Here is a 144,179-nt window from a genome sequence, read left to right as displayed (position 1 = left end):
AGCTGATAACTTAATTAGGAAACTAATCTGCGCACTACCTGCAAGGTACAGACCTTGCAGGGGGCCTTGCAGTGCCCAGGGCTGGGTGCATGGTGGGGGGCACAGGGGTGCCCTGAGCAGCTGTGGGGCTGGCATCCTATCCCACCTCTGGTAACTGCCTGCATATGTAACTTCTTGTTGCTGGAAATCCATTCCCTTCTGCTGGCATGTGCTTATTGAGCATTTGGTATTGGTTGTCTTCGATCACTGCTAGATGCTGTAGCTTGAAAAATAGGCTGTTATTATCAGGTCACCATCCAGGTGGTTTGGGGGGGGGGGGGGGGGGGCTTTTTCTTTCCATTTTTGTGGCTTTGGAAAGTTCCTATATGCTTTTTTCTCCATTTGCCCACACATGAAATAGATATAATACTTACCTGTCTAACAATGTTGTGAAACTTTTATTTATTTAAAAAGATGGTTTTAATACCTTAGGATCAAGGTACAATTCAGTCCTAAATGCACTGTTGTATTTCCACCTTCAAGCAGTTTTTCAGCCCTGCTGTTCCTTCAAGCTTACCCTTACAGTAGAGATGAGTGGGGTTGCAGCAATGAGCAGTGGTCTGTGCCCTGTCCTTGTCCCACCTCTGAAGGTAAGCCTTGGAGCTCCATCTGTTTTCACTTCTATCTTCACTCCTGTCAGTTAGATAGCCAGGACTAACCCCCTTAAAATTAGTCACATTAAAAATGGCAAAGAGTAGATATGAACCAAGAATACCCGAGTAACAGTAAACCAAATTATTTTTTAGTTTCTATAGAGATGTTTGGGCTGGGAAAGTAAGCAGCCATGGCATAAAATGTGCAGGTCGGGGGTAAACGATGTTGCTATTACTAAAAACACATTCTGTATCTTGCTTTTTTTAGAAGGGCTAAAGATCAAAACTTTATGAAGATTTTCTTTTTGTAAATGGGCTAAATAAAAAAGATGTTATGTTTTTTCATAGCAGACTAAGAAAACTAAAAGCAATGGTACTAAAACACTTGAAAACACTTGACATCTTGATCCTGAGTCATTATCCATTCATGTCAATGTAAAATCCTTAATTCCTTAAACATCAACCCCACTGACCATGGGGTTCAGGAATATATAGCCACCCCTATTTATACTCTTGATTCTTCGCTAGAAGCAATGGTGGAAAAGCATTTCTTTATTAAAAACAAACAACAACAAAATCATCTACAGTGGTTTCTAAGCAACAAAGTACAGGAAAAAAGCAAGTTTTTTCTATTTCCTTTTATGCTCATTTTTAACAATATTAAACAGGCTGGTTTCTCCCAACGCTGGTGAGGACGCAGTGTGCAAATCAGCATTAATTCCTCCTTGCAATCTGCAGCTCCTCAGAATGTTTGATTAAAAAGACACCAACTTCTCTGGACATTCAAAGCATTAGAGAAAAGTGCTGGAATACGGCTAATTTAGCCTCATGCATTCAACAATAGATCAAGAAAACATTCAGCAAGTCCTGGGAATACAGCTCTGGGTTATTTACAGACTAATCATGAATGAAGCAGGGGAAGCCACTAATGAACAGTGTGCTTAAACTGAGTGGAACAGCACAAAGAGGCAGCAGCCGCTGCCTTTGAGGTAAAAGCCTATAGGTCACGGCTGTTTACAGATTAAGCACCTTCACCATCTTGCTATTGCTCACAGTGCTTATTTGAGAACAGGGAAATCCTTCTGCCAGTGCCAGGATTGGTACATAATCTTGACATTGCTGGATAGACAAAACAGAAGACTTCCAGTCTATTTAAATGAGGGGTTAGATTTTAAGAGCTGGGTAAGATCTGGCTGCCACAATATCCCATTTCAGGGGTGGCTGGTAATGGGGCTGAAGGAAGAGGATAATTGTGTGCCTATGGTCCTTCCCCTGTACAGTCTTCTCAGCTCACAGCTGAGCACGTGCATTTCACTATTTTTTTTTCAATGTCGTACGTTAAACCTTTGTCAAACTTCCAAGTTTTCTTTTCCATGCCTTTAATGACTTCAAACACAGTGATCTTACTCAAAATGCCTGAATCAGGAGCGAGTGTGTACCAAGAAACATGCGCTGCTGTTCTCTGTGAATTCCTGCTGCACCCAGGGGCACAGCACAGCCCTCTGCTGCTGCCTGGGGTCCTGCTCATGTGCTGTGTGTGTGCTGTGTCCCCCGTGTGCTGTGCCCGGGGTCCCACTCACGTGCTGCATGTTGTGCTTTTTGGGGGCTCCAACTAGTGCTGCCTCCTGTGGGTGCTCAGGCAGTGGTTTTTGCTGCTCCTCACTCCACTTGTAGGGTGAGGTACTGCAGCGCACACCTTGCTCATTGCCTTGCAATGCCCTTCCACAGATGAGCATTAGTTTTTACTGTGATAACATAAAATAGAAAACTGTCAGTGATGGATTTTCTTGGGAGGGTAACGATGTGATCACATTCATCACGCAGCTGAGGGTCTCCTTCCCTGCCACCTTCCTTGTTTCCAGGGTGCCTGACTGCACTGAGCAGAGCAGACTGAAGAGCCTTTCTTGGGCCTGCAGAAGAGATTTATGTGGGGTGGTTTCCTGCTACAATATTTTGCTGCTTTAAAAGTTTATTTGTACAAAACTGAGGAAAATGCCTCATTTCCATTTGCAAGAGCAGATTTGTCTCTGACAGGGGCCTGGAGCTCAGGGCTGCATATCACGGGCCGGAGAGGAGCTCTGGAGGACCTTGGCCCAGCAGCCTGCTGAAGCAGAGCCAGCTGTGAAGCTGGACCAGGGCCCCTCCAGTGGAGGATCTCTGAGGGTGGAGACCCCAAAGTCTTTCTCATCCCTGTATATTACCCCTCTCATGATGACTACTTTTTTTGTTTTCCCTGGGATTTTGCTGTGCTGCTGTCTCTTGCCCTACCCATCCAATCCTCTAGCCTTGGTCTTGCAAAGTGATTTCATTGGCTCTGTGGCAATAAAATTTCTTATCTCTGTGTCTCCTACAAGGTATTAACTCACCTGCCCCTCTTAGGCAATGACTCTGCCATCTATTAACTAGATTAATTTCCCTTCAAAGTGATCCAGATATCCCCCAGCTCTGGCTGTGCAATGCTCTGCTCTGGCGCAGTTCCCAGCTCCCCAGTGCGTGTGTTTTAGGGGCTGCGCACATGTTACACGGATGGGTGCTTCCTTTGCACTCCCAACCATGTCTGTGCCCCAGCAGCAAACACTTGCTCATCCTGGCTTTTACTCTCTCGCAGTGGGAATGGTGCCCGGACACCGCTTGTCTTTTTGTGCAGGAAATTTCCAAGGCTTGTGTGGCTTCCACACCTAACAAATAAATCCACCTAGACTTCTCACTTCCAGAAATGGCAGCTGGCTGCCTGGGACAGTTATTTATAGTAACTGAGTTAAATCAGAACAAATTGTGTTTTGCTTTTATTTGTAATACTGTGAACAGCATGATAACAATACCAACCAGTAAGTGTTAGCCTGTAGAAAGATCCAGAAGTTTATTGGTTTGTTACGGGAGGTAGTCTGGGCCACGGGACTTGGCTGTCCCCTGGGGAATGCTGCAGCCCTCAGCAGGTGCAGCGAACACCTGAAGGCTCCTCAGTGTGCTCTGGACCCCAAAGCTTTGAGTTTCCTATGTCCTGGTGGAGATATTCTTTAACCCCTCATCAAAACTGAGATTAGCTATAGATTTTTTTTCCCTGTGATATTTAGTGAAAAATCTTTTATTGGAAATGGAGGTTGCTGATGTACTTGTTTGTCCAGATAGTCCTTCTTGCTTTTTGTCCTTGGGAAGATTTTGGCAGCTCTGCACAGCTCCTGAGCGCTGGGGCAGGCTGACTGCAGCTCTGGGACCTGAGAGCATCCTCGGCTCTCCCAGCAAGTGAGCTGCCCTCCTGCGAGTTCCACCCTGCCTTTTGCTGTCCCTCTGGGAGGTGGCCCTGGTGGCCCTGCTGGGCCAGGTGGGCATGGCTGGGGGGACCCTGGGTGGCCCTGCCCTGTTGGGGCATGCGTGGAGAGCCTGGCCTGCAGGGCTGTGCATGGGGCTGCGGGCTGCTTGTATGATTGCTGCTGGCCCGGCGCGTTGTTTGTGGCTGCCAGAAGCAAGCTGCCGAGTCTGAGCAACCTCTGTGTGTAACTGCTTGGGAAGTGACATTTAGATGAATACGAGATTGTGATTTTTTGCTTTTAGGGCTTAAAAGTGCTGTTAGCTTCCCTCTAAATGCCTGTTGTTCAATTCAAACGTCTGGCTTGGTTGCTGCGAGTGTTTTCTGCTTTAAAATATATTGCTAAAAAGTTGCAATGAGGAATTAAAAACATATTAAGAGCATCACAAATCATCCATCCAGCCCCTCGGTGGACTGTGGGAGTTCCTGACCTGTCCCTTTCCTTACACTTGCCAGGGTAAGCATGTGAGAGCTGCAAAGCTTTGGCTTTATGAAAAGAGAAAGTGACCCTCAAGGACTCCATAATTCATGCCCTGGATATAAGTAAACACTACTCATTATTTTAGCTCTCTGTTGGCAGCAAAGTTTGCAAAATGGTAATGTTTCCCTCAGAATGGCGTTTGGATTAACAGCATGAGGGCTTTAATGCCAGCTTCCCCGAGATGCGTGGCTGTGGCTGCTTTTCCAGAATGCTGTTTGCCTTTTAAACATGACGTGCATTTTTCTGGTGTGAGGTTCCTCTCCAGGAGAGGCTGGGGACCTGGTCTGGCCCACTTTTCTGCTACAGAAGAGGGAGCACGGTTGCCCTGCTGCCCATGTCGTCCTCGAGGCTGCACGCCCTGTGTGAACCTGCAGCTCCTCTCCCCCAGCTGCTGCTGGATGGGGCCCTGTGCCTCGCCTCAGGCTTTTCTGTGCTGTTCCTTCTGCAGGGATGTTGTGTGCCATCAGGAGCCGAGTGTGAGGGCACTTGGTGTCACAGCCATCAGGCCAAGCATCAGAACCACTGCTGGGAGACCCCCCCCTCCACCAGCACCTCATCTGCTGAGTGATACCATGCATTACAGATGTGCTCCTGAATTCCAGCTTACCTCTCCTAATGCAATGTACCTGCAGGTTGTTTTCAGATGTGGGGAGTATCTACTGGGCCAGTGGAGCTGCAGTACCGAGCACAGTGTAGTTTCTTTTTCTGGGTTTTAACTGTAGGTGATCTTTAGCAGTCATAATGGGGTGAGAAGTGCAAGATGCTTCCCTAAGGTCTCTTCTAGCCCCTGCTAATTGTATGGCAGCTCTTTTTTTCCTAAATTGGTCCTTAGATAGAAGTGTTAGCAGGGGAAGTCTTCCCACCCCCTTCCCTGGGGAGAACTTCATTACCAAATAGTCTGGTTCTTCTGTTGTTTGGGTGTTTTTGGGGGTGAGAACTTATTGCCTCTTAAACAGTGACCATGGTGTCCTGTGCAGAACCTCCTGAGGACACCCTGCTCCACAGAGACCGTGTCTCCTCACTGTTCCAGCTTGCATTGAGGCAGGGAAAATGCTTGGGCAGCCACAGAAATTACTTCTTGCTTTCAGCCTTGTTCAGAGCAGATGCAACAGGGCAGCAGTGCAGTGCTCCTGCTCGCAGCAGAGCCACAGCTTCACTCCATGCAGAGGCCGCTGGACTTCTGCCAGCAGGCATATTTCTGACGGCACTCCTGGCAGGACCTCACGGGGCTGCGGCTCAAGGTGAGGGGCAGTGGGAGAAGTGGTAATGAATGAAATGTATTACTAAATGTGCCACGTTAATGTTGTGCTCTGTTTTGTGGAGCTGGAAGAAAAGAACTAACTTAGCTGTGTAGTTAGCTGCAAAGCACCAAACACCACTAGCACAGGGAAGTGCACGGGTATTTAGCAGTGACTCACAGAAGCAGAAAAGACCAATGCAAGATTCAGCATCAGAAATTCCCCACAACACCAGGGATGTGACCCTACCCTTGGCAATGGGTAAAATGCTAGGGGACGATTATTTAGCATATTCTAATAGATGCACAATGAAGCTGGGGAGGATGTTTGGCATGCCAAGTAAAAGATAGGGAGGGGTGCAAACGGGGCACCCAGGACATGAGAGCAATGCGAGGGTTTCCCTCGGGGCTGGTGTGAGACCAGCAGCCTGTTTGAAGATAATATGGAAATGAGAGGAGAATTGCCATCAAGCAATTGCAAGTCAAGCAAAGCTTCTACTTATGCTTGAGACAGTAGAAAACTTTAAGATTTGATTCTGCCAAGCTATAACTACTCCCAGAGTTAATAATCTTCTGGGGCATGCTCCTGGGAATTGAGTGGTTTTCCTTTTCTGAAGTTTGTTTCAGAAATTAATTTCAAAATTCTGAGTTGAATTATTTATAAACATACGGCAGGTTGTTAAGCATTCACTAATGACAGGCTTTTCCACAAGCCGGTGAATGAACTGATATGTAATCTTTGTTTTGTACTATGATTAAAACACAAAGTCAAAAGGTTACAAGGTGAACATTGACTAAGTTTTTTTTCTCCTCCAAGCCTGAAATATATCTTTATTTCTAGGAACCTGGACAGATGTTTAAAAGTGGTAGGAGGGATACTACTTAATTACCACGAGATCCACATTTCATCATGTTAATGAAATAAAAGTTACTTTGTTACCACTGCTCTAATTCTGTTGTCTTCTGCAAATTTGATCAGTAGTGATTTTGTTTTCTTCAAAGCCCCTGATTAAAATGCTCAGCAGCCTAGAGCCAACTGTCGATTCATGCAGAGATGAGGCTGCTCAGTGGGCTTTCCACTCTGAGACCAATCACTGAGATTGCATTTAATTGTTTAAAGACCATTGTATTGATTTTGTATTTTTCTCCTTTCTTAGTTGAGAAGCTGTATGGTACCAACTCAAGTTTTAGATATATTACACCAGTGCTGATTCATCTATCACCAAAATATGTAACCTTCTTCAATTATGGAAATCATAAGATAATTTTTTAATGTAATTACCACAAATTAGAGTTAACTGTCTAATTATTTAGTTACATTTCTTGCCTTTCTGTTACTTGAACTGATTTTACTTAAATCAACAAGAAATGACATTTCCTAGACAACTTTTTAAATGAGATGGGTTGTCAGTTTTCTTTCCATCTTTCTGCTTTCTCTGCTATCCAATTTTCAGTACTTCCTAATAGCCTGGAAGTCCTTTGTTGGCATGGCTGCTGTCTACCAGCTCCTCAGTAACTGCAGGGAAGGATAAGCAGACTATGTGGGCATGTGCATCTCTGTTTATATACTAAAGAGGAATGTTTAATACTGTTTTTCACCTTACTGACAGTCATGCTATTTGTCTGCTTATTGATAAATACAGTTTTCAAGATCCTTGGCATAGTTCTTAAAACAAACTCATGCTATCACCTCTAACCCTGCTGGCAGAGGTTTTTTGGGTACTGTCTACACTGGGTTTATATGTATGCTCGTGCTTTTGTAAGTATTCTTATATTTCCATTCTCTTTGTGCAGTTCTTTCAATTACCACTCTAATACTGTCAATAAAGTTCACTCTTCAACCCCTTTGGCTCATGCTGGGCCCATCCAGCTCTGTGTGCAAATCACTGACCTGTCCTTACCCTGCTTGTGTTTGCCAGCTGTAATAAAGTCACGATTTCCCCATACTGAGCCCTCAGCCCATGGTGATGTGACATTGCATGCCATGTTTTGGCATTACTCTGGATCAAGGAGTGCTTTCTGTAGCTCAGGGTGTCTTCTGTCACACAGCTCATGGCTTTGTGGTGATATGGGGCTTTATCCCCTCTGTTTTCCAGGAAAGCAGCAAAATCAAATGCATAGACCCAAATTTAAAAAGCCTTTCCATGCAAATTTGGATTCTGTATAAAGAGAAGAGGAACTAACAGGCAATTCCTAGTAACACATGGCAAAATTTCCTTTCACATATGACCAAAAAAAAGCTCAAAACATCCCCTCTTATTTATACCAAGCACCTGCCACCCTCCAGGGTGAGCACTCCCAGGGACATCCCTTGGTGTAGGCGCATCTCCCTTGTACCTGGGTGCTGCCCTCTGCGCATCCCTGCTGACCACAGCAGGGCCTCTGCAGGGACTGCAGTTGTTGCTTCTGTCTGCCCAGGAGGGGCTGGCCCTGAGCTGCAGCTGGTGAGCAGGGCTGGATTTCTGTGGGCATTGCATCCAGTTAGCACTCTGTGTGCAGTGCTGTGGGGCTGGAGCATCCCTGTGCATCCAGACTCAGGAGCAATTTCTGACAATTTTTCTTTTTTCCTCCTTCAGTTTTTCTCCTTCAGTGTTGTCTTGATGTCTTTTCCCTGGCTCTGTGGATCCTCTGGAAGGTCTCACAGTTGCACCATCAAATAATTCAGATACTGGAATATAATATTTCCCACCTAAAATTAGATGTGAGTTTGTGTGGTGGTTTGGAAATGCTTCCTTAGCAATTTCTGTAAGTGCCTCTATAGAGAATATAGGCTGAAACTGCAGAACAGCCTGAGAAGCTTAATTCTCCTGTGGCTTCAGCAGGAGCCATTCCTCCTAATTTCTGACTTTAAGAGAGTGAACCTGGGTGTACTCAGAGAGGAGGAGACAGAGACCCTGGTGCAGCTCTTCTCATCCAACTGATCAAAGGAAGAGTGGTGGGTGGGGATGAGGCTGACTTCTGAGCTCCCTTTTCAAGTTTAATTTTTTGCTGTGTCTCACTTTTTCTTTCAGAGCCATCTGCATTTGCTAAGGAAGGAATAATGCTCTTGCTTTGTAGTCAAATGTGCCTGACATCCCTGGCTTCCAGAGCACTTGCATCGAGGGAGCACAAAACAGGAGAGTGACAGTTGTGAAGAAGCTCTGGTGGTGGCCATGTTAGGATGATTTGTAGGGTTGGTGACAGCAAGAGGCCTCTGCAGCCCACGGGAAGCCATGGAGCTTCAGGTGTGTGCTGTCCCCTGGGAGCCACCCAGGTGTGCAGGGCACAGGGATGTGGGCTGTGGGTCCTGGCTCAGCGAGTGCAGCACTATAGAGGTGTGCTTGTTGCTGACTTGCTTCTGCAACACGTGCTAGCCTAAGGCTGACTGTATCTTAAATATGAGTAATTGCTCTCCAGAGTTTACAGAAGAGGCCAAATTCCTCATCTTCAGTTGCTGTTCACTCTTGGTGATCTCTAATTCTGCTATAGAAAGCAAAAAGGGGAACAAACCGATGAAGCCTGTGTCAGTGCTCAGCTGGTGGTGCTGGAAGCACAGAGGAGGCTCAGCAGCCTCCCAGTCCCAGGGCACAAAACACCCCTGGCAATTTTTCAGGTACGGTGTTTAGAGGAGAAAAAAATAAAATGCCACTCACCTATTTTTTTTTTGGCACACTGCTCCGTGCTTTTAGTGGTCAGATGCTTTTAAAACATTTAAATTTGTAGTTTATAACTTTAACTTTTTTTTTTTTTTTTCTAGTGCAGTTCCAGAAGCCATAGCCATGCAAGGAGAAGTTTTATGTGCAGCTTAGTGCCCACAAGATTCGCAGTCCCCTGTGCATCTGAAAGCCTGAACCTTATATCAAAGCAGTGTTAGACTGGGACAAAAATAGTACTTTAAAAATTAAATGAATTAAGGTGAAATTAAATTAATCAGACAAAAGTATTCTTTTTAAAGCTCCCTTCAAGAGAAAACAAATTAAATGTTTGTAATTGCAGCTATGTTAGAGTTTATCCACAAGTAATTTTTGAATGCTGTCTTGTATGGAAAAAATTCACGTTAATAATGATGATCATGGAGCTGCACAGCATATGTGGGTTTCAGTGTGTTGTTTTCCACTGGAAGGGAAGACCTGTAGATTTCACCATCCTAAAGCACTGAGTGCTAATTGGAAAAGAGTTTACTCACAAGTAGCTTCTTACCGGTAGCCACAGAATGGTACAAAATGATGTTAGTGTAAATAACATAAAATGATGCACACAGCAGAGGGAACTGAAGTTGCAGGATTTATTTATTTTCAGGGAAAAATTAGTCTGTTAGGCAAATAAAAGGAAAAAAAAATCCCATCTATCTCATTTGACTTTTCATCAGAACTCAAAGTTTCAGAGGAAAGCTGGCAGCAGGTCAGTGCAGTCACAGATAGGTGATGTCTCCTGGTGGGATCCCTCAGCAGATGTGGCTCCTCATGTTCCTGTTCCTTCATTTCCCCCTTGACACAGAAGACAAAATGTGCCCACAAACCCTTCTTTTAGGAACATGGGGCAAAGGGATGGTGGTGCAGTCCCAGCGATGTTCCTGTGGGCTGTAGGCTGCCCGTGGCCCCGATGCTGCAGCGTGTGTGGCCGCATGGGGCTGAGCTGAGCAGCGTGGTGGCGGTGCCAGGACCCTCGCCCAGGCAGTGCCACCAGCCTGGCCCCACCAAGCAGCCAGGATCTGGAGGCACAGCTCAGCCTCGCCCCGGCTGCGTGGGTTAAGGGGTGCTTTATAGGCTCAGGCTGCCAAGGGCTGAGAGGGGAACCGTGAGCAGTTCCTGTTTGACATCACCGGTAACTGATTAAGCTGTGGAAGTGTGCCTGCGCAGCTGAGCCTCGCTGGCTGATATTTGTCTAATCCCAGCACACAAATAAACAAACTGCACAAGGTACCCACCCCCGGCAGAAAGCAGGTGAGGATTTTGCAGCTCCTGTGACCAGCCTGCCCTAGCACTCCACAGGCCCATGTGTTATCCCTGCAACCCGACCAAGATTACCTTTGTTTTCACCCAACTTTCAGAGGGCAGCACCCTCCTGCTCCTGCTGCCAGGACATGAGGGGCTGGAGGGGGCTCTGTATGCCCCCCATGTACTAGGGACTAGTGCTCTGTGCTGGAGGTCACCGTGGAGCAGGGTGAGCAGAAACCAGCTGATGGGAATTAATGCACCTTTCCCGTGGACACACCGCAGCTGTTTGCCTGTGTCTCTGCAAATGAGAACAGATGAGGTGCATGAGGAAGAGCTGCCTTGTTCAGCAAACAGCAGAGCTGTGGGTTATCTTTCATGAGAATTTTGCAAGGTATGTGTTGTCCTCAGTGTGTCCTGCTAACAGGCAACCTTTCCTCTTTTACCACTGAAGTACTGCAGCTCAAAAATAGGAGCTGCTCCTTCCTCTGTTCTTGGGAGTCAAGTCTGATTTCAGCAGCTGGTGGGAGGGGGCCCCATGGCAGGGGTTGGGATTAGATGCTCCTTAAGGTTCCTTCCAACCCAAACCATTCTGTGGTTCTATGATATAACGAGTTCCCAGTCCAATTAAATATTTCTTTAAATGTTTTTCATTTTAAAATGTTTTCATTTTGGTGATACTCAGCAGTACTAGGATAATTTCTGGGGTTTTACATTTTGTAGCTGGCACAGGGCGTGGGGAGTGGTGCAGGGTGGTGATGCCAGCACCGCGGTGCCTTCCTTCAACCTGGGGGGTGCCGTGGCCAGTGCTGGGAGTGGGACGGGGCCATTCGGGGAGCTCAGGCACTTTGGGGCCAGGGGCTTCTTTTAGCTTGTGTCATTTTCTTGGTCATGCTGGTGAATTAATGAGAGACTTCTCAACTGCCCATCAACAACACAGGGCACAGGAGTGCAGAAGCTGGCTGTGGTGGTGAAGGATAATAAATCATGCAAAGCAGCTGTCTCTGTAAGCGTTCATTGTTGCTTGCTCCTGGAGGTGATCTCCTGTATGAAAGATGTCTATACAGTGTTGTTTGTGGTCAGGAAGCATTTTATATGCTAATTATTTGGTTAAAATAACAGCAACTCCACATACACTTAGGCTAAAGTGCTTTGGTTGAAACCTGTGGGAACAAAGGCAAGCGATCGGAGAGGACATTTATTATTAGAATGGAGTGTGCAGAGGCAGCAATTTTACTCACTAAAAAATAGAAAGTAAAATTTCAATAAAGATTTTTATTTTTAATAAAAACAACTATGAGAGAACATTTTGATCTATAGGGGAAACAACTGCAAGCACTACCTCCACGAAAGCTAATCCAGGAAGAAGTGCCCACTTAATTTCCAGTGATTAGGCTGAGTTACGGCGGTAATGCTCGTTTCCTTTCCATTAACGGGAGTTCTGCGAGGCTGAAAAAACCTTCTGCTTAGCACTGGTTTTTAAAAGACTTCCAAAATGACAATAAATTTAGGGGCACTGATGAACTCTCAGTGATGGATTGAGCTACTTCAGTGCCTGTTTCAGAGTGCTCTTGCCGCAAGCTCCTTCTCTGGAGGCTGCTGACAAGCTCTGGAGGACTTCAGAGGACTCGAAGCCCCTGCAGGTGCAGATGGCCCCTCACGACTGCAGTACTAATACTGAGAAACTCGGTCATTGTCTCTTTGAAATTGCTGTAAGACATGACAGTTGTCAAGTGACACGAAGGGGAGTCGCTCGGGCTGCCTTGCTGGCAGCGTGGGCCATTAAGAGAAGTGCTTGGGAGAATGGCTGATAAACCCATAAATCCCACTGACGCTCAGGAGTGGAGAGCTGAGCCTGGCTTAGGGGAAGGAACAAGATAAAAACAGCACCAAGCGGAAGATTTTTGTTCACTTCTAAGAATTTCAAAACTGATTTAAACAATGTAACAACATGATCTAGGATTATTTTTTTTTAATTTGTTTATTCATTGTTTATTGCATGAATGAGGTTTTAAAGTCTAACTTGAGATGTTTTATTCTAAATTACACTGAGGGCTCTATGGCTCTGCAGGCATCTTGCTTGACTTTACTGTGTATGTTTGTAGTTATTTTTACTTCCTGAGATACACATGCTTAAGTAGTTTTGGTCACTTTCTCTCCATGAAAATCATTAGAATTTGGCAATTCTTTGGTTTAGAATTCTGAAATGAAAGGGTATGTCTGGTAAGTTTTAGAAGCTGAAGAGAGGGGATGTCTGGAGGGGGGCCAGGAGTGCTCCCACTGCCAGCCCCTGCTCTCAGGGGTGGCGAGGGGACGGGGCAGGGCTAGGGCTGCAGCTAAAGGATACCAAAAAGTGCTGGGAGACAATTGGGTCACGGCAAGAGCACAGCGTGCGAGTGTGAGTCCCGCACCACCAGCAGCGGGTGGGCTGGGGCCGCAGGGCAGGGCCAGCACCCATAGGTGTGCTGGGCTAAAGGCCCCGCTGCAGGTACCGAGGGAAGCTGTGTTTATGGGACTGAGTAGGATTAAACCAGCCTGTAATTTAATTGTTCTTGGTTCAGAAAGATACTGTGAAGAGCCATAATTCTGCTGGGTGCAAAACTGATAAATATTTACTTCTCATTTATGTTGCTGGCAAAAAACGTATCTTAAAAGATGGCTTTTCTATAGCGTACTGTAATCTTCTTTCAGAGTACAGTGCAGTAGATGTAGGAGGATCACTATACTTTCAGCTGAAATTAGGGCTATCTCAGGTTAAACAAAAGAAAGGCACATGGGGATGTAAACATAACATTTCTAGGAGACAAAGGGATTTCTAAGCAAATTTCCTCATTTAAAATATATCTCCTCCCCCTGTAAGGCTCTGCATAAAGCACGTGTCATTTCAGGCTCCAGAACTGTTTATTTGAAATTTCCATTTTTTAAAATGATCAAACAACCCAACCTCAAGCCCTGAATTACAAAACAGGAAGAAGAGACATAACAACTTTTGATATTTATTTTATTTTGCTTATGTGTTTGATCGCACACATTCCCTTCACTTCCCTCCAGCTCACGTCTTCCGCTTTCTTGTCTTATCACACAGCATGTGTCTTTAAAATACACCTATGAATATGAAAGGCTCATCAGTAATTAGGTTGGCATTAAATGTTAACGTGTCCGTGTCACCAGGATGATACCACATGCTTTGGCCAGACAAGCTGCTGGCAAGGCCATTTGAAGGTGATGTGAAATGCCAATGAGGGCTGTTGTGGGACGGGACGTCACAGTCCTGTGCCCCACACGGGGTGCCCCCCTTGCTGGGAGGTCTGGCTCCCTCTGCGCTCTCAGGGGCTCCTTGTAGGAGTGCACCTGGGGGGATCCAGCTCTTGGCGAGAGGGGTGCCTGAGTTCCCTAGCAGCTCTGCCCTGAGCCACCAGCTCCCCGACTGTCAAAACACAGATTTTCACAGCATCCCAGATGTTTTGAGCACGTCATTTTCTTTGGCCTCTCTTTGTGTTCACCTTGGTGATACAGCATCTCAGTTCCTCTGAGGCGGGGGATGAGGTGTGGTTGTATTTCTTTGCTTCACATTAATGCAGCACTCACCCCATTGCTCTTGACCATATCTGCTTTTTCTAACGTTTCAAGATCCTCTGTGAAATCTGTAGCAACACAAAGGAGAAGGTCGTGATGCCTGGCTTGCAATGCACTGCTCTGGGTATTGGGAATTCAGTGGCCAGGCTGCAAATATGAAAACTCAAACTGCTAGGTAGCAGTGATAGCCCCTTATGTCTCAGGGTCCCTCTCTATCTCATCTGGCAGCCAGCTGCTTTCAGTGATCCTGAGAGATGTGCTGTGAGCACTGGTGTTCAGAGCAATGTCTCAGTGTTTCCATTGACCATCTCCAGACAGCAACATACATCAGCTTCTGGTGCCTGGTTTCTTTTCTTGTTTATTACACTATTTTCCTTTCCTTTGAAGCATTAAAGACTGGCATCAGCTGGACGCAGTGTATGGGGCTGTGTTAGTGCTTCTGGTACTGGCAGTTCCACATTCAGTGTTGTTGGGAATGTGGTTTCACGCACATCCTGCTGGCTTCAGTTGTCTTCTGAGTGTAGGAGATGCCCAGGGATGCTCTGCCTTCCTCCATCATATTTTCCTCCATGCCTCATCAGGGTGTTTTCTTCCCGGCTCCATGGGGAACGTGCAAGGAGCTTTGAGGGTTCAGCTCCTCTGGGAGGTGCTGCATTTGTGCAGCAGGAGATGCTGTGTCTAACTTTAGACTCAGTACCTGCTGCCTGTAATTAAGCACGGTTGGATATGATGACCAGGGAGTCCTTCCTGTCTATCCATTTTCTATAAGGCTTCTTCCAAAACATCTGAAGGTGTAAAACAAACAGGGAGGAATCAATCATGTTGTCTCCTGAGACATCCATCCACAGCGCAGACAGGGATTTCCCCCCGCTGTGCAGTCTGGCTGGCAGTGGGCCCTGCAGCAGAGTGCCTGGGGACAGAGGCAGGCCTCCAGATCGCGGTCCCTCCATTTCCCATGGCAGAGTGATACAGCCATGCACACACGTCAGTGAGCCTTTCCTGCTGAGGTGACGTCTTCCCCTGGCAAAGCACGAGCCAGCAGGGGATGCAGAGCTTAATCCTGCTCTTACAGTGACTTATTGCGTGACCTTTTGAGCAAGGACTTAACTTACCTGGATCTCTATTTTCCTAAGGAGATAATAACGCATCATATTAAGTGGCTCATTGCCTTGAAAATCACATTTCCTCCTGACAACGGTTTCCCTGCTGATTTTCCCAAATGACAGCCAGGACACCCCTGTGCCCTTGGGATGGCAGTCTGCACAGCCCGCCAGCCTGGTGCTGCTGCACGGGGACAGTGCCAACGTGGGGCTGGGGACGTCTGCTCTGCCTGCACCGGGTGCACCTGCCTTGCTTCCCAGACAGCTCATGTTCATGGCTCCTGAGGCCATAAGTCCTTTAGTCAGGTCATTTGTAAAATGACAGAGTTGGGAAAATGAAGGTTAAAAAAAAAAGAAATGATAAAAACAGAAGGAAGGAAAGAAAGAAGGAAGGAAGGAAAGAGAAGGAAAGAAATAAGAAGGAAGGAAGGAAATGAAGAAAGGAAGGAGAGAAAGAAAAGAAAGGAAGAGAAAGAAAGAGGGGAGGAAGAAGGGTGGGAAGAGAAAGAAAGGAAGGAAATAAGGTGTTATAACTCCTGAATGATAAACTCCTGAAGTTGAAATTGCTGTTGTTTTGCATCATTTGCAGAGACTGTGAAGCAACTGGCTTAGAATCGAGTCCTGACGTCTTTACGAAGTTCTTAATCAGTCCTTGTACAGGAGAAGAGCATCTTGGGTGCAGATATTACAGAAGCCTGCAAACCTGAAGAACACCAAGGTAATGCACAGATGCTTTTCTAAAGTCTTAAATTCAACATAAAACCCTTCAGTGTACTGAGCAAGAAGTTATGAAAGCAGAAATTAAATAGATTAAGAGCAATGAAAGGGAATAACTGCATGCAAGAAATCATTGCTATACAGAAATGTTTGCACTGAGACTCTGCAGGGCCTCTCCAGCATTTGACTCAATCATTTTGAAGGATGTTACTGTTGATTAAAATGAATAGAAAATGTACCAAAGCTCTGGCAGCTAACGGAGCAGGAGCCAATCAGAGCAATATGGACCATGCAGCAACCTGGAACCATTCACAAAAATGCATCATCTGCTGGAAGAGCCACGATGCGTGTACATCTGTACATCGACCTCCCTGAGCACAGCGTTAGGGCCATACCCCACCTGTACCCCTCAAACTTAAACTCATGGATAAGGCTTCAGGACAAGGCAAGCCAGGCTGCTGAGCTCTGCTGGGAGGTGGCGAAAGCAGTCAGGAGAGACTGTGGCCTGTTCCCATGTGGAAGTGGTGAGGGGTGGGCCATGGCGATGAGAGCTTGAAACAACTTCAGTGGGAGAGGTGGGGAGCCCATGGGCCTGGTGGCCAGGAATGGGGGCGAGCCCCAGGGCCATCGCTGCAGGGGGCAGCGGGTGCCATGCTCGGGTCCTGGCCCCACAGAGGCTCTCAGTGCCCCTTGCCCGGCACTGGGGGTGGTGGTTAAAGGACAGACACGGGGTAAAATGGGCTTCTTGGTGTGGCTTCCTCAGTCATGGGGTAACTGGCCCGGGGGTCCTAGCACCCCATTGCTAACTGCACCACTGCCCGGCCGCAGTCCCACTGCGATGTGCATGAATAAACCACACATCCTGGTCCTCAGCAGGGGGCTGCTCCGCCACTGCTCAGCTTGTTCCCGTGCTATATTTGTTTCTGTAAGATGCATTTTTTCCCTTGGATTATGGCTAATTTAAAGGCATAAATATTCATATGGATAGAAAGAGGTTTATTATAGTTCCAAAATGTCAGACTCATTCAAGCCAAAACCCAAATGAAATACTTGATACAAAGCCATGGACGCGGAAACGTTACGTTTAGTGCTGCAGCACGAGTTGCAACATGCGACAGATCTTCCCCCTGCACACAGGAAACCAAATGCAATTTGTAGCTGATATCAGCTGTGGGTTCATAAAATCAGTGAGATCTGAAACCCTTTTGCAATTTTTTTCCCCATATAAAGCATCAGCAGCCATTTACAGCAGCAGTCATTCAGGTAGCAGTTCACAGCAGCTCCTGCACTTTCTCCCTGGGCTCAGCCCTCAGCAAAAACTGCTCCAACCCCTGCCAGGGGAGAGCTCTCCTCTCCTTGCCCAGCTGGAATGTCTCCAAATTAATGTGCTAATTGTTACCCTCAGCCTGTTATCACACATGTGCTAATGTCAGGGATAAGGACGTTTCTCCCGTAGCTCCCCAAGGGTTTTTAATTTCTGCATGCCCAGCCGCAGCAGGCTGGGTGATGCTTCCAGACAGGCACTGGGAAGCAGCCACAGGATGCGCTCACCCCGAGCCAAGCCGCGCGTGCTGGAGCAGGACCATCAAGTGCCAGGTATGCAGCCTTCCCCTGTGCCTGCTGTGGGTTTTGGTGTGACAGCACAGAGAGCCCAGCCTGCTGCTTCCCTCCCACAAGGAAGGAGTCACCAGGAAAGCCCATACTGAGTTTGTGATTGCCAGCTTCAGCAGACACTGGTACAGACGGGCAACGGGTACGGGTGGTCCAGGCACCGCCAGCCACGAAGAGGCTTTCATCTCAAACTTGTTGGATTTCAGGGCCTCCAGAAATGGGGAGTGTGGGAGCAGAGCTGCAGCATCTCTTTGAGAACAAAGCTCTGCATCTCTTCAAGAGCATCCAGCACTGTGTAAGCCTTGGTGAAGGCGGCAGGGCAGCGTCAGCACTGCTGCCTCCAACGCAGCATCTCGCCACCCAAGCACCCCTCCGTGGGCATTGAGGGGGCAGTACACATCAGCACATCAGCCTGGAAGCACATGGCACTGCGCTGACACTGACAGAAGCTCCCTGATGTGGCTGCTTGCAGGCTGGTCCCTGCAGAGCGGCGCTCTGGGAGTGCTGGAGGGTGTCCAAAGCTCTGCAGAACGGGGACCACCGCCTCGGTACCACTTGCAATGCAGCGCACGTTGGGGCACTTGTCTTGCTTTCAGCACAGCTTAGTCTCTGTCATTCCGCTGCTTGTCTGAGGTGTCTGGGTTTCTTTCTCAATTAAGCACCCTGCTTAGTGATAGCTGCTGTTCCTCGTCACACCAGTTCTGACTGTAATAGGATGTGGCTGCTAATCGTGATGGATTTATGCAGGTCAGTTTATCCCGTGCTCATCTCATATTCCTGAAAGGGCTGCTGTGGTGGTGGTGAGGTCTGGTGCTCCTCAAGATCTGCTGTTAGTGTGTGTCCTCTGGGGAGAGGCCACGAGAAGGGTATGAATGAAGCCTCTGTGGGTGAGCTCCGGTGATTTATCCACAGAGTCGATGTCCTCAGATCAGTGCTGACTCTCTGGAGAAGTGTATGAACATGTTGTCTTGATGCCTCTACGAATTTCCAGCTGTTCCTTCACTTTTCACTTGTTCTGAAAAGAAGGACAAGGGGGTGGTGAGACAGTCCCTGCAATTTGCATGAGCCAGCAGGATTTAAGAGACACCTCCAGACAAGGGCATCTTCAGGCTGATTTCTGATTCTAGGAGGCATGTTGAAAGTAATGTTTTTTTTGGGTTTTCCCCTTGGTTTTGCTTTTCATTACAAAGCTGACAAGCTCAATATCAGAGGATGAGGAACATGACAAACCCAAGGAAGGGAAGATACACTGCTTTCCATCCCGCAGGAGGAGAAAACATGTATCCTGTGGCCTCTCCGTGGGCCGTGACACATGGCCCAGTTTCCCATTCATCACCCGCAGTGTGGCTTTTCTCGAGCATTTGTTTGCAAGCAGCTTCTCCGCAGTAGCATTACTATTCAGAAGAGCAACCACCTTGGCTGGAGTTCTTCTTTAAGAGAAGAAAAAATTCCACACGACTGCAGCGAGGAGTTGCCAAAATTACTTCTTGATACCGGACCCGGTGCTCAGAGCAGCAGCAGTAGTTGTTCTGCATTTTCTTTACAAGAGTTAAGGGTAATGCCGGTTGTGCTTTGCCTGCAGTGTCACAGCTTTTCCTAGCTGACGTTGGCAGTGATGGGGCTTCTCAGTGCCTCCCCTGTGTCTGATGGGGGCGAGAGAGCAGAGCCCTTAAGTCACGACAGAACAGTCTGTTTTTTAAACCTGTTATTCTCTTTCCTGGTCAAAGTGTGGAGTGTTTATGGTGTTCTTTGTAAGACTTTGTCTGTTTTAGCAACAAAGCCTACATATCACCAGGACCTACCTCTAGAGTCTTCCTCCGTGGGAGATGAACACTGCAGAATAACTCATAACTTCTGCAGAAATAACCTCTGCCGTAAAGCTGTGAGGAATCTTACAGAATGGAAAGAGAACACATCGGGCTGGCTGCAAGGCAGACGGAAATAAATGGGGAGGCTTGTGCAACTGAAGAAATAGGAATAGGAGTGGTGCTCCATGGCAGGGCTGATAGCTGCAGCTTGGAAAAAGTATCTGGTAAAAAATCTGCAAAATCTGGGGACTAAGAGCCCGTTTGGAAAACATCGATTCTGTGCTACAGGAGAGATGATTTGGTACAGGATTTATACTGATGCACTGAACTAGATTGACTTTGAAAGACTAGGGCTATTATTTGCAATTTTTGGAATGAAACTGTACGTATGTGCTGCATACAAAAGAAATCTGCATCGATACAGGAGTCACTGACCAAATTCTCACCGAGTCAATGATGCTGAACCATTCCTCATATCCAGTGAATTCAGCATTCATCTTCAGGCACTGATCTCTGCAGAGAGACCAAAAAGTGAAACAGCTTATATTTGCTGAGAATAAGGTTATGGGAAGGGAAGGGAAGGGAAGGGAAAGGAAGGGAAGGGAAGGGAAGGGAAGGGAAGGGAAGGGAAGGGAAGGGAAGGGAAGGGAAGGGAAGGGAAGGGAAGGGAAGGGAAGGGAAGGGAAGGGAAGGGAAGGGAAGGGAAGGGAAGTTTCATTGGTAACCAACCTAGTTACAATTAATGTTGCATTAACAGGGAACTGCAAGACCATAGTTACAGAAAGAGGGGCAGTGGGGGAGGCTGACGAGCTGGCAATGTCATTTTAAGGACTCACACTGACTTGTACCGAGAGGTTTTCATGATCCTCCTCTGTCCCTGGGCTCTGAAGTACTTTGTGAATCCGGGCTGCAGGAGTCACTGTGCACAAATGGGTGTTTTGGTTTGCCAGTCTAGGAGGATGGCGGAATAGGGCTTTGCAGGTGTCCTGCATGAACTGTGGTTAGGAGAGATAACATTTGGTGTATAAATAAATACGGAATGATACCACGGAGGTAACCATTTTCCATGAATACCACATCAATAGTTGTAATTTGCTGCTGCAGCTGTGATGATACAAGGCTGTACAAGACGCGAGGTGTGTAGGGATAGGTAATGTCTTTTATTAGTCCCAACTCTGTTACATCGATGTGAAAAAAGTTTATATAACCAAAAGCTTCTCTGAGTTTCCCAGCTATGTCACTTGGCCTAGTAAAACACCCTGCTCTCCCTGCAAGCTTTTGTCTCTGCCGTGAAGGAGCTGTGAGAGCACCAGAACCATGCCGCGCTGTGCGAGGGCTGCCCGGGCACTGCTACAGGTCACCAGCCCCTCCTGAAACCACTGCTGCTAAACTGGACAGGGGTTGGAAAAATGCAGCTCCTGACATTGTCTTCAAAGGAGAGACTTGCAAAGCTGGAGTTTGTGCAAGGGATTTTTGTGTGGATCTTGTCAGCAGTCTACCAGTAACTGTGGGGAGAGCGGGCTTTCGGTGACAGGAAAACCCATAATACACTCAAACATATGTAACAGGAGGGAAATTGTGTGGAGGTTAAAGCACAGATGGGGACCACTGCGGAGAACCTTGAAGCTGGGCTGGGCTCAGAAGTGGGCAGCAGTGCTCGGCTCCCAGCTCCCAGCTCTGCCTCGTCCTCTGCTGGTCCTGGGAGGCTGCTGGGAAGGACTGGGCCCGGCTGGGTTGAGCTGGGCTCTGCGGGCTGCACCCGCCTGATTCCAGAGACCCTGCGGGATCGCAGCGCGGGAGCAAAGCCTTTCCTTGCAGAGAGCAAACGCAGGAGCTGCACCGTTGCAGCGTTCAGCTGCCAGACCTTCACGTCTCAGGATGGCCCCTGTAATAGCAGCACACGTGGAACGAGATTTACTCAGTGAATCGTGCTGCTGATGGATGCTGAGTGTTGTTTGGGGACAAAGAGATACTTAAATTTTATTTTGGAATAATGCATTTATTTTTGGAGCGGAGCTGAACATAGCAGATAGCTACACTCCACCAAAAAGAAAACATTTAAAAAATTTTAAAATGTTCTTTATTTAAAAACACAAACAAACAAACAAAAAAGCTTAAAAAAAAAAAAACAACAACACTAAACTAGAGTCAGACAAGGATTTGAGGCAAATAAATAATATATATATATTTTTTTCATATAAATCATAAAAAAATCTGAAGAAAAAAAGATAATGATAATCAATGGGGAACCTTTTAGTGCAATGACTGTACCAGCAGGTTTGCATTTAGGTGTACTCAAACCAATTATTTTTTTCCATTGGCCAAAGATACAGAGCTACTCCCAGCATGGTGGTGACCCAGTTAAACCAGTAAATGAGCTGTGCTTTTCACAAGCACAGAGAGCCCTGCCTGCTCTGCACCCTGCATTTCTGTGCCCAAGTTTCCAGCCCCAGACACCTTCAGCTCCTACAGGGTTTTGCTGACCTGGGGACAGCTCAGCAGTGCAGCCAGTGCCAAAACATCTCTCCTGTCCTGGGACATTTTATGGCCTGGAGGTCCTGGCAGTGTGGTAGCCTCACCTGCAATGAGGTTCTGTGTCCCAGAGTTGTCTGGCGGTTGAAGGAAACCAGATCTCTCTCTCTCTTTTTTTTTTTTTAAATTTTATTTTTTTATTTTTTTTTATTTTTCCCCTACTTCACAGTAGTCCTCCAGAGAGTGCAAAGGGGCTAAAACCAGTTGAAGCATGTCTAAGTTCTGAATTTCTATGATGTAGCTTCAAAATTCAAGTTTTCAGAACTCAAAAGATTATTTCTAATCTTCCAGAGGGTTCATTTTATGTAGTTTTATTATTCATGCGTTATTTTATGAAGTGGCAGTCATACCACTGACTTGTCATAATACAGAACTATTGCTGAAACATTCTTTTATTTTATGTCATTTAAAAAAAACAGTAACTGTGGCTGATCAGTGCTGATTAAGACACATAATCGCATTTTCCAGGTGCAGATGTCTCGGCTGTATGGAGCAGCAATGGGGGGGACAGGACTCTTGATTATTTGTTTAAAGTTGCCTCTGCAGTGGACGGTCTTAGGAAGCCACGGCCAGGTGATGAATGGTCGGTTTCCTGCAGCTAGCATAAAGCCAGCGCATATTCTTCCTTGTGTGCCCTGGGTAATTTTCCAGAAATTAATGTTTGTGCTATTTCTGATATAGATTTTAGCAGACTTGCTGTGTGACCTGCTGCTGCCCATGGCCAGTACCAACGGCCAGGACATCCATCGTGAGCTCAGTTCCCTCCTGTGAAATGGCTTTGCCCTTCATCTCCAATGCACGGTGAGTTTGTAATTGTGAACTGCAGGGAACACTGCGCTTAAAGCTGGGATGATGCAGGGGAGGAACCCAGCTGTCTGCGGTCCTGAGCTCCCGTGCCTGTTCGTATTGCCCTCTGTGTCTTAGGATGTGCAGCATGGGGCTTGGTGGGCTGCCTGCTCCTTGCATTCATGGTGAGCACGGGGAGTCCTGCACTGCAAATTGATTTTGACTCCATCAGTTTTTTGTTTTTTTTTTTTTTGGTAAATGGCAGTGTGACAGTGATAAGTGCGTATCTGAGGTTGCACTCATACAGAGGATTTGAGCTATTCTAAAGCATCTAAACAAGAGATGCCTGACTGACCCCCAAACTTCTGTTCCCAGCCATTGCCCTCTGACTCATTGGCTTGTTTTGGTTTGGTGTAAATCTCTCTCCTCTTTTCGTTCTTCTCAGTCAGCATCTTTCAGCTGGTTTTGATACTTCTTAAATTTAGGATGCAGGTGGACTGCCAGGCACTGCTCTCCATACAGGTACAGAAGAGCGAGGTCAAAACACGGTACCAGCTCCACTTTGCGCACCTTCTCCTGGTGAGCTCTCCCAGTGCTCCTTCTGCAAGTGTTTTTTTTATACCCCTACTGGGGGTTATAAAAAATGCATTTTTCTTGGCTCAAAAAAGTAAATTTAGGCACTACTTTTTGTGTTTTAAGACTCTAAGAAATATGTGTACTTTGATTTAAAAATGCCATTGTGTCACAATTTATGCCCCCTTGAGCCCAGCTCTTTATGAGTTTTTCATACTGGAATATTGCTGTTATTTATTAAATCCCTGATAAAGCTACACTTAATACTCCCATAATAGAATATACATCTTTAAATCTGCTGAATATGTGGTTTGTCACTGATGCAAAGTGTACTGATTAATTAAATAAGACTTAGAGATTCATAAAGCAATTGCTGCAAAATGAAATGTTATTTACATCTAAGTATATTATCAATTATGGAAACTTAATTTTTCCCTTACACAATCTGTCTTGAAATTCCACTGATAGTGTAGTAGTCTCTGATGATTTAATGATTTAAGACTAATTTTCAGTATTGAGCACACTTGCAAAAAATCAGCAATGTTTTTCAAAACAAATAAGGTTGATATTTTGCATAATGGCAATGTGCAGCTCTTAGTGGAGGTGAAAAGGACATGGGAAATGAAACCATATGTGCATTTTTGTCCAGTTGTTCTAAGTAAATGTTTTAGCTGTCACAGCTGTAGCATTTAAATATTAAAACATCCTTCTATCACAATCAGGTTTTGGTGATGAAAACGTTGTCTATCCTGCTTTCATAGGTAGTGTTTTCTGAGTCAGCTCAAACTCTGCTGTTTGCTTATTATCTATCAGCTGTTTGCTGGCCAGTTAATCAGCCAGCACCAGACAAATTCAATCCTTTATCAAGCCCTTTATCAAGGCTCATCAAATGGCTGGGAGACTGCTCAGACAGTCCAACGAGACCTTACTGTCATAGCTGTATTAATTCAGCTGTATCACTGGGGGGAAGAAAAAAAAAAGGGGGGGGGGGGAGAGAAAAAGACAAAACCTCATTTATTAGGTTCTTGTTGTTTTCTCTTTTACATGTTTTCCATGTAAATAGCCCAGTGAGCTATGCGTCAGATATCTTACTCTCTCCTTCACAAAGGTCTCTGTCCTCATGTTTCCTTTTCATATAATTAATGTTTTAATAGATAAAGGAGCGAAGGTTTGGGAGAAATTCAGGATATCTAAGGCCTGATGAAAGTTGATGGGTGGAGTTGTTTAGAAAAACATGAGCTCAAGACTTGGTCTCTGGCAGAGGAGTTTTCCTCATTCCTTTGATACCACGGATCCCAACAGCATCTCCTGCTGAATTTCTCCCAATTATCACTCACAGCCCAAAGGGTCATTAGAACTCTTGCTCCCAGGGCCTGCTTTGTATGCATCAGCCCATAGGAAATGTTCTCATTACTGCTTTCATATAAAGGTACAACTACACTCAAGCCATATGTACCATTTATTCATTAAATTATTTGCTTATTAAATTAATAAAAATGACACCGTTCTGTGTGCTTCTAACCTGTCCCAGCAGGTCCTGCAGACCTCCTGATTTTACCACTTTCTGTGCAGGGACCTGGGGCTGTCTTACTTCCTTACTTTGTTTTTCCTTCTTTCTTGACGCCACCCTTTGTGCTCACCTCCTCCTTCCCCGCTCAGTAATTCAGCAGGGTGTGCGCTGCCTGTGCCCCCCGTGCAGCCACCGGCTAGGAATTTGGATGTCCTGCTGTGCCTCCTTACCGACAGAGAGCACGTGTCGGCAGCTGCTAGGAGGCTGTTGGCCACTGTGCTTCTGCCTCGGAGCCTTTCTTCCCAATGCACTGAGCCCTTCCTTGCTAGTTCTTCTGAGCTCTTGTTGTGAGACGCTTGGGGTTGGTTCTCCATGGGAGTGCGTGACAAGGTTTGAGTGCTCTTGAATTTCTTGAACCAGTTCATCTACTCTCTTTACTAGAGAGAATAAATAATAATTTTCCATGTGAAGATGGTGAAAATTTAGATTTGTTCCAAGTGATTTTGTGTTAGTTTAATGCTTTTAAAAAGATTTTGAAAGTATTTTTAATCTCTCTGAATGCTGATGGTGTAGAACAGGAAGCTCTTGAGTTTTAGATCACTTTGTTTTAAGTACATTGGCTTATTTTTACATAGGGCCTGCCTGAATCTGCAGGTCTGGCTTTCTTGGCCCCGTGCAGTGAGCAAGCGGTGCCAAAGGCGCGTGCTGGGGCTGCTCCGTTGGGTGAGCCCCTCCTGGCGAGCTCCCTCTGCACCGCTCTGACGGCTCAGCCCTTAAATCTCTTCTCTCTTTGGTGGAACACTGTGCTGCAAATGTGTACTGAGTAAATCTGTCATCGGGATTTTTATTATGCAATTCTGATGTGCAAGAATAGTATCTGAGCTGTTTAGAGCCATTGATTGCTATTGAGCTAATGAGCCAAGTGCTAATCAATTCTCTAGGAGCTGCCATGGAAAACTATTACACCTCCCACAGTGCCTGCATTGACTGCTTATTGGCAGAGTGATTGTGTTATCTGCCTCAAATTTCACCAGACAGACTATAATAATCTAGAAAAATAATTTACCATCAATGCAACTGTAAGGCATGCCTGAGAATGATGGAAGAGAGCGATGCCAGCAAATGGCTGCACAGAGCCTCTTCTAATTGTGGCTGCGTACTCGCACACTGCATATTCTGCTGTCTCCACCTGCCCTAATGTGTGTCATGGTGCTTGAATCAGTTATCTTCACCTAATTGATTTTCTAGCATGGGAAATGCAAGAGATCTACTTCCAGGCTTCAGAACGCTGCCTGGTACTGGCTCACAAGGAGAGCGGGCATTTTTCCTGGGGGAGGTGTGACTTGGTATAGGAGGCAGCAAAGGAACTGAAGTGTAAAACGGCACCGAGTTGTTCCCAGAGCAGAACTGCTGGGCTGGTCAGAGGATTTTTGAGTGAGAATCTCAGCGGTGACTCAAGCACATCATGGCAGAAGGTGGGAAACTGGAGGGGTTTCAGCAGGGTGAGGGAAGGAACAAAATGTCACAGTAGAGGGAGTGTGCGGAAGACAGAGATTCAAAAATGGATGAAAGTTAAGGGTAAAAATAAGACTATACAATTCAGGACTAATCATGTATTTATGCCATGAGCTGAGAGTGAATTAACTGGGGTACAAGTGGAGAATACAGACATCTTAGTCAGGCTCAGGGTAACTGTGAACAGCAGTCTGATCCTGAGCTGGGTGTGGCATCTGCATGGTGCACCATGGACTCGGCAGTAGGATTTAAAAAAAAAGGACAAAAACCTGTAGAATGCTGGATTCATGCAAACATAAATCAGATCTGAACTAACTTTGAGATGTGCTCCCACAATTAGCAAATGCTGTTGAAGAGCAGAGTGTCTGCCCAAGCCTTCTGGAGGGACGGGCCGTGAGGGTAACGTGTCTGTGTACCAAGCCAGTGCAAATGGCAGATGTGTAAAAGGATGAAGTTCAAAATGTAGGTTTTAAAATACTTAAAAAATAAACAAACAAAATCACCCCTCTTCACTCTCCAAAATGGACTGAACATTGCAAGACAGAAGTAATTTTCCTTTTGATTAGATTCTCTCACCTATTTTCAGTGTTTTCAAGGCTTACTTAAAGGTGGAGCAGCTGCCAACGACAGCACAGCCCCAGATGCCTCTCTGGGGCAGGGGTGGTCTTGCTCCCTCCATGCCCTCTCTCTGTGGGTGCTAGGGATAAATCGAGCCCAAGAGATGCCAGTGGGTTTTTTTTTTGTTTGTTTGTTTGTTTTTCTTCTCCTTCCTCCAGCTCTTCCTCCTTCCAGAGAATTTTTGAGGCTGCATTTGCCCCTGCCCCTGCTGAAGTCTGGCCCTGCAGTGTGTTGGTGTGGCTGTGTCCGTCCTCTTCCTCTGTCCTGCTCCTGCTTGTTCTTTCATCTCATGGGATGGGGTGCAGAGGGACAAAGCTTCAGAGGATCGCTTCGTTTTCCCTGCATTTCTGTCTGGGACAGGATTTCTTCCCTTCCTCCAGCTCACACTTGTGATGTGTCCCCTAATTAGCATGTTCCCTCTGGTTGAAGTGCTTTTCACATCACTTATGGCATTCACAAGATTCTCATGATATTTAATAAGTGGTATACAACAAGATGTAAAATTTGTACACACTTCACTCCTGTAGTAACTTTATTCCAGCTTCCCACACAGGCCTTCCTGACACAACTCATACAGGTGATCTGCAGACTTGGCATTTACTCGTTCTCAGGTATCTTCCATCAGCCTGCACTCCTCACTCTTCTCCTGTGCCTTGAAAACATCTCCGCTGTGTTACAGTGTTCATTGTGAGCTAAAGGCTTTATTGATAAACTGCTAAATCAAACAGAGCTCTAACTGTTGTATAATTCCTCTTCTATTTCTTTCTCTTTATTAGCCAGGAACATTAAAAACAAAACAAATTGGTAGTGTATTTCCATTGATGAATATATTGAAATTTGTTTTAACATCCAAAACACCCATTAAGCTTCACAGAGTTTTGTACCTTGGAGCTTGATTTCACTAAATATTAATATAAAAAAATAAAACAAAATGCCATTTCTTTAAGACAACCAAGTTTCCCCACCCATATCTAGCTGCATTGTTTTTTGTTTGTTTGTTTGTTTTGTTTTTTAACAAGTGCAAAAGATGCAGGCTTTACTGAAATGACCGTGTTTTACTCGTATGATCAGTTCATAAATCCTAGGCCAGCTGCAGACACTTTCATGCACTTCCTCAGCAGCCAGGACAGTGCTGCATGGCTGGTGAGCATGCTCCCAGGCTTCCTGCAGGTAGCAAAGCACGCCTCGTTGGTATCACAGCAAGTTCCCTGGGCTGCTGTACTGCTGGGACCCTCCCTGACATGACTTTGGTTGTGGGATGCTGTAGCCCACTGGTTATTTCTGTTTTCAAAGCACCTGCCCTGGAAGGGGCCGTGCTGTTCAGTTCTCTGCCAGTGAAAGGCTGAATTAGTGCTCCAGGTACTGTGTTCAACCAGTGAACTGTAAAGCTGCTAAATTACAATTAGAGAAAAAGGGCTCAGTCAGCTAGGGTGGGATGAGGGGTGGGTTTATGCTAAGCCCAGCTGCCCAGGGCACAGGGTGGGCAGGAGGTAGCCGGGCTGCGGGCCAGGCAGGATGCTGCTCACCCCTGGGTCTCTGACACAGGATGGCCTGAGAGAGGAGAGCCAAGGGTGTGAGTCTGGGCTGCCTCTGCCTGCAAGCTGGAGCTGTGGAAATAATTTAAATCATGTTACTTCCTTGCTGCAGTGGCTGTAAGAGAAAAGGAGCCAAGGTAGCTTCTAGGGCATCATGTACTGATCTTTCGGGAAAAAAAATAATCCTACTTTTCGCAGAAAATTTTCCAATTGGAAGAAAACAAATTTCAAATGTCATTGCTGAATAGTTTACTCCTTAGCTCTGGGTGCTGCAAGAATTTCACCGTGCCCATAAAGAAGCTCTTAGTTCGCCACTGCTCACTGCTGCAGAGAGCAGTCTGTTCCAGACATCAGCTGCTGGAGGTGAGGCTGATGTTATCAGCCTCAGGTTTTGTGATGGCTCAGGTGAATTCCATCCTCTTCGTGTTCCGTCCTCCAGAGTGCAAAATCTTCAGGCCTCTGGAAATACAGAGTGGCAATACCACTGGAAAGATCATTTATGAATGCATTGGAAAATTTGCTGTTTGTGAGTTTGCTGTTTGTGGGTTTGCTGTTTGTCACACATTCCATCAGAGGCTGCAAAGAGCAAGCTGTGGTTGCCTCTCTCACAGCAGTTTGTAAGGGGATGTGCTCCCAGGCTCGCTGGCTGGCACATTCCCAACTGCCCTGGGCACGGCCACAGCCACAGCAGGGCTGAGCAGCGCCTCGGGGAGCTCCCGGCCAGAGGCAGGCAGGGACACGGGTGTCTCGGCAAGCAGCAGGCAGGGAGGTAGCAAGGGGACAGCCTGGTCCCACGGCGGGGGGCTTGCTGGCAGCAGGGACCTCTGCAGGCTCCTGCCTGGGGGTCTGCAGGGACAGCAGCACCCCCACCAAAGAGCAGCCAGGCAGTTTTGTAACTCTGCAGATGCGCTTTTTCTGGCTGTCTCAGAGGGAATGAATCCTGGATGTTCTGTATCTTATAAGGAGTTTTTTTCTAAAGAAGAGAAATGGTGAATTTGCTGTTTTCCTTTCTGTTTGTTTCCCCTTGTTTAATCACAGCAGACTTCTTTCCCCCTGGAATTTGCTGGCTGCAGCTCCTGCCCATAGCTTCTTGTTATGCCTGCCTCAGTTAGATTAGAGAGACCTTTAATACCTGTTGTTTTCTCCCTGTGAAAGTACTTAGACGCTGTAATCAAGGCTTCTCCTAATCGTCTTTCTGATGAACTAAACAGATTAAACTCTTTAAGTCTCTCTGGGTAAAGAACTTTCTCTAATAGTCATATTATTTTTGTAGCTCTTTTCTGCCCTCTAATTTGTCGAAGGCTTTTTAATGCTGGGAAAGTCAGACTGTGCAGCTCTGCAGCTGCCCCATACACACCGAGGGATGTCCTTAGGGCCCGTGCCCAACATCGGTGCCCGCGGTGCTGCCCGGTGGCCCTGGGGTGGGGTTGAAAAGGGCAGGCGGCGTCCAGAGGAGCACCCCTTTACGGGGTATTTCAGGGCCCCATTTCCACAAAGCCAAATGCCTTGTCAGAGTCTGGATACATCTGACATACCCAGGCACCCTTCCTCAGTGCCATGAAATAATAAAATCCCTTTTTTTGTCAAGCTATATATTTTCCGTAAAGCCAGGTTTGTAGGCTCATTTGCAACCTCGCCCTTACTTCACCTAGCTGAATCTTATTTGTGCTTTTCAGTTTTCTATCTGGGATTTACTTCTGACAAACAAACTTATTTCTACTCAGATCTGCCACTCTGAACACTGACACATTTTTTGGCCTCTTGCACTCTTCTCAAAATTTAAATGTGCATGTGAACGTATGTATGTGTATATAGGTATATTATTTCACTAGCTCTTGTAACACTGATCTCTTTACTCATCCTGCTTTCTTGTAGTATCACCTGAGCTTAAAAACAAACAAACAAACAAAAAAACTTATTTGATCTTTATCGTATTCAAGAAATTAAAAACATATTCAAAATATGTCTTGTCTGTGAAGAAACAGAAAATAATTGACTATTATCAAGTGAAAAATTTATCCACTTAAAATTTTTGGAAAACTGGGAAAGCATTCCTTTTAACAAGATATCATTTGTCTTCCAGCTTTGATGCTGCTAACGTGTTATTTTTGTTCAATGACTGGTCTTTGGTCTTCAGGTGTTGCTCCGAGGGTGCCAGAAGATTGCAGGCATCTCCCCTGGCAGCAGTGTCTTGCACCATGCTGCTGGCTGCTGGTGCAGCGCCCACTCTTGCGGGTGTCCCTCTGCCCACGTGGCGGGGCTGTGCTCGTGCAGGGCCACAATGACAGAGAGAGGCTCTGTCCTGCAGCAGGCTGACAGCTGGTGCCCATGTCCCCACCAGCCTGGTAGTCCCACAAAGGATGTTGTGTTTTTTCTTGCTGGCATGAGTGGCGGTTCCCCCAGTTTGCAGGCAATGAGGGAAAGGGGGAGCAAACCCATGGGCTTCTGTTCACTCTTGGCTGCAGTGTTTCAACTTACTTATGGTTTGCTGAGTTTGAATTTAAGCTGTGTTGGCCTTGTTAGTGCCCAGCCTTCTGGTGTTAAATTGAGCTGGATGTGCCAGCCAGCCTCTCACCCAGCATGTTAGCTTGCTTGCCTGGGAGAAGCGATCTGGCTCATTTATATAACCTCCTTCCCATGATGTGCTGCAAAACTGATTCCCTCCACCCCCCATTTTTATGCCAATCCCAAATCAAGTGTCTCAGCCTCGGCCTCCTCTCTGTGCCTTGGGACTGGGAAGGTCTCTGAGCAGACCCCTAGGAACTGCCTACATTGCTTTCCCAGACCTGGAGACATTCACTAATTTGTTCTTCTTTGTGCTCCCTTCAGGTAATACTTCAGGAGAAGTTTCTAGCAACACAGGGTGAAAACCAGATGAGCCAAGTATTTAGAGTGTTTTGAAGTGTTTTGCTTCACACAAGCCATTTGGAGGCATTGGCAGTAGTGAAATATGGACCAAGTGTATTAGCATAATTCCTGTGATGCCTGTGGGTTGGATGGCGACGTGTTTACAGCGCAGCTTTTTGCTGGGTCCTGATTGAAGCTGGCATCCCCTGGAACGCAGGTGCAGCTCCCGGGCGGGCAGAGAGGAAATATCTTGCAGAAGTTAAAGGGGAAAAAGGCTCTCATCTCAATCAGATTTCAGACACTTCTTTTTTCAGGGTGGAGAGGAAGGATGAAGGCAGAACTTGGCTGCTTTCTAAGCACAACAAGCTTTTGCAGATCACCAGCTGCTCTCTCTGTTGGCTCAGAGGAGTGAGAGGTGCACGGGGGTGGCTGCACAAAAGCGGGGCCCCAGGGGGCCCCCCAGGGCACCCCCAGCCATCTCCCCGTGCGGGGTCACCGCCTGACTCAGGTTTCCTCTGTCGCCTTCACGCTGTTTCCACATGGCGAAACAGCCAGTTGTGTTAATAGGGTATTAATGAGAACAGCAACAAAGCTCCCTTGTTACTTGAAGCTAAGCAAATAGTGATTATTTTGCTGTTAACGATTTTGTTCTACAAAGATAGCTCTACACCACTGTGTTTTCTCCTTTGGGTACCACTTTCCAGCAAGAGTAGACTCACATGAGTACACTTCAGTTAATTTCTTTTTTCCACTTGCCATGCAAAATTCTGAAGAAAAATGCTGGACAACAGGGCTCTATGGAAGAGAAGTTTTAGCTCTAGGATAAGTGACGTTGTCAATGCTCATAACACAGGCACCTCAACGTAGAAGGCCGCCTTGGGTTTTCATCTTTCTGCCTCTCTTTTAAGATAATTATACATGATCTATACATTATATGTGTGTATATATATGCATATTGTATATATGTATATGTGGATATGTGTATACACATGTACGTACAATATGTACATATACATATATAATTATACTCAACAAAAGGCAAAAAAAAATTATAAAGAAAATTGGTTTATTTTCAAGTTGTGTGAAATTCTCTGATGTTAATTTTTAGGAAGTACTGACATGTTTGTTTTCTTTAGTAGAAAAACTGCAGACAATGGTAGTGTTATTTTTAAGGGATCAAAAATTAGAAGGCAATTAGATGGGAGGAACAACAAGCACATTTTTCATGATAAAGAAGGAGGATTTTAGAAATTAAGGAATTGAATGATGACTGATGAGCTTGCATTAAGTTCTCATCTCTACCGAGGACTTGTTGTGCAGCTCAGATAATTAAATTTCTTTGTCCCATTTTGTTCACCCACAGCTATTCCTTCTGATTGTGAATTCGTTGCAAGTAGCCTGATGCTGAGTCTTGGGTCACCTTCCTTGGCATCACTGTTTTGCTTTGACTGTTGCTGTAGGAGCACATCCACGCCACACCTCGAGTGCTGGGTTCAGCTTTGGGCCCCTCACTACCAGAAGGACATCGAGGCCCTGGAGCATGTCCAGAGCAGGGCTACGAAGCTGGTGAGGGGCCTGGGACACAAGTCTGTGAGGAGCGGCTGAGGGAGCTGGGGGGGTTTGGGCTGGAGAAGAGAAGGCTCAGGGGAGACCTCATTGCTGTCTACGACTACATGAAAGGAAAGTGTGGGGAGCTGGGGGTTGGCCTCTTCTCACAGGTAACTAGTGATAGGATTAGAGGGAATGGCCTCAAGATGTGCCAGGGGAGTTTCAGGTTCGAAATGAGTAGACATTTCTGCTCAGAAAGAGCAGTCAGGCATTGGAATGGGTTGCCCAGGGAGGTGGTGGAGTCACCGTCCCTGGGGGTGTTCAAGGAAAGGTTGGACGTGGTGCTTGGGGACATGGTTTAGTGGTGATATTGGTGGTAGGGGGGTGGTTGGACCAGATGATCCTGAAGGGCTTTTCCAACCTTAAAGATTCTGTGATTTTATGATGTGAAATAGGTTGGAAAAAGCTTCTGTGGAATTTGTTTAACCCAAAGGACAAGCTGGGTGACTCGCAGAAAACCCGTTGCTCTTAAATAAAAGTTAACTTTTTTGGAAGTGCATCCAAATCAACATGCAGTGGTATGAGTCCCAAGAGTCTGCTTCAGATCACATTTGCCTTTTCAGAGTCAAAAAAATGATTATCTTACACATAACATTACTTCCCAACAGTGCTCCATCTTTTATTTCACATTATTACTGGAGATAGGGCTTGTTTTTGACATCCATGGCTGTTCTTTAGCGAGGGGAGGGAGGGGAAAAAAAAAAGTTTAAAAATGAGATTACTGCAAGATGGGGAAGCTGTTTGTCATGAGAAGTTTGAAATGTGAAGGGAAAGGCTTTAGAGAGCTGCGTGCCAGCTCATCCAGGAGAAGTGAGTTTAGAGCAGAGCTCGTGGCACGAGGCTCGGTGGCCCGTGTTGTGTTGGAGCCTGGAGCAGATGGTTCAGATGGTCCCTCCTGGCCCTGCAATCTGTGCATCCGCGGGAGAGAAAACCTGCTTTACAAATAGGCAAAGTTCACGTACCTCAAGTTGCAGAGGAGTTTACATTAGCTTGAAATAATGGTTGGTACTAGCACTGAGTCATATTTTCAAAGACTCAATAATATGATACAAATTAAGCATTTGGGGCAGAAGAAGAAATATAGCATAATATACTTATTCTATTCTCATTAATTCTTTTTTCCATAAATAGTAATTGTGCAGTGTATAATACATTCCCTCATGTCAGAATTTATCAGGGAAGTGCTTTGGCTGGGCAATTGCTGTGTGAAAAATTAAGGGTTGTGCCTGGTTCTATCAACATGTTTTGGTTTCACTGTTAAATATACTGCTAACTATTCTCTGTTAAATATTACCGTTAATAAAAATAGATTTTTAAATAGTAATCTAACCAAAAGAAAAAAAGAAAGAAAAAAGGAAAAAAAAAGAACAGAGCCCATTTTCATTACATAGGCAGATTCAGTATTGTTTGATGAAACTGGAATTGATCACTTGGTAACGCTAAGTAATAAGGACCTTTATTAGAAATGCAACAGAAAAAACAAACAAACAAACAAACAAACAAACAAAAAAACATCCATTTTGGTATTATTAAGTTGTATCAGCCAACTGTAAGATATCAACCAGCCTTCCTATGCAAACATTCTGAGTGAGGAGGGTAAAAGAGAGCTGCTTTCCCTTCTGGAAACAGTACTGGCTGTTCCCTGGGTACACTAAGTCCAAATGGGCTGAGAGCAGACAAATGAATTTGTCGGAAAACAGACTGCAATTCAAGACTGCTTTTACAGACTCTCAAAATATTTCATTTTTTCCCTTTCTTTTCTTTTTTTTCTTTTGGGGTTGAGGGGTTAGGTTGAGTTTAATGTTTACCAGTTAAAGCAGGAGCTTTTGAGGCTGTTTCTCCTGGCAGAACTCTGCAGAGATCATTCACCTGTTGAGATGAATCAGTCCAAGCCAGACATACAAACTAATCCCCTCTAAATAAGTGCACAGCATCCCTTCCTATGGCATATTAAACTGTTGTGTGGTCAGGCAGCAGACTCTTATCAAATCCCTGGCTTATGACCTGGAAAATTAATTCATAGTAATTATTATGGTTATTCTTCTGGGCACAGGAGGCTTCCTTGATTTGTTAAGGAAAGAAAGAACTGACCCCAAAGGAGAGGCTATGGACACGGACACTGCTGTTGTACCGATGCGATTTACGTATTTATTAGTTTTGCAGGGTGTGTTGCTGATTTCTGGCAGTAGGAAGGCCAGTTAGCTGGAGAGCTGAAGAGCTCTGCAGGGTGCTGATGGAGCCGGTACAGGAGAAGATGAGCAATCACAGGCAGACAAGCCTGTATTAGTCAGATGCGCCTGAAACCGAGACGTGATCGATGCCATTAGCATCACCTGGCAGAGCCCCGGGAGAAAGTGCTATTTCTGGCAGGCACCTTGATTTCCAGAGAATGGAGATGATTTATGATTAGGAAAGGCTGCTGGTGGACTGGCTCAGTGCTGGAGAAGTTAATCACTTGGTAGGAGGATACCATGATTTGTTTGATGTTCCCAAGTTGTGTTGTAAAGATTTTGTGTCAGGCAGCATTTATGCAGGAGTGAAATGAGTCTTATTCTTGTTTCACTTTATTTGAGCCCCGTAGGGATAGGTCTTAAAACACTTTTGGTGGTAGAAAGCAACTGAGATGCTGGGATTCCCTCAGCACTGGCTGGCAGGAGGGCACGTGCAGGCAGGTGGTGGGAAGCCCTCACCAAACCCCGCAGCGCACTGAAAAAACCTGATGCTGTGCCTCTGGAGGCAGGAGCTGCTCCAGGGGCAGTTGGTGGTGCTCTGCTCCTGGCTGCCAGAGCCTGCTCCTTCCCAAACCTTCCTCTGGCAGGAGGGGTAGGACAGGAGCAGAGTCCCCTTGCCTCGGGGTGGGACATGCTCTGCAAGGAGGTGACACCAAGAGCCTCTCGCCTGAGCTCAGTGAGCACTGTGCAACCTTCACATTGCTCATCCACCCTGAAACGTCTCCTGCATGCTTGCTGGCATGAGCAGCTGCCACAGAACACGTCCCTTGCTGAAGACAACGAGTGAAAAGTGGTACAGCCAGATGCTGTTTTTAATAAGGGTCTTAGACTGGCATGGCTGTGAGGGGGAAGCATATGAGTGACTTGCTTTCCGTGCTCTCGGTTCTCCAGCAGTGTGGTGAGGATTCAACCAAGACTCAACTGGCTGGGAGAAAAAGTGCCTTAGCCTCACCAGCAAACAGTGACTGAAAATTGTCAGAACTGTTTCCATTGGGAGATTTTATGAACAGGCTCACTGTACAATACAGAGCAGTGTGATATGAAAATGGATCCAGACATGCTTCATGCTTAATATTGGAAAACACTGGCATAAGCTTTCAATAAAATTAAAAGTTCTCACCAAGGACTGAACTTTTCAATCTGTTTTGCAGGGTATCAGTGTAATGGAAGGAGATTAGATGAAGGCAATATAAATTAATTAAATCCCCTGAATAGGGGAAAAAAATGGAAGGCTCTGTATCTTTCATGTTTTATTTTACTGAATCAAGCTTCAAATATTTGAGTCTTCACCTCAACCATGTGTTTAAGCACATACTGGAGTTTTTCTTACTTTAGAACAAACCAAACATCAGGAGTCATCCATCCTCTGTGAATGACTCAGATGAAGATTTTTATTAAAACATTTTAACAGAATCAATAAATGTATCTATGCAAAAGTAGAAGTATTGGGTGTTAGCCTGTCCCATCTGGGAACCGAGATAGGCAATGTACAGTACAAAGTAATTAAAGTTGGTAAAAAATTCTGAACTAAATTGGCCAAGAGGCTGATTTCCAATTCATGGGGTGAATGCCAACCACAACTGCAGATCACTCCTGATTGCTAAAGCTGAAGCTGTACCCACAGAGCATGTTCTGAGAGGACAAAACCAGTTTGGTTTAGTGTGGGTAATGATGAGCTTATATGCGATATAAATACTTTATCACAAGAGCCTGGAACCGGAATTAATTGAAGAGGTACTAGGGAATGCTCAGACCCAAAAATCTGTGAGAACAGCTGCTTGTGCTGCTCTGCCACGGGAGCTGCTGGGCAGATTTGGGGGGACGCATTGCTCCGTGCCCCCTGCCCGTGGTGCCAGGGCAGCCCCCGCGGCCGAGAGCGCTGTCCCCGCTGGAGTCCCGATTACGTGGGTCATCCCCCACGTCTGCATGCAGCTCTGAGGATGCGTGTTGACTTTTCTCAGTTAAGAAAAATTGCCTGAGGGCCTATTGGAAAAGCATTATGAAAGGGCACAGACAGCTATTTTAGATTTGATATTTACTGAAAGAAAGGCTGGTGGAGAAACTGAAGGCAGAAAGTAATTTGAGTGATAATGACCATAAAAAATATAAAATGATGGAATTTGTTATTCTAAAGAAAGGAGGAAGGAGAGCAACAGAATAATAATAACGGAGTTCAAAAAGGCCGGCTTCAGTAAACTCTGGGAGGCAGCAGTGCGGGTCTCCTGGGAGGATGCTCAAAGGCACCACGAACTGCTGCAGCACAGGCTGTTACTGCGCAAAGCTGCTCCACGGGCACGACAACAGCCTCCTGTTGCACTGGTACGGCAGGCACTCCCGAGGCTGTGCCTCAGCTCTCCGAGGATGTGAAGAAATAAAAAGAATCCTCCAAAAAAACAGAAATAAAGACACTTGGCTAAGGATGAATAGCAAGGAATAAACTCTCATCTGTATGGATAAAATCAAAAAGCATAAGGCATAAAACTGGTGAGGAACATAAAAAGCAAAAAGAAAGGCAACTGTACGTGCATCAGAAATAAAAGGAAGACAAAGGAATGTGTAGCCCTGGTACTGAGCAGAGAGGGAAGCAAATGAAGGCTAAACCATTCAATGCCTTGTTGTTTCAGCCTTCAAAAAAAGGTTAATTGTGCCCAGACAATTACTGCAATTAATTTTAACAAGGGGATAACAGGGAAAGAAAAGATTAAAGTATATTTAGATAAATTAGATGTTTTCAAGCTATCAGAGCTGAATGAAATCCACCCTAGAATACTTGCTAAATTACCCCAGAAAACCTCTGGATTGGTGGTGATTACCAGTGAGCAATGAATACACCTGAGAGAGCAGGAGGCTGCCGGCCGGGACTCCTGCCCTTCAAGGGCAAGTGATGACAACCCCAGACAATTATAGAGCTGGAAGCCTAAATGAAGTACCGGAAAATGTACCAGGGCAAATGATTAAATAATGAGTTTGTGGTGTATATGGAAGACAATAAAGAGCCAATGTGGATTTTTCAGTGGGAAATCATGGTGAACTGGTGTGATCTGCTGCAAGGCAACTGCTCAGATGGCCCAGGTGGACCATGTGCAGCATGTGCCCTACCAGCCTCTCCTAAAGGCTGCCTAAAGATGGAGAAACTGCCCTGCTTCCCTAAATCCACATGTACTATCCTCGCCACCTTTATCATTTGTCCTGGGAAAAATGGCACAAGTGGATGTGGGGAAAAACAACAGTTTCCCCTGGTTATTAAAGAAATAGCTTAAGTGCACAACATCTGATAATGCTTGCCCTTCTTGAAGACAGATTTCAGATGAATAGCAAAAGAAAAAGAAACTTGTGTATAGAGAGGAGAACTCACCTCAAACTAGACATCCCAGCTGAAGGTAAGTGATGTATTTGATATATTGAGTTTTTCAAATGACCAAAAAAAAAAAAATAAAAAATAGTTAATAACAAATTTTAACAAAGAACTTTTTAATAGCTTTTTTATCCTTGTTCAAGAGGGACTTTACCCCCTTATGACCCTCAAGCATTTTTTCACATCCATTTCTAGTAAGCAATGTGATGCTTTACTTGAGCATGCAATGAGGCTGTAGTAGCATCTCTGAGCCCTGGGGACTTCGGTGTCTCAGAGAAGCTCTCACTCAGCTCTCAGCCCCTGATAGCAGCAGGCTCTGCATGGAGCAGGAAAAAAGACCGAATAGGTTTTAGTCCTAAACTTGTGACAAATATATCCCTGCTTGGCCACAATACAAGTTAGCTCTTCTGTCACTGATCCTCACCTGGGAGCATAGAGGCATGGCACATCGTGGGTCCGTCCTGGGCTGCGTAGGGGTAGGTGTGTTGGTGTGCATCCACTGTGCCACTGGGTGTGTTGGTCCTTGGGATTCTTCACCTGCTGCCTTTTAACCTCCAGGGTGTAAGAACTGGACTCCAGCTCAGGGTGGGATGACCACCACAGGAACCATGAATAATTTTGGCTGGGAGAGACCTCTGGACATTCTTGGTCCAACCTTTTCCTCAAAGCACCATGAACTTCAGACCTAAGTCAAGTTGCTCCAGGCCTTACCCATTTGTATTGTCAGTATTTCTGGACATGGGAGATCCATGGCTTGTCCAGGACCTTGTTCCACTGCATTCAGCAGTGCTGTAACCCCACAAGTCTGAGGATTTTGTTCTGATCTCAGCCTCTAGATGTTTGTAGAGTGACAGATAACCATCACAAGGGCTAGGATCTCTGTATACATATATTATACCATTGAAAAAAGACTTCTATTCATATTACAAATTAAAAGATATAGTAAGATTGAGTGCTATAAATATGTTCAATTTAACTTTCACATTTGAAATTATGAAATTAGCTTGGAAAACCCTGTAATTCAGGTGATTGAAACTTCCTCACTTGGGTTTATTTTGCTTTATGAGCTTCCTTCTAAAAACATCCTTCCATGCAAAGGCGTTGTGGAATAGAGCCAAGAAAACTCTTCTGCAGTGTTATAAGTTCACACAAAGTTTTATAAGCTCTGAATCAAAGCATAACAGAAAAAAAGGTTTATATTCCTGTGCTTTGGTTGTATTTTATTTTTCTCCATAGAACCTAAATATCAAACCCTTGAGACCTATCTTGAATGCCTGTAACCAGCAACTATTCTGGTTGCGGTGCCGTGGTTGTTGGTTTTGTTTGTTTTTTGTTTATTTTTTTCCCTCCTTTTGCAGAATTCCTTTAATAGAAAAGCAAGTAAGACATCTGAATGAATTTTATATGTTCCCTGAACTGTTCAAGCCTTTGAAATAACTCAGCTTGAAGTTTTAGTCAATATGAATAGAGACATTTAAAATATCTTTGTGTTCTTCTGTCAATAAAAGATGGCAAAAGGCTAAACAGTTGAAAATAGACAGTAGAGTCAGAGATGCAGCCAGTACAGAGCATCCTCCACAGGGAACAAGGCATTAGTAAGTGTAATTGACAAATTTGATACGAATTTATAGCAGTGTTGATAACTAAAGAAACAGCTTTCATACATTCCTTTAAAAATAAAAATAGTGGCTTCACCTCTTGAAACCTAGTATAACAATTTTTGAAAAGGGAATATGTACAAGCTGCATCATTTGAGCATTTTACAAATATCATTGATAGGAGGCACCTCTGTTGGTAGGTAGCGCCACTTCATTGTATGATGAATGTATGCATTCATCAGCATAGAATCAAAATATTCCTTTTAATTTCCAGGTAAATGTTTAGTTACACCAACAAGACTTCCATGCAACTCTGGTGTTCTGGGACACAAGACTGAAGACAGCTCTGACCATGCAGCAGGGTTAGTGCTGAGTGGGCTTGGCCCGGGCACTGTGCGGAACCTTCACAGCACTGCAGCGCCTCGCCTGCACCGCTGGCCTCTGCTCTTCCAGCTCAGGCATCACTTCATCACAGTCCATTGCATAACATGGAAATGGCTCATGGGTGATGCTAGGGGTAGAAATGGATGATAAATCAACCTATTAGTGCATGATTCAGTGCCTGACAAATTTTAGATTCCATCTTTTCCCAGTTCATTTTGCAAATTCTGCATTCTCTGAGGAGCACAGCAGGGAGAGGAATTGGGCTCTGCTGTTAAATGGCAGACAGCAATCAGGACCATGTGAACCACCATACCCAGCACCGGAGGCCTTCACGAGTGGCCAAATAGAGAAGTACCTCCATGGAGATGGATTTTAGAGCTTTTCTGAAAGCTCCAAGCCTGAAGGAGTTTGGGAATGTTCCTCAATGTTTTCTGCCATGGCCTTGTAGCACTTTCTAAGAGCCAGCAGTGCAGCACAACATTCCTGGTGTGCCAAGTGGTGAATAAGATGCCTTTTGAAAATAAAGTCTTCCAGATAATCAGGGAAGGAGGTCAGTGCTGCAGAAAAAGGAACAGATGATGTTGTGCTAGTCAAGTTTCATAGCCCTCATACTTTACCCAGAGAGGATGCTCTAGAAACTAGCACAATGACTTGTGCCAATATATGCCCTTGAGTTGACTGGACTTGATCCTTAGGAGTTGTCTGAGGCTAGAGCATGGGAGATCTCTGTATACAGCTGTGGTAGGAAATTTGTGGCTGGGGAACTTCTGAACAACTTATGAGCATAATCCTCAGCCTTGTCATTGTAAATGGCACTGCAGGAGAAGTTAAATCATCCTTGGTACTTCTCAAACTCTGAACAAGCATAGAAAAATATTGTTTTCAGCTTTTGAGGACCTCTTTTCTACATACAAATTGGAGGAATAGATGGATGCTAAAAATGTGGCAGGAGAACAGGACTGAAATATTTAAGACCAGAATTAGAAAAAAAGGTAGCAGGGGATGTCTCACGTGAATAACCTCGTATCAAAGTTTAACTTCTACTTCTCATGAATGAGGAAAACAGAAATAGTTTTGCTGTAAGCCATTTTTCCTGGTCCTAGAACAAGCTTTCATGCAAAGGATCGGATTAATCTCATCTAATTTGCAATTGCCTAGTCTAAACTGTCTGTCTGACTGACATTACAGCCCAGCTATCTGGCATATTTTATGTGTGTGCTGCAGTTTGTGAGTGCCATGTGTCTGGTTACATGGGGACTCTTTATCCCTGCATGGTTTTGACACAGTCAGTGTTAGGAGAGATGAAACCCCTCGAGTGGTCATGTTGTGTGTGATACCGTACACTGGTCAGCGTCTGAGCACACCAGAACAGACTGGGTAGCCTGGGAGCATTCTCCTTTTACCAGTATCCCTGAGCCAACTGCTACGACAGAAAAAATAGTTTCCAAGCTGGTGGCAGAGTGATGTGAAGATATGTGGGTCTCTTGAGTAGCTGGAATTACTCAGGTTTATAAGTCAAAATCAACAACCTTAAATTGACCTATAAACAGCTAATGGTGCTCTCTAAGATTTGTATTGATTGCTCAGCAGATTCTTCAGGCTTGCAAGTAAAATGTAGCTTTGTTCTTCCTACCTCTCCTCTTATGAAAAATGCTGGTCAGGTGGGGATCTGAACAGGAAAGATGGGATCTAAATATTCCTGACTTTGGACAGTACCTGGTGTACGAACATGCCTGTCTGTTAGCTCACTCACACTCTTCCTGATGGACTTCTCCGCATGAAAAACAAGTTTGGATTCAATGTATCTTAGGAAAACAAAACAAACAAAAACAAACAAAAAACATAGTTATTCATGGTGTATAGGTAATTATGTAATGACTTGTAGGCATTCATCAAAGTATTTAGCCTTGTATATCTCCGTGAGGTTACCTTACTGCAGTGTTTTCACCTCTGTGTTCTGCTTTGTCCACCAAAGAGGAGTCCATTCCAAAAGACAGCTGATCATTAAAGCATCTCATCTAAAATAAAACCTTGGCATGAGAAGGATCTATTGAAAATTCATTACCAGGCAGTTATGAGAAAAGCACCTGTGCTTTCTTTGGTGGGCACTAGGCATTGGATAATTCTAATAGTGCTGTTTGCAAATATCAAATAATAATGGAAAGCATGACAATAATGAAGTAACTAATCAGATGAACTGTTGAGCACAGGTGCCTACATTTACAACTCTTTCATCAAAGAGAAAATTAAGCGCTCTCAGAATATTGTGGCAAATTGCTTGCTGTTATATGACTGCTAATCAGGTGGAGTACATAAATGCATCAGGAAGAATCTTGAGCAATTATGGCAGTAGATGATTAAGGCTCATAACACATCATGGAACAGAGAATGGGCTCCTTTTCTTTGCCTGCAGACATAAATGTGTGTTGCACAAAGAAGCACCAACAGCTCAGAGCCAGCAGCTCTGCTGAAGTTCAGCTGACGCAGGGTGTGTGGCAGAACATGACTCCTGCATCCACACACTTGTAGCACAGCCCTGGCAGTGCCCCAGGGCCAACCACCTGCCTAGGGATGGGAGTTCACAGGGACACTTTTGGTAAACCTGTATTCATGGTGGAGTGTGGGGTGGGTGGCATTACTGTACCTTACTGGCACCCTTCGATGCGACACTGCGCCTGGCAGTCAGATGCAGCCACAAAGAGTTTGTGCCCCCAGCACAAGCCCTGCAAAGCCTTCCCCAGCCTCTCCAGCACCATGACACTGAGAGGGCACTCATCTGGCTGCTCCTCAACCCAGCTGCTGTAGGGGATGGATCCCCTCTGGGTCTGGGTGATGAGCACACCCACGCCAAAACTGGGTTTACCCACCTCAAAGGGCTTCCCTGGCAAAATAGCATGGCTACTGCATCATCCCCTGTCTTTCTCCCCTCCCATGGCTTTCGGAGACAATGTGCTTTTCCTACCTGCTCTTCCAGCTTCTTGGGCTGCTGATCAAGCCCTGCATTTGTTCCCTGCTTCCTCCTGTCTTACGGAGTTTCTCTGAGATGCAGCGAGGCCACCTCCCGAGTCCATTTGAGAGGTTTCTGGAGCTACTCAGCCTGAGACTGACCCCTCACCGAAACTCTGCAGACAAGCCTCTTTCTGTGCTTTGTTGTTCTGAGGGTTTCCGCTGAGGGGAGAAAATGAAGAAGGTTTGGCAGCAAGCTTTGTCTCTGAAAGCCAGCTGAAGGCCGCTGTCCCTGTGCCATGAGGGGTGTCCCTGTGCCGGGTGGCTGGCATGACCGTCTGCAGGAGGAGGGCCTGGCAGGGAGCAGCAGGCTGATTGTCATCTCCTCTCCTTTTCCCCCTTAAACCCATGCTCTAAACTACCCACCAAGATGTGACGGAGCCAGTCTCCTGGCACGGTCCCTCTACAAGACACTACAGGACTGCTCCCACCGCAGGCTGGAGGAGCTGTGCCGGGGGGCTGCAGGCTGCACAGCGGGTGTCACGGCCCCAAAAGGTGCCTCCAGCACGGCACGGCTGCCGTGCCCAGGTTGTGACAGCAGTTCCCAAACTGGGTGTTGATTACAGAGGCGTGAAGCAGGAAACAGCTACCTTGTGCCAATGCATTGTACCACATGCGAATCCATGACCAAACCCTGTTGTTTGATAGACTAAAAATAGCGTGTTCCTCCAAGGCATAGAAAGTCACAGAATCACAGAATCCCCCTATAATTTAATCCACACAGTTGCATCGCTTTTGTTTACCCTGCCACCAGTGCTATCACGCAATCATCCTCCTGTGCTCTGCCCTACAGGCCGAGCTCCCTGCTGCCGGCCTGTTCCTCACGCTACCCCTCAGAGCGACCCTCGTGTTGTAGGAGCATGCAAGCTCTCCATCAGCCTCAGTGACTCATGATTAGTATGGCAAGCAATAAGAGAAAATGAAATGGGTTCTGGATATTTCAGGATAGAAGATAATATAATCCCATTATATACATATAAAAAAGTTATCTTCATCTGTTCTTCTCTGCTGCTTCCACTTCTCTGTTATTGGGCTTTACAAATCCTTTGTATTTCCTTTCATTTAATTTCAGTTAAGTTGGGATTGTGAAACTATTCCTATGCTGACACTTGAATAGCAGATGTGCTAATATCCACAAGTATCTGCTTAATCCATGCATAAAACAGCAAACTACTGTTTTGTGTGTGTGATGCATGCGTGTGCGCGCTAGTCTATAGGGAGGTGTGTGCTGTCATCTCTGCTTCACATGTGTCCCACTGCTTCACACACTTGTGTCACACTGCTGCACACACGTCACACTGCTGCACACATGTCCCACTGTTTCACACACATGTCACACTGCTGCACACACAGAGCTCACGGCAGCAGAGCTGGAGCCCCACCAGAGAGCTGCTGAGGTGGTCACAACATCTGGGCTGCGTCTCACAGGGGCACAAGGGCACACGGCGAGCCCCCTGCAGCAGGAGCAATGGTGCTGGAGGGGTGACTTGGGGTGTTACAGGAGGGACGGGGGCTGTGGGGGCTCTCCCTTCACCTCTCTGTTGCCTCCCCGTTGCTCTGCCCGCAGGTGAAACCCAATGTGCACAACGAGCTATGGACAGGGTGGCTCAAAACACAGCACGGGCAGAGGCTTCTCCGATGCTGCCTGTGCTCTCTGCGTGAAGGCCTTAGCACAAAGCTTCCCTTTAAAAAAGAGAAAGCTGTAAAACCTTGGAAAGCAAACTCCCCAGCACCCCCAGCATGCACCCACAGCCAGTACAGGATCTTGCTGACTGTGCGCCCAGCATCTCCCTTTTCCCTCTGACCAGGACGAACTGCAGAAGAAGAGGCCGGGTGGGTGAAGGTGCTCACACGATGTCCTCTCCAGTGCCCTGGGTAAGCAGGAGCTGAGTCTCAGCGCTGCTGCCTCCCGATGCCTGTGTGAGCTCTGAAATGGGGACTGAGGAGCTGGCAGGAGCCCCGCACTGCAGCCCGCACCTGTTTGTGGTGGCTACTGCAAATAGCTCGGAGATGTGAAAACCAAAGCTTCAGACAGCAAAAAAAAAAAAACAAACAACAAACCTCTAAATGGAGCTGGTAGGCAATGCTGCTTCCCTAATCCTTAGACATAAACCAACATCTGCAGCACTCATACTCTACTGCCAAATGCTTACATTAGGGATACACTCAGCAGTCCAATACATTTTAAGGCTGAGCACAGCAATGTGCTGAGAGCCCCGAGCACCCCCACAATTTATGAGAACACTTTCTCTTGGCACATAATCTTGCAGGATCCTGCCGCTGGCTTCCCCAGTGGGACCACTTCTGTGCTGGAAGGTTTGCAAATCTATATCTTAATTTGATACCAGCTGCTAGCAATATAGCTTCGACACCCCTACATCATCCTTCTTCTTAAGCTACAAACTGCATCTCATAGACACTTATAAGCTTTTCTAAACATAGTTAGAAAAAGAAAAAAAAAAAATCCAATTATATAGCATTTGTTAGACCATGAGGGGTTTTTAAAATCTTCAGGGTTTTGATCCTCACGAAGAAGTCATTACTGCTGGAATTTCTATATCTTATATTCTTACAAATGGGAAACACTAGGCCTGGCAGGAACAAAGGCAGAAGGACTCCCAGGGGCACTCCTGGTGCCAAGGACACAAGGGGTTCCCCCAGGCGATGCACGGTGCTCAGGACCCCCTTATGCAGCCCCTCCTCATCCCGGGCTGGCACTCTGCAGCCAGGCACTGCCACACTGGGTCCTGATGGCTGGAGGCCCCCGCAGTGTCCTTTGGGTGGGCAGACAGAGGAAGGGGGTGTCCCTGCCCCTGCCACTTTCCGGAATGGGGCTGGGTGTGGGGACAGAAGACCCCATCCATGTGCTGGGTGCAACAGCCCCACGAGCTGCAGCAGTGGCAGACGGGTGCACTCGGCCACAACCCCAGCAGCAGCACCTCCTGCCAGCCTTGTTCCATGTAACAACGGATGTGCAACTGCAGGAGCTGAGCAACAGAAATCAAAAACTTGTCCTCAGCCGAGAAATTTGTAATCTGCTCACATCCTTGCAGAATCATAACCCACAAATACCAGCAAACCCACTGGCTCCACAGATTAGTCTGTTTTCTTCTGGCATGAGAGCTGCTAAATGGAAAGAGACAGCCAGGAAAATTTGCCTATAATTATTCACAACACTACACATGCAACTCTCTCAACAGCTTCCATCACTGATACTCATGCTGTTACGCTTCCCTGCATCCATTTTCACAGGGCCCTTGCATGGGTTTCACACGTACGTGCAGTGAAAGCGAGCTCTGTGCATGTGCCTGCCCCGTGACCTGTTCCAGTCCCGGTCTGCAGCTCGAGGGGTCCCTGCACACACAGGAGGCAGGCGCACCAGGGCTGCATGGTACCTGTGGGATGAAAGCTCGGAACACGTGTTTTTGGGGCCAGTGCAATACTCAAGCTCCTGGTCATGGGGGCAGTGTGGTGTACAGCTGCTGTGGTTACTGTTCTTGTAGACACTTGTGAAAAGTGCTGAGTGCTGGTGCACTTTAAAAGTTTTCAGGTTAAGAGTGGCATGAGTGATTGGAGGTCCAGCAGACTTGCCTTACAGTGGAAAACTAAACAAGCTCAATCTGTTTAGTTTACTCAATAAAATAACTATTTCACCTCTACTTAAGTACTTGTAAAGGAGAAGATTTCTGATAACAGAAGGGCTCTTAAATTTATCAGGCAAAGGTACACCAAGGTGCTTGCCTGGGAGCAGCAGCCAGGCAAGTCTGGAGCAGAAAGACAATGAACAACAACACTGAGCAAATGAAGCCATTGTATTATGGTGATGACCATACGAAATCCACATCGTAAGGTGATGTGGATTTTTGATCACTTGAAATCTCACCTGAAGATAGGATGCACTCCTCACTCAGGCTACTGCAGGGTGATTTTCCAGCCCGCTGGCAGACTAAGCACTTTCCTCTGACTGCCTGGGAAAGAAGATGCAAAGTTAATGTTATTAACATAAGGAAACTGGTAAATGAGAAGAGCAAGCATACTGTCAGCTGGAAACGGGTTTGGGGCATATCAAGTACCAAGCAGATGAAGTCAGCGATTAACTGAAATCAACGATAGGGATTTAAATCAAAGCTATGCTAGCTTTATGCATATATTGTAGAACGACTTTGTGTATCTCACTTCAGACTTCATTATGTTTATTGCCTTCAAATCCGTGGGCACAGGTACTGAACAGATTCAATGTATTGCCCAACAGCCCATTGATGTATAGTAGGAAAGTCATGTAGTAAAAATATTGTTAGATCAATTTAATATGATTTTTGACAGCAGAATCATCACTGTCTGTAAAGACGATGCATCTGCTATCACTGGTTGATCCATCAAGGTATTTAACGCATTAGTACATTATTAATTGCAGTATTTTCCTACAAGCCCTCCAACCTACATATGTGTGGGTATGTATAGGGATGCCGTGTGTACACACCGCGCCTCTGGGTGTGCATAAAAGCCCTCACTGAGTGCTCTGCCAAACCCAAGCTGCCACTGCCAAAACCCCGCACCACGCGTTGGCTGGGGTGGCTGTGCAGCAAGGGATGAGCTCCCCTGCTGTGCCCAGCGTTCGCCAGTGAGTTGTCTCCTCTGCTGCTGCAGCCGCTCAAAAAATACAGATTTAAAATGCGTTCTCTACTTTAGTCGAGCTGTTGACGCAAAACATTTAAAATATCCTTTTGTTTTTGCTCTTGGTAAAATCCGAGTTTAAAAACTTAATCATCTCCCGTTTATTTATTTGTTTACTTGTTTATTTATTTATTTCACTTCCTTCTCGCTTCCCTCCAGCCCTTTGGGTTTCTGTGCAAAAACAGATAAGTTAATCTGAACAAAAACATGGTAATACTTGAAAAAGCCCTCCCCGTCAAACGGCAGGGAATGGCATTTACTTTTTTCTCCCTACCCCGTATTTCTGTGTCGGCCCCGCCGGGCAGCACACGGGGAGGCTGTGCCGGCCCTGCCACCTCGGCCGCCTTCCCCGATGGGGCCGCAGCAGGACCGGGACCGGGACCACGCTCAGCACCCCCGGGGCAGAGCCGTCGGTGCGAGGCGCTCCTGTCCCCTCCCGGGCCGAGCCGGGCCCCCAGCAGAGGGCCCCCAAGGGCAAGCCGAGGCGCCGAGACCCCCAGCGGGTGTCGGGCCGGGCTGCGGGGCCGGGGGGGCCGCTGCGGCTCCGTGTGCCGGGGGCTGGAGGCGCGGCCCCCGTGCGAGGAGCCGAGCGCTGCGTGCGGCGCTGCTCGTACACGGAGCCAGGCTGTGCTCCACGCAGCTGTTACAGAGCTGTCGTAGTACAGACCGTGTTTCATTTTATTATTATTATTTTTTTTTTCCACGACACAGCTATTTATTTCTATTTTCATTTAAGAACAACAGATAACTTCATAGCATTGGATGTCATGTGTTAAATATTTATAGCCCACCGTGAAAAAAAAAAAGAAGTGATTGTTTCTCTCAGGAAATTAGGATGCCAGCTGCAAACCTGAAATGCTTTGGATTTTGCAGGTAAATAAAACACTCTCTTCCAGGGCTGCTCCTGGAAATGCTGTGTCGCAGCTGGCTGTTGTTTTTAAAGCTGAAAGCACTCAACTTCCCAAGCCTTTGGTGCAGGTAGAAAGAGGGAGGGGTTATTTTAAACATTCTGCCATAGACTTCACAGAAAGAGCCCCAACGGCCATTACAGTGAGAGAGAAATCCAGAGCAGTACAGAAGGAACGGTTGGTGTTGATCAAAAGGCTAGGCTAAAAACAATTGCAACAAAAAGGAGCTGTGAGGATCTGCTCTGTACAACAAGTTCTGGCGGTGTATTGCTGGCTCAGAGCAGCAGGCACAGCCCGTCTCAGGGTGCCGTTAGCTCTGCCCCAGTAGGAAACACAGCTCCTGGTGGGGCTGGAGTTAACCAGGTCTGTGCTGAGTGTCGCTGGGAAGCAAACAGGTTTAAACCATGAGAGAACACATGGATGGTTTCTGAAGTGCTGATGATCAAACTATCAAGCCATGGATTTCTGACCCCATGGACCTGACCAGCACTCACAGCCCCGTAGGCTGGCAGTGCAGCACGCCTGCCCCTGCGCACTGCGGCTGCAGCTGGGCTGCCCAGCCGGGGGTCCGCAAGCCCCACAGCCCCCAGGCACAGCAGGAACCATGGTGGGACCAGCCAGCAGCCATTGGCTGCTTCCTTCTGACACAGGACTTCAATTATGCGTTGTCGAACTGCACCAAGATCATGTCAGGAACCAAACTGAATTTCCTTCATGGCAGGATGGAGCCGGAGTGCTCATTCAGCCCCTTTGGTGCTCACAGGAGCCATCCTGAGCGCTGGCACAGCGGCACTCACAAACCCTGGAGGCTAACATCTGCTGCTGTAAATGCCTCTCAGAGCTGACCCTTAGACCCAGGTTGTGTTTCTGATCCAGATTTGCTCAGAACCCAGAAAAACAGGGACCTGTCTTCTGCCTGCTGTTTCTGAAAGATAATCAGCAGAAGCACTTTGATCTCAGTAAAGTGTTTTAAAGAGGAAACGCCAGAGTTGGTGTGAAAAATGGAAGCTTTGAAGGGGGCCACCTGAAAAAGTTCACTTTTAAATTGAAGCCCAAACCTGCTCTCATGGGGTTAAGGTGATGTTTTGGTCATGCTGTAGAAGTGGTCTTCAGCCAGTGACCTTGCTGCCCGTGGGTGTCAGATTGTTTGTTCTCTGGCATAAGAATGCCAAAGCCAAAATAAAGCTGCAACATCTTGGAGGCACAGTAAGATAAACTGCTGTTGATCTACGTGACAAAAAAGTGCTCTGGTTTTCTGTTGTTGCTGCCTTTTCCTGACACGTGGGAAGCAGCAGGACTTCGGTTTGCCTTTGGCTGCTGTAACTGTAGGACACCATCCAGCTGACGTGTTCTGCTCCGGCTTGTATTTGCATGAATTTGGTGCATCGAAGACCTGGGCTGCTGGCCGCATTCTCTGGGACCCACCACCACCCTCTGATCCTTTCTGCTGAGGTCTTGCCATGCTTGAAAAATGGCTTCTTTTCTCTTGGTGAGTCTAAACAACTTATTTATATTGCTGATAGCTAAAAATCGTGAAGATTTACAGCCTTTGCTGTGTGTACTGCTTGCTGGGCCCTCTTCCCCCAGAGCTCGACTTCATTCATGAACTCACAGAATGGCTGGGGTTGGAAGGGACCGTGAAGATCATCCAGTTCCAACCACCCTGCCATGGGCAGGGACACCATCCACTAGATCAGGTTGCCCAGGGCCTCATCTAACCTGGTTGTGAACACCTCCAGGGATCGGGCAGCCACAGCCTCTCTGGGCAACCTGTGCCAGTGCCTCACCACTCTCTGAGGGAGAGTTTTCTCCTAACATCCAATCTAAATCTCTTTTGGTTTAAAACCATTCCCTCTTGTCCTGTCATCATCTGATTGAGCAGAGTCACTCCCCATCTTTTTGTCCCTCCCCCGAGGGTCACCACTCATCACCAGCCTCCACCTGGACACAGAGCCATTGACCACTGCTCCCTGGGTGCAACCTTCAAGCCAATTCCTTATCCACTGAATGGTTCACCCTTTGAATTCACCTCTCTCCAATTTGGAGATCAGGATGTCGTGTGGGACCACGTCAAAGGCCTTACAGAAGTCCAGGTAGATGACATTTGTTGGTCTTCCCTTGTCAACTGATGCAGTCACCCCATCACAGAAGGCCACCAGGTTGCTCAGGCACGATTTGCCCTTGGTGAAGCCATGCTGGCTGTCTCAGATCACCTCCTTGTCCTGCATGTGCCTTGACATTGCTTCCAGGAGGATCTGTTCCATGACCCTCCCAGGCACAGAGGTGAGGCTCACTGGTCTGTAGCTCCTGGGTCCTCCTTTCCACACTTTTTAAAGGTGGGAGCGACGTTTCCCTTTTTCCAGTCACAGGGACTTCCCCTGACTGCCAGGACTCTTCAGATAGGGTGGAGGGAGGCTTGGGAATTTGGCCACCCAGTCCTGCCCGCAGCTGGTTTTGCTCAGCAGCATGGCATTGCCGCAGGATATGCCCCGAGCAGCTCAGCACCGGCCTCCCTCGTGTGAGCAGGGTCTCAGTGGCAGGACCAACCAAAGCCCATGGTAACCTCTGTGTGCAGATCCTCAGGGTACCTGTTTAACGTATCAGTATTTCCTATTTTTGAAGAAATTGTAAGTCAGCAGTCAGAAAGTGCTCCCCAGTTTAATTTAAAGATTACCCGTGATGACTATAATTTGAAGCTTCCAAACCAACTCAGAAGTTAAGTAACGTTGACAGCTCTCCGGCTGATAAGCTCGTATTACCCTTTGTTTGATATGTCTGTACTTGAGCTAAGGATATACTCTTTTTAACACAAACTGAGACCTTGAGGATCATTTCTGAGCGGCTCATGACCTTTTCTTGTTTGCAGTGCTCGACAGAGCCCCACATCTGCTGCGGCCTGGCAGAGGTAAGCTCCGAGCACCTGCCTTGCTTAATAGCACTTTAAATGACTTTGCCTTTCTTTAAAGGTTACTCAGCTAATATAGCTGAGCAGGAAGGTAAAGGCCAGTGCTAAAATGTCTGTAACTGTAGCAAAACCTGCACTGCTGCATTGCAAAGCACTGCCAGCTGTGGGCATGGGATTTATGCCTGCTGTGAGGGAAATGGAAAGAGGAGCATTGTCTGCTCCAAAGGAGGAGAGGTCAGCTGCATGCGTGAGTTGTCGCTAATTAACAGATGCCTTCCCCTCCGGTGATGTTTGAGATTAGCAGGTTCAGTGGAAAAGAAGCTGTAGCTGGGGTCATTATAAAAGAAGGCAGCAAAGCTGGGCAGTGTGAGGGGTAATTGTCCTGGCATTTTAAAGATTACCTTGATAGCACCCAGGTTGTTACGAGTGTTTGCATACCAGGGCTGTGTTTTCATTCCACCTCTCAGCCTTTTTGCAACCACAAACTGGTTTGCTGGTGGGGTCCCTGCTGGTGCCAATTCATCAGGTCCTTGAGCATTGAAATGGCATTGGCTATTCGTTAAATTATTTACAAGGGACAAGAAAGGAAGGTTTCCGGCCTTCACACCTGTGATACCAGATGGAGCTGGTTTTTTTTTTTCCCTTTCTTAAATCTGCTCTCCCAGAGGCCCAGCCAGCATCGCTCCCTGGCTCGGCTCTGGCCAGTAGCAGGTCCCTTTTGGGGCTGACCCTGCTCTGACATGGGGCTCTGTGAGCTCTGCTCACAGATGCCACCCCTGTAAGACTCTGCTACCAAGGCCTTGCCATGTAAATCCAGTACAAAGCAAGAGGCTAAAACCCGTGTGGGGACTCAGGGTGCTTGTAGGGATCCCACAGCCCAGAGAGATCACCAGATCACCAGCAAGGGTGGTGGCAGATTCTTTTTGCATCGTGATCGTGTCCCAGTGCTTTGGGTCACTGGGAGTGAGAGGAGTGACTCTGGGTCCTTTGGTGGCCATGGGACGGAGCAGCTGGCCCAGCTGTGCTCATCGGTGTTTTGGGATGTGCCCGGCTCAGGGGCAGGCTGCTCTGATGAATGCCCACACGCAGTAGTGTGCAGTGCAGTGCTAGGCCTTTTGAATAAACAATCAACCTACTTCTGCTTGGTATCTGCTCAGCAACTCATTCTGAAGGCAGAGACATTCCAGTAACAGCTTCTGGGGCTGCCTGGAGAGCTGTCAGCGGGGCTGCCTGGTGTCAGCAGTGAGCGTTTCTGCTGGACACTGCTGCACGCGGCTGCGGGTGTTGGGGGAAGTCTCCCGGCCGAGCCTCTCCTGGCAGCTTTACATTGCTTCCTCGGGACTTTCTGATAAGCCTGCAAATCAGCTTTGCTGTGCAGAGGGGAGGAAAGGTCCTGCCCAGAGCCTTGAAAGGACCCAGAAGCTAAGTTTTTCAATGTTTCAGCCAACAGCACGGTCTTTAGAGGCTACCCTGATAATCATAATTTTATTTACACAGCAAAGGCAAGTGAGCTTGCAAACGCTTTCTTTGGGCTTTCCTGAGTTTCCTTCTGGTATGTTTTTTCTCCCTTCCCTGTTATGTACCATTCAACTTTCTATTATTTTCAGCAGAATCGGTTAAAATCTTTGCTCACTGTGGATTCAACATCTGCTCCTGGGTTATTCCTGAGCTGTTCTTTATTTCTTCAAACACATTTTGCTGTCTCATGTTGGAAAGGATGTTAAAGAACTTGTGGACTGTGTTCCTAGACAAGAATAATCTTATTTCTACAAGAGTCTCATTTCCAGTCTCTCATATTACATTTCTGATACTCTCCATTGTAATATCAGCTTTTGGTTTTAATACTTAAATACTCTATGGATAGAATCCATTACACTTGAAGGCAAAAGTCAGATTTTCGACATGAGTTAATGGTCTGGGCAAGTGATTTAGCTACTGAGTATCTTAAAAGCTGTAAAGTTGGGCTAATTATTGCTGGTTACCCATGGAGTGGACAATACAGAGTGGTACTATATTCTCTCTGTCATAGGCCAGTAACTCCCCACCCCCCTTTTTTCCTTTTTTTTTTTTTTTCCCTTTATTTTTTTTTCTTTGTTTTCCATAGAAAAATAATCAACAGTAACAATTTGGAAGTTCTTGGACAAGAAAGTGATCATGGGTATTTTCATCAAATGTTAATATTTTTTTTTAGTATCAGTGAAATCGAAATCACTTTTAAAAAGCCAGCAAGAACACTTTGGAGTCATGCAGAATATTCAGTTTAGTTTACTAGAATTACTAGATGAAAGGACAGTGGGAAATAATAGCCGGCCAGACTGGTCTGAGGGAAACTTGAATGAAATGAGTAAAGCCATTGTGAAAACCAATTTACCCTAACAGTCTGTAACTACATAGACTTTTTAAACATTATTTCTAGACTCAAAGCTGTATGTGATTAATGGATCAAATAGCATAAGCTAGACCTGAAACGTCTATTTGAAAATACTATATGTTAAATGCTGCTGCGCATCTTCACACTGCCTGTTAATAAAAGTCACAGGAGAGGAAGAGCCCTGGAGAACTGTCTTATCTGTACAAATAACACCTTGTGTTTTAGAAAGAGCATAATGTCTTTTGGAGGCCTCTGCTGCAGTAGTAGATGACCACAGAGGATTCTGGTTTCAAAGGCAGCACAGATGAGTCTCCTGCCAAATCTCAGCTCTGTACCACTAATATTTAGTGCTGGACAAACCAACCAGTGATGTATCTGCTGCGGTGTTGTACAATCCTTCTGAGCCCCAGCAGGGAGGATTAGAAAACAAACAAATAAACAAAAGCAACTGTGGCACAAGGTCCAAAATCCTGGGTAAGGAATAGGCTGGTCTGCACACAGCAAGCACTGTGCTGCAGCACCACTTTGTCCTGCTAATGCTGTAAAATGGGATTCAGCTGAAACTTGGATGATGGTGAGCTCTGCTCTGGCTTCCTGCACGCAGACAGATGTTGTACTTCATTCAAGTGTGCCTGGAATGTAATTCCACTGCCTTGCCATTCATCTGTTGTACCTTACATTTCTGCTAGTGATAGTTCCTTTATGGAATTGTAGAAAAGTAAAAAGAATCCAGCAAAAGTCTTGCCCAAAACCTTAACTTGGATGATATCCATTCTGTAAAATGAACATTTACTTAGTCTTGGAGAAGCTTTACATTGTTTTGTGCTTTTTGCTTTCAAAAGCACAGCTGAATTTCCTAGTAAACTGGTTTGTGATCTGCTCCTGGTTTTGGCTGCAGAAGGTAAACAACTGCTCCTGCAGTGCTCCTGGGGTGAGAAAATCAGAACGTGTTGGGAGCCTCTCAGGAAAGTTTATTTTCCCACTTTTCCCATTGCAGCTTATTTCAAGGGACGTGGGCGCTCAGCCTTGCTCTACCAGCCGTGCTGCGGACCTGCTGCCCGTGCCTCCAGCACCACACTGCTGGCTGGTAGGGAGCAGCACATGGAGCATGGCCGTGCTCGGGTGGCTGCATCCTGCTTCTGCTGCCTGCAAGCTGCCAGCCCCCCGGGGCTGCGTGCAGCTGCTGGGTAACTCACAGCCACTTCAGCGGTCTTCACTCGATCCTAAATGTTCCTCCTTTCCATTTCTGAGCCCAGGACTGTCGCACACATCAGCCCAGCAGAGTGGGAGCAGCACTGATCTGAGAAAAATAAAGAATATCTCGTAGTCGGGGCTTAGAGAGGGGAAAAAAAGCAAACATGCGAGGCTTCCCGGAGCTATACAATCTCCTGAAAATAAATGAACAGATTGCCATGAATGAATAAACTGTTTAAGACACTAATTCACATTCAGGGAGCCGTAGAGCTGAGGGTGCCGGTGAAGATGACAGAAATGTTTCCCTCTGATTGTTCCTGCACCATGCCATTTCATTTCTGAAGGCAGCAAACAGAAGGTAGCCGTGCTCTGCAAACAAACTGCTCGGCGCAGATGGCATGCAGCGCGTCTGCCGGCAGTGGGCTCGTGATGAGGCTGCTGCCCGGGGAAACTGCCTGCGAGCGGGCCTGCCTAGCTGTCCCCCCATGGGAAGGAAGAAAATAGGGGAAACTCGGTCAGCAGCAATCAAAGGGCAGCAAACCCACAGCCCTGAGGTGCATGCCACGGCACCACGCCTGTCACAGCGGTGGTGACGGGTGGGCTCGGTGCCCCTTGCTGCCCAGGGCCATGCTGGGCCGCAGGGACACCTTGGTCCCCTCAAAGCCTGTTCCCAGTTGGAAAACCAGACTTTCAGAGATTCCAGACTCTGAAACCCAGTTTCAAGCAGCCCTGTGTTTGATCTGATGCAGCTATGGAAACAGGGCTGGTAGGAAGGGGTTTGCGGCTTTTCAGATAAGCCATCGCTGTTAGCACCCCCAAAGGCTGTTTTGGTGGGTTCTTTGAGATGGCAAAATGAACAGAAGGTAAAAGTCTGTGTGAAAGGAATGACTTGTTACAGAAATCCATGAGTTAAGCTGCATTCAGCTGAGCAAATTATGGATGTGCAATTCAGGCTGCACCTACCAGGCATGTAGGTTGCCATTGCTTTTAGCTTGCATACACAGCCAGGCTCGTTCAGTAGAGCAGTGTTCTGACATCCAGAAAGGAAATTACAGATCTTACAATCTAATAATGGTTAAAGCCAAATTTTGCTACGATTTATGCCTTTGCAACAGCCAACACTTCAGTGTGCTTGGGGATGACCAAGGGGAGGAGAGCTGTCCCCAGGGCAGTTTAGCAGAGAAAGCTGATCACACGTCAACTTAAAAATCTGTGTTTAGTGGCTCACTAACGTGGTGCAGCTGACACTGAGGGCATTCAGGTGGTGACACAGCAGGTGCTCACCTCTTTGTCTTTATAAGACCGGCCTACAGCTCAGCTGTAAAGCTGAGGCTGAGTTTTGGGTTGCCCTGTCTTGTATGGAACAAAGGTGAAGTAGCTGGATTTGGGGGAGGTATGGGAATGAGTGTGGTGATGCTCAGGTGCCTGCTGTGCACCATCCTGATGTGACCACAGCCTGAGGTTAGGCCAAATTCCCCAAGTTGTTAAACTGGGCTTTATAACACAAGCTCAAGCTTAGCACTGCTGCCTTGCTGAGGTTACAGTTGAAGTGGTGGCACCACTTATTGCCTCTGGGGATGAATAATGCATGGCTGATGGTCTGCAGCCTTTTGGGCTGCCTTGTCCTCCTTGTGATGCCTTCAGCCCCGTGTTGCTGCCTAAGAAAACTGTCTTATAATACAGCTAGTTGGGTTCTGTTGTTTTTCCTCCTCCTTTGGATTGGTTTGTGTTTTTAATACACAAAACATAAACTAATTATTCCTGGGGCTTTTGCTGTGTTCCTTGGTTGCCTGAATGCTGGGCTTTCAGTACCTGCAGGTATGGTCTAGAGGGGGAACTGTGCAGCACTGCATTAGTTCCTAGGGATTCAGCACTGCAAGCCAATGCTTTGTCCTGGTGCAGGCATGCGGCACACTGCAGCTTGTGTCAGCCCTGCAGGCACAGAAGCACACCCACAGCGTGTAGAGGTGTGGGTTGCAGTTGGACACAAAGGCTGATGGGGGAGGAATCCAGTCCCAGAGCAACTCTGAAGTGCCTTTGAGTTTGGCACAAGTAGTTTCTTCTCTCTTGGCTGTGCGGCTGAGTTGCTCTATGTTTGACTTGGTGGAAACCATTTCTCCTCAGCTGAAATGCCAGTGCAGCTAAGTGGTGTTAGGGGCTGTGAAAACTGAGCAAAGACTGGGAGCTGCTGCAATGGATGGTTCCTCCTGCCACAACCAAAATATGTGACACCCTGCTCTGAGTGAGCTGCGTGGGAATGGAGCTGCCTGGTGGGTGGGCACCCTGCTGGGGGGGAAGGAACAGGTCAGAAGTAATGTGCCCCGTAAATGGGGACAGACCACTGTGTGGCCACCCATCACTCCCATAGGGGAAAATAAAAGGAAAATCCAGTGGAAAAACGTTGCTTAAGAGGTTTCCTCTTTGCCTAGGGGAATGCTGACAACACGTGCACAAAGCCTTCCTTTGCCCTCAGACTTCTGGCTTCTTTGGTCAGGCTCATGTCTGTGTTCTTAAACATCACCTGCAGACTTTGTCCTGAGACCTCAGCATTTCATTTCTTTTTCATGAGCTCAGTGCTGTAGGGATTCTTTTTTTCTTAAAACACGAAGTTTGCCACAGTATGTTGTGTTCAATACTGAGTTAAGACCAGTGACCGCTTGAATGCAGGTGGTTAAGAAACAACGTGAGAAATACCTTGAGTAAGGTAGCCCTTCCTTGGGCTTTTATTTTCAGCTATTGATGGTGTGGGGATTTCTTGACTATTGGATTTAACAGTCACCAGTAGAACAATCATCCCCAAATCTCCCTGAATCACTTTTGAGTCTAGCAATATCTTGGTGTTATCTGATGCTAGGAAGTTGCACAGATTTTATTATATGTTAGCTGAAAATGTGTTTGACTTGTGTTAAACTTCTTTGAAGATCCTTCTGTTATTTAATCTCCTTGAGAGCTGAAGACTGTGCATGTAACTGGAATATAGAGGTCACTGAAGCATTGGAGAGCAAAGGAAAACGTGGTCCTGAAGGAGATGGTGGGTGGAAGCCTTTCCTTTTTTCTTAAATCAAGTGCATGTGAAGCTTTCCAGCTTGACTCTGGAGGATATCCAAGAAGTGGAGTAGCTATTTTTGTTAAACTGTTTTCCTGAACAGCTGCCTACTCGTGAGAGTCCCTCTGCATTTATTTTCTATCTCAATATTCCTTTGGTAATAGAACATAGTCATTTAGACTTGAATAAAAAAAGGAATTAAAAGCCTAGAGTATACACAGGTATGGGTTTTCTCAGTACTTTTCTGTTGTTGCTGAGGGTAGTTGAATTTAACTCCTAATTACATAGAATAATTTTGCAGACTAGGCAATGTTGATGCTTAAAATAAATTCCTAAATGGCAATTCTTAAACAAGGCTGTACAACTATTTTGGAAACAGAAAATTTTCATTGTCTGTGCTGGTTTTATTATCAGAGTAGCTTTACCTGAATTTCAGCATGCTGTTTGGTGTCTGAGTTGTTAGCATTTCTATGTACCTGATTATCACACCGAGTTCTGTGCTTACGCACAGTAGTTAGAATATTAAATGTCACTTTCTTGTCTTTATGTAATATCTGAGGATCTGTTAATTATAGCAAGATCAAGACACATAATAAATTAATAAAATTCAGAGCTTACCTAGCACTTACAAGCACAGTCTGATTCTTGTTATCAAAGATGCAATTATTTTAAGTTTACCAGTTTGAAACTTTCCAGACTTCAACAAGCAGGCAGTTAAAGACTGATCTGACCATAACCTTGTCTCTTCCCCCAGACTTTGATAAGACAAGTATGTTTTATAGTCTATAGCTTTGTGCACTATTCATTATCCTAATCCAAGGAGAGGGCTTGGACTAGCATGTATCCAAAGGGTTCTCTGAAAGGCTATTTTTACTCTTTACAAAATGCTTATTTCAGAGCTAACGTTCCTGATGGACTACAGGACAGAGTTCCAGCTGCTGAGCAGACCAGAGGCACAGATTTGAGAGATGCTGTTGCATTCCTCCTTGAAACGACACCTTCAGCCTACCAGGAAGGGGCTTCAGAACTTGGGGATTCAGGTGTAGGCTCGAAAGTGGTCCATAACTATGCAAGACAGTAGTCTTGAGAAACATTTAAATAAGGTAATTCTCTGTGGAAAACTAACAGTAACAGATGAAAACGTTGATGAAGAATCTACAAAACAAGGCACCGTTGCATCCTTGCAGGTGATTAATCTTGTCTATTGCCACAAAATATTGGTCTGTAGTCTTGAAATAAAAGCTGGTTACCTTGGCTTTCCCATAAAGCTGTGGGAGGTGGTCTCCCACAGCTCCTTCTCCTACTGATCATATCCCAGCAGGATCAGGCTTTTCTAACAGCAGCCTGTTGATGCTGACACAGGCTGTGCTTGTGATCTTCCTGGACTCCTTCTGCTGGAAGCATTGCCTGACAGTTTTCTCTTCCCCCTTTTCAGTACAACTGAACTTCCTATTTTTTTTTGTCCCATTATTTGAATTTATCCATCTTCTCCAAAATACCTATGTAGTCTAATCCCATTCTCTTGAATAACAACCTTGATGCCATCAACAAAAAAGTAGTGTGATCTGTCTTTTGCACCCATGATATAAATGTGGAGTAGACCTCAATGCAGCCCCTGCACCACCACGCTTGGTGGAGCCTTGCATGCTCCTGTTACCTGACCTCAAAGCAGAAATATCTCATCAGTTTTAACCCAGCATATAGTTCAAGTCCATGTGGCTCTTCAGGAAGCAGTCTCACAAACCAGTCTTGATCATTGCTAAAAGCAAGATATGTGGCATTTAGTTTCCTTCTGAGTAGTTCTATGGTCTCCTCATGGATAGTCAGTCATTTGGCATGACGTGCTCTTGACAAATCTATTTTTGGTTATTACTCATCACTTTATTTCCTGATACTTGAAAACCTGTTTGGATTTTTCTTTCCTACTTCTGTTTTTGAAGCATGGGTGATTATTCTGTTATTATACAAACCTTATTCTTTCTTTCCTTAAGATATGCATGTGTATTTAATGGGACATTTTACACAAATGGACATATTTCAGGTTGTAACTATTAGTTTTGTAGGGTGTCCATTAAATGCGTCTGTTGGCCAAATTATTCTGCCATTTAACAATATTAAACCCTTGTGGCAAGGGTTTAACAGTGTAAACCCTTGCACTGTATTCCTGAACCAGGAAAACAGCATGTGCACAGTTAGACATTTTGTCCTGTTTCTTTATTTTATGGCCCCATGAAGATGAGACATGCAAAGTGTAACTGATGGCAAAACACAGCCCACAGTTTATGATACAACGATGTAATCTCACCATATAAATGGCCTGTCAAGTTATCTACGTGATCAGCTATTCAAATATGGGTGAGGTGTGTTTTCGCTCCCATTCTCAGATAGCTAAGTGCTGAGCTTAAGCAGATCACTTTGTCATGCCATTTGGAACAGCACATTATTTTCTCACTTTTTCCTGAGTAATTTCTTATAAGTTTTCTGCTTATCTTTGAATAGAATAGCAGCTATTTTGGTCATCCATCAAAGCAGCAGAGCCCAATGACAAAGTTTTACAGTAATACTGGCTGATTCCTGGGCAGAATAGACATCAGCATGCCACAAAGATAGAGTTGTCGTCACAGATCAAAAACCTTGGGAAAAGTAAGTGATCCTTTCTCCTGCTGTCAAAGCCAGAATTAAGAAGACAGCAGGAGAGATGTAGCAGTATAAGTAGCATACAAATACACCAGCTTAACACATAGCATATTAAAAGCCTTAAAATTCAGGAGGATGATTTGCTCCCCATCCCTGCCCCCCCCAACACCTGTAAAACTAGGGCTCTCTTTGTGTGGCTCTCCGATGTGGAAAAACTTTAAGAATTAGAAATTTTACCAACTCTAACGTGAGGTTTAAGTGGGGAAGAAATTACTGAGAGTATCTGTCAATATTTTAAAATAAAGCTTTTTGTATTGAGAAAGTCTAGAAGATTTTTTCCATTAGCGAATGGTTTCCAGCTCCTGATTTTCCATTTTATTGAAAAGCTAGTGTGTCACCTGGTGGATATCAGCTTGCTCAGAGATGAGTGCATCTATGTGTAAAGTGAAATCTGTGCCCAGGGATATGTGACAGTGAGCTCTTTGGCATTGCTTATGGCACTGCTCTGGATTAACAGGAGTAATATCAGCAGTTGCAACCTGAATGGCATCTTTTTGCAAAACTTCTGAAGTTCTGGCTTACTCTCAGTTAAGACCAAACAATGGCTTTCCCCTGTTTCATGATGCAAGTATTGTGTAGCAGTAAAACAAGCAGAGCAGACGACATGTGTCACCCCAGGCAGAAGCAGGCGGTGCCTGGTGCCCAGGCTCCTTGTCTGCTCTCCTCCTGTGCTGCACCCAGTGCTCTCATGCTGAGGGATGTGATTTCTGATGGGTATGGCTGCCAGCTGCTGTCAGAAGTGCATCAGGTCAGACATATCCTGACAAGACAGGTTATTATCAGAAACCTGCCACTTCATCAGTGATGATGTGTTAGCAGAAATCTGTCAGTTCTGAGGAATTTAAAGCAGAGAAGGCAAGATCATGCCAGGGCTCCGGGAGGGAGGGAGCAGTAAGGTCAGTGCATTGAGTCTATTTTGTTACAAGCAACCCCAGTCTATCCCTACAACTCAGTTCCATGCCTGGCCTAAAAATAATTTGGCTGTTTGTCCTCAGTATCCCTGCCTAGGCTTGTATCCCAAATGCTCACTGTCTTTAAGTTTTCAGTCTTTGTATTCAGGGCCACCTGCACTCATGTTAGCTTGCTTTTTCAACCTAAATACACTTTTTCTCTCTCTATTGATATTAGTGATATTTGTACATACCCATCAAACATGCTCCTGGCCTTCATTTTGATTTTTTCTGACTGTCCTCTTGTATGAGCAACTATCCATTCACTGACCACTGTCTGTGTTTTCTGCCACTGCTTCATTTTGAATTCACCTTTCTGCACAGATCCTGCTAGGTCTCTGTACATGTGATGATAAACTATACTTTTATGAACTTAAATGCAAAGTAACACCTTATTTTCAGAGGAGATTAGGCTTAAATATGGGGTTGACAAATAGGATAAATATTTGGAGAAAAACGTTGGAAAAAAAAAAACTCTGGATAATGTGAAACTGCATTTTGGCTAGAGCAACCAACTTCTCAAGTAGAGGATAAGGCAAATGTAAAGCACTGACTATATGGAATAGGAAGTCCTCTCCCTATATTCTGTTGTGTCTTCAGGTATCTTGCAGGCCATACCAAGTCCCAATGAGGATCAGGTCCCCTTGCGCTCAATGATAGGCCAGGTTGTAAGACAGCTATCTGACAAGTGCGAAGTCAAAAGGGTGGGGGAATATAGTCTGATTCATTAAAGTGATCATGCTTCGCCGATTGTGCATTGTCTGGAAGGACGCTTTTTCAAGTGAGAGTTCTGCTTTGTAGGAAGCTTCACAGACTCCAAGTCACTTTGAGAATGATTTCTCTAGCTGTAGGAAAATGCCAGCTGGCATTGCCAACATCCAAAACAGCTGGTGTGAGTGTAAGGGACTACTTTAGGGTTTCTTATACCCAAAGAAGTTGAAGGTAAAAAGAAGAAATTTGCCATCCCATGGGAAACAAACTATAATGTGAGGGTGCTTTGCAGTGACAGTGGGATGAAACTCCCGGGGGGATCCAGTGAAGCCAAATGTGTCTCATAATCAATCCACAGCCTATAAAGAATATCAGATTTTTTTTTTCCCAACCTTCCCTCTAAGTTTTTGTGGTTCACAGGAAATTTTTGCAGGTCATTCCAGACAGCTTGTGTAGGATGCCTCTAGAGATTTTTAAAGTAGATTTCTTCCATCTCTTTGTCTCTGGAAAACAGACTTTTTCTAGCAGAAATTGTCAATGGTTGTACTTGTCCCTTTCTTTCTGTATCTGTAGTTGGTAACTGTGTGCTAGGCAGTTGTGCCCAGTGTAATGATACATATTTGTATTTGTATTTGGCAGATTTAAATGATTTGGGCAATAACTTTTCAAAGCAACATATCTCTGAATATTTTTTTTATCTCTTTAATAAATAGAGCATTCCAGATTCAAGATATTATTCAAAATTTACTTGCAGCATGAGTTACAATGAAACTATTTCAATCCTTCCCTAACTACCTAACAAGGATTTTCATGGTGTATAACCTGTTTGTTTGTTGTTTGTTTTTTTTGTTTGTTTGTTTGTTTTTTCTCCAAGTGAATGAAACTCAAATGTTAGGTATGCACTATTTTTACTTACTGAAAGAAATTGAATAAGAGAAGCAGTTTTCTTCCAGGCCTCTGCATCCTTTCTCGCACCTCATAAGAGAAAAGAGCAGAGAAGGGAAATTGAGCAAGAAAAATGCTTGGAGCCCATGGGCTTTGGGTAATATGTGCCTCTTAGAACACCCTGTTTCCAGATGCAATTACAATGGAAAAAATTAGCTTTTCCAGAGACCAATTTTACATGAAACAAAACTTTGATCTATGATTTCCATTGCTTGTTCATGGGGAGAAAAAAAAAAAATTGCACAGGGAGTCTAGGGAAAAAGGTGGAAAAATAGCATAAAGCAGAAATATATTTAACACTGATCTGTGGCACAATCTTCTCAGTATTAAGCTGTGCAAAAGGCACTTACTTGGATACAAAGTGGGACTGAGGGAGCTGGTGATGAGGAGTGATAATCTGCTTAAACTGTTGATAACCCAGAAATCTGCATTACATGTTGATCAGAATTTCCCATCAGCAAGGTCTAGGGAAAATGAGGTAACTTTTAAAATGGAAAAAAATAAAAGTCTCTTGGGAAAAAGGGAAAATATTCCTATTATTTTGAAGTGTGGGTTCTGTGCTCAATAGTATGAAATATTTGGCATGGTCAAAGAGATGCAAATCCCATACTGGGCATGGGACCACAGCTAAGCCAGTAAAGGGCTCGATACTGATGTCAAGAGCTGTATGTTTCACCTTAGGAAACTCAAAAACTCAAATGACTGTGCTACAGCGGTTTGTAGGGGTACTCTGAGAATGTGTGTCCTCCCTATAATTCAACATGTGTCCAAAAAAAACCAAGAATTTTCCGGATCTCTCTACATGTTCATCAGGCAGGTGATCCATGGCACCGGTGCAGTCCATGTGGCCTGTAGACCTGAGACTTTACAGCACCCTCAGGTGGATAAAGTTTGCTGGCAGAAACCGGTTGGTCTGAGTCTGAGATGCTGAGCAAAGGGCAAAATCAGAACAACTGATGGGAAGGGACACATGAAAAGGGTCATCAGGTACAGAGGAAGGAGTTGGTCTGAGTGAACATGGCTTGTGGAGAGGAGGAAGAACTGGGGAATATATAATTTAGCCAGAGCTTGTCTGGTGAGCTTGGGTGGTCTGGGCTGTATGAGAGGAGAGAGTTTTCTTGAATGTTTCTCTATTTTGGTTCACACCACTCCACTACTTTTAAAGTAAAGATGGATTGGCACCTTTTTTTTTCTTCTCTTTAAACAGTACAAGTAATACAGACAGAAACCAGAATTCTGGCAAATTAGAAACTTTTTTTTTCCTATATTTGTTGTCTATACCTACCCCTGTTCATCTACTTCCTACCCTGCTCCCAGCACAGTGGTATTTGGGAGGATGTATGTGGTCCAGAGAAGGGCTACGAAGCTGGTGAAGGGCCTGGAGCACGAGTCCTGTGAGGAGTGGCTGAGGGAGCTGGGGGTATTTAGTCTGGAGAAGAGGAGGCTCAGGGCACACCTCATTGCTCTCTGCAACTGCCTGAAAGGAAGGGGTGGGGAGCTGGGGTTCAGCCTCTTCTCACGAGTAACCAGTGATAGGACTAGAGGGAATGGCCTCGAGTTGTGCCAGGGGAGGTTCAGGTTGGGAATGAGGAGACATTTCTGCTCAGGAAGAGCAGTCAGGCATTGGGACGGGTTTCCCAGGGAGGTGGTGGAGTCACCGTCCCTGGGGGTGTTCAAGGAGAGGTTGGACGTGGTGCTTGGGGACAGGGTTTAGTGGGTGATATTGGTGGCAGGGGGGTGGTTGGACCAGATGATCCTGGAGGGCTTTTCCAACCAATTCTATGATTTTGTGAAGCTGACCTAAGGCAGATCTACTGTTCTGTATTTCCAATTCTCTTCTTTACTCTTGTTTTCATTTTCTATGCTTTCTTTTTTGCCATTCTTCTTGGAATGTGCCTATTTTGTTATCTTATTCAAATCAATAACTATTAACTTTTTTTTGTTAATGGAAATGTATTGTTGGTGATGCATGTATTAATTCAGATGTTTGTATCTAGGAAAATGTTGATTTCACTGTAGGTTTCCCATACATTACAAAAGGACTAAGAAACCAGTTCACAGTAATTTTTCAGAATGTGTGAGTATATTTTTTTTCCACCAAAAAGCACTTTTCCCTGTAGGAGGAAAAACAAACAAACAAAACCAAACACAACTTAATCCAAACTTACTTTGATCTCTTCCCACTTGTTTCTGCTCTTAATAACATGTAACCCGCACTTCAGTGGTGCCAGCAGTGCTGCTGTTTGGCACTTCATTCCCCTACTCCAGAACACTTGGGTAAGTGGGTACCCAGGGAAAGCCAATCTTAGCAGCATCTCAGTAAGTATCATTCATGTATATATATTAAAGAAACCCCAACAACTTAATCTCTGAAGTGTTCCTCTGATATACTTGTGGTATCTGTGAGAGTTGAGAACACTTACTATAGCTGCATAGAAGAACATTTGAAATCAAAACTCACAGGTTCAGTGAGGATGAGTTTTAATAAAGTCTATAGCATTTTTTCTATTACATAGACTCTTGATGAACTAGAAGAAAATACATATTCCAGTTGAGTTCTAATTTTAAACGTTTTCTTTTTTTTTTTTTTTTACAGCAATAATTGTATTTTGTTAAATTTGAGGATATTCTTACGCATTGCCATAACAGTGGCCAGGTTCAAACATGCATGGCTGACACCTGGGAAATCAAAGCAGCCATAAATATAATAGCTTTAATTGAAAATGTGACCCTGCCCCTGAAAAGAAACCAGGCTATAACAAATGCTTGCAATTGCTGTTAGTGAAGATCTGCTTCCAGAAAGATCAACCTCTGGGCATAGAAATACTTAGCATCCTGTCCTTACACCTGTTGGCTTTTCTCATGCCAATATTTTACAAACTGAATCATGTTTGGATTACTGAGATCCCCTCAGTATCAGGTATGAGTGATTCTGCAGGTATAGGGGAAAAATCGACCATGTTCAAAGCTGTCTTGTCCAGGCTAAAGTGCTCTGCTGCCAGAAATCAGGCTTTTCAGAAAGCTAGCTTGAAGGACTTGATCCAAGTGGGCTCCACTTACTGAAGCACAATATGTATATGTGTACACTTGTACTGCTGACACTGTCAAGTGTAGTGGAATTTTCATTGCAAACTATTTGTGCAGGAAGGACTGGTGTTGGGGAGAATAAGGAGAAGCAGAGGAGAGGATGGGAAGTCAGGACACGCTTGACTGCCGAGTGGAGGATGAAGGGGGTCTTCTGTTTCACAATCTGCTTTCCAAATCTCCTGGTTACAGAAGGAGTTTTCTATGTGAAGTAGAACAGCTCTGGCCCCAGAGGTTTCTTGTGGGTGAACAGGACTTGTGGGTGACTGCTATTTCCACTCTGTTTTCTATTTTCTTCAGACTTTGAGACTTCTTCCCTTAAGACTTTGAAAAGTCTTATTTTGATCTAAAGTATGGAGAAGGAGGGAAAAAAAAAAAAGCTGTGAATGTTTCTACAAAGGAGGATTTGTTCACTGACACGCAGCCCTATTGGTCTGTGCCGTCCTGGGTGTCACTGATGTTGGAGTGATGCCCAGGAACTGCAGGAATGAACAAACACATCACACCATTGCAACTTGGTAAAGCCAGGGAAGCCTTTTTCTTTGTCACTTATTGTCAAACCTACTAAATGTATATTTTTCTTCAGAAAGCCTGATGTTCATACACAAATGTTAGTGACCAAAAGGAACATCTGCTTTGGTTAGGTCCACAGTCCAGTATGTGATGCCTGCAGAAGTATAGGAGCAGGGGAAGCACACAGTGATATTTCTCCAAACTGCAGCCTCCAAAAGTCTATGCTAAGACCAAGGGATTCAACAGCCACCAGTTCATTTTTTCATTAGTGGGTCTTTTTGAAAATCCACCTGTGGCAAGGCCCTGCAGCCCAGCTGTGTGGTGATAACCTGCTGCTTTTGGCTCCGCTGTGCAGCTCCCAGCCAGAGCAGTGCCTGCCCCCAGCTCCTGCAGAAGACAGACAACCCTTCCTTGTTAACCTTGGCAGCTCTTTGCAGTTGTACTGACCTACATCTCGTTCCCCTCAATTCTCTTCTCTGTGCTGGGAGAGTACAGTTTATTTGGGGATTTTTTTTATTTTTTAAAGGCCCTGAAAAAAATGTAGCCCATGACAATATTTCAAGCTGATGGCTTACACATTATAGGAGCCTTTAATCTTCCTTGGGATAAAGTAAAACTGAAATTACCGGCTGGCTGGGAAGTGCTGTGATGTTGAGCTCAATACAAGAACAGGCTGGTTCCGGGTGCACAGCCAGGAGTTTATTTGCAGGACAGAATAAAGCCCCTGCTATTGTTCAGCCTCTCCCTTACCCCCCAGATCTGTCTTCATGGTTTTATAGCCCTGGCTTGCAAATATTTAAGGTTCGAGTTACAATTAGCAAGAAAAAATTACATGTTTTCTTGCTGAATAATTAATGAAATAACTGAAGAGTAGTGCTTAAAACTTTGTCATCATTTCAGTTCTTGAAAATACCTTTTAGGATCATATTTATTTCAAAGTAGATGCTCCAGTTCAAAAATTAGATACTAGGCAACTGAAGTTTATGTTCTATGTACTTATATACATTTATAACTCCTCATGATGTGAATGAAATTGCACCTGGTGCTAACTACTGTGCTGTATTTGTTTTATCATAATGAAATTATATAGAAACAGCATCTCAATTTGCCAAGCTATTCTCTAAACAGGTGTTTTTTCTACAGCAAAACTTTGGTCATATTTACTAAGTTTTATAATAAAACTTTTTGCTTACAAATCAAGTTTTCTCTTTTCACCTTCTTAAATTGTTAATATTTCAGAAATGTCAATAGCCAAAAATAATATTGACACATTTGTATACAGTGCAGCTCCACTGTAAAACTGCATACTTCTATTACTCATGAGTCAAAAATTTATATAAAATATATCTGTAGCAATACCATCCATGTATGTATTTTTAACTTTCAGTAGAAATAAGGACTGGTTCCTCTAAAGAATTAACTACCTCAGCTATTCCAGCTCTTGCCAGAGCTGTTTGTTTATTTTTTCTCGTTGGATTAAAAATAAAACAAAACTACAACACTTTTTTGCTTTCAAAATTTATGACCGGTTTCTGCCTGCAGTTATATCTAGCTTATGGCTGAATGGACTGGCTGAGTTAATGATCTGCCACCTCAGTTTTCTTTGGTCCCCTTTCATTTCAGTAACGAAGGTGCAGGCTGTATCTCAGCTCTCCCCCTTCCATCAGAAGATGAGCTGCAGATACCAAGGTCACAGTTTGAGACTCAAGGGTCTCGACCAGCAGCAGGTCTCAGTTTGCATGGCTGGCAAGTAGTGGTGTCTTTTTCTTCCTCCAAGAAAATGTAAGGGAAAGAGAAGGGAGCTTGAGAAGCAGAATTTGGTCCACAGCAAAGTTGGCTGTTTTGCTGAGGTGTGATTCTTCATCTGCAATTTCTCAGCAGCCCCCAGCCCCTCTGGGCAGCCTGTGCCAGGCCTCTGGCACCCAGCAGTGCTGCCTGAGGGGCGGGGGAGCCTCTGGGCTCCAGTTTTTGCCCTTTGCCTCTTGGATGCCTGTGTCTTTCTAACGGCCCATCAGGAATGGTGTCAGAAGGGGGAAGGGGATAAGATTTGCAGGGCCTGTAGCTACAGATTAGAATCTGATTGTACATTTGAAGAACAGTTCAAAAAGTGGTTGGTTTTTCCCACTATGTACCTGGATGGCAATTTGCTTACTATTTGCTTTGCTCTATTGTGAGTTGATTTCTTTTTCCAAGCTATTTCCTTCTGTTATTACAGGATGTGGTTCTCCTTGATGAGTGCTTTCAGCCCCCACATCCCTTTCATCCTTCCCCTGTCCCTGTTGCTGTGAGTTTGGAGGGCCCACAGGCAGCACCAGCTTTGGGCGACAACATCTCCTCGTGGGCAGTGTGACCCACGCCACAGACCAGGGAACCTCCTGAAGGCTACTGGGCTTCTCAGTGAGCTGTTATTGGCACGTGCAGGCTCTCCTGGCATGGAGCTGCACAGGGGCATATGTTGCTTGTGGTATCCTCAGCTTCTGCTGCAAAACCCACGGGCTCTTTGCAAGCAGCCTGCAGCCCGGTGTCTGCAATGCACATGTGGAGTATGAAATCCAATCCTTTTATCTGAAAAAAAATGTTGAAAATATCACTACTCCGGCTTGTTAATTCTTTCTGCCACTTCACCTCTTGGTCATTTTATTCTTCACCTCTTCACCATTAAGCCTTTAGTGGCCATTAGGGAAGAAAATCAGAATATAGAGCCTGGCAAATTATTCTATATTTATATATGTACTTATCCCTCTATTGCATTCAGCCCAATTGAAATATCCACTTGGATGGTTTATGGTTTAAGTGCAGTGCTGTAGATCTCAGAAATGCTGCCTTTTGGGGAAGGCTTGGCTGGGAGCATAGGGACAGGCTGTGGGTATGGCTGCTGTGCCAGGGAGAAGAGGCTTTAGCTCATGTCCTGCAAAACAAGGCCTGAGGAGGGGCACAGAGGCTGCAGGTCACAAAACTGCTTCTCCACCCTGATACTTAGGGGGTGCAGTGCCACTCAAAGCAGGAAATTGCACCTAATGAACAAATCAAGTAAAGGGACTGCTATTTTTCATCACTGATTTTCTCTCCTCAGATTTTACACATTTTTGCTCCTTGAAAAAAAGTAGTTGCTCATACATCTGCTAAATAATACAGCTAAATAATACATCCGCTTCCCCTTTCTCTGTATTTTGAGGTCTGGTTGTTGCCATTAGACACGCGACACAGCTTCAGCACCACGCAGGGGCAAGCAAGGCCCTGCAGTGGTGCAGGCAGCAGAGGTGAGAGGTTAAGGAGGAAGCCTAGTAAGGAGGGATGTAAAAGATATCACGGAGATAGATGCCAAACATTCGTGTCACAAAGTTTAGTGTTAAATGTATTTGAGTAGATTATAATTAAGAAGGTGAGGTTTTTAATGTGCATGCTCTGTTTCAGGGCAAGATAGATCCCAGGGTGGATCTGCTGCAGGCACAGCTGGGGCTGCAGCACACTGGGGGTACATGTGCTGCCCATGCCCTGAGGCTGGATGGCACCAGGTCAGAGTGACCATCACAGACCAGAAACAGGAGCCAGGAAATCGCTGTCCTGCTGGGATATTCAGCTTAGTCAATAAGGGTTAGATCACATGTGGTTCTGCTCTTGCAGCCATCCTACCTAACCCCCCGTGACACCGCTGTAAGTGAATGCATTATTTCATCAGCGAGGGCCATGCTACGTGATCTAAAGACAATCAATACTAATAGCAAAGCAAAACCTACAATTCTTGTTTCCATCTTCTGCTGGGCTATTTTCAATATTAAAATACTCTATCTGTCTGTGTATATTGAATAATTCAGAAAAAAATATAGGTTAAATATTAGCAGGCATAGCTCTCCATTAGCATTGTATTTCCAGTGCTTTATTTCCTTGTTTCCACCTACTGATATCGTGACTTCACAGGCTGCAGCTTCCGAGGGCACCATGGGGCCCCTTGGAGCCCCGGTTCAGCTCCGAGCCGCGGGCATGCAGAGGAGCCAGCCTGGGCAGGCAGCAGGGGAGGCACCGAGCATGTGAGCAAGGCTGCCTTCCGGGAACTAATTTAGGCAGAGAATTTCTAGATTAGCTAAATTGAATCAAAACATTGCAATACAGTTCAATAATTACTTTTACAGCAAATGTGCTCTAAAATGAACAAATCATTTTGACAGAGAACTGAGCAGCTGATGATAAACTCATATGAAAGTAGTAGCTTTGTGTATATGAAACTGTATAAAAGCCTTTAATATATTTTTACTATGATCATTAATATAGCATATATTCAAACTTCTACTGAAGCTTTCAATTATCTTTTTTTTTTCCCCTTGTTTAATAAAATGTTGATGGAGGATGAGTAATACGTTGTCTTTGGGTATCTCAACGGCAATCATTTTCCACTTAAAATTAAATTACTTTTAAATTTTGGTTATATAAATTTTAATAGCAACAAATGGTATGCCATTATCTTAATATAGTGTAATTTATCACCTATGAAAATCAATAGATCTATTAAAGACAGGCAACAAACTGTTAGGTCTTTCCTATTGCACAGAGGCCAAAGGAAAACTTGCTTTGGGGGAAGTGGAGGTGCCATTCGCTTCCGTGCCGCAAATCCATTGTCCTCCCCAAACCACAGAGCAATGTCCTGTTCCTGATGCCTGAGCTTCTGATGGGCCTGCGGGCACCTCCTGGCACCTCCCCATCACCTCCCAGTACCTGGCTGTGCGGCCACTGCTGGGTGCTGGTGCCTCCCCATGTGCCACAGCCTCTTGCTCTTCCCTGGGTGCCAGGGGGGAACTGCAGGCACAGGAAGGTGTCTGGCTGATACTTAGCTCCAGAAAATGCTAGGGATAGAAACTTTTTAAAAGCTAACTTTTAATTCAATAAAGCTATCCCCTCGAACCAATTTTATTTTAATCCTTGAGAGGTGAGAGCCTTTTAAGTCAAATAGAAAATGTTAATAAACTTTCATGTTATGTGTTTCTGTGCTAATTCAGTAATAGCTGTCAGCACCTTTCTTTCCCCACTTTCACCTTAACAAGTGAATGCACTGCTCTGCCTCCAGCCTGTGCAGTGATTATTAATTAACCAACCCTTCAGAATGTGTTTTGTTCCTCTTTTTTTCTGTGCGGTGGCAACAGCCGCTCATGCTCTGCGTGGTCTGGTGGATGTCTGTGGGACACCTCCCGTGGCAGGGCAACATCCCCAGAGGCCCCAGCTGAGCGTCCAGCTGAGGTCGGTACATGCAGCCCTGAGACTGGCTGTAGTTCCCTATATTTAGGTTGCAGCACTTGTGTGAAATTCAGATAAACTCCCCGTTGCCTCGCAGCAGCTGTGGATGTCGCCCCGCCAGCCCCGTGCCATCCCCTGCAAGGCCGCGCTGCTCCCTGCGTGCTGGAGCACAGCAGTGCCTGCTGCTGTGCCGGGAGAGCTTTATCAGCTGTGCAAATCGATATGTTTCTTAAATTAACTCTACTACGGTAGTGGCGAGACCGTCTGAGCCAAATGCAATCTCACGCTGCCTCAGACAAACATGAAATATAATGCTTTGCTCTAACCGATAAGCCCCATCTTATCACGGTCTTTGTTCTGCTGCTCCTTTAGGGCTGCCCCGTTAACGGGCTCTTCACTGCCTCTGTTTTGGCTTTCCTCAAGCTGAATTTCCTACAACTCGAATTGGGCAGGATGAGCTCTGCACAGCTTCCCAATGGGGCCTGGGCTGCTCCCTGCACCTCAGCATTGAAGTGCTGGTGGCACAACCTCGCTTCTGCTCAGCCGTGGTGCATGGGGGTGTGGGCAGCTCTGCAGGGCCGTGGCCACGCCGTGCCTGGTACTTGGCCTCTCTAGCAGAGAGGAGTCTTGCATGTCACTCCCCTCATAACCTTTCTTTCAAATGCACCCAGCCTGTGGCATTTGCTTTGTCTGGGAAACAAGTCATTTCATCAAAGAGTACAGTTGTGATTAGAGATAAACACCCAAAGTTGCAGCTTACCCACCCATCAGTAATGGACTGTGCGGCTTATTTAGCTATTATTTTTTATCATGTAGTCATTTTCTGTGCTGTTCTGTGTATGCTAGGCACAGTATACTCTAGCCGAATGCCTGTATTTCAGGGTAGGCTAACACCTGAATGATGAAAATGGGAAAGACAAGTGATTAATTTCTCAAAATTAGCTGTACCCCCACATTTCAGACAACTGGGCACGATAATGTCTTGCATAGCACCTCAACCATGTTATATGGAAGACTGATTGAAAGCTGGAAATGAGCCTTGAAGAAAATGACATAGAACTATTTACCCATATTCAGCAGCGGCCAGCAGGACTTCATGCTGATGTACTGTCAACATATCTCCTCAGCCTTATGTTTAATTCAGCACAGAGCTTGTAGTGGAATAACATCAAGTCAAGCTTTTATTAAAATTTCCTTACTTGAAGTCTCAAAGCAACCAGTGTCATTAGAGTTTAAGCATGGTGGTGAATAAGGAACCGGAGAGCTGTTAGGATGAACAAGAACACTTCAAGATTAGCACTGGATTCAATTAACTGCCTTGCACCCTTTGCATTCAAGCAGCGAGGTTTGCTTGCCCCATGCACCTCCAGGGAGGGCTGTCCCCTGCTGGCAGGCGCAGCCCCACAGCCTGGGTGCCTTCAGCTTCTTACCGTGTGGGGAGCACTGCCAAGGTCCCTCCTGGTGCCTCGCAGGTTGGAGGTAGGGAAGGTTTCTGCTGTCCCTTTCTCTTTAAGTGCCCAACTCGCATGCTTGGCGCCACTCCGACATGGCAAGGGGCTTCTGTCGTTCCCAAACAGAAGTGATCTGTATGGCACGGTCAGCTGGTAATGTGTTGGTTTGCTTGTGCGCTTTGATCAGCAGCTGTGATGACTCTCTGATTTTTATGGCTGAATGTGCTCTGCTTTTCTAGCATGAAGCAGAAAGAGCAACAGAGTCAGTGATCTGGATCATGGAGAGCAAACCACCTCAAAAAACACACAGTTATTAATTATAAGGGAACTATTAATCAGTAGGTTCCTTTTGGAACAGTGAGGTGCAAGGTCCAGTGTTAGATGGAAACAATCATGAGGAAGAACAGTTATTGAAAAAGATAATTAAAAAAGTAAAATCTTTAAGGAAAATAAAGAGCCTGTGTAAAGATAAATATTTGTTACAAGAACTTGAGTAACATCAGCAGGGCAGAGCTGCTCCGTGGCATGCAGAGCACAGGTTCAGCCACCACCCCCTGAACTGGAGAGCTGGAGCCCTGGTGGGCCACCTTCCTCGGCACAAGCTGGTGACAGCCAGGAAGGGGCTGGAGGGGACACCTCTCATTCGTGTTGGACCTCCCCTCTGTTTGGGCTAGGAATTGCTCTCACCCAAACCAACAACTGCTCAGAGTGCTGCCAGCTGGGGAAGGATTCGTTCTGTGCTGGTGCCTGAGGGCAGGGATGCCCTGCTTTGCCTGGGAGAGGATGTGTCTTCGGTAGCGGCTGAGGGGGATTGGGCTGGCAGAGAAAGGGAGTTTTATTGCGAAGGACAGCTAGTAACACACTTTGCTAAGTGGCTGCAGAGACCCCGAGGAAGAGCTGGCTGTACAAGACAGGGATGTGTGAGCGCCCAGGGGCTGTGGCAGAGTTACGGGGGGCACAGCCCAGCAGGAGCCGTCCCCTTATCCTTGCTCCAGGGTGGCCGCCACGACCGCAGGAAGGTGAGGATAGAGCCACTCCATGATGGCACAATAAACAGTTTGGCTATTTCCTCGTGTACCTTTCTCTGCCTCATCAGTGTAAACAGCAGAAAAAAATCAGCTTGATTGTCAAGCTGGGTTTCTTCACATGGTGACTCATGCCAGTGCTGCACCTCAAGCATCAGCTGTGCTAATTGCTAAATAATATTAAGGAATGAGCAGTCCAGGCTCTCCTGAACTTCATGGTGATGAGTTAGGCATGCTGTGAGCTTTGTCGCAGCCTTTGGTATGTCAAAGGCAAAAGCAAAAGTCTTCCTAGAGTAGCCGAGACAAATGCTGTGTTTCCAGCTTTCCTGAGACTCATGCAAAAAGCAACAGAGTGCTATGTAAAAAAATGTAACCTGCATCTCTTCTGGAATGTTAATGGGTAGGAACTATCCTGCATTTAAGAGTTGCAAAGGCACCTGCTTCATGCAGGTGTCGCCCTGGGGAAGACCCGTGCAGAAGAGGCCCCACCAGGGAAGAACCAGCAGCGTTGGGGGCTGAGCCATCAGCACTGCTGGAGCCGTGTCTGCTGAAGCAGTGTTTGGCTTTCTGCTTACATGGATTAGGCAGCAAGGGGCAGCAACAGCATGAAAGGGATTAGTGCACTCATATTAATAGTAATGTATTCTTACTCATGACGAAACTCCACAGAATCACAGCCTCTGAGCAAATATCTTCATCTCTCTCATGCAGACCTCAGCTGTGTGTTCTCACGCTGCTCACATCAAGCTGTTGTCTAGCAATCCCAGCTCTTAGCACTCGCCTTCCCCTGAGCTCTCCTGCTAATGCCGTGCCAGTGGGCCCCAGTGCAGGTGGTGGGATCACTTGGGGTGGTGGGACATCGGTATGGGGGCTGTGGAACCAAAACCATCAGAAGGACACTGGCAGGGATGGGAAACTACTAGTTGGTTAAGCGGCAGGTTTCGTGCTTTTTTCTGTCCATTTGGTAGGTGTTTTCCACAGTAGTTCACAAAATTGCACATTCTGAGTGAAAGAGAGTTCACCAGAATGCTCTCTCTCTGTTCCACCCTTGAGTTTCTTCACTCTGTAGCTCACCACTCATGGTATCAGCTGTTGGTTTCAACTTTAGCTTCGCTGAGCTCACCTTGGAGTAGATCAGTTCACGCGTTGATGCCAAACATTGGGCAAGGTAAACTCCAGAAGTCCCTTCCAACCTTAACAAGTCTGTGATTCTTCTGTGAAATCTCTAGTTTTTATAGTTCGTCTCTTCCTCACCAACTCCAATAAATGCTTTCTTGTGCCAGCCACCCTGGGCTGGCCATGCTGGAATAAGAACTGGGAACCTGAGGGCACTGCAACATGTGCAGCTTCATCCAGCACTGGCACTACTACCTAGAGGTGTTGCTGTGCACAACAATATCCAAACAATGACTGGTTGGTAATTGAGATAAAAGTTAAAAAAAAAAAAAAAATCCCTTTCCTAGAAGGTATGACTTGTTTGAATAAAATTTCTTATGTGGGAACATGAAAACCAACAATTGGGAATAATTTATGCAATGCAAGCTGTACAATTTATTATCGCTGGGAATAGCTATGGCAAATAATTTATACAAATTCTGAAGGAAGGGAAAATATACACAGATAGCAAGAATACCCAGATAACTGACTTAGTGGTGAAAAGACCAGGATTTTGGAAGTCTTGTTGTGCAGTCTTGCTGTTCAGCTGGTGTGCTTTCCCTGAATCAAAACATGGTTTTCTTTTGCTTTTGTTTTCTTACATTCATATTTTCAGTGAGAATTTTGTATGTTCTAATTTAAAATGTAGTTTCAGAATAAAATAAAAATAAAAGCTTTATTTATTTAATTATTTAATTATTTATTTTGGAATAGTCATGTTGGAGCATTTCTGTTTTAAGATTTTAACTCCCTGCTCCCCTTACTTTTGGGAAAGGCAGGGAGACATGGCAAGATCCTTTAATATATTTTGACCAATCTGAAGGTCACTTTTCACTGAATTAAGCTACTTTCAGAACAATTTTAACCCACCTCTTTGTCTGACTTTTATTCTTTATCTATGAGTGTTTCAAGGATTGACATCAAGAGCTTCTAAAGAAAAGTGCTCAGCCTCTTAAAGTGTCAAAGCAGTGCTTTGTGCGTGCAGCGAAACGGGAATGCTTGATGTTTAGGGCCTAATACACACTGATGATCCCAGTCCCCTCCGTGGCTGAAGGCAGCCTGGTGGGACAGATTGCTGGATTTTGGGGGGCTCGGAAGGAGACAAGCAGCCCCCTTGCTTTAATGTGAGGTAATTATTCAGACATAGTTTTTGTAGCTTTGGAGTTCAGGAGGCTGCAAATGCAACAGGTAAATGGGACCTGAAGTTAAGTGACTCAGACTTTCTGAAAGGTTTATAGCTTCAAGTATATTAATTATGACAACTGATTACTTCCAAGGATTTTACAGCGCTTGCAGGGAAAGGTATTTGGTCACTTATGTGAATAGGTTCCTCTGACTTCCCTGGAGCTCTTTCCCTTAACACATTAATATATTGAAAATCTATCACTTTTGGCAGAGTTAGAAAGTGGTCTTCTGTTTTTTCATTCTTCTCAAAACCACTTAATTTTATCTGAAAACAAGTACTCCCATAACTGAATAACAATGTCCCTCTCCGATAACAAACTCTGCATCCTTCTCTCCAAAGTCACAGCAGACTGGCTGGGTTTAATGATGTTTCCTATACACCCCAGAGGAGCTAGGCTGCGACTGTCACCGAGCTCAAAGGATGACAAAGGCCATCCCAAAATCTTCCCTGCCATGTCAGCTGGCAGCTCTGGGTGCATGAATTCATGCCCGGCTTCCAGCAGTTCTGTGGCCCATTTCATATCTGATGCCATGAATCACAGCATGCAAACATGAGCTCCGCAGCTCGGGGACACAATTCTTGCCTCTGCCTCCAGCAGTTGGCCTGGTGGTGTGTGTTTAGATCCCCATGACACCCAGCTATTTCCAAAGCCCGCTTCAGGATGCCACAAGGCAAACTATGGACAAAGCAATCCAGGTTTCTGCTCTGTGAGAAAACAAAACAGCTTCTTGTAACACAGCAGTGGAATTTCAGCGTTCCAGAGGCAAGTGGACAGAAAATGCTCAGGAAAAGCAGAGCCTGCCACTTAGCCCAGGAGAGAGATTTTTTTCCCAGATCAAGCCAAAGGCAAGAACTGAGTTGGTAGGATGTCTGCTCCAGCTGCGTTGCTCTTTGCTTTATGTCCACCAGTTCTGGCATGCGGATCTTCCTCAGTGCCATTTTACCTAGGAGCTTATTCAATGTTTAGGTGCTGTGGGCTGTCCTCTGAGGAGAAGCAGAAGATGGAATCTAGTTCTTGGAGGAACCAGTGAGGAGCATGTGTCCTGTTGTGCTTTTCTGACTGACAGAGTTTTGAAGTGCCTTAAATAGCCTTTCCCTTGTAATTCTCCATGGGGCTTCTTGCTGTACATGTTCTTAGAGCGACCTTCCCATCACCTCACAGTGATAAGGTGCCTTTGCTGTTTCTCTCCACCTAGCAGCTTCTCTGGAATAGTACCCACCTCAACCATTAAGGATTCATCTGGCTGATCCAGGATATTTTGCCTCAACCCGCCCCCCCAAAAAAAACAAAACAAAACAAAACAAACAGAAAAAACCCCACCCCTCTCCCCAAAAAAGAAATAACAAAACACCAAAACTACCAGCACACGGATTTAGGGTAAAGAAGCCTGCAACAAAACATCTGTGTGACCTTCCTAGGGGACTGAAAGCAATTTTGGTAAAAGGTTGTGGCGAAGCTGCACTTTCCATGGGATCATTATTCTAATCTAAAGTTTGTAGCCAGCTCCTTCAATTGATTGCAAGTATCCATTGTTGCCAACTATCCATTAGGTTATTCAGAGGAATAATTTTCAGATTATGACTGTTTCTGTGCAGTGTATTAATCATTTACTATTCATTATTTCTGAACTGTGACTGACCACCTAAATTGAGTGCACTATTTCTGTTCTTCAATTAGGTAATTGAAATGCTCTTTAAATCAGAGTAATTAGCAGTATGACTTTTCAACTGAATTATTATTTACCCCAAACTAATGGAAAATTCTGGGACTTGCGAGCTATTATGCCCATTATTTGGCAGTGATCTGAATTTTGTCAGATACAGAGTGCTATGAATTTGTGAATCATCTTGAACAAACCTGACAGCTTCTATTTGTAAAAATATTAACAATTCTGTTTTTTGATAATTCAGCCAACTCTAACATTTCAGAATATTTCAAATGCAATTTGTAACCAACAAGGCATATTAGTTACAGAAGCCACGAGTTTAGTGTCAGCATACTAATGTTGTCTCCTCAAGATGGTGGAAAAACTCATTTTCATGCCTTCTGACTTGTGCTTTAGTCTGTACAGCAGTAAGACAATAGCTGATCAAATGAACAGATATGTATTCTGTATATGCTCTTTTGAATGTCTCCGTGAATTTGTTTTGATAGTTTTTGCTCCTATTTTGTGTTGACATTGTGAATAATTTCCAGCAAATGATTTAACCAGCCTTAGATTATTAAGCTTCTTTATTGAAAAAGAGATCATTTAAATTCACAATTATAAATATTCACAGTGCAAATGAGACTGCATACCTTCAGCAGAAAGGCATTCACTGAGACGCACAGTGAATAGCTACAAAAATGGTGCTTTCTCTTCCAAAATTATATTCAGGTCCAGATTCAGCATATATTATTTAAAAAAAAAAAAAAAAAAAAAAAAGCACAACACTAAAAGCCCTTAAATATTGCCATTGGACCTCAGTGGAATTAGTCATGCATTTAAAGTAAGCACCTGTCATTACAGAGCCAAGTCCCAATCCCCAGTCCCTCTGCCTTGCAAACATGCCCTGAAAGCTACTTCACATTAGCGTCTTCTAATGAATTTCCTGCCCCTTGCCTACTCCGACTGAAGACTCTTAGCTAATGAGTTGTCTTATCTCGCTGCTGTGCTGGTGCCCGGTGCTGTGGGTGCCCAGTCCTGTGGTGAGCAGCGTGCTGGCCGTGCTGTGCTCCCACCCTGTGCCTGCTGCGCACCGGCCTCAGCGCCACTCCTGGGCATCCTGTGGCAGCGTCCGCAGGCACCCAAGTCTTGGATTGGTCTTGAGTTGTTTCATAGTGCAGTGGAGCAAGGAATATGGTTCAAAGATTTAATTAATGTTGTTGTTGGTGCTACCATTGCTACTACTACTATTAATTATCTATTTATGGAAAATTCAGAGCTGCCTAGGAAGTTTCTCTTTCTGTGCTGTGCAACAGTCCAATCTCTCTCTCTCTCTCTCTCAGCTGCATAGCACGATAAGAAAGCATTGTAAAGATTGGTTATTCCTATTTTATATTCAGAACATGAGGCTTTACAAGAGGAAATGTCTTGATGTATCCGCTATTTTATTTTTAATGAAAACATTTCTCGCACTGAAAAAAAGAGGTCACTACACATCTCTTAGAGTACAAATTATTGCATATGCACAGGAGATGGAAAAACACTAAGGATGGAGTTGGAGCACTAAATTCCCCACTCAATAGCACCTTTATAATATGCACATAAGGTGAAAACAGGCACCATATTGTGGGTTTGGAGCACACAAAAATATCATCCCTGGAGCAATACCACTCCCCTGAGACTGTGTTCTGAAAAACACAGGAGGAGAAGTTTTCTTTTTGAGAAAGATTCGTAAGAGAGGAAAAAATCACTCATGGACAAAGGACTGAAGGCTGTGATATACCAAATATCTTCCCCATAAGGGTCTGAGTGCAATGACTGAAAAAAGAAAGGTATCACAGAGCCTGAGAAAGAATCATTTCTGCTCTCTTGGGAGTCCCTCAGGAGGTCACTTTGCTTCTGCATTACACGACCATTGTCCCTTGTTGCAGCTTGGCTGAACCTCTTCCCTTTCTGAATGAACAGAAGAACAAAAATGTGTGTTTTTTTTTTTTGTTGTTGTTGTTGTTCTAGATTATTTGTTCACATTTCTTTATGACTGAAGAAAAAACAAAACAAAACAAAACAAAAAAACAGGCATTATGTCCATGGGAAATTAAATACAAATTGCAAGTATCAATTTTGAGTTTCCCCTAGCACATTGGTTCACAGGAGCATGCACCACAGGGCAAGTGTGCTGCATGTGCTAACAAGGGTAACCAGGCACTGAGAATAAAACGTCTGTGGAGCAAGACCTCTCCTTGTTATGGTGGATTAATGTTTTCCGTGTGCCTGTTGGTGTCACTGCATTGAATAAAGCTCTGGGTATTCCTTCAATAGCGGCATCCATGACTGCCTGTTCCTCCCTGCAGATTTAACGAGGTGTCACCCACCAAGGAGAGGTGGCAGCCGGTGGAGCACAGACAGCAGAAGAAGGCACACTGCCCCAGGGCTACCATCCCAGTGCCACCATCCCAGTGCACCCTCCCCTGCTCCCCCCCCTCTGAAGACTGCAGCGGAGCACAAGTGGCACATCCCGCAGTTTGCCACAGATCTGTAAATGCAGTGTTTTTGTGTAACAGGGGTATGAGGAGCACTGTATTAAAGTACTTTTTTATTATTATTTATTTAGGTTTCTGTCATGACAGATGGATGGGTTGAAAGACTTCTGTCAGGGTCCATCAATCTCCTTCCAGACGTATTAATCAGCTCAGGACTGCACGTACGGTTATTCCTAGGCTGAGGTGGAGGGCAGGAGGTGCTTGCAGCCGCTCCTTGTTTGCTCCACACCCACGGGGCAGGGGGAGAGGAGCCCGACACTTGTGGGGTGCTGGGACAGGGCCAAGCGGTGAGGCCTGGCTCCAGGCTCCTGCCCTTGGCCTGCAGCTGTCCCACTGCTTCGCTCATCGCTGGCGGCAGACTTCAGGGAGCTCCCTACCTCAGAGTGTTACCACGTGTTTAAATGTGTTTAATGAAGGGTTGTCACTGTGTTTTCTCATGGAAATGAGAAGGAGTTTCAAGCTGCACATTCACTGCTGAGATCTGGTGCTTGCTGATGGTGGCATGCTCAGCCCTTCCTTCTGGGCAACTGAAATGGATAGATTTGGTTTTCCCAGCTGGCAGTGCTAAAACTCAGTGCTTTCTGCCTCGAGGTTGTCTGTGGTCATCGGTAGAGAGGGGGTGACTTTCATCATGAAGTGCTTTTTCTTCTAAGCTGTCTCAAAAAATTTGCAACAACCCTGCTCATACCCAACTATGCCAGATTTCTTCAAACTTGCTAGAATATTTTCATCAAATATATGTGACTTTTCCATGTAATTTTGCAGGAAACAAATATATTGTAACTTTCTATTGTAAAGACCTTTCACAAAACCTTCTGCCTTTGTTTTTGTAAATCCAGTGTCCTTATTTGCACAGGGTTTCTCTGGGCTTCTGTGATGAAGTCTGCATTCAGTGCATCAGATTTGGGATGATCATCCTCTTCAGTCTTGCTTTGGGTGATCATGCCATTTCAAACAGTGGCCAAAGGCACAGCTGCAGTTGCCTCATCAGACCAGAAGCTTTGAACCAGGCTTGTCTGGTGAGGAGCCAGGAGAGAGCAGAGCTAGTGGTGTTCCTGAGCAGATGGGCTCTTTTGCACCAGCCCGAGCTCACTGCGGGCTCGTGGCATCGCTCCAAGTCATGGCCCCAGGGTGGAAGAGAGAACTTCAACACAACAGCAGAAAAACAGACTTGGACACCGAGTACTTCACAGAGAAGTCACAGATCAAATTATAATTCACGTGTGTCCCTTTGGTGTAAAAATCCTGCTGCATATTGGCTGCTGCAAGATGTCAACAGAAAACTGTTCAGCTGCAGCAATTAACATCACATACAACAAAATCCACAATTCAGATGTTTGAAAGTACCAAGTAAAAGTATCTTTGTTAAATACATTCTGTGCCATATGCATGCAGCACATGCATGTGCAGGGCACAGGAGGCAATATGTAATTTTAATGTATTGTGCCATCCTATCAGACTCTTCTTTTCCTCGCCAGAATAAATCTATATTAAAAATAAAGAACAAGTCCCTGTGCCCATAAAAAGTAAGATCTGATTACACTTTTCTGGGGTGATGTATTTTTCATTTTACATTTCCCATTTCAGAGCTAATAAAAGGTTTTATGTGGCTGGCCCCTGCTTCTGCCCTTGTACTCGAGATGTGCCTGGAGAGATGCGAGCTGTCCTGACTCAGCTGCTCAGTGTGAATGGTGCAGTTAGCTTCGTCATGCTTTCCTCTGGGTCTGCCGTGCACTAAAAATACCCTTTCAATCGAGCCAAATTTCCTGAAGCATCTCCTGTGCATGTGTAGCAAATCAAATACTAGTGGATCCAAATTCCCACAAAGTACTTCTATTTAAAGTAGTTTTGTCTCCAGTCTGACCTGAGTATTTGGTGCCATGAGCTGACGGCTGAGATGCAGTTGGGAGGTGGTGCTTCTGTGGTAAATCTGTTCAGGTTTCAGCACCACTGCATACCCAGCCTTCTCCTTCTCCATTGAACCTGCTGAGCCCGCCCAGCCTGCCTTTCCTCCACGGTGCCACTGGAATTGCATTTTGTTATTGGCTCTGGTGAGCTGCTTCTCCTTTCCCAGGTCCCACTGTTACTGGAAGCTCTCTTGTTGTAGATCAATTGCGCTGTCACCTCTTGGTACTTCAGCCTGTTGCCACCTGCACGGGGGTCACCCCCCGTGAGCAGCTTCCAAGGTCCCTGATGCCCCATTTCTGTGGACTGAAGAGCATTTCCTTCAGGTGAAAAATAAGAAAAATCTATACAAGGAATCTTTTACTATTTGAAAGTTGTCTACTTCTATTTAATGAGGGTACTGCTGCAGACCTTTATCTCTGCCTTTTAACCTGAGATATGTTTTCAAAAAGTCAGCAGATCCATGCAGCAAAGACCACTCATTCCCCATAGTCCAGCAAACATCTGCTAGTGCCTTCTGCCAAGCCTTGCCCTTCTTGCTCTCTGTGATGTGCTGGTTGGCTCAAATGCCACTGGAAACTATTCCTGCCTACACTGCTGTGTGCAAAATCTCAGACATGGATCACTTTTGTACCAGGCATTTTGTGACAGCTTTTTTTTTAGATGTCTTGGGGACTTAGTATACTTGCAGCATAGGGGAAACTAAAAAATACAGTTATTATCCAGTGGTTTTTCACATGCATGCAACTTTCAGCTCCACCCACCACTGACAAAAGCAAAGAGAGCAAAGGGCAGTGGTTCAGAAGTGCTGTGTGTAAGAAATGAAACCCTGACTAATCCCCTGGTGCCTCTGTTCTTTGCCATCAGCTGTTTTACAGAGAGATGTGTCAGCATGAAGCCAGGTCTGGCCACTGCAGGTTGTTACAGAGCACAGTACTTGAAAAGCCATGCCTATTTAATACAGCTCTGTATATGTATGCCTAAAATGGTGATGTTAAACTTCTTGACTACATTGAACAGTTATTTGCAATTGCTGTCCCTATGCTGCCAAGACAAATAACTCTAACTGCCTGATAAGGGTGCCCGGCACCCTCTCCTCATCACAGACCAGCACGTGGCGGATGGTGGAAGAGGTGCCCATTTCCCATGGGGTGAAGCAGCCCGGGTGCTGCAGGACGATGGTGTGTTGGAGGAGCAGGCAAAGGCAGGGGTGTGGGCTCCTCGCCTTCCCTGCAGAGCAGCAGGGCTGTGTTTGACCAGCGCGGGTGGTAGGCAGGACTGGCAAGTCCCTACAGTGTCCTCTAGGTTTGTTTCTCTGGACTTTTTATGCTGTGAAGAACTTAAAATTTTAATGCAAAAGCATATTTATGAAGAGAACATTCCATGGCTAGAAGTAATTATCACAGCTATGTGTAAAACTTTCCAACAAAATCTGTAAATAAGTACAGCAAAACTCTGTAAATTTAATACTTAATTTTGTCTTGATGCCTGTATTTGTATGGGCATTTTATTTTTCATTTCAGCAATGTTTTAATCTCACATCACATCTATTTCCACACATCAGTGTTTCATTATTCTCACTTGACCAGACTCTGGTTTTGCACAGAATTTAGAAGTGCAGCTAGGACCCCTTCCGAAACTGAAAATAAGACCACAAACTAATGTACATCTCATCCATGTGTCAGCCTGTGTGTTAAATGTTTGTGAGCTATGATTTAAAGGTAGAAACTTGTTTTAAGGACTGAGAAATATAGCATGTATAAAGTCTGACAAAAATGATTATATCATTAAATTAAGTCTACTTTCCGCATCACTGTTTTCACTTGGATTGTAAAAATCCTCGAGGAAAGACATATCTTGAGTTTATGTGTGTGGTCATAAACTTCACGATACCATGATCTCAAGCCTGGGGTGATATATTCAGTTGATACCATAACCAAATTAATAAATAAGAATTATTTAACTCCTTGTGCTTCCTTGGTCTTTTCCTTTCCTACTTCTGAAACCACAGGAAAATGAGGATGAGCTTACCCATGGCCATGAAAGACCATCACTACTGCCTGGGAAGATCCTCCTCATCCTACCTGAAACACAATTTAAGACTAATATTTTGGCTGGCAGTTTCTCCACTGCCAACTGCTTCAGCTGGAGCAAAACATTGCTAAAAAACATAGTATATATTATAATTTATCTTCAGTAACTCAGGAGGTTATTAATTGGACACACTTTCCAGCTTTGCACTTTATTTTACATTTGTTCACATCAATCTCCATTGATATTTATTGGTTATAGACATCATTTATAGATATAAATTTTTTCCCTTCTTATATTTCTTTCTTATCTTCATCTTTCTGAATTCTACTAATTATAAGATAGTGAGATGAAATCATCTCTATGTACAAAATGACTTTTTTTGAAAAAGCTGAAATAAAAAAGCTGAAAAGATAATGTTCCTCTTTCTACTATGCTAAAAAAAAAAAAAAAAAATCATCTTGATCTCTCAGAGAAGCTCTTTGAGCACAGATGCTGATAAAACAAGAGCATCACCAGGTTCAGGAGTAGCCTTGTGCAGGTGGTGGGGAGTCCTTCCTTTGAAATGCTCACACTTCATTATCCCAAACAACAGGTATCCTGAACTGTATGAGAGACTGGACGCTGGGCTAAATTACCTCTTCTCTGCTTGTCTTTTATTTTACTATAGTGATAAAACTTCAGCTGAATAAGTGGATCCAGAAAGAGAGTCCCAGAAACTGGTTTTATTCAGCTAGGCTTCATGGTGTTGGCTTTCTGGATAAGAAGTAGGGTCTTGAAAATAGATAAGTATATTAATGATTCCTTTTGGTTCATTGAAACAAATCACTTTAAAATATCCATCCCATAGAGACACTTATGCATTATCTTTCTGCTCTGGGAGGTATTTGCTGCCAAGGGTTTCTTTCTCCTCAGTCTTACATCTTGGGGTTATTTTTACAAATTTCGTACAAGATTTTAAAGTGCTTTTTCCTCACAGGCACCCAGCTAAAGCATGAGTTTCTTCATGCATTAGCTACTAGTAAAAACACACAATATTCTGTACCAGTCGGTCAGCATAGAGAGCTGATGTTTGTTTGGTTGATGGCACAGGTTTGTTCGGCTTTGCTATGTGCAGTATGCTCAGAGCGAGGCTAAAATAAACGAGGTAGCAGTCACCTGGCTGTTACGCAACCACTGGCACAGCTAAAACGAGCTCAAATCCGCTCAGAGCAAGAGAAGCCAAATTCTTAGATCCTGCACTGTCAGGGCAGCACTAAGCCAAAATCATTTTGTAAGTAATGGCAAAAATTGTATTTACTGGGCTGTACACTTTTGCTTCTGTGCAAGTACAAGTGAGATTTTTGTCTGCATCCCTCTACCTCTGCATTGAAGCTGCTGCTGCTGAGCCATCACAGCCTAATTCTGACAGAGGAGAATTTATGTGAGAGAGGAAATTCCAATGCAGACTCTCCTGATTGTAAATACTTTCCTTCCCAGCTGCCTTGGGAAGAGCCATGGAGAAGCAGCTCTTCTGTAGCCTTACACAAAGTTCTCTTGGCCAGTGAATTGCCAGGGCTCAGCCAAGCAGCAGCAATGGCTCTAAAGGGGTTTTGGAAGGGTGATGTGAACTTCACCTTCCAGAAAGTGGGACTGTGCAGAGATGCTAAGTGAGGGCTAGGCATTCATTTAAGGATCGAATGACCAGAGGCTGTGCAGTTCCTCACATGCCAACTGGCACAGAAACGTCTGCCTGAGCAGCGCTTCAGGAGCTGGCCACTTGCTAGGCTGGGCTGTTTGAAGCTGCCATGGTGGGGAAGCAGAATGGATGCCGTGGGCACAGCCTTTCCCTGCCCGTGTGCTCACCTCTTCTTTTGTTATCATAAAGAGAAATCTTAAAAGTGTTGTTCCAAAGAAAGCTGAATGTGGATTTAAACTACATAGATCATTGATATTTGTGAGAAACAGAGTTGTGTTTTTGCAAAAGGAGGTGTTTTTGCAGTGGAAAATTCCACTGACCTTGCATATTCAAAAGTGATTGTGTGGCAGAGCAGCAGGGAGTGTTTTAAGCAGGTAAAGGGAAGGTCTCACTGTCCCAAAATAAGGAGGATAGCTAAGAAAAGCAGGACAAGCAGTGCAAAATTAGTAAAAACAAAAATCCTGGACCCTCTAGTCACAAGAGAAGAAGGAAAAAAAGGGAAAAGGGGAAATTAATGGTCAATCAAATAAAATTGTATACATAGGGTATAGAAGTGCGTCAAGTAGTTTGTGAACCTGTAGAACTCAGCCAATGAGGAAACGGGAGGAATATTTTGGGTGTTAGGGAATAAGATGAGGTTATGATAAAACTTACTGTGTGCTCCTGCTTGCAGGACATCCACCATTGCAATCGTAAAATAAAATAGCTTCTGAGAAAATTATTGAGATGTTTCTCACATATTGCAATTAGTGACAAAAATTAAGAAGCAAAAATATGATAAAGCCTGGAAAATAATACTGAGGAGAGAAATTGCAAAGTGATATAAACAAATTAGTCTTTTTGGAGATGAAAAGGTAATACAATGGGATAAAAATCCTACCAGCTGGTGAATCTAGCATCACTTACTGCAGATAATCAAAAAAGGAAAGTTTCATGAGAATAAAGTTAGTGGATAAACATTTTAGTTGGTTTTAGATGAGGATCTTTATGAGAAGACAATATGGTCCATACTTTGGACTAAGAAGTTTTAGTGAAAATAGAAATGTATGCTGAAGCTGAATTATACTATATTTTGTGGGGAAAAAAGATTAAATTCAAGTTTCAGCCTCAATTAGACTAAAACTCTAAAACAAAAATTCCTATAAACTGGTCTTTTCAGGACAGACAAACCTTTTGCAGAGTCTCAAAAACAGGACTATTAAATCCTGTCCTCTGCTACTGGTGGCCTTCTCATCCTATGATTACTGTCTTCAACTGCACTCCCTGTCAAAAACTAGACTTTTTTTTTTTTCTTCTTCTTTTTTTTTTTTTCCTCTCCTGGCTAGTTCTTATGTTTCCCTGCTGTTGCCTTGAAAACTTGCTGCTTCCAGCCCAGATTTGCTTACAGAAATATGAAGCTTATTAGGGGTAAACCTTGCTGGAACTGCTCTCTTGTATAAGATTACCATACATTTGATTTTTGGGAAACAATATTTTGGATTGGAAGGCTTGCCATGTTTTGACTGAACTTGGCTTCATGCAATAATTCCCAAACACCTCTACTTGGGATAATCAATGCAGTAAGGAAAAAAGAAATAATAATTAAAAATAAAATAAAATAAAATAAAATAAAATAAAATAAAATAAAATAAAATAAAATAAAATAAAATAAAATAAAATAAAATAAAATAAACAGCTTGTTAGGTTTCAAATTAAATGCCGTCAGTGGACCATGACAGTACATAGAAAGGATAAAGACTTAAATTGCAATATGGACACTGTCAACATATTTTTTATGAGTTTCCACATTTAACAACAGAACTAGTGACACCAAAAAATAAAAATGAAATAAAATAAAATAAAAATAAAAGATTTTCAAATGTTCCTTGTCATGGTATTGATACATGCTACATTTTGACAGCTGAGATATTGGCTTTATCAGAGAGTTATTCCTAAATAAATATTCCTGCTGTGTGTTCAGGCTCAGGAGTCAACAAACACCAAATTAATGCCCCTCGTGCTCCTCATCACTGCCCGTTGCACACACAGGTTGTGATACTGTCCCTTGTATACTGCCCCACAGTCTGGAAAAGTTCTCTACAGATTCAAGCAGACAGGCAGAATAGCAGCAAGACACAATGTGCCACACACTGTATAGCTAGGTGGGCAACCAGCTGCCTTTGTTACCTAAAATATATATATAGTAGAGACACTGTAATGGAGAAATGACAGAGTGGAGAGGATTTCAATTTGTACCCACTACTGGCCTAATTCTCCCACAAGTCAGCTTAAAAATGCGTTGTTCTGATGGATGAATAGTTAGAGCAGTAATGCTTCACTGGCCAACTTGTTAAGTCTAAAACAGATGCAAAAGAAGCAAAAAAATCCCTGTAAAATGGTACTGCTGCGTTGTGCACCACAGCATTGTCCTACTTCAGTCATGAGGACTGAACATCATGAGTCCTGCCACAAAATGTAGCGTCTGCATAATGCGTCTTGTTAAAAGTAAGGCTTCTTTCTGGTTTTACAAGAGGAGAAAGGAGCTAGCACCATGTCAAGGTCCATTTGCATTGTACAACTCAGTTGTAAAGGGAGTCATTTTTATTAGCCCCCATATCTCAATGTATTCTGCCCAAAGTCAGGAAAACCCTGTAGTTTTACTCAGAATTTCTTTGTGGTGCACAGAGAAGAGAACTGCAGTGAGACAGGACTGTAGAGAAGAGAGGGAAAATTATATACAAGAGGAATTCTAAAATGATTTCTGCAATTTACAGCCTGCAGAAGCAATAAGAGACCCTGTTCTGCCACTGCTTATGTAATATATGTCCTGTATGTTCTCATAAACTATGTGGCTGCAGTACTTTGCATAGCCTTTTTGTATAATTAAGATGGAAATGGGTTTTGTGGTTCCAACAGCAGAGAGCAGGAGGGAAGGATGTAGTGGGGAGGTGCTAAGCTGGGAGCTACCACAGAAAAATGGCTCAGAGCAGAAGATATCTCCTGAAGGAAAGGGGGAAGCAAGGAGCAGCCTGTGCCTGTGCTAATCTTGACCCAACTGATAAATGTCCATCTGCTCACATCACCTGTGGCCCCTTTGGAGCTACAAGAGCTTCCACAAGAAGTGCCAATGACACGGAAGGGCACTCTTGATGGACTTTGGACAAATGTTTTTCTTCACAGCTGGTCGTGGCCCCTGAGTGAGGGTCTCCCTCCCCAGGAAGCCACAGACATGTCCTTGTGAGCTCAGGCTCCAGGTTATCTCTCCATCCTCTCCCTGCTTCTGCCTTGTGGCACTGGCTATTTAATCAACATCAGGAGGATCTTCTTTCTCTGCACCTCAAGGAGATTACTTCGGCCAGTGACAATTTTTTTTTTTTTAGGTGCTATGACCATTGGATGGGGATGGTGATCCTTTCTGCCCATTCCTGTTGGGATATGGCCCATGGAGTGGAGCATGCAACCCTGACTGTCACCAGGGACACTTGAAGACAAGGTTTGACATTTATAAGAAATCCATTTTGTTTATAAAATACTGGATTAAATCAAACCAAGCATCATCTACATGATGGCACAAGAATGACCATAGCTGTTCAGAACTAGGATACATCTTCCCCAGTGTTCTCCCTGAAATGTTTGCAGGAAGAAAATGCATTAGCAAGAGCAATAATACAGCAGGCATATTTGACTGCATAAAGTTGTTTTCCAAAATTTTCTGTGAAGTGTGTTTGACTGAAATGTTCTGAAAATTCTGGTGTGTGGAGTCTCCTAACTGATGCATGCTCCAGCTTACCCAAGCTGGACACAGGAGGCTGCCCGGACTCTAAAACAAGAGAGGGACACCCTGGCTTACTGAATCTACAGGTCTCTAGAGATTGTCAAAAAGAGTTTAATTTCTGCTATATTACAGGAAAAACTGTTCATAAAGGATTTTTTTCCCCATGTATTTCTGGCCCTCTGGACTCCTGGTTCCTTGCCAGACCACTGAGGTTCACCAGCACAGTGCTGTTGTTCTGGAGCTGCGGATCCTGAAAGCACTCTTGTCCCCAATACTCGGGCAAGGAGCTGCAAAAAAAGTACATCCTGACTTTTTCTTTCTTTCTGATAAAGGCGATAATTTGGTGTTTTTCCACAAAACTCCAGAGAGATCCTGTCCTTCTGTTTGTACCACCTAATGACATACCTGAGCTGAGGGCACCTGCTACCTGGAGCTCCACCTGCATGAGCCTCAGGCACTGCTTTGACACCAGGACACCAGGACGGCCCCAGTGCCACCCTCACGTGCTCCAGCCTTGCCACCACATGCCCCTGACAGGGATGTGGCCACTGGAGGAGCCCTCGTTTGGTAAGATTACCCTTGAGCCTTCTTTTGCCACCTTTCATCATGTTTCCAGAATCAGAGTATTTCTTGGGCAAAAGGCTCTCCCCAGGAACACTTTCACCCTGCTGTCCTCAGGGGGACCCATGGTATGCAGACACATTGCAGCTATTCTGCTTTGTTATCCAAAAAACATCAGTGGTTCAACAGATGCACGGCTCTGTAAGCAAGAGAGGTTATGAGGAGAGGCAGAAGGGTCCTGAGGATACGTTCTCCTTCACTGCCCATCTATGAGACTTCTTTTTCAAATACTCCAGGCACAGTTTGGCTGTGGTGAAACAACTGGACATGGTGAATACAGAAAGGAAGGCATGCACTGTCTGGATTATTAATTTCCAGGGGAAAGGAAAAGGTTAATTCAAAAGACTGAAAAAAAAAATGACTCATCCTCAAGCTGAAAAAAGAAAGTGAACAGGAAGAATTTTGGCATTTATGACTCTTGTTGTCATAGAAACTGAACTTGATATTTCTATAGAGCGATCTGTAGAGGTAACAAATACTGTACTTTATAGCAATGATGAATTAAGATCAACTTAAGATTTCCAATACATTGTCAAGCAGATCAAATACTGGTTTATTTTGTATTGCCAAGTTTTTATCAGAGTCCTTAAAAACCATTGCTGATACATTTAAATGAAATCTACCTTGTATTTGCAAGGTATTATTAGAATATAGAGTGGCTGGGGGAGAGATTTTACAATAGCCAGAGTTCTCAAATTTCCATCAGAAAAGAGCATGTCTCACGGGACACAGCTCGTTTGCCATCACGCAAACTCCTCTGACACCTACACCAGTGACCTGCATAGAAAATGTTCTGTGCAGTTTTCTGGATGTTGAGAGCCGTTTCTGAGAGCAAGATGAAAAGGGGAGTCAGCCCAAGGAGATTTGTCACTTCTCTGGACACCACCCAGGACACCACAACCTGCTTCCTTCTCTAAACTGCATATATTAGTTTTTTTTGGAAGCTGATGTGACAAACATGGCTTGGATTCCTCAAGTTCTAGGCCTGTTAAAAGTGTGGTGGTGCCACATCCATGATCTGAGAACTTCAGTTATTTTAGCATATCCCATTGTGACCACTGTGTATTTGAGAGCATTAGAGTCATATATTAACAGACCTTTGGGACTGTGAGCATGTAGAATTACCTCCCATTTATTTTTGACTGTAAAACTTCTCTAAATATGTTTCTGCTTCAAGGCAAGCTTTTCTTACAAGTAAAAAAATGTGTTTGGATTATAAAAATCTAGTTATGGATAACTTACTACATTACTTTGTACATTATTTCTCATTGTTTAAATAAACAGGCAAACAAATTGCAAAATAAATAATAAATAAATAACCATATAATAAATAAATAAATAATAAACAGGCAAACAAATTGCCTTTATTCTGCAAACCCAAAGTACTTTTAACAGGAATTCATTTGGCTTCATTTCCAATCTGGATGGTTTTTGCCCTTCATTAAGTAGGTCGAAAAATCTACTGTCAAAGTCCGGTTCCATTTCTCATTAAAAACTGCAAATTGTGACCAAGATAGCCATTTACATTCTCTTCGGTATGTATGTAAAATGCTGACTTCCTAGGCAGTCTTTCATATCAAGTCTATTTTTCTTTCTTTTTGTTGTTGTCTTTGTGATTCTCTGAACCCTCTCCAGTCGCATCTGTTAAAAAAATCCTGTCAGACCTAGGCAATGCATTTTAGCATCACTCATGTTAATGCAAAACAGAGGGAAAGTGAGATGCCTTACACCTACACAGCATTTTGGAGCTCACATAGTTAGTGATTGCTCTCCTGCCTAGTCTGCCCCATGCCTACGGTCAGCAGTGTCTGCTTTGGCATCCACCGAATCAGTAAGGCACTGCGTCTTTGTCTCGCAGAAGGATTTTCCTGCGGTGCTGACTTTGCTGCTGCTGCTTCCTTTCCTCATGGCTCCAGTGGCGAATTTTACTCTTTTGCAATCTCTCACTGTTGTCATTGACTGAGGTTGCAGCAGCAGCAGTACAAAGTGCAAGTAATAGTCTCTGTGCTAATGGGATAAGTAATCTGGCAGAGCAGCCTGCCCTGACCTCTGGAGGCTGTGGGTATTGACAAAGCCATCGCACGCAATGTGAGAGGTGCTTCTGCCACAGGATTTCTGTGGGGGTGGCAGCATGCAGCGGTTAGTCTGGCTAAAAAGAGGGAGCGGAGCCTCTGTTCTTCCTGCCAGCAGTCAGAACATCTGAATTATGAATGAAGATATCTATACGCTTCCTGGGCTCTGTTATTTAGCTAATATATTAAAGGATTAGAAAGAAAATTTATATGGTACAATGATGAAGAAAAAAAAAAAAAAGACCAGTGGAGTGAAGGTGAAATGACACAGCGGTGTTTTGTGGGCACTAATGAAGTCACATAAAAGCCTTGGGGAAGACAATGCACTGCTCTAGGCAGGATAATTCTTTGCCCCAGACTTACACCGTGGAGGATGCTTTCCCTTTCCCCTGTTTAGGAATGCACACAAATTATGTGCCCAGGCTAGGAGTCCAGGCAGTAAGTCCAGGACATCGTTCTTGTTGCTGCTGAGCATTTAACTGTAGGGACACATACCTTTGGAAGAACCTGGCTCCTTTATTTTGAATTCTCACTTGGTGGAGCTTTTGCAGCACTTTTTTGACAGTTCAGTATTTCATATATCTTTCTGATAGATAAGGAGAAAAAAAATGCAGTATTCTCATTCATCTGTAATAAAGTTTAAGAAAAGTGTGGGAGACTTTTCTGAATTTTATCAGAAACCCTTAAAGCCAGATAACAATCAGACCCAGCTTTTGTGGCAAGCTGCAGTGCCATTCTTTCCAGTGCTGTGTTCGCTTCTTGTTCAGGAAGAGGTCGGTAACTCATGCCACCATCAAGAGTGAAGCTAAACAGATGAGAAGATAAAGACAGCAGTAGGCATGACAGTCCCTCTGAAATATATTGCAGCTGCTCTACATTCAGCTTTGCAGAGCCTGAAAAAGCCTACGGAATTTTCTAAGAGTGCTAAAGCATGTTATATGATCCGCCACCACGTAACTACTCTGCTTTGATAGCTTTATCGATTGCCATGTTGCTGCAAAGAGCCTTGTCCCAATGCACAGAACTTGTTCATAATTTATGTAAACCACACAGATTTATACTGCTGCTAATTCTGTGGCTTACTGACCTAAGTAGCTTTTGGAAGTGGTGTGCCCCTGTCCTTACGGTGTGCTTACATCCTGTCCAGTTACACACCGCACACTTACGTATTCTGTTAGGAAGTTATTTATACATTCCTTCATACACCGTGAGCCACATAGCTGGAAAGAAATATGTGATGTTGAAATGCTAATTTATTTCCATGTTTTGCTTTTAAGAGTGCATTTCCCAGAGAATACAGAAGCAATTGTTAATGTCATGTTTGATTTCCTTTCTGGAGATGGAAGACGGACAAAGATTTACTAGAAGTATTCCTTTCTGTGCCAAGAGAATGGATACACATTAGTAAGTTGACAGAAAAGATGAATTCTCTTGTGCCACTGCTGCTGTCCACTCTCCAATCTTCCTTTATAATTAATTAGCTGTCAGATCTGCTAAAACTCAAATAATGGATTACTGGGATGCAAGGCAAATTGGCCCTGAAATTAAGACCCAAGTCTGAGATGGTCTTCTTCCTGACCTTGCAACTCTCATTATTGATTTTGAGTAATTTCCACCTATTTAAGAAAAACAGGAATAAGGTAGAAGAAACAAAGAAGCCTTTTAAGAATCTTTGTGTCAGGTGTTCCATGTTTTTTAAAGATTTGCTACTTGTGTCAGTGAGCTATCTTCACTACTTACATACATTAACCTAACTGAAATATTTATTGCTCATGTTTCTAAGCTTCAGACTGAAAATAAGGACCTGGTATGCCTGTTCATGCTTACAATAATGCTTACAGTAAAATAAAATTTGAATTACTTAATTGAATTAATAAAATGACTCAAGTTTAACTAGATTGCCAAGACCTTATTAAATGGAAGACATCTATGGAAAATACAAAAGTATATAGGTATGCACTTGCATTAACCAGCATAATCTTTATTATAGGACAAAATAATTTATTAAATTTTATATTGATTTAATTGACCTCTGTTAGTCTTTGGATAAATATCTTAAAACTTTGATTTTAATGATCCACATCTTTCCTGATGTAGCACATGACTGTTTTTTGGTCTGAAGGTGTGCTTTTTCTGAGGTAAACTCTGGTGACACCCAGAGTTGGAGTTAACATGCTCCTATGGCTGATGACATTTTGGAGGGACGCGAGGGCGCTGAAACTTCTGCTCATTCTTGCTGAGGACTCGGTGGAGTGCCATTCATATCCTGCAGTGGCCCAGTCTGACTACAAAGCCTTCCTCCTCCTCCTGCTGTGCTGCTATGCTGCCACTGGAAATGTCTCCTAGGTAAGGGTGACATAAAGTACAGTGTTTTTTTAGATAATAGGACATCTCTTGGTGGAAAGGGGAGTGGTCAATGCTCACAAAGGAAGCCTGGCTGAAGCAGCAATGCGTTTTCTGATACGACTGAGTCAATTGGTTTCAGTGTTCTCTCGATAATTAGGAAACCTTGGTGCTATACAGAAGGCCTGTGATGTAACACATCTGAAACTCATTATACTTCATGGTCACTGCTTTTGCTGAACTTGTAAAAGAATAGAAGGCAGACCTTGGTGCAAGCAAAATATCTAAAGTACAGTACTTCACCTGTTGGTGCAGTTTATAAAGGTAACAGGAGAACCTTCTGCAGTGTGGTGATGGCAGTTGTGGTACAGCTGGCCTTTCAGAGCCTGTACTTTACTTAGGATGCACAAATATGTCACAAACGGCATGCTGGAGCATCCTGGTGAACTACCTTTCATCCACAGAGGCCCTCCATCAGGCATGTTTGTACTGGAACCACTTCTCTCAGGAAAGCAGTGACTGCTATGGTAACACTGCACATAGTGGTTCGCATTTTTCTTTTTTGAGGAGCTGAATTTTACCCTGCAAAGCATAGTGCCTCCTGAAAGTCTGTTTTGCTTGCATTAAAGCACAGACAGCCAAGAGAAGCACTGGATTAGCATTCTCTTATCTGCTGTCCCAGGATAACTCTGATTATCACATGCTGAGCCAGGGAAGGCACCCGGGGAAGCACCGGAGCAGCACGGCAGGGACAGACTCAGGTGCACCCAAGGTGAAATGCTCCGACACGAGGAGAACATCACCAAGCAGGGCGCAGGGTAGGGGGAGGAGGACAGATGATAAGGTGTGATGCACCCTGTTCAAACCCTTGAATCCACAGCAGGAAGGTAGTGAGAGACCATCTTCTGACCAGCTCAGAATCGTTCACTGTTTTAAATAGTTGTCTGTTAGCAGACTTGACGGAAACTAACTGTGGCACTGTAGGACTGGAGAAGATGCCTTTTCATGAATAAATGAAATACATGAGTGATGCTTCCCTAAAAAAGGATAAAAATAGGATCTGAAATGTGAAGTCTGAGGCATGAATCTCACAGGCTCAGGAGAAGTGTCCTAGTGAAGTGAACAGATTGTGATTTTGATCAGGATCATTTGCACAGACATCCCTGGAAGTCAGAGAATTAACTCATGTTGTGGGGAGGGGAGAGAAGATTCTGAATTAACTAAGTGGTAAATAATTAGAGGTAATAAGTAAACCTTTAGCATGTGTTTGGAGGGATATTTCAGGCATACATTATATTTGCCTTAAGAGATATGCCCGAATTGCAATAGCCTTTTTTTTTTTTTATTTAAGGAAGATATAAGTCAATCAATCAAGTGATTGCTTCCTCCGTCTTTTTCTTTATGAAGTTTTAGCTGAGGTGACAGATTTGGTGAGAGGTTTTTCCTGGAGGGGGGTTCCCTTGGCTCCGTCTTGAGCCGGTCCCAGCACGCTGTGGGGAGCAGCACGGCAGCACTGGGCAGGAGGCACCGCGTGCCCCAGGGCTGGGTCCGTTCGGTCGCTGCTGCCCTGACAGGCGGCCACCTTCCTGGCCATGCCCCATGGGGAAGGCACGCACAGCATCCCTCGGCAGCCGGCTCCTGCCTTCAGCCACCTGCCTGCAGGTTGCCCGCATCTCCTTGCTGCATCTGAGCCCACGGCCTGGGAAGGCAGAGCCGTGTCTCCATCCCCCAGCCTGGCACACTGCCGGCATCGCTCTGCTGCCTTCTCTTTTTCAGGCACAACAGTCGCGGATCTTCCATTTTTTCACCACTGCTCGTGTTTCAGGGATCTACGATTTTTCTTGTTCCCTCCTCTGGCACCCTACCTGGTTTAGAAACATGCAGATGCAAGGAAGGCAAGTAAATACCACAGAGCAAAACTGAGAACATTGGGAAATTTATTCAAGGAATTGATCTGCGTCAAAGGCAAAGCATCATAAGAATTCCAAATCTGTGATAAATCTCACTGCCTCTGCATTTACAAGGAACAATCTCCTTCCCTTCCTGTGAACAGTGCTAGTCTGATCTGCTTTGAATGGGCAATCAGTTGGGCTACCATCCAAAAACTATTTCTCTGGGGAAAATGTGGTTTGGGCAGAATGTGAATTCCTACTTCCAAGCCAGTTTTCAGAAAAAAAAAAAACTCCAGTAAGAGCACAGGTGCCCCAATGTCTCAAAATGCCCATTGACACTCCAGAGAAACTCCTTTAGATGAATAAAACTCTTGTTTCCTTCCAGCCAGAATTTCTGGTGCTAAGCCATGCACATTGAGCTGTGCCTCCTTGGGCCAGGAGCTCACAGCTTCGTACCTCCACCCAAATTCCCAGGTCAGTGCATTTTGGAGGCAGCCTCCTGCTCTTTGTGAGCCATCAGTGAGTAGAGTTCAGCCCAGAGCAAAGGAGGCACTGCTTCTAACTTCACTTCACTGAACTGTGAACATAAAATATTGCTGATGCTAAAAGCAGCATTTACCTCAAAAACTGACTTCAACCTCAAGGAAGAAAAATAGGGAGATTATTTAATATATGAGCACATCTTTATCCACAGCTGCCTTCCTGGCACAGCTGGCTGGAGCCTGGGCTGATGCTCATTTGTTACCCACCTGTCCTGGGGCATTGCAGGCTGCCCTTCTCAGACAGGACAGTGGGGACTGCTCCAACTGTGCCACCAGTCTCCTCTCCTCTGGACTCCATTGTCTAAAAGCCCAGGAAGGGCAGCAATCATCCTGGCATTTTTTGGATGGTGGCATTTTTTGCACAGCAGAGGAAGTGACCGATGCTTTCTCCCTGTATGAGGACCCATTATATTTACTGGGATAGCCTTGTTCTACTCCCAGTTCAGCACAATCCAGCCCCAGGCACCTCACTGTGCTTCTAATTCCCCCTCACCTCCATTCTTCTATTACCATAGAGAACAAAGCAGTATATCAATACTATCATTATAAAGCAATTACATCTAACTCTTCATTGTGCTTCAGTGTGCTTCATTGCTTGTCTCGCTGGCACATGCTGATGCTGAGAAGATATCAAGCTCTCAAAATATTCTTTTTAACTTTCAACGCTTTCAGTCTTTAAATACATCATCGTCTTTAACTCCTAAGATCCTTTGGTGTGACAACTTTGGTTTTCAAAGCTAGAAATGAAAAATTCCTGGACATCACTAATTGCTTAATTACATCTTCTCCAACTCTTTTCAATAGTTGATACCAGAAAGACTTCTTTTGCACAGAGCCATGCTGTTGTTGTGCTGTGGTGTACACAACAAAGATACTGGAGAAAAAACTTAGGAACATATAAAAATATAGAATGCTGGCACATGTAATGTATTTACAAATTGCAATTTATTATATAAATATTTTTAAAGTATCAGGGTCACAATTCCCAGTAACTGCTGCTATATTTTAAATATATTAAAATAACATTCAATTTAAATTAAAACAATATAGAAATTAATAAAAACAAACAAACAACAACAACAAAAAAACACTCTTTAAATATATTCTGAATTTCTATGGCTATTATCTCATTTTACACTTCAGACTTACCTTTGGGTGTCAGGAAGCCAAAATCCTGAAATGGTTTAATTAGGATGAAAATTATATTTAATAAAGTTCTGATGAAGAAGTATAAGCAAATGTTATTAACTTCCCCAAGAATCAGACATCTAAAGTCAATGGTGAATTGTACTTTGCAAATTACAACTATCTGTGATAATGTGACTGACAGATGGATGTATAACTGTGACTATTTTTTTTGCGTCATTTCAGAAGTTGCCCCAAAGAGTCCCTCCAACCCCAAAAAGTATTTTTGCAAAGAGATATCTATATTCGTGCATTCCAGATTAAGTATAATGAATGACAGCCATTGTCTGGACAGCATGCATGTCAATACACCACCCAGAAATACTATGGGAAAACAGACCTTACTGATGAAAGGCAAAACAAACTCTAATCTGGAATCCATAGAAAGACATGGAATGGCAACAATGAAAACCACTGAAAAAGTCATCATTAAAAGAAATAATAATAATCAAATATCAAATGGGTTAAGTTGCCTTTCAAGAGATTGGCAGCAACCGCAGTTTGTGCACAGCATGGAAAAGAGGACAACGATGTACTTTAAGGAGTTCTTCACAATACACAGCAGAAGGTGACTGGGCTGTCAGCCTGAAAGGAAATGGGATGTTTATTCCTTCTGAGGCTGGGAATGTTGTACATCCCAGTCTGGTGCCAAAGAAGATCGAAAGACAACAGCAGGTAAACAGTTGAAACATCTGTTTCATTGTGACCGTATAAGTGATCGAAAAGAATATATTAAAAGTATTTTCTAACTTAGAAAGACATGTCTTCAATTCTTTTTTCTTGAGATTTACCCCTTTACATTTATCTCTGCTGGAACTCATTTACCAACTTTTTCCCTCCCATTTGGTTTCAAAAGGTTCTTCTGGGGTTCCTTGCCATTACCACAGCATCCAAGGACTTAGTTTTGTCTGTAAACTTGACAAAAAACAGATGAAGTAGGCTCAAAATACATGTGGGTGAGCAAAATGAAGATCCCAGGAAAAGGCAAGAGATATTCACAGCATGGGTAAAGAAAGTTCATACATAATTAGAATCAACAAGTTGCCCACAACATGGCAGACTATGAATAAGGTGCAAAATTTGTGGGGGCTGATGTACTGCCGGCTTGGCTGAACAGGGATCTTCTTCTAGAGCTTAGGCCAAAAAAGAAAATGCAAGGACACTGGAGGCAACAGGTAACATGGGAGGACTACAGAGATGTTGTTCACCATTGTAGGATGCTGGCTTGTGTGGCCAAAGCTCAATTATAGTTGAATCTGGCCAGTACTGTGAGGGACAACAAAAAGGTCTTTTTTCAATATGTTAACAGAAAAATGAGGACCAGTTTGCACAGGTCCATTACTTGATGAGGATGGTCACTTCATAAATAGGGATGTAGACAAAGCAGAAATGTTTAATGCCTCTTTGCCTCTGTCTTCAAAACCAGTGATGGGCCCTGGGACCCCCAGAGGCATGACTTGTAGGACTGTGACTGCAGGAGTCATAAAAGCCCAGATAACCCCAAAGCTGTGGGAGATTTGCTGCTCCAGCTGGGGGCACATAAGCCTATTGGGCCAGATGGGATTCATCCCAGGGTACTCAGAGAGCTGGCTGACGTCATCGTGAGATTTCTCTCAATTATTTTTCGTTGGTCTGAGTTTCTGGTGAGGTCCCAGTTGACTGGAAGCTGGTAAATGTTATTCCAGTTTACAAGACGGGAAAGAAAGGAGACCGTGGCAATTACAGGCCTGTCAGTCTCAATTCACGCCCTGGCAAAATCATGGAGAAGATTATTCTGAGTATTACTGAAAAACATTTGAAAGACAATGTACTCGTTGGTCACAGCCAACACAGGTTCATGAAGGGAAAGTCCTGCTTAGCAAACTTAATTTCCTTTTATGAGAAGATTATCCACCTAGCTGACCAAGGGAAGCCAGTAGATGTAAGCATTCTGGATTTCAGTAAAGCTTTCAATACTGATTCTCACAGCATCCCTCTGGACAAAATCCCAGCATACAGCTAGACAAGTACATGATACCACGGCTGACAGGTCAGGCTCAAAGGGTTATAGGAAATGCGGTTACATTGGGCTGGTGGCCAGTCACGGGATTGTCCCGCCCTATTCTACGCTAGCGTGGCCTCAGCTTGAGGACTATGTTCAGCTTTGGGCACCACAGTATAAAAAGGACATAAAACTATTAAAGAGCATCTAAAGGAGAGCTGCAAACATGGTGAAAGGTCTGGAGGACAAGATGTATGAGGAGCGGCTGAGGTTCCCTGGTTTGTTCAGCCAAATGATCCATGATGATCCATGTGGGTCTTTTCCAGCTCAGGATGTTCTATGATTATACAGAAACATTTATTCCTTGCCTGCCAGGCTCTTAGAAGTTGTTTCTAGGCAGAAGCAGTACAAAACAATCTTTGGGCACATCCAGTACAGACTTACAAAGAGAAAATCATAGCTGGCCAATATGATTGCTTCCTATGGTGAAAAGGCTCTGCAGATGATGGGGGAGCAGTGGATGCTATTACCTGTGAGCTTAACAAGGCTGGCACAATCTCATGTCAGGCTTATAAATCAAGCTGATGAGTTATGGGCTGGGGTGAGTGAAGGTGACAGAAACACCGGAGTTAAAGGGCATTGCTCAGTGGTGTGAAGTCTGCAAAGTTCAACAAGTAGAAACAGTGCGTTACACCTGGGAGAAAATAGAACCACGCAAGGGAGAAAATAGAACCACGCAACAGGATGGGGAGGAGGAGCTGAAGGAGCGATTTAATTACTTTAAGGATAGGTATGGACAGAGCTAGACTCTTTTTAGATGTGCACTGTGAAAGGAAAAGAGGCAGTGGGCACAAGATGCAAGAAGGGAAAATTCTGCTAGGTGTAAGGAAAAATTGCTTTGTCATGGAAGTAGTTAAGTGAGTTACCCGGAGAGAACCTGTGAAGAATGAGGAATTGTGTGACAGTGGTATATGCAAGTGGTAAATTGGATTAAGTTCAGAGATAAGTTTTTCCTTGATTTTTCAGGGCATATCTCTCAGCAGTGCAGTCTGTTTGACGGAAGGCTAGCCAGGACTCAGGAGAAGACTAAAGCTTTTGTAAGTTTGAAAGAAGATTTTATTGAATAATCATCAACTTTTCATGGACCTTCCTAAACTGTCTGGTAGACAGAACTGGATCTGCTAATACCTCTGTTCCTCTGTACTGTCCTCTGAAAACTCTATCATTTATTCATAACCTTTTTTATTCATGTGTATTAAAATTATTGCCTGCAATATCTGCCTAATAGATCACAATATTTTTCTAAGGCATGCCTTCTAACTTTTTTCACATCTAAGTAAATGTCTTTAAGTCTGTCCTCTTGAGAAATCCCTCATGCCTACTGTGCTTGCGCCTGCCATTCTCTCAACGATTTTATGAGAGCTACAGCTTCTATTATTTTCCATCATTTCTGAAACTGATTGTCAATCCCCATGCTAAAGAAACAGTAACAGTAAAGAGCTGGAGTTGGAGAGATTGGCTTCTCTCAGAAGTGTTTTTGGAATTTGATGGCCTATATCTTTTGCAGTATAAACACATCGTAAGTTCAGAAAGCTGTAGCATGAAGACCCAATGCATATGTTTTAATCATATAATGAGATGGAGATTCGAGTGCCCATACCAGCTTTTGCTGATGTTAATGTTGATTTCAGCTGTACCACATCTCCTTGGAGCAGCAAGTCAACTCCATTTGGTATACCTCAAACATAGGTGTGCAAATAGCACAGGACTTCAGTTAATAACTGTTCACTTTTATCTGTGGATATCTCTCCCATGAGAATAAGCAACATTTGCTTCTTAAAGAAGGTAGAGAAAGAAGAGCACTGAGAAAGCTAAAGGAGCTTAAAATAGTGGTGGGTGGTTCATCTTTAGTTGCAGTTCTTGTTAGCGATAACTATGTCCTTGATTTAAAGAGCTTCTTCTCTAATTCCTAGGGGACAAGATAAAGAATGATAGAAAGGAAAAAAAAAATACTTTGCTTAGGATCATTAATGTAAGCAGTGATGCTGGCTTTAAGGAAAAACAAAAACAAAAAACAAACAAACAAACAAACAAACACATAGAGCATGTGAAGGATGCCCAATGGGGGACTGTGAAAAGCCATGCCAAGAGGAGGAATTGGAGTTGATGAGTTATTCACGTGTTGTATATTTATATGTGTATACGTATATATTTATACACCATACCGTGGGCATTAAAAACATCCCCCTGAAGGGCAGTTCTGGCCATCTGAACACAATGTACCATGAACAGTGTGATCCGTGAGCCTGTGCAGGCTGCAGGGATAGGTGTGTATGGTGCACGGAACCACACCAGGGAATCATTTGAAGAACAAACGATTGCAAACCAACCTGGAATAAATATAGCCTGACAATTAGAAGAGCTGTCCCATAGGCTGCGGTCTGGAAAGGCAGTAAGGCATAATAAGGGAGAGAAAAATAATAAATCAAAACTGTTTGATTTTCAGAAAAAAATGTCAAATCCATAAGTGTTTCCATAATCCCCGATGTACCTTCTGAAATGACAAGTGAAAGGTCACAAGGCTCAAGGGTGACTCAAGGCTCAGCACCTTCATCTGGTGAAACCTTCTGGAGCCTGCTCCTTTGAACAGGAGCTGCAAGTCCTCCCCAGAGGTCACACACACTGCGTTCGGCTGTGGAGCTCTACATCAGTGCCTAGGCCCAGCAGGAAGATCTGGAACATGAGGCAAACATCTGTTTTTTGGTATTGAAACATTTGGAATTTGGGTGAAATTAGGAGTTTTCTGAAAGCAAAATACAAAATTCCATGATAACAGATTCTTAAAAATTAAGTTAACTCAAAAGATACATTTTCTGTTTAAAGGCAGTTTTGCTGGATAACTGTTGGTTAAACACTCTGAAGCTGTTAGTTCACCAGAAAGCAAAGGAAAGACACTGGAAGGCTTGTGCAAGGACCACCAAAGGAAGGAAATATTCAGGAGCTGGTGCTCTCCAAGAATCACAGCACTAGCCAGAAAAATACTATAATATTTGCAGTTTATTTTGAATACAATTTAGTTCACTAGCTTTTGTGGATGATGCTTTTGGTTACAGATATAGTTTCATCCCAAACTATTATTTCCTCATCACAACCCCCTAAAAATTATGTATTTCTACTGCTGGAGGTAGAAAATATTTCATACCACAAGCAAAATGCAAAACCAAGAAACATCTCAAAAATAGCGAGGCTAGAAATGAACCAATGTTTTTCATTGTTTTTTGCATGCATTAGGTGTGATTTGTGACTGACGTTTAATTGCATGCTTGTATGGAATTAGGAGATGCTGTGCAGAACATTATCAGTTCCACAGGAAACAGATGGAATTAGGCTGAGAAAAAATACTGTGTGGAGCAGACAAATGGCCTACAAAGTGTGGGGAAAAAAAAAAAAAAAAGACCTCAGAAATAACACATTTGTATGTTCTTCATATTGTTTGATTTATTTACTCCACAGTTTATATACTATAAGACTGGATATGGCTATAAGAGCTGTTGATATTTCCTGACAACATTGAAATAACTGACTGAGATCAGATTTAGTGCTGAAGGAAGAAAGTTTAGTCATACTTCATAATCGATAGTACTCAATTATACAGTCGCTCATTAGACTTTTCATCTCTTTAATTTCAGTATTATTTTTGTATGTGTGTGTGTGTTGACTAAGACCTAGAACTTACCTGTTTGTTAGTACTTTTTTTTTTCTTTTTTTTTTTTTTTTCTCTCTCCAGTAGTATGCAGCTCATTTTAATGCAGTAGACCCTGTTCTGTTGATGCATAGTCAAATAAAGACAGTCCCCACCTAAGGAATCAAAAATGAGATAATAAAACAAAACCAAGGGACACAGGGCAGCAGGAGAGGAGAACCGGAAAGCACTAAGAGTGACCACAGTACAACAGTTGAGGTTTGACCCATCAGATTTGATCCAAACAGCTGAACAATATTGCTGTTCTCAAAAAATAAAATTAAAATAAAATAAAATAAAATAAAATAAAATAAAATAAAATAAAATAAAATAAATAAAACTTGTGTTTTGTGCAGTGTGCCATGATCCAGTTATTGCAATTAACCACCCATAATTCCATGTAATCCATACATATAATCATTATTCTATGATTCCAAAACTATTGGGTTCATTACAAAATAAGTTTAAGAAAGTACAAGAAGGTGTACCATGCATGCTGCTGTCCTCGCAGCCTTTTCACATGCCAAAATGATATCTGACATCAGTGTAACATCGCCCCGCCGGTGAGGGCAGGGCTGTTGGCTCGTTATGGGCTCGTCACCTTCTTCAAAGCACAGACATTTCTTCTCCCTGCAATAGCAGAACCTGTATTTGCAGACACATCTCTAGGGTGCTGCTCTGTGTGGGATGAATTCCTTCTCAGGCTTTATTGCTGCTTCACAGCCTGGGCTCCAAATGTCGAGTGGTTCACCAGGAGCAAAGCGATGGCCTAATATCCTTCACTGGGTTTTTGGTTACACTTCATACTCATTCACACAGGTGAAACAAGGTCTCAAGGTCCTCTGCTTGCTCCTTAAAATTTATGACGCCCAAGTGTTTAGAAGGGCAGTAAGTGCCTCATCCCCCCGGTAGCTCTGCCCACAGGGCATGGTCAGCACAGGGACCTCCAGAGAGCTGCTGGCTGGGGCCCCTCACCTGCACTGCAGGAGCTTTTTAATTTGTGACTCAGGTAGATCTTATATGCCTTCTTACTGAAACGGTGAAAGTGGTTTCTTTGCATTTTGCCTTGGCAGGGGTAGCAGCCCTGCACTGTTCTGATCCCCCATGAACCACAGTGCAGCTGGGGGCAAACGGCGCTGGGAGGACACGGCCGGGTTCTGCTTTGTGTGTTCGGCAGCCACAGGTCTCTCACCAACAGTTAGGTTCCCTAGAAATGTAACCTCTTCACATTCTTTTTTTCACTGCATTGAATAATTTTTTCTTCCGTGCATCAGGTGCAAAGGGCTCCAGCCCTATTTGCTGTCCCTAGGTCTGGCTGCATTACAGAACAGTCAAGACAACTTTACAGCAGCGGTAGCTCTAGGGCTTAGTAACAGTCATATCTTTTTTCAAAGCCTCTTTCCAATGAAGATAGAGAGGAAAAATGACAGTGTAATTGCTCTCACATTTTAATTTTAGAAGTGTCTTATCTGTTTCATCTCAAACTCAGGGAGAATAAAATCAGCGTAGTCCTTCCACAGTGCTCCGCACTGCTGGCACCACGGGGTCTGTCACTCCCAGGATGTGGCTCTGAGCCCAGGAGGAAGGCAATCCCTCCTCTCTGGTGGCTGCCCCATGCAGCCAGCCACGAGAACACAACCCCACCCTGTGCCATCCAGCTCCACCTTCAGCAGGAACGGCAGAAAACTGATAGGAAGTGGAAATTGTTTTGGCTCATGCTAAACTGTTGAGATTCTGGAAGCTGCAGTTTTATTTCTGCCTGACTTTTATTAATGCAGAGTATTTATTCATCCCTGCAGCAGGAGCAAAAGTTCAAAATAGTATATATATTTTATGAGCAATATTTTTAATGCTTTTTAATAAAACAAGAAAAGAAGACCTCAGACTAGAATGTCCTTCATTAAGAAGCAGTGTAAACAGGCAGAAGGCTTCAGTGTAACAGAAAGCATTTTCCATTTGGAAACGCTAATCAGGTACCGTGCCCTTAGCTGGATTGCAAAAATACAACATTCTCTAGGATAAGAGCAGCAATACAATGTCAATGAAGGAAAAGATTGATTGCTTTCCCAGGCAATAAAAAGAGGAAATGTACTTCATGAAGAAACATGCCTGATTGCATTTGCCCACTGGTGCAAGTGCATATGTGTGAAAATCATGATCAAAGCATATGTGGCTTTGGCTGCATCTTGTCTACAGAACAACAGCAAAAAGTTATGCCAGAACTGCCTTACTTGGCCAGGCAACTCCCCCCCAGGTAAGAAGCTGCTGAGAAGGAGCAGTTGCTTTCCCACAGCTTCCTTGCCCCAGCACTGGCTGTGCTGGTGGGCGGAGGAGCACTGCTTCCAGCCGGCAGAGCGTGGAGAAGCCTTCAGGTTGCTCATGTTTGCTCAGAATCCCACACCAGATTGCAGGGCTCCAGGCACTGCAAGAACATAAAGAAGGCATATGGCCAGTTCTTTATCTGTTTCACAGCCCTGCTCTTGATACAGCTCAGCACATGTGCGTAAGCAGAAAAAAATACTTTAAGATAAAAAACACTCCTTCTACAGGAAAATGTGCACGAGTGGAGAAAGTACACCAGAATGTGTTCTTATAGCACTGTTATTGGTAGTGCTAAGCATGATAGATCCTTATGGATTGTAAATGCTGACAAAAGGCTCCAAATAACTCTTCAATGCAGTAACAGTGACAGTAGAGTCAATAGCATCAACCATCTCCCAGTAATGCCCTTCTGCAGCATGCTAAAACAAATCCCTGATCAATCATTTTCTCTTCCACCTGCCTGATGCTGCCAGCCAGGCCGGGCTGTAAGGTTAGCTGGACTCCAGCCTGGGTCTGTAGCTGGCCACGGTCAGATGGTTACAAAACCCATAAAGCACAGAATTGCTGTCAATGAAGGACAGGTCAAGCAATGTGATGCCAAGAGGAATAGATCCCTTCAGCATGAAAAATAAAGACAAAAAGGGTCTTATTGCTGTATTCAATTAATGGGAGGCTATAGGGAAAGACTCTTCCTGAAGGAGCATGGGGACGGGGCTGGAGGCAATGTATAAAAGCTGGGACGTGGGAAGTTTCACACTAGATGTAGGGAAAGACATTTTTTCTTTATTTTATATATATATACATATATATATACATGTATATATATTTAAGTGAGAGTAGTCAAATGCTGACAAGACTTAAAAAAACAAATAAACAAACAAAAACAAAAAGGTGGTGGAAACTGTCCTTGGAGACATTCCAAATCCAGCTGGACAGGGGTAACCTGCTCTGATGGTCCCTGCTTTGAGCAGCAGGTTAGAGCAGAGGCCTCCAGCAGTGCCTCCAGTCTTGCTTTGTTCTCAGAATCAGAGAATAGCCTGGGCTAGAAGATAGCTCCGGAGACCTCTGATTCATGTCCCTGCTTATGGATAGCCTCAGGGGTAACTCAGTTTGCTCAGGACATTTTCCTTCTGAGCAGCGGCCGCCTCCAAGGACAGAGGTCCCACACTGCTGCTGCTTGGCTGCCAAGGCTGGGCAACCAGACCTGCCACCAGGAAAGCAGATTTCAGTTTATGCCAGATGAGGCTCCCCCTGTGCCTTTAGCACTTATTTTCTTGTGAAGCTAATGAAAATTTGTTCTTAGCTTCTAAGTTCATCTGAGACACAGCGTGCCAACCCCACCCCTCCAAAACCCAGACCAGCCACTACAGTCACTGCTGTTATATTCATAACAGTTTTGCCATTAAAAGGTTGTCTCCTAAAATATTAGTTATTAGTTAAGATGCCCCTCTAAACACAGAGCCCTGCACCTTCTTCTCCCCTTTGGGAGATTAAAGCTGCTCCACACTCCCCCTCAGGTGCGGATGAAAGGGAGATGTTCAGCCCGCCTGCTCCTTCTGCTTCATCCTGTCCCTACCGTTGGACACATCTTTCCTTTTCCTCCTTCTTTCCCTCTTGGATGATTAAATTTATCAGAAGAAAAATCTCCTATGTCCTAAGCTTGCCAGGCTCTACTTAACTTTTCAGTAATTACTAAAGGATGACACATCACACTAAACCAATATCATTGCTAATACTGTGCTAATGAGAGGTGGAAGGACAGTGCTAATGTGTTCAGCTCTAACGCTGAATAGGATCAATCAATTTCTCCAGTCAGAAGAACTAAGCTGGTCCCTAGTACTGGACTAGGTTGCTCCAGATGAAGTGGAGAGCAGTGTCTCTCCTGCTTTACCCAGCAGTTTCAGACTCCCTCCTGGCAGATTCCAGCCACTTTCTGTGCTGTCCCTGCGAGCACCTCCACCAGGGGTGTCCTCGCTGCCCTCAGCTCACAGCCTGCTGCGGCAGGGTGCGGGGTCACCAGGCGTGACAGAAAGCAGGAGGTGACAAACCCACCCCGATCCACCCCCTGCTCGCGGCCTCCCCGTGAGACATTGCACCTCACGGTTCCAGAAACCTGCAGCTACGCTTCTCCAGCACCCACACTGCCTCAAATTAACTCATTTAATTTGTATTCAGAGGCATTCTCTGGAAACAAGTCAGCTGTTTTACTTTTGTTCTGTTGCCTCAGTACGGATTTTGACACCAGAACTACACAATGATTAGTGCTTTCCATACCGCACACAGGTGGTGCAGTGGGGTCTCTTGATGCAGCACTGTGCAACCAGCAACAAGCTGAAGGAAAGAAGCAGAATTATGAAAACACCTCAAATGGATGAGTGGGAGGGATTCATCTTTATACTTAGAACCAAGGTGATTTACTTTTATTATTAAACAGAAAATACCTGTTCACTCCATAAAACACTACCTGTTAAGTATTTTGGCGGAAAAATGTAATCCATGCACAGAAGAGGGATTTTAGTTCCTAGAAAATACTGTTTTTCTATTAGCAGGTACATACAAAGTGGATATTGTATGCAGAAAAATGAATTAATAGATTATTTATTACCAGTCTTATTAATGAAGTTAAGTCTTATTAATGAAGTTAGTTAAAACAGTCGTTCACTCAAACTGGGGTACAGCTTTAGCAGAGCGTTTCATGTACTGAGGGATGCTGTTGGGCAGGGGGCAGGGGCAGGGGCAGGGTCCCCTCCCCGCTCCTGCTGCCCAGCCCCTGCCCGCTGCCCCAGGGCTGGTGGCTGTCTTCACCAGCAGCATTTAGAATGGCTTTGTCTCATTCTGTAACATCCAACAGACTCTCCCAGGTCACCACTCCTCAGTGCCATGATATTCCATAGGCAATCCCCCTGTGTTATGTTTCTTTATGAAATTACCTTTAAGTTGGCAGCCAGATGCCTCCTAGGTCCAAGTTCCAGCCTATAAGTTCTGGAAGTTAATGTAGTGATGATACACCGTGCGATAGGCTCGTGGCCTTAGTTATGAAAGTGCATTTTTATTACTTGGTATCTCAACTCCCCTGTGTTTACACACATCCCACTAACCTTTGGGGACTGGACAAAGTGGCTGCTCAAACAAAATACAGAATACTGAAAAGGTCATGAGCGAAGTGTGGTCAAATACTATCCTTGTCTGAATATATTAAATAAGCACTCTTGGTTAGAAGTGCTCATTCTCATGACATGCTGCAGTAGTGAAGAGCTACAGATACATTCACACAGCAAAGCCTGTGTGTGAGGAGCAAGCACCAGAAAATCTGCTTCTGTTCATCTCATCCTCAGGACGACAGCTCCATCAGGCTCCATGCGATCAGCGTAGGGCAACGAGCACGCAGTGACAGTGGAGAGAGGAATGGATATAATGGTATTAAAGCCCCAATCCACGTGCAACTAGCTGTATGCAACTGTAATTTTACGGGAAAGCTCTCTGCATTGAATCTTCCCCTGAATTGCCACTATATGTAGGATTCATCTTTTAACTACCTGAACGTGAGCGGAATAGAGGGGAATTTGAGCGGTTCTGAAGTCCTCCATCAAGCCGCAGGTGACAAGCTGTGCTCACAAATCACAGTCCCATGCTGGGAGGCTGCTCCTCGACCTGCCACGAAATACAGCCAAGAGCCAGAGACACCACGTGGCATGGTTTATGGCTGCCAAGGCTTTTACAGTTACAGCTTTGTGGTACTACATTACTCACCTTCCTCCTCTTTATGACTTGTATTTTAAAAAGGAGCCTCAAACAACTGAACAATTCCTCTTCTAAGCCATATCTAGAAACATTTTATAGCATTAAATATTCCAGTCCATTCCAGGGCCCCCCCGGGCCGGGATGCTGGGCATGTCTTAGCATTGCAGCACACGGCAGTCCCTCTCCATCCCTGGAGACAGAGCTTTCGACTAGGTGGCCCTGCCTGAGCAGGGGCTGGACCAGATGACCCCCAGAGGTCCCTGCCAACCTCAACCACTCTGTGATTACTTATTTTTAGCCCACATGCAAAATATTCATATGAAGTCCCACAGCTGCCAGGACATGCTCAGGGTGTCTGCGATACAGGTGGTAGCAGATATCAAGGAAACTGAACATGCGGTGGACTTAGGCTTACACCTCATTATGGAAGGAGAAAAGAGACAATAAAGACTTCCTGATCAAACCCAAGCATCTCCCACATGCAAAACTCTGAAAAATTTAATGATAATACCTATTTATTAGAGTCAGGGAATCTCCCTAGAGAAAGGTGAGCTTATCAGTCTAATGTCCTCTATTGCACATAAAGGACCTTTCAGGTTCAAAGACCTGCCAGCAGTGCCATGCAGAAACAGCAAGGTGTTTGAAATTGTGTCATTAACTTAATACAATTGGTCTGTAGGTCTGCAAATTCTAATTGAATAGAACTAGTGAAAAATGTAGTTTTTTGTTTGTTTTGTGAAGCCAACTTCTTTCCTGCAGGAAAATTTATTTATTTATTTATTTTCCCTTGACAGCAGTTAGACAGCATTATACAAACAGAAATAGAAGGAGCTCCTGCTTTCTGCTCTACCCTTCTCTATGAAGACTAAAGCTTTCTTCTGGCTTTTACACTAGAAATTTTTGAAAAGCTATTACTAGAAGCAGGTTTGTTTCCCATTTGTTGGCACTTGATAAACTCCAATCTTTGTCAGTATCTGAAAACAATCATTTAATTTTAAGAGTAAAACATTTCAAGTTAAAAGTGTTGTATTTGATAATTCAATTAAAAGCTTATTTTGTTATTTTTATATATATATATATATATATATATAAAAACAACGGATAAATGAAGTCCACTTTTTCCCCATACTTTTCAATTCAAAAGAACGGAAAGGGTAAAACCTGACTGTTTGCCACCAAATTTTGGTTTTACTTTCAAAAATGAGAAAAAGTAATGAAAAACAAAATAAACTCATAAATCACAACTTTTCCATTAAAAATATTTTGACAGATCTACTCATCACCTCCAGGTTCTCCAGAATTGGAGGTAAAGGTGGATATTCAGGCTACATTTTATTACTTCAGCCTCTATTGGCCTTTTTCAATATATCTTGTTCTTTTTTCATCTTTCTTCCACAAAAGGATGGTTTGCCGTTTTGTCTTTAATGCAGTTTCTTTCAGTAGCTGCCAGTCTCTGTTTTTTTGTGTGTGTGTTTTTTTTTTTTGGTTTTGTTTTTTTCTCCTAGCATTTGTTCCTACAGCTTTATACCCTCCTGCTCCTCCCTTCGGCCCCTCCTATGAATATAACAGTTTTCCTTTCCCAGTTTAGCCAGAAATGCCTCTGAACAGTTAGTCTGTAGAAGGAGTCCAAGCCCTGTACCTTGGGCCATCAGTTCTGCATTAAAGCCCCTTTCCCAGAGCTGAGGCTTCTCGTGCCGTGCAGCAGCACACTCCTACAGCAGCATTGCTGCTGGTGTGCTGTACTCACACTCCCCTGGGCACAGCCACGTACTCCACAAGCCGCAGCTCCGTGGCTGCAGCTGCATCCCCAGCCCAGGCTCCAGCACGGGGGCACCACTGCCCCACGAGCACCTGGCCAGGGACCAGCTGTGCCACAAACCTCCCTCGTGTCCCCCCAGCGCTTCTGGAGAACTTGGCCAAACACCAGAGCACCTGTATGGACACAGTGCTTCAGCCACAGCCAGGAAAGCAGTTCATTAGCTTCCACCAGTTTTACCCACAGAGTTACCCGAAAAAGCAATAATTAGTCTGTTAACACAGTTTAATTCTCCCTTCCTGTCTGAAAAAGCAGCAATGGTGGGGCAGGCTATTCACGTAGGTTTAGGGTTTTTTCTCAATCAGATTTTTTTTTTGCACTGAGCGTTTCAGATATACCTGTGCCCTCTCATATCATAGCAGCAGCACAACACTAAAGCTTGCTTTTTATACAGGTGTTTAAATGTACCTAAGTGCTAAGTATACACTTACAGTTATATACATACAGGAATGGATTTATTTCATGCATAATAGGAGCACACACACAGATTACATATATATACAAATGTGTACATATAACAGTTCTTTGTTATTAAAACATTCAGGCATCAGAATCCTGTATAATGATTTTTAAATGACAGCTGACAAGCATAGATAAATGATCCCCTCAAAAATCTCCTTTTTATCTTGGCTTAGTTACAGTAAGGTAATCTCGTGCAAAATGCTTTTAAACCCTTCTCAAAAGTGCAAAATGAGATTAGCTTCTTGCGTGCCATTCCAAGGCACCAACACATACCCACTGCTTCTGGAATACACAAGAAGCAAACATAAATAGCAGAACAGGATAAAGGAGGAATTAGGCTGCTATATATTGATTTATTCTTTAAGATAGCTTTTTTCTTTTCAGTCCTTTTTTTTTGTTACAGTTATTCAGTTATTTTGACTTCTTTGTGCCAGATTGGAGTATGACACTTTCTTGCCTAAGGTTTTATGTGCTTTTAGTTTAATGGAGACTCAGAGCATTGTAATGAATACCTTGAGTAATCTTATTTAGGTACCACGGTCAGATGACTTCTAAAGAAAACAAGTAAAAGCTGAAGTATATAGCCATCTTTCCTTAATGTAAAAGATCACAACAATCTTATACTCTGTTAGGAAACATTTCTTAGTCTCATGGCTGAAAACCATGGCCTGGCCTTGTAATAAAGTGTTCTTACATCAGAGCATGGGTTCAGTAAAGCCAGGAAAGGTACAGCATCATCCTGCAGAACACTAAACGCCCTCAGTTCAGCGGCACCTCTTGTTGCTCAGACAGATTACTTCGTCAGAGGGGATTTCTGTACCATTCCCAGTGCCTGCCAGGAGGTTCTTGCAGTGGAGATAAATCAGCCTGGCATGATGCATCTCACCACGCTCTGGAAATGGAGACAGTGGCTGGGAGATTTGCTTTGTCAGTCTTTCAGCTGAACCCTGTCAGCTCTTTTCTCCCTTTTTAACCTTACTAGAGACTATTGCTTCCGAAAATTGTCTGGTCTGAAAATGGCATAGCACTCCTGGATGAGGCACACGTTTGTTAATTCTGCTAAGCTATGATGGAAGCAAAGCTTGGGTGAAAGCTCCCATTCTGACAACACTAATCAGCTTAGGCTGTCTAGACTTTCTTGCAAATAACCTAGGTCTGTTAAACTGAACTTCAGCAGACACACTGACAGGAACAAACCAGATCACAAATCTGTCAAGAAGCAATAACTACCTCAAAGCACAGGAAATTTAGTAGAATAAAAGACAGGCAAGTTTTTCTTAGACTTCATGCACTGAGGAAGCGACAGGGAAATAGAAGGGAACAACTCAAGGGAAAAAAAAAAAAAAAAGGATATACATGCTCAAAATCCCACAGGTCAGGGCACATAAGCTACTGAAAACAACAGTAATGAGAAATAAAATATAATATCAGACAAGATGCCCCCCAGCAGCATTGGTTCAGTATCCAATGGAGTAAGAAATCTTTCAGCAGAAGTTAATGGTAAATGAATCAGTATCAACAGCAGAAGTCTCTAATCAGGTGGTTAGTACAACTAATAGAACAGAAAAGTGATCAGACTTCTGCCCTTTTTTAACATAAGAGGAATAATGGAAAAGGACTGAAAAACTCTTGAGATATCTCAGAATTATTAGTGATTATAGTTAATCACTAAGCAGTGCTGGAAGACAGGAAAAGGGTCAATATTATACAGATCTCCAGCAAGAGAAACAACCAGGAGGTAAGAAAAATCAGTAAACTTAGTTTTACTTCACAGAAAAACTGTGAAAGAAGTCAGCATGATAAACTAGGCACATCTTGGTTTTAATGAATCACATCAAACCAGTCTATTTTTTCCCCCATAAGACAGTAACAATCTCATGATTTCTAGTGAAGAGCCAGCTGATAGAGTTTCAAAAGCCTTACCACAATCAAAATACCTTGCACAGTATTCTCCTAGGCAAACGAGAAACATGACCTAAAATAAAGCAGCACAATGTTTAGAGGCATACAGTATCCTCTATTTTATCAAACAATAGTAATATATGACAAGCACAAGTCCGCTTGAAAATTGTACTTGTAGAAAGGTTATTAACATTTATTACCAAGAAGGGATGCATCTGCACAGGTTGGCCAAGGCCAGATTTTTAACAGCCTGGATGACATCTCCTAAACGCCACTGCATCAATATAAGACGGACTGTAAACGTACTGGAGGGCAGTCCAAGATAGCAACAATTTTGTAGTGCTAGGACATGAAACATATGCAGCCATCACGTGAAAAATGCTGCTAGTATGGCATATAGGCAGGAGCAATCTACATTTATATGATGCAGAAAAAGACATTGGGTATAAGTGAAACAGACTCAATCAACAATATCTTGCTGCTATGAAACACAGTCTCTGAGCAGGAGCATTATGTGCGAGACATGAAATAAATTGAATAAATTGTCCTCTAGTTAGTGCTGGAGGGCCTCAGCTGGCGTGTTGTGTCCAGTTCTTGGTGCCACACCTTAAGGAAGAGGTTGGTCAAATAGAGTCTGTGAGAAAACAGAAAAACTCTAGGAAAAGAAAAAAAAAAAAAAAGAAAAAAAAAAAAAAAAAGAAAGGAAAAATCTGAACTTATAAGAGAACTTACAAGAGAGACTTGGAACAATGAGCATAAAGAAGTTTCAAGGGCACTTGAAACACGGTTTAATGTTCACAAGTTGCATAAAAGGCTGGCAAAAGAAAGATTAAATAATCAGCTTTCTATTTTCATCATGCATGGCATAAAGAAGGTAAGCTCAGGGAAGAAACATTCAGAGAAACTTTCTAACGCTGGGAATGAATCAGTCCTGCAGTGGTTGCCTAGGGAGGTCTGCAGAGCCTTCACGACTGGGGCTAGGAACGAGCACTGCCAGGAAAGATAGAGCTAGAGCTGATCCTGGCTTGGGGCACGGGGTGTCCTACATGCCTCCTCTGTCTTGGTATTTTATATTAAAGTGCTGAATAGATTGAAATGCTTCCTGGCAGTTCAGGCTCACAGTGAGCAATTGGTTTACTCTCCCAGTATAACTGATTATAGCAGTTAAAGCAGCCACCACGGAAGGTTCTCCTTAACAAAGTTAGTTCAAAGTTAGTTTTCTTTCTTCCAGAAGTGACGTATGGTGAAGTTGTCACAGCCTGAAGCATGATTGTCTCGTGTAAAACAGACACGGACAGCTTTTAAACCTGATCCCTGTGAGTTTCAAGGTGTGCAAGGCTTATCCATGACAGTACTTGTCTGTATTGGCAAGGGGCAGCTGCTCCCGAAGGACAGGGTGCCAGGTCTGAGGACTACCTATGGCCCGCAGCCTTTCATCAGCCCTGCACAACCCCACAGGGGTGAGAGGGTCCAGCAACAGCCCCACAACAGGTGGAGAAACAAGCGACCACCAGGGTCTGTCTAGCCAGGAGAAAAAGAAAATGAAGCTGGAGATGAGTCGAGACAGAGCTGTGACAGAGATCCAAACTCCACCTGGGAGGCAGGGGCACACTCAGGTCACTTCGGGAAGGTCTGGGGGCCCAGACATGGGCTTAAATGGGGCCCAGGCAGGTGTTGGAGCCAGGGACAATGAAGGCCCAGTACTGCACTCAGAGCCCTGGCACAGAGGAGCTTTTGGGTGAAGGTGTTTGAGGGCTGTGGTTGTTTTTTGCTTTGTTTTGTTTGTTTGGAGATAATGGGCACTGTGAGGATTTGGGTCCTCTGGACACCAGTGCAATGGCACATAGTTAAAGTCCTTTTGATTTCCTGGGGAATTCCAGGTGCTGTTGCTCTGAATAAGATAGGTAAAGCAAAAACAGATTTGCTGCAGTGATCTCAAGGGTTCCTAACTCTCATCTCACAGCTGTGGTCTCACAGCTGTGCTGTAGTGGCACAATTTCTGTGATCTTGTCGATGCACAGGAGTTAATTAAAATCATTGATCTTTACTGCACAATTTTGGTGTTGGATTAAAAAGATCTTCAGTATCCATAGGAAAACATAACTGATGATGTATTGAAATTTCCCCGAAATCCCTTTAAACTGCTGAGCCCCTTGCTATAGCATTCACGTGCTTGCTCTGTGGAGTTTGAGGCAGAGAAAGATCAAATCTGTCTAAGCCACTGAGTCAGGGAGGGGTGGCTAAGGTGAAGCCACAAGCTGGTTACGCTGTTAGACCTGTACACACAGGAATGTACTGACACCCTGGAGTTTGGAGTTTACGTAATGTTTAGCATTTAAAAAATCTATGAATATCTCATTAGCCCCCTCAGTTCTGCAGATAGCTGGTTTCAATATCTGTTAGCATTCATAAAGAAAGCCAATGCAATTAATTAATTATTTTATTTATTTATTTATTTTCTGATGAGCAGATGATCTTGCAGGGATGGGAAGAAACCAATTTGTTTCTCTATGTGGTTTCTCTATACCACATAGCACATGAAGAATAAGTCTGCTTATCTGTTTGTGTGCACCCACAGAAGCAGATGGAGATACCTGCATCGAGACTGGGAGCTACCAGGCTGAGACAGGACTTCAGTGATCCATGCTGGGACTCTGATCAAAGTTAGAAACCAGAAGCAGAAAAGTATTTCCAGCCTGACCCTCTCTTCCAACACCTTTGTGTTCCTGGAGAAAAGTGTAACTGCTGCCATGATGGCTGTGCTTTATTTCGGTGGTGATACAGTCTGAAGTGTAAACATTTTTATCTTGAAATATTATGGACACACTGAGTAATCAGGTCAGGACGTGACAAGGTTAAGTGAAAACACAAATCAAGTGTTGTATTTTATTTTATTTTTTTTTAGTAAAAAAAAATCTGAAGAAAGTTAGCTTACAGTGTGTAAAGTTGAATATGAGTAAATGTTTGTCTAAATGCTTGGTACAGAGCAAAAGGTCTCATGGGTCCATCATACAGCTGGTGATGTTTCTGTCATGACAGACAATACGGCTGGGACACAGTGGTTCTTCCACAAGGACAGTGAGCTTAGACACTATAAAGATGAATTTCAGTGACAGAGGCTTAGCCATGTTGCAGACTGTACTGTTTCTATTTTATTTTCCCTCTGTGCTGGAAATGAGCCAAAAGGTCTTCTGCCCCATCCCTTGGCTGACTCTTTCCTGCTTGCAGCCTCTAGATCTTGCAGCGAAGTCATTAATTAAGTACTAATTTACAAAACTGCCTCCTATCACTGATCTTTCTCTGACTGTATGACTGGACTTAGATTTAAGTCTCTCCTCTTCCCTCACTGTTCTAGGCTAATAACACCTATACATAAGGTTTTCTTAAATTGCATCATTGGCATGTCTGTCTTTTTGAAACCTTTTCAGTTTCCCAGCTGTCTTACTGGAGACAGAACACATTTTCAGCAACACCTCAGTAACTATCTCAGTCAGTATAAACTGGTAAAAACAGATTTGGGCTTTGACTTTATACATATATATATATATATATATTTTTTTTTTTTCTGATTTTTTTTTTCTTTTTCCTTTTTCCCTACACACAGATTCACTTTGGGTGCTTGTGTTCTCACTGGAGCCACTGTCTTCCAGTTGAAAGTGGTGGAGAACAAAACAGTTCCCTATGTGCCTGGCTCCTGGATTCATGACGTTCAACTCAGCTGCATTAAAATGAATACTTTCAAAAGTTTGAATGCCCCCTTCTGTGTAAATTTTAATTGGAGACTGTACTATGTAAAGATTATTTTAAGAAAAAAAGTTATTAATGCAATTAAATATATTCAAATAAAAATTTTGTGCTGGGGCCCTGAGGTCCTTTACTTTAGTTTATTAATACAACACTGCTCAACTGATGCATATGGTTGAACAGCACTTTGTTGAAACAATTACTGTGTAATAATGGGCAACTTCTGGCCTTGCGTGAGCTTCCACTTCAATGGGAATTGCGTACACACTCCTCACAAGGCTGAACTTGGCCCTGAGTATATAGGACACAAACAAAAATCAAATATGCCTTCCTAAGCATGAGAAAAGTTCTCAAAAGAAATCAAAGTCTTCTTAATTTGGCAGAATTGCTTCAGTGAAGGGATTTTTATTAGCATAATAAATTTGCCTTTTTTTTTTTTTTTCCCTCCTCTTTTTCTTTTAAAACAAAGACTCAGGGGAATTACCAAAATCTTTTGTTACATGTTGTTTAATTTATTCACTTTCTTAAATTAAAGTGTGTAACTGGAACAAAACAGGTGACATGTAAAGCTTTAGTTTTAGTAGATTTCTGCCAAAATGCTATTGTTAAAAATAAGAAAGCTTTCCAGGTGGACATTATAGGAATGGATATTTTTTTTCTCTGTGGAGACAAAAGGACTGTCCATAAAGCATCCTTTTTCCTTTGCCAACCATTGTGGTAAACATTTGCTAATCAGGGAACAAGTTTATGTGGATATCTCTACCGCCATAATAATGATCCTTGGTGGGTGATTCTGTAGAAGGTTTATTATTGAGTTCATGCCTACATTAAAGTTGATGACAGTTATTGAGGTTTCTGTAAGTGTCTCTCATATCCTGGGTTATATCCTCCTGTGCATAATTTCCATTTGGATTTGCCCTGATACCAAGTTGAGAAAGGAAATGCATGAAATGATAGCTTACATTAACTGGGTGCAGAATTTACTCAAATCACTCAGTAGAATCTTTTATTTTTCAGGCACTGAAGATGGCTGAATGGGAGGTTATTACTTTTATTATTATTATTATTATTATTATTATTATTATTATTATTATTATTAAATCAACACACATTTAGAAGCAGTGCTTGTCTTTCTAATATTTGCATGGAATTAGCACAAAATGGTAGAGCAAAATGTGTAAATGTTGCACTGGCTGTATTTACAGTACCAGAATTCGTTACAGATGAATGCTGCGTATTTAGAGACAGGAGTCAGTGGGGGGTGGTGGTGGTAGGGGCGGTTGGACCAGATGATCTCAGAGGGCTTTTCCAACCTTAATGATTCTGTGATTCTGTATCTCACAGGGGTGTTAGGAGGATGGGACTTGTCTGTATGCACACCATGCCATAACTTTAATAGATTCAGCAACACTGAAATGAGTTGAATTCTGTTCTGATCCGGCACTTCTGACCTGTTAAAATAACTGTTGAAAACGCTGCATCCAAATGAGGGCACTGCTGCTGTCATAGCCTCTGGCCATTATTGGCACAAAGAAAAAGTGACATTTCATGCTCTTCAACAGAGATTCTGTTTTCATGGAATGGCAGGCCTGCTCTCCTGCCCAAAAACTAAAAAAAAAAAAAAGAAAAAAAAAAGAAAAAGATCTGCTTGCCTGTCTACCCTCCTATGTGCCCAGAGGTACTCTCCCAGGGCTGCTGACGGCTCGGAGCTCAGAGATTTCTTGCCCCACTGCCTCCAGGTGCTCGGTCCACGGTCCCAGCACTCTGCCTGATGCATCATCGGGCCCAGCAGGATACGTGAGTCTGGCCGTGGAAGTCATTCTTTCCATTACCTACAAGCACGGAGAGGCTGCTGGGTTTCACGAGGACTTTCTGAACTGGCACTCTGACCGGGGGGGTTGGTACTGGTGACAGATAAGGAAATTTCCAAGCACAGAAGCCAAGAACATATGCAACAGATAGGCTTTTATATCCTGACATCTACATCAAATGTACTGCAGAAGATTATGGTGACAAGTAATAGCATCATCCTAGCAGTGCCCTTTTGCTGAGAATTTCCAATGCTGCAGCTGCAGAAGCTACAGACAGGGCTGGCTGAGCCCCAGGAAGCCTGAGAGGCAGAATGCTATTCCCATGTGAACACAGAGAAAGGAAAAGAGCAAACGTGGTTTGTATTTGAAAAAACAAATAGAAATACTTTAAATCTGAGATGCTGGCAGAGTTACAAATTCTACTGCTTTAGGGGTTAAAAACATTTGAAGCAGATCTCCACCAAAAAGGCATACAAACTGTGCAAGGGAATGTGTAACTCACATCGTGATGGAGAGAGAAAGAAAAAAGAAAAGTAAAAAGTAAAGTTAGAGAAGATCACTAACCAAGAAAGCAATCTCACTGCCAAATGTACGCTTTTATTTTCTAATACCTTGTTAAAGATTTTCCAACTTCCTTGAAAATTTCTGTGATCTCTACACTGCTATCCTCTTTTCAGATAATTTACCTCAAGAGGCATGGACAAGGTGTTGTAATGATTTTCCTCTGCCTTGCTATCAATAGCTCAAGTTTTTGCAATTAACTAATTATATAGAAAATTAACCTGCTCACCTGAAAAGAACGGAAGACTTTGGGTTTGACTCGTTAAGATCATTGTGTTTTCTGAAGGAAATTGTGCTGCAAAGATTAAATGAAATTCATAAGGGAAGAACCAGTTCCATCGAATAATTAACTTAATAAGTATCAAGCTCATATCAAATGTATTCCCACTGCAACCTAATCTTTCATAAGCCTAATGCATCTTGTCTTCAGCGTACAGCACAACATTGGCAGCAGATGTCAAAGAACAGGCACAGCACTTGAATGCAGTTACCTGTTAAAAAATAGTTTCAAAGTACTTGAAACAATGAAGACGAGCGTCTGCGTGGCTGTGAGACCATGCCTTGTTTATCCCGTGGATGCTGCAATCAGAACTCAGAGAAGAACAGGGAAACAAATTCCTGACAATGATTTTTTTGGCAGGAATAAATTCAAAGGTCTCTTTTAGCTTGAAAAGAGCAGCAGCTCTTTAGTGGCTGCACCACATAGCTGTAACTACTGCTGTCAGGAAAAGTGTGGGGTCCTGGCTGGTTACCACAGCTGCTCACTTCAGTGAAGAAAGGGAAAGATCCACCAGTGTCCAGTGCTCAGTGATAGTTCTGTGTTCTGCTCCAAAGGTGGATGCCGTAACACTGACACAGAGGGAAGCATGCGGTGGCACAGCCCCCACCAAGGCCCCCTCTGCTCGGTGCTTGCTGTCAGCATCGTGGAGATCTCCCTGAGCAGGCACGCTGGCTTTCCATCGTCCCTGCAAAATAAATGAATAAATAAATAGATAGATAAAGAAATAAAATCTTTGCAAAATATTATCCAGAAACCAATGACATACAATTCACATGAAAGAAAAGCAGCTCTCCTTTACTTCCTGAAACTACATTTGCAAGGCCCGTGAAAGCTATCTATCAGTGCTTTAATCCCTTTCTTTATTCACCTGCCGTTTTAGCAAGGCTCCGCTAGGCAGTGAGACACCTGCAGTGCTCGGGAGCAGCCCCTTACTGCAGCTGGCCCCTGACCCCTGTGCATTTCCATAAAGCACTTCCAGGCAATCTGCAGAGCTGTGCTTGTCACAGCCCTGAAGCCACCCATCGCTCTGCCAGCACTAGTGTTGCTGTCATTACTTGGGTTCAAGCCAATGCAAAAACATCAGGAAGCTCTCTGACCAAATCAGAGTGAAGAATAACTACACCTAAGGAGCTCTTGGGCTTCTGCAAGGCTCCTTTCCTGGCTGATGCATTTTCTTTGATGTACAGTGAGTATAATATTTAAACAATTCAAAAAAGTAAAATGTTTAGAAGATGTGTAATAGCAATAAGCCAGAGACAAGTTTCCAACAGAACTTCAGAAATAAACGAATGAAGGAAGGGACACTTCCAACTCCTGAAGTTAGCAGCTGCATACAGGGACACATAGCAGAGAGCACCAGCATCCACAGTAGAGGCTTTCTTTTTATTTTCTCCCATGTTATATTCATGCAAGGTAACACTGAGATTTGAGAATTAATTTTAAAAAAAGAGGTTGACACTCCAAAGCAGACAGGGCTGTAAGAAAGATTAAAATAGAAATACTCTACTTGAGAATTTAACTGCAGTCTAGGGCACAATTAGTGAGCAAATACACCATTAATTGAAAGGATCAAGGGCATAGCAGGACTATTATAAGAGGACTGACTGTAGTAATATCACGGTTAACTGAGTGACTATTTGCCTGCACTTGAATAGAGAGCAGAACTAGTAATTAATTACTTGTATTTCCATTTTCCTCTGGAGCTATGCCATTTCCCAACTGCACTGATCACCATTTAAAACATACTATTTCTTGGACCCGGACTGCTGGAAATGATGTCTCAGCAGTAAAATTTCTGATTCATTGTTACCTATATTACATCCCCTTCTCTGAAACATTTTGGTGAATAAAGTGAGTACCTGTGGAGAGACACAGGAAGAACATTCATCACTGGGGTGTCTCTGAGCAAGAGCAGAGTTCGAGAAGCTTCTATGGTATGCATGGAGGAACGCTTTGCTTCCTTTGTAACAGATTGATGGAACTATGCTGTGTCTCATTACTGCTAACTACATTTCAGTGCATATCCTCCACCCCAACATCCACTGACTTTTATATGTCACCTATCCCCCACTCCAACTACCACTTCCCTCACTTTAATCCAATTAAAAAAAAAAAAAAAAGGAAAAGAAAAAAAAAGAAAAAAAAAAAAAAAAAGAAGAAAAATAAAAAGATAGCTGCTTCCTTTTAGGTTAGGCTAAAACAGTTCAGTATTTTCAAGGTTATTTCAAGTAATGCTTGTTTTATAAATAGGACGTCTCTGAATATATTAGTGTTTTGTCTTGCTTGGAGAAATTCTATGAAAAAACAATTTTTTAGTAAGTGAAGAGTGCAACACTATCTTGCTGGGGATTTTTAAGGCAGTTTTGAGGAACTGTTCAAGCAAAGAACAGGAAGATATATACATTTTAACCTCCCAGAACAAATGGTTTCCAAAAAGGTCATATTGCTGCAAGTCATGACATTATGAGCCTGATCTCATGAAGCTGCTATAAACTGGCCTGCAGTCACATTCATTCCTCTCTTAAATCAAGACTGAATTTCCTTTGCAGACATATCTTTATGAAGTAGCTGTTGGGTGAGGCTCCTGTGCCCTGTGCTACATCAGAAGCGAGACAAGATGATCACCAGGAGCTCTTCCAGAAAGCAACTACAACAAACAAACAAACAGAACAAGAATTCAGATGGATGCCAGTCAGACACTTATTTCTCTCTGGGTCTGTTCTCCCTATGGCTTCTGCTGCCACTATCTGCCAGCTTCTGCAGCTTTGTATTTCCACTGGGCAATACATTTAACTTCCCTGGTGAGCAGTGCCGTTGACTTCCACCGTTTGATCATGCATTTTGTGAGATTCACCCTATTCTGATTCTTTTGGCCTTTTCACCTGCTGTTCTGGGGACTGCATTCAAAACCCACCTCCTGCACAGGTGTGGTGGTTTTACCCTGCTGGGCTGCTGAGCTGCACCACAGCCACTCTCTCACTCCCCCTCCTCAAAGAAAAGAGGGAAGAAAATATGATGGAAAGGGCTGAAATGTTGAGACAAGTACAGGGAGATTGCTCACCAATTATCATCAAGGGCAAAACAATCTCAGCATAAGGGAGATTTGTGTTTATCACATTCACACTTTTTTAGGAGAATATTTACATATTTGCCCTCAAAGTAGAGTCTAGCATCTTCCTTGTTATTTTTACTAAGGAATCCTAATATAAACACCTTCATTTGGTGATCTCCTCTTAGCAAAACCCTGGAGCTTATAAATATACACAGTTATTTCTATTTGCCAAATCTGTAATGTCTCCTAAGAAATAACAGATCTCTCCTAGGTAAAAGAAGATCAGTTGACTTTGACGCCTGCTTGACACAATCAGTGCTGGCTGGGACTAGGAATGGCCCTCTATCATCACTGTCTCTGTAGCCTGTATCGGCTTGCTTATTAATTAAATGGGGAAGGCATCATGTCACCTGGTGAATGGCTGTGGTTCATCCTTTCCAGCTAATGAAATGTCCCTGTCTGTGGAGTTTCCTGACATTGCTGGATTAAATGAAGTACCTAAGAGACACAGCTCTCTTGCTTGGCTCCTTCAGATTTCTGGCCCTGCTGAACTGAACTGTTCAGGAGAATTTTTTTAGCGTACATATTTAGTAGAAAGGGTTGGAGAACACTTCACCATCCTGTTTAACATATAAAGTTCTTCCTGCTTTTTCCAGTACAGGAATAAATATTTATAGTTCCTGCCTGTCTGAACCATGACTAACAGAGTCTTATTTCAGTGCAGTAATTTGTCCACAGTGCTTCTAGGATTTTATCACTAATGTGATGCATGAAATCCTATCGACCTAAATATTTCCTTCTCATGGTTGGTAGCTCTGCTAGTCTTGCATCCTTTGTAAGGTCTTCATCTTGCCTCACTGATGTCCCTGTGACACGACTCCCTGCCCCTTGCCTCTCCTGCCCCTGGTGAACACTGTGCTTCAGGCCCAGGTCCAGCCCAGCTGCACCCAGGTGGCAGGTGGGGATCTCCCAAAGTGCACAGCTGTAGGCAGGTCACTCTGCCACTTCTGGTCTGCAAGGGAGAGTAATAGGCCCACACTCCACGGGCATCTTTGAAATCTATTACAGGTTTCAAAGTGCTCTGACTCTGAAGTGGCAAGGCCAGAGCTCAAAGAGCAAAAAAGTGAGGAAGCCGTGATTTTATCCATGCAGCAGAGAATCTCTTCATATACAGATTTTGCCCCATGGTGCAAATTGAGTATCTGTCCCTTTCCCCCTAAATTGTCTTTGAACAGTGAAGAAAATCTGCACGTGGATTGTGTCCCGAATGTGTTACTCTTCTAGTCCTGTGCAATAAACCCCAGAAGTAAATTGAGTAGTGAGCAGCCCAGGGTGTAACAAGGAGAGGGGAGCAGGGGGAGAAGAAGGTGATCATGAAAGACAGAGATAGGGAGAGAGGAAACACAGGTAGCTAGTAACCTATAAAATATTCTTTTCTAACTACATGGCTTCTTACTGCTGCTGCCTGCCATTTACAGCAACAGAACATTAATTTACCAGACACATTTTGTATTTCCCCAGGTTGCATTTTGCCTGCTAAGAGAAGATGTCCTTTCTTTGGCAGTGTATAATCCAATTCAGATTTGCTTGAGATAAGGATTTGTTATTAAGGTTAGAAGCCTTCTCTTGCACAATTAAATGAGAATTGTTTTGTGCACATTAGGGTTCATGATATTGTTTTTTGATACAAAATATGTTTTTATTTCTGTGCTTGCCTCTGTACACTGTTCTATTTTAGTTGTGTAGACATGGAAAAATACAGCAGGGATATATTGGCTCTGTAAGGGAGTAGGTTATTTCCAGTCTTACATTAACATGTTTACCTATCCTGGGGTTACTCTTTCTACTAAGCTTGAACCAATACAAATACCTAGGGAAAGGAAAGAAAATCAGGTGAAGTTAATAAAATACAAAAATTAATTTGGATATTTGGACATATAAGAGTTGCAGGTCTCATTGCTTTGGGTGTTTCAGATCAGTTTCTGAGGTAGAAGTCATAGAATCACAGAGTCACTCAGGCTGTAAAGGTCCAAGCATTAACCTAGCACTGCCCAGTGTACCACTACACCACATCCCTGAGCACCACAGCTACACGCCTTTTAAAGACCACCAGGGATGGTGACTCAAACACTTCCCTGGGCAGCCTGTTTCAACGCCTCAACCCTTTTAGTGAAGAATTTTCTCCTGATATCCAACCTGAACCTCCCCTGGTGCAATTTGAGGCCATTTCCTCTTGTCCTATTGCTTGTTGCTTGGGAGAAGAGACCAACCACCACCCTGCTACAACCTCCTTTGAGGCAGCTGTGGAGTGATAAGGTTTCCCCCGAGCCTCCTTTTCTCTAGGCTAAATAACCCCAATTCCCTCAGCCTCTCCTCACTGGAAATAATTACAACTTCCCTAACTGTATGACAATGAGAAAGCTCAAATCCTGGTTTGGGGCTAGTTCATGACATCTCAAGGTAATTCAAATATGGAATAATGTTCTCCGTTGATAATGAAAATTCTTGCAAGATTATTTCTCTGAATAGTTTTAGAACAGATTTAGGAGCAGCCAGTTTCTCCAAGGGAATCCTGTGGGAAACAATGTCAAATGGTTTACTAAAATCCAGGTAAACTATATCCATCATCTTTCCCTCATCCACTAAGTGGGTCATCTTGTCATAGAAAGAGATCAGGTTAAGTCAAGCAGGACACATTTCTCATAAACCTCAATTTATAAGAAGTTTATAAATCTAGGTGCCTTTATTAACCGAGGGCCATATTTATTTCCTTTAACTGTCATTACTTTTTCCTTGCTTCTTCTACAAAATTGGATGCATGGGACTTTTTCATTCCTTCTTTTGCTGTTTTGTTTAGTGCACTCTTAGTCCAGTCAATGGCCATTCTATGTAGTGTAGAACAGCAGCAAAACTGATGGAACTAGGAGATCAACCAAACCTTTCTGTTATACAGATTTAGCTAAAAAAGATGGATTTTTTAATTGTCATTTCTGTTACCTTCTTAAATATGCCCTTTGGAAAGACACACAGACATTCTCCTTTTAATAACACTTTCCTTTTTACAATCCAATCATTATAAAAGGACTGTCAGGGTCTTTAGGAAATGGAAAACTCCTGTGGGATTTCTCTTGAAAGACTAGGCTGGCTTGGCCAACCTGTTTTATTGTTGAATGGATGCAACTGTTGATGTTGTCATCAAGGGATGAAACCATCGTGCTTAGAGAGTGATATGGAGTTAACTCACTGCAAAGAAGATATGCCCTCTAGGCACATACATAGCATATGCCCTCTGGACTTAAATGCATACATTTTTCTGTACATTTTTTTCTATCATTCAGAGAATCTCTTGGTTTTACAGCACTAAAATCATCGGTACAACCATTTCTGCATGAAACGATAGCTGTAGGCTTTCATCACAGTTAGCATCAGTTACCGAAGTGAGTGAAACAAGCACTCTGCAGCAGTATTTTCACATCCTACATGCATATGTATGAGCAAAGACTAAATAGATTAGAATTTCTCAACCTCAGAAAGAAAAACATAATACTGAGAATACGATACCAGCCTGTCAATTCAAAAATGACACAGAAACGGTGAATGGATTATGGCTTCTTAGTACTTTCATAGCAGAAGAAGTAAGGACCCCAATCAATTCTCCAGGTAACATGTTCAAAGAAATACATGAGAGTATGTTTTCATCCAAATGTTGGACAAACATCTGTCAGGATTGACATTACGTAGTTGTTCTTGCCTTGGGGCAAGTGATGGACCAGATGTTCTCTTGATGTTCCTATTCAATCCTGTTTCCTGTGATACTATAATTAGGTTGCAGAACTCATTGGCATAAGCTTTAGCAGTTGCTGGTTATAAATGGGTTCAAAAAAAAAAAAAAATGCATAGAATGAGAATCTACAAAGAACTGTTAATCACAACAGCCTGGGTGTGATCTCTGGCCCAGGCAGTCTCTGATCAGCTGTGTGCTGGGGGAAGGATTGCTCTGTATCCCCCCCGCTCGCCTTTTCCCTCGAGGTGCCCGCTCCCAGCTGGGTGCTGGTGTGTGCCCTCTGCTGCAAAGCTGGCTGGAGGAAACGATGACCTACACCCCTGGAGGAAAAGGGATGGAAAGGGAATACCGTGCTGCAGTCTGCTGGCAAGGATTTTTAATAAATCTAATGAGGTGATGCTACATAAAGCTGACTGTACTCCATAGTGCAGCACTTGAGAAACATGCTGAGGTGAGGTGAGGAAATAATCCAGTAACAACAACCCATGGCATGGATGGGTTTGCTACGCATCTTGGAGAGAAGTGTAAAACGTGAGAGTACAAAAAGAGACAATGAGGATGCCCGCTGAGGCACCGCAGGAATGTCCTGCTCCATGTGCACGTGCTGCTACAGGCAGCAGGGTGGCCGAGTGCAGCCCATGACAGGAGGATGCTGTTTGTACCAAGACGGCAGCGATGTCCAGCACCACAGGGGCTAGGGCTGATCTGAGGCTTACCTGTTGCTTACATAAACCTCCTGTCTTTCCCTGAACATCCCGCCAGAATGGATGTTCCTCTGAAATGCCCAGGCTACTTCTATGGATAGTACTGTTTCATATTCAGGTCTGAAAAGCAAAATAAACAAAAGATTCGTATTCAAAAATTGCAGCATCTCAGAAAATAGTTGGCTGAAGTTCAGCTCTGCAGATGAGCAAAAGATGTGCTGCTCTCCCAAAACAAGCTCATCCATCCTTGCTTTACACTTCAGCACTGCTGTGGATTGCAATTTAAAAGACTTCAAGATTTAAGGTTGCTTTCTCTCTTTATCTCTTGTTTTAGATGCTCCAAAAGGAAAAGGGAAGGGACCTTAAGTGACTTAATGTACACATATACCTGCCATTTTCCCTGAGACAAGCAGGGATACTCTGCATTTGAAATTAACTTCTCTCCTTCTTTTATCAAGCAAAATGAAAGACAGCTTTGTAGATTTAGAGTGTAACAATGACTCATTACTTGCTGTACTTATAATAGGTATCTGCATTTTCAGATAATTGTGATTTTCAGTACCTCATACAACTCCAGGCAGGCTGTGCCGGAGTAGTACTGTAGGCTGAAATATGGGATTGCCTTTTCAATGACGATTTGAATATTCAGAAACATCTTTTGATCCTTATTCTGAAATGTGCTGTGTATAATCCCCAACTCTGGGGGAACAAAAACCTCCAGTTTCCTGTGGAATCAGTAGTATGATAATTTGACATATGACATTTGACACACACCCAAACAATACAACAAAATATAACAGTAAATTGTATCAAATTAATATGACAATTCTCCAAGAAATTATGTACTTGAAAGAAACGTTTAAAAAAATCCTTATTTCAATGAAACAAAATTCTGTTGAAAAACCAATAAATAAATAAATAAATAAATCAGCGCAGTACCTGGAAATGATTACATTTCAGTGAAATTGCTTGTTTCAATGAAATACTACTCTAAAATGTTTCAGTTAGCATGCTACAGAATAAAGCACTGAAGCTGCTCCCTTGAGGTCTGCAGAAATTAGTGTGGCCTTTGATATAAACCTAATTAATTTAGACCTCCTTCATGGGTTTTTACACACACATATTTATTGATCTGGAACCTATGAAAGGCAATTTATCACATCTCTTGCTCCATACATTGCAATTACTAACAGAAAGAAAATAGAAGCACATAATTTAGCATGTTGAATATACTTCCTCAGTTTATTCAAACTAATTTTATCTTGCTATGGGCAACATTTTCAAAGAGCTACTTTTACAAATATGCATATTTTTATCTTCTACATGCAAAACTTTTTTTTTTTTTTTTTTTTTTTTTAATTCTTCGATTATTGTCCATTATCACGAGGGACTTGCTATTAAGGAATGGAGTGCCTGCCTTGTACCATGGTTAAAACGACACCTTTCCTATGGTCTATTTTCAAATAGTTACAGCTGGCCAGTGTTTTTGCAAAATTTTATATATGTCAAAAAGGAATTAAAAGTCCCCATTTACTTTCTGAAGGTGGACCAACAGAAATTCTGTATTATGGCAACATGAAGGGAGTGTGGGATGTTACAGGTGCATTCGTGCATTGGGCCAAGCACTATGCATCGTCTGTTTAAAGGCAGTCCTCTAGTTCTTTACAGATACAAGCCCAGTTTAATAAGCAAAGCATTTTCTGAATCTGGTTTATGAAACATTTCCCCACTACTGTCCTCCCAGAATGACTGCAAGTGGGCAGATGTGTGCTGATGTTAGAGTAACACACCACATCTGTGGGTGGCTGGACAGAGGTGCTGAGAGTGGTGCTGGAGAGCTGAGCTGTGCTTACCTGTATGCACAAACAATAAAATATTAACTTTTAACTACTCCTCTGATTAACATTTCTGAGTTACTTTTTGATGTTGTTGTTGTTCTTCTTTTACGCATTTGTAAAACTCTACACATTTTTAACCTAGTGTGTGAGCAACTGAGTAATCCCCAAGAAGGTGGTGCTGTATTTAGTATTTCCTAGGTAGCGTTGAGGCTTAGGGCTGGCTGAATGACCCACTCAAGGAAGAGTGGTCACAGCTTCATGGTCTCCCCTTGCTGTACATGGACGTTCAGCATCACAGCAAACAGCACAGACTTCATTACAGAGCCCAGTCCACATTCTCCCTGTACACCAGGTGGGCATGAATTTTTCAATTCATGCATCATTTACAATTTGCAGCAGCAATTGCACAAAATCAGTAAGCTTTAAAAAGTTAATGAAAAACAATATTTTCCTCTGTGTTATTGAAATTTAAGTAATTTGTGGCGTTGCTCTGGGAGCCTGGAGATTCATTATTAAGTGGAGGAAAATAAACAAAAAAAATCAAACAAAAACACTCAAAACATTACTTTATACTTTGAAAGTTATATGATTCTCAATGCTTGCTATGTTGAGAAATTAGCCACAGTGGGTGCACTGCCTGATCTTCAATGACAGATAGATGCGAGGGCCACTCCTTTTTAAACTGGGCTCTTAAATATCTTCATAATATTTTAAATATCTGAAGATTTTAAGATATTAAGATCTGTTAAGCTGAGATGGCTGGGTTTGTAGAGACTGGAGAAGAGCAGGTGAAGAGTGGACCAGAGTGCTGTCTTCTATGAGTAGGGGTGCTAGGAGAAATCAAAGCCAGATTCTTCTCAGAGGAGCAGGAGCACAGCAAAAGGCAGCAAGTACAAACTGAAGCAAGAGAAACTGCAACTGGATATAAGGAAAAAACATCTTTATCATGCAGCTGCTGAAGAGCTGCCCAGAAAGGATGCAGGTCTCCATTTTTTTGAGACTATTCAAACTGGGCTTGATGAAGGCTGCGGTGCCTTCATGTAACTTTGGAGGTGGCTTTGCTCGGGACAGCATGATTCTGAAGCCACTTCCAATTTGCATTTTTATATGATTCAGGTTGCAGCACAAATATGCCCAAAGTGTGCGGTTACAGAGCCCTCTGAACATCTTTCTAATGAACAGAGAAACAGAGTAAGGCATTTATCTTGGTCTTAGCTTATGTAAAGGGTGGCACATAAGACAGTCTATCTCCAATATTAGTCAGGATGGCACTAGGCATTGTTTCCTACAGATTCTTTATTCTTCTTGCAATTTCTCATAAATCCCAATACTCAAAAATTGATTAAAGCAACAAAAGAATCCAAAACTTGGGCGTGAAAAATAATAGCACTGAGGATAAAAGACATCATTTAGAAAGGATTCCTTTTATATAGCATAATACAGTACAAATGGTGATATTATTAAATCTGCCCCTAACACTAACTAAAGCTAATCTAGGGGAAAAAAAAAGAAAAAAAAAAAGAAAAAAAAATATTTTAAAGAAAAAAACAGATACAATAGATATCTATATATCTCAAATCAAAATGAGAGAAATCACCTGTTAAATGCTGACCAACAAGTTTATGAGGATTGACTTAAACTATATAGCAAAATACAGACTTACAGAAGAAATCTAAGCTACTTTTTGTTTGTACAGCTTAAGGATAAATCTTCAATTTTAAAAAATCCAAGATGTGGGATGTAACACAAAGAGATAAACAATGTCACTGTAACAGGCAGACCCTTACTTTATTAAAATTAATCATCCCCTTGGTTACAGAGGGCCAAAAACCTTGTCTGAAATTTGTTCTCTCTCCAATATAAGCCCCGCTATACAATTCTGAAGGAGATTTTCCAAACTTTTCAATAACCTTTGAAAGGAGAGGAGATGAGAAATAGGATGTCAATTAATGGTAATATCCCCTGGCAGATCTGTTTCCTAAAATAGGAACTCTGGTTCTGTATCAGATTCTCCAGACACCAGCCATCAGCAGCTGGCAGAAGATGCCTGCAAGGAATAAAAGTGGGCCAAGGAAATGAAACAGCATTTCATCTTCAAGAGGCCCAGCTCTCAAGGTGAGAAGCATTTGCCTGAAGCAAATATTATTTACATGGTGTGTGGTATTCAGCTAAATGGGAGGGAATTCTTATTTGAAGAATTAAATCTAAAATAGCTGGACATTGCAAGAACCTCAGCATTCACATCTCTCTATCAAGCTGTAACCACCAAGTGGCATCTCTTTCAGCTTTCTCTTCCCTTCTTTGTCCATGTTTCTACACCTCATCCTAGATGATCCACTAGTGACCATTGTTGCACACAAACTGTTGAGATCTTTGTGCACTTATACCCACGATGGCCTTGCTTACTTAAGAAATAAGAAATAATAAGAAATAAGGCATAAGAAATGCCTTGCTAAATCTGACCACTATTGTCAGTGACTCCTGTTGCAATATTTGTAAATCCAACTGCAGTGGTCACAATGTTTTCACACTGCTGCCCCTTCCTCTTCTCTCCCTATAGCCGTGCTGTGGCCCTCCTGTTTCACTTGGCCATATTCTAGCTCATTTCAGAGGGATGTAGCATGGGCTTGGAGGTGACAGGAAATACTTCAGAGAGGGGAAATATTGCAGAAGTACTGGGGGAGTGCCTGATCTGGGAATTGCTGCAGGGCAGTACCATGTCCTGGGCAAGGACATGTCCTGTCCTCATCCCTGAGCTGCTGCCATCAGCCACTGCTGCAGAGGACCCAGCCACAGTCCTTGAGCTGGTCAGGGGCCCACTGCAGAACAGACCACAGGACGCAGTGTCCAGCAGAAAGACCCATCCTCTGAGAGCACATCCTCTGGTGATGACAATGTACCTCTTCCAGGGAGATACAAATGTTATTTAGCACCACTTGTGAAAACCACCACACTTTGCTGAGCTGGAGAGGGAAGGGTGCTCAGAAAGCAGTCCCTCAGAGGTTTCCATATAATTCTTTCTTTACAGTGTTTATTTAACTGAAAGGAAAAACACTAACTCTCCCATGGTACCAAGGATGGAGAATGCAAAGCAGTCTAGAAATAGCCTTATTTATACAATGATGCTTACAGCAAAGGTAAGGGTTCTGCTATGTTTGGACAAGAAATAATGTAGGGAAATAATTTGTAGTTGCTCCTGAAATATGGTATCTCTGGGCATACTAAAGGAAAAAAATATAAAAAAAAAAAAACTATGGGAGAGAAAGAAGAAAGTGAAAATGGAACAAACGTCTTGTTCCTCGCTAGCATAACTGATTTTGAAAGTGGATAGAGCAGAATTAGGGATTTCTAGCTCTTATGAAGTATTCCCAGTGATATAAACTACAGTCTTCAGAGTCAAATAATTCATACTAGTTTCATTTAGTTTCATTCAAGTGTTCATGCAGAAAGCCTATGTAAAAAAAATAAAAAAATAAAAAAATCTGAAATCAGCTTCCTTACAAAGTAATTTTATTTTTGATGGGAAAAATCCTGATAAATGGCACTAGACGGGACACTTTTGGAAGGCAAGAAGGATGCTTTGGTGGATGCACAAAACTGGCAGAGAAACCCCACTATCGTGGTTCCGCTCGAGTGGGCAGCCGAGCTCCACCACAGCCGCTCTCTCACTCCCCCTCCTCAAAGAGGAATGGGGAGAAAATATGTGAAAAGGGCTCAAGGGTTGAGATAAGGATGAGAAAATCACACAATAATTATTGTAACGGGCAAAACAGACTCAGCATAAGAAGATAGTAAGATTTATTGCTCATTACTAACAAGCTAGAGAAGTGAGAAACAAAGGAAAGAAACCAAAAGCACCTTCCCCCCCCATTCCACCCTCTTCCACCTCCTCCCCCCGAGCGGCGCAGGGGAACGGGGGAATGGGGGTTATGGTCAGCCTACAGCGCTTCTTCTCTGCCGCTCCTTCTTGGTCACTCTCGTCCCCTGTGCTGTGGGGTCCCACCCACGGGATGCAGTCCTTGATGAACTGATCCGGCGTGGGCTTCCCACAGGCAGCAGCTCTTCCAGAACTGCTCCAGATATGGGTCCGTACCACGGGGTCCATCCCTCAGGAGCAAACTGCTCCAACCTGGCTCCCCTACGGGCAGCAGCTCCTGCCAAATCACCTGCTCCTGCGTGGGCTCCTCTCCACGGGCTACAGGTCCGGCCCGGAATCTGCTCCGGCAGGGGTCTTCCACAGGCGGCAGCCTCCATCGGTGCAGGGCCACCTGCTCCACCGTGGTCTCCTCCACGGGCTGCAGAGTGGAACCCTGCTCCACCGTGGTACTCCATGGGCTGCAGGGGGACAGCCTGCTTCACCATGGGTCTCACCACAGGCCACAGGGGACTTCTGCTCCGGCGCCTGGAGCACCTCTCCCCCTCCTTCTACACTGACCTTGGCACCTGCAAGGCTGTTTCTCACTCCCTTCACTCTCCCAGCTGCTGTGTGGTGCAGCGTTTTTTTCCCTGTCTTAAATATGCTCTCACAGAGGCGCAAAACAACATCGCTTATTGGCTCAGCTCTGGAAAACAATGGGGCCCTTACCAAACATGGGGCATCTTCTAGATCCTTCTCACAGAAACCACCCCTATGGCCCCCTGCTACCAAAACCTTGCCACGTAAACCCACTACACCCACCAAGCTGTGCTTGGGGAGGACGGGAAGGGAGGTCTCAGCCAGCCCTTCCGAACAGGAACCTGTCCAAAGAGGTCCACTAGCTAAGAGGTTTGGTCCTGGTGTTTTCAACAGGGTTACTGAAAAGGAAACAGATGAGGCCTGGATTCCAACACCATATACATGTATTTCAGTAGATAGATAGATAGATTCTGGTATCTCCACAGAATCACAGACTGGCTGAGGTTGGCAGGGACCTCAGGCCCATCTGGTCCAAGCCCTGCTCCAGCAGGAACACCCACAGCAGACCACGTCCAGGCTGGAAATCCCCAGGGAGGAGACTCCACAACCTCTCTGGGCAGTCTTTGCCAGGACTCCATCAGCTGCACAGTGCTTCCTGACATTCAGTCAGATCCTCTTCTTCTCCAGTTTGTGCCCCTTGCCTCCTGTGCTGTCACTGCGCAGCACTGAACAGGGCCTGGCTCTGTCCTCTCTGCACCTCCCTTCAGGCATTGTCAGACATTAATGAAATCCCCCTAAGCCTCCTCCAGGCTGAACATAGAATCAGGATCATGGAATAACAGAATATCCCAGCTTGGAAGGGACCCACAAGGATCATCCAGACCAACTCCTGGCTCCACACAGCACCACCCAAAAATCAGACCCCATGTCTGAGAGCAGTGTCCAAACACTTCTTGACCTCCGCCAGGCTTGCTGTGGTGCCCACGTCCCTGGGCAGCCTGTCCCAGTGCCCGACCACCTCTGGGTGCAGACCCTTTCCCTAACCCCCTGCCTGACCCTCCCCTGTCCCAGCTCCATGCCGTTCCCTCGGGCCCTGTTGCTGTCCCCAGAGAGCAGAGCTCAGCGCCTGCCCCTCTGCTCCCTGTGAGGGAGCTGCAGGCCGCCATGAGGCCTCCCCTCGGCCTGCTCTGCTTGGGGCTGAACAAACCCAGGGACCTCAGCCGCTCCTCAATGTCTTGTCCTCCAGACCCTTCACCATCTTTGTAGCCCTCCTTTCAACAGTCCCAGCTCTCTCAGCCTCTCCCCATAGGAGAGGTGCTCCATCCTTTAATTACCTTGGTGTATGATAGACCTCATATATACATGTATACATTGTATGGACGTGGGTGTATATATATGTGTACATATATCTATAGAGAGGTACATACACATATACTGTGTATATGTATGAATACACACACCTGTATATGCATAGCATTGATGATGCTGGTCAGAAGGCAGATAAGGAAATCCACTTTCAAACATCAAAAACAAGCTTTACTAGACAGATAGTCATTAACAGAACGCATTAGCAAGGGTTTAGTTTTAATCATTATCATCACACACTGAAGCAATTAGTTCTTACTCTTATCCTGAACTAGCTGTAGATGTATCGTATAAGGCAGCTGATGCCAGGTAATGAGATTTGACAGCTGTGATCTTTCATGGTCCTATTCCCCAAGGCTGATGATCAGGTTTGAGAATTTGAGGGAAGATACAAGCAAAACAGACAACTTCTTTTTCCCCATTTTATCTTGCTTATCATTTTTGTTTCCTGCTTCCCTCTCCCTCCCCAAAGAGTAAGGCAGAGAAAGGCATCTACTCCTAATACAGTTTATCTTTATTATTATTATTATATGTCTGAGACTTATTCTGGTTTTGCCAAACATCTTTCCTCCTTGGTCTGCAGCATTACTCCAGTATCACCAGATATCTCGTACTGTGTTCAGCTCTGGGTTGCCAAACATAAGAAATACATGGACCTGTTAGACTGCATCTAGAGGGCCATGTGTCCTGGTTTCTGTTAGAACAGAATTTTCTTCCTAGTAGCTGGTGAAATGCTGTGTTTTGGCTTAGGATGAGAAGAGTGCTGATAACATCCCGATGTTTTAATTGTTGCAGAGCAGTGCTCATACCAAGCCAAGGACATCTCAGCCTTTTGCTCTGTCCTGCCAACAGGCAGGCTGGTGGTGCAGTAAGAGCTGGGAGGGGACAGACCCAGGACAGGTGACCCAAACTAGCCAAAGGGGTATTCCATACCATCTGGGGTCATGCTAAACAATAGATAGGGGTGGCTAGCCGGGGGAGGGGGCTGGACTGCTCGGGGTTAGGCTGGGCATCGGTCAGCGGGTGGTGAGCAATTGCATTGTGCATCACTTGTTTGTACATATTATTAGTAGTAGTACTATTATCACCATTGTATTATTATTATTATTATTATTATTATTATTATTATTATTATTATTATTATTAATATTATTATTATTATTTTCCTGTCTTATTAAACTGTCTTTATCTCAACTCACGGGCTTCACTTTCCATTTCTCTCCCCCGTCCCAGAGAGGGAGGGGGGAGGGTGAGCGAGCGAATGGCTGCGTGGTGTTTTAGCTGCCGGCCGGGTTAAACCACGACAACATTGAAGGTGGGGAAGCTGAAGGCTGTAGCAGCCCGCTCAGAGCAGCCAGGAGCAAGGTTTGCCCTGCGATGGCCGTAGCACAGAAGCAAAGTGGCCCACAGGTAGAATGCAAACTCACAGTGTGCTGGGCCACGGCAAGAGTGTGAGCAATGAAAGCAAACAGGAGTTTTCCTCAGTTTTTACCAGTCTTTTGTAGATACTTTTTTTCCATTTCTCTCCCCCGTCCAGAGAGGGAGGGGGGAGGGTGAGCGAACGGCTGCGTGGTGTTTAGCTGCTGGCCAGGTTAAACCACGACACCATGAAATGGTCAGAGGGCTGGACCACCTCTCTGACAAAGACAGGCTCAGAGAGTCGGGGTTGTTTTCTCTCTTCACTGAGAGAGAAATCTTTGAAAGGATTCTTGTCCGCTAAGCTGTATTTTGAAGTAAAGGAGTATGAACTTGCTAAAAGGTATATATCTACATACCTGAGTGTGCAAGAAAGAGATCCAAAAGCACACAGATTTCTTGGACAGATTTCAGCCTGGAGACGAGAAGGCTCCAGGGAGACCTTCCAGTACCAAAGAAGGCCTACAGGAAAGATGGGGAGGGACTTTATTAGGGAGTCATCAGATAAGGTCTCACAGCCCTAAACCAAAAGAGGTAGGTTTAGATTAGATAGTAGGAAGAAATACTTAGAGGGCGGTGAGGCCCAGGCCCAGGCTGCCCCAGGAGCTGTGGCTGCCCCGTCCCTGGCAGTGCCCAAGGCCAGGCTGGATGGGGCTGGGGGCAGCCGGGGCTGGGGGCAGGGGGCCCTGCTCATGGCAAGGGGCTGCAAACCAGATGGTTTCTAAGGTCCCTTCTAACCCAAACAATTCTATGATTCTACACTCTTTCCTCCCTCATCTTCATCCTTTGTTCTTATCTTGCAGGTTTTATTACCTGCACACAACCATTTTCCTGTACCCCATGTGTAACTATACCGAAAATCTGTTTGTCCCCTTGTGATTACATATTTTTAATATACTTATGCTTATCTGTGTTACAAAATGCCTATATGTTGTTGTTGGTTATTCTATTTTAGTGTGCGTATACCTGTATTGGAGGCATGCAAATAGCCTGCATAAAATATTTCTACTTTATGGGTGCAACAGGCCTCGGCTTCAGCTACACCTGCCTGTGCACTCTTAGGTAGTTTTAATGGGTAGTCTAAAAGCCTGTATCAGAAATTGCATTTCTGAAATAGAAAAATTATATTATGTATGCAGTACCCAATCCAGCTGAGTGCTGAATGCCATCAACCCTCATTTCATCAGGAGCTGAGGGCACTTAACACCTCGCAGGGCTGAGATTAGAAACCTGGCAAGAAATAACCAATTGTAATTCAACTTGTTCCACTCTGTTAGTAATTTCCTGGCCTGAGACCATCTGCTGTTCAGAAGTAGCTTTTCTAACATTGTAGGGCAAGTCAAGAAAATATATTAGAACTGTTCCAAAACTTTCTTAGCACATTAATGCTCTACTCCTATAGCAGTTTTTAATTATTTATAATAGTGTCATAGAATCTTAGAGTTCTCGTATGTTTGAACTGACTAAAAATGCAAATTTCCATAAGCCATAAACAGAAAATATTGCAGAACCATGGGAAAAGCACTGTATTTCACTCAGGCATGAGCCTTCAGGGCTTTAGCAATCTAAGCAGCTATTCACAAACCTAAGTGTACCATTATGTTACCTCCTCGGGAGGTAACTCTAGTACCGAATGATAAGGTACCTGGGCACTTGGGAACAGCTCTTGTGGCCAAACAGACTAGATTAGAAAAAGGAATTCAGAGTGATACACTTATAAGTAGGTTGTCTTAAAAAGAAAGTAAACATTTGGAAAAAGACTCAGTCAGACCTAACCAAGGGATCAGAAGCCCCAAAGGAAGGGATTGAAAAAGACAGGGAGGCTTATAGACCCAAACTACTCCACTAGGTAACAGGCTATTTCACCAGCCTATTTTCTGCCTCAGGTAGTAGAAATCCTATCCTGCTCCTTATGGAGATTTTCCTTGTGGTAGCAGGGACGCTTTGTATTCATGCTTGGCTTCCTTTCTACTATTTTTCTTCAACCCAAATGAAAGTCAGGGTCAGATCAGATTGTCCTGACTGTCTTTCCTTCTCTTAAACTTATCTCCTCAGAAGCTGGCTTCATGGAGATGGAAGATCAGGTCTGTTCTCTCCATAGCCATCCATCTGGAATGAGCCTTTCCTTACAATACTAAATCTTTTTTTTTTTTTTTTTTTTTTTTCTTTTTTTTTTCAGGATAATATTCCTTTTCCTATGGCAGTGACATGCTCCAGAGGGAGAACCTGAGGGCCATGGAAGTGTGAAGCTCTTATTATGTAATAATCTGAGGTCACTGGGCTATGCATCACTCTTATATAAAAACTTTGTTTTGAGCTAAACTGGCTTTTCATTCCTCAGGACCTCAGAATTATGATGGAGACGTGGTTGTGTTCAGACTTACACATATGGTTGCTTTAGTAACTAAACCCCATTCCTCTACTGCAAGCTCGCATGAAACAGCTAGCATCCCTTTATATCACAGAAAATGAATGAAAAGGGGAAAAAAAAAAAGAGGATTACACTGAAGAAAGAAAGAAACGACGCATCACTGAACAAGAAGGCTCTTCGAAAGTATGCCTGGAACCTACCAGACCTGATTTCCATTACAAAGGCAGCAATGTCTGAAAAGATGCACAGCTTGTGTGAACGGGATTTGCCCTTGTTGTTCTCATTACAGTCATATAAATTCACATGATGCAAAAAGCAGCAAGTCACTGTAACCCGTTCGAGTGAATTAGCAAACTTTATCTCCCATTTCCATGTTTCCATGGTGATGGAAAAAGTGTGAATGAATAGTTTTCAGGCATAAAAAGGTACGTAATGCAAAGACAAACGCTGTCACAGAGAAGTGGCCACATCATTAGATGAATGGAACAGAATAAAACAGAAAACTCCACTGCAGAAAGAAGATACAGGGTATATGTAAAAAGAGAGATGTACTGCAACTTTCAGTGGAACCGGGGAAGGTAAGCCATGTCGAGATTCCAAATGGTTCAGAGAACAAATCCTAGTCTTTGCCATCCAGAAGCCAGAAATAAGTAGAAAGTGGGATTAATACAGGGGAGAAAAAGGAAAAAGAAAAAGAAAACAAAGGAAGAAAGGAAAGAAAGAAAGAAAGAAAGAAAGAAAGAAAGAAAGAAAGAAAGAAAGAAAGAAAGAAAGAAAGAAAGAAAGAGAAAGAGAGGAAGAAAAAGAAAGGTTTGAGCTTCTATTAAATCCTGGTTCATATCAGAAACGGGGAAGAAATCCTTTAAAAAATAAAATCATGTAGGCCAAGTAATAATTTGTCTGAATGTGTTATGTGGCCTGCAAAGTAATTCCGGGACACACACAGTCTGTCTGGAATCATTTCACTCCCTACCTTTTTTTATCCCTTCCCAATGTGAGAATAGGTCTGAAGTAGCAGCATGCTGGTAGGTGATTTTTAAAACTTGTTTATTTTTTCTCATCTGATGCCACTGTCTACAGGCAAATACAGAAGTAGTAGTACAAATGAAAATTGCAGTCTAAATAAAAGAACACAGAGAATAATACATGTATCTTTTCAAACTCTTCAGCTACAAGCCAGTGGTTTTAGACATGGGCACTGGCCATGGCTATAACTATTTCAAATTCACCCTACTCCTTGGCTACAATAGTCTTTAATTACTCTGGTTATGAGCCCTTCCCCTGTGATGACTTATTCCAAGTTTTCAGGGGCTCACTATCCATAAAGACGAACAGTGGGATTTCCAGATACATTCAAAGTAAAGAAAAGTAGGAGGGGGAAAATTTATGTTTAATTAAACCAAGGTTTTCTAAAAAATACTGATGGAACAAAAATTTCAATATTGTAACTGCGCTTTATTTTCAGGCAGATTGGTGCTGTCTACCCATTAACACCCTCCTCCTCTACCCCCCCCCCCCACCCCCCCCAAAGGGATGTCAATTTGGAAGTGTCACTTCTTCATAAAAATTGATTTATTAAAGATTGAGATGAAGCTCTTTAAAATATCAAGGCCTGAAACAGTTCATTCTGATAATGTTAAAATCCAGTGTTTTGAGGTTAAATACATCTTATTTTAGTTTTACTAGCTTATTTTCTTATTCAAATCTACTTTAGATTTTCTATTCCTAGGAAATTTCAGAGTTCAATCAATCAGTTAACACACAGGAAAAAAAATCTGCATCGAGCAAAGAGATCCATGGATGTGGACAGCTCCCCGTCCCCCCGTCCCCCTGTCCCCCCCCTCACCCCGTTCCCACCATCCTCCCCCGTCCCCCCACCCCCCAGTTCCCCCATTTATTTTCCTCTTCTTCTTCCCCTTAAAGTACTAATTCCAGTGTTGATTTTCCTTGATAGAAATGCCTTCTGTGGACTTTCAAGCCAGCTTGCCTTCTGCCAGCACAGCCAGAGCAGCACAGAAGGCACAGAGCCTCTGAAGCAGCCCATGAGCCCTTTGAGATTTTCCATGGAGACTCAGGAGCTGTTGGGAAGGCTGGCTGTCACTGGTTTCATCTGTCCTCTGCATTCACAGATCCTTCGCTGCAGATGAGAAGAGATGTACACCAAATGATTTGTTCCACAAGATCTCAGATGGGCACCACAGACCTCCTGCAGCTGAGCCCCTGATCACATCAACACACCCATGCTTTGCTATAAAATGTTCAGGTGGTTTTTTTTTTTATATATATATATATTTTTTTTTATTATTATTATTATTATTATTTTTTCTTCTCAGTTCTACTCAAATAATGTTAGCAGTGATGAAAGTTGATGTGCATAGCTCACACAAACAAACTGGATGTGAAATCTGCTAAGCACAATTGGGCGCAGACCTCTACAAAAGCAGAGTAGCAGTTTGCAGATTGGAGTGAATTGGGTGGTGAATTGGTCCAGGGCTGCTGGTGGTAGAAATTCATGAGAAAGAAGGGGAGACCATTACGGCGTGGTGCAACAGTCAGGAAGAGGTGAGCCATGGACTTATCTGTGCATGTACAGATGGGAAAACTTAGAAGGTCCCCAAAGAAAGAAATTTCTGGGCTTTTCAGCCCTATCAGGGGAAGTTATTCCCCTTCAAAGGAAGGAAAATAGCACTGTGGAGGACTTAGGGATTTCTTCCTCTGATGCACAGGGCTCTCGTGTTCATACCAAGATGTGAACAGGTGAATATCTTGCCTGAGAAATGCCTGTTATCAACATTTTCTACTTATTTTACTTGCACCTGCCACTCAAATGCCCAGCACTCTGCAGTTCAAGCAACTGCCTTCAGCCCTGTAATTAACGTTCCCTGAGGCTGACGTAACTTAGACTGAACTCCAAGTCTTTCATTCTGTGAGATCTGTCACTTCATATGAGCAGCCCAAGGAAGGACTGCCATGCTCACAGGGCACGGACTATGATTTACATCTCTGATTCCTAACACTGCCCCAGACCCCTTGCGAACAAACCAGCCACCAAGTCTGGGACTTCTCTCAACACACCTCAGACAAACAACAGGCAGGGGACCGGGTCTAAGCCTGTGGCATCGGCTGCACACGTGGCAGATTTTGATTCATAGCAGTAGCAC

The sequence above is a fragment of the Aythya marila genome, assembly GCF_965140915.1.
Source record: "Aythya marila genome assembly, chromosome: 5".
NCBI lineage: Eukaryota > Metazoa > Chordata > Aves > Anseriformes > Anatidae > Aythya > Aythya marila.
Note: the sequence above shows the minus strand (reverse complement) of the source record.